Source organism: Hemicordylus capensis, chromosome 11 (genome assembly GCF_027244095.1).
Source record: "Hemicordylus capensis ecotype Gifberg chromosome 11, rHemCap1.1.pri, whole genome shotgun sequence".
Classification (NCBI taxonomy): Eukaryota; Metazoa; Chordata; class Lepidosauria; order Squamata; family Cordylidae; genus Hemicordylus; species Hemicordylus capensis.
In genome coordinates, this window is record NC_069667.1 from 24066272 (window position 1) to 24209932 (window position 143661).

The 143661-nt window shown below is 45.8% G+C and overlaps 3 protein-coding genes and 1 non-coding gene across 5 annotated transcripts; 1 reads left to right on the plus strand and 3 right to left on the minus strand.

The window, feature by feature from the left end:
- Positions 1–403: 403 nt before the first annotated feature.
- CUL4B (cullin 4B) lies at positions 404–33677 on the minus strand. Of its 2 annotated transcripts, XM_053273805.1 has the most exons (21): positions 33375–33677; positions 31977–32525; positions 28349–28464; positions 22873–22976; positions 21589–21658; positions 20258–20331; positions 17637–17799; positions 17440–17529; positions 17119–17201; positions 16116–16183; positions 14223–14341; positions 12433–12625; positions 10919–11023; positions 9359–9469; positions 8126–8211; positions 6644–6751; positions 6199–6312; positions 5899–6004; positions 5648–5820; positions 5270–5422; positions 404–4508 (listed from the first exon to the last, which is right to left on the minus strand). In XM_053273805.1, exons 1-21 carry the CDS (start codon positions 33424–33426, stop codon positions 4413–4415), a joined length of 2733 nt encoding a protein of 910 aa, XP_053129780.1. In that variant the 5' UTR covers positions 33427–33677; the 3' UTR covers positions 404–4412. The 2 variants fall into 2 exon arrangements, with proteins under 2 accessions (XP_053129780.1, XP_053129781.1); XM_053273806.1 differs by lacking the exons at positions 20258–20331; positions 21589–21658; positions 22873–22976; ... (1 more) ...; positions 31977–32525; positions 33375–33677 and adding an exon at positions 19142–19206.
- Positions 33678–35774: 2097 nt separating this feature from the next.
- On the plus strand, positions 35775–42094 carry MCTS1 (MCTS1 re-initiation and release factor). Its single transcript, XM_053274265.1, has 6 exons — positions 35775–35986; positions 37661–37813; positions 39515–39612; positions 40541–40674; positions 41176–41243; positions 41876–42094. Exons 1-6 carry the CDS (start codon positions 35976–35978, stop codon positions 41955–41957), a joined length of 546 nt encoding a protein of 181 aa, XP_053130240.1. The 5' UTR covers positions 35775–35975; the 3' UTR covers positions 41958–42094.
- A 1983-nt stretch (positions 42095–44077) lies between these two features.
- On the minus strand, positions 44078–47380 carry C1GALT1C1 (C1GALT1 specific chaperone 1). The gene is made up of 2 exons (XM_053274264.1): positions 47248–47380; positions 44078–45506 (listed from the first exon to the last, which is right to left on the minus strand). Exon 2 carries the CDS (start codon positions 45499–45501, stop codon positions 44551–44553), a length of 951 nt encoding a protein of 316 aa, XP_053130239.1. The 5' UTR covers positions 45502–45506; positions 47248–47380; the 3' UTR covers positions 44078–44550.
- Positions 47381–109931: 62551 nt separating this feature from the next.
- TRNAA-GGC (transfer RNA alanine (anticodon GGC)) lies at positions 109932–110000 on the minus strand. Its single transcript has one exon. It is a non-coding gene; the product is annotated as a tRNA-Ala (tRNA).
- Between the last annotated feature and the right edge of the window lie 33661 nt (positions 110001–143661).

Genomic DNA, 143661 nt, shown 5'->3' on the forward strand with positions numbered 1-143661 from the left:
ACAGCATGCCAGGCAATTTCTCTGACATTATAATATACACCTACTGGCAAGAGAGCATCTACCATAAGGCCATATTTTTACAAAACCCTTAAATATGATAGTGTCGTGGCCAGAGGTGCTCTCTTTAGCTAGTGAGCCAGCTGTGTCCCTTTCTTGAGAAGGCAGATCTGGCCAGTTACCCAGTCATGTCATGGCTAGATTACTGTAACACACTTTACTTGGGGCTGCCCTTGAAGAATGGGAAGTTGTGTGTAAGGCTCATGGCCAACTTGCAGAGTGTTTGAACCAGCCCAAAGGGAGGTCCTGGGTAGAACTCCCTCCACTGGAAAGATCTGGAGAATGACACATTCAAAATACCCGACATGTACAGAACACAATTCCACGCACTTAACGAAATGAAGAGTTTAGCAACACAAAACTGTTTATTATTTATTAAATGACACAAAATACCTAGATAACAGACTCACTCTTTTTAAAGGACATGTATTTACATTATTTACCAAAGAAGAGACTCTCTGTACCCACCACTGACTTCTTATGAAACATTAAAAATATTTCAATTTTTTTTCTTTTTGCATTCAAGGTCGCAATGCTGACATGCCCCATTGGCAGAAGGTGAACATTTCTATGCAGTGAACAAGCACAACCTCATCTTCTAAACAGCCTAACAAAGAGGCTTCTTAAAAAGGAACAGGGTTATTTTCCTCTCCCTCAAACTCCAAAGGTACTCTTCTGAAGAATTTATTATACAAAAAGTATATTACATTTTTGAATGCTGCTGTACTCTTACAACTTTAAACTTTTCAGAAAAGGAGATGCTCTTTCTATTGTATGAATTCACTAAAAATAAAAGTGGTATTTTCAAATGCACCAAAGAAAAACATTTTTTAAAGAGGGAAACACTAGGACAGATGGATGGTAGGCTTCAGAGAAGAGACCAAGACACACACGCACGCACAAATGCGTGCACACAAACACACAAGATGAGCATCTGAAAGACCAAAAAGATAAAACCCCAGCTAAAGTAAACTTAATTAATTTCTAATTCTTTTAAATTAACTATATGTATTTTGGCACCTTCATGTAAGCTAGAGAACAGAACAATCTTTACAACATGTTTGCTGTTGATTTTGGAAAAAAGAAAAAGGTCACTTTTTAAAATTTAAACCAGCCAAGAAAGAAAAAGAAAAAATCCATTTTGTTGGGCATGAAGTCTGTAAAAAAACACAACCCTCAAACCAGAATATTCATCAGAATAAATTGATATTTCTTATAAACGAGGCTGCTATAAACTGCATGCAACATAGGAAAGGTTTAAAAATTTATGGCCAGACAAGCTGGGTGGGTCAGTCTAAGCCCACTGCAAAAAAAGGTAGATATATAGATAGATATGTATATATATATTTATTTATTTATATTATAAATATATTTATGGCTCAATAAAGCAGGCACATGATCCCAGCACAACATAAAAAAGGTGCTGGGCGGTATGGCTGAAAAATAATTTCTACCAGAGTTCGCCACCAATGAAGGGTTGGTAAGAGAAAGGAATCTAGTCATACTGTGGGGTTTCCCTCCCTTTCCCTTTTAAAGAATGAGGGTATAGACGTCTGTTTTCTCCAGCTCAAATATGGGGCTCTGCTAAGGTTCTCATTAGTCATGTTGCTAGGCATTGCCTCTGGAAAGGGCTGTGCAGAAATGCACGAATCAAATGCAATGACCCCAAATGCTGGCACATTTCAGATGCTTGTGAATTTAGTTACGGAATCAAAAGACATCTTACTCCAAACTGTGGTTTGCTGCCACTGAAAGCTACCATGCTTCATTGAAATCATTAGTTGTTTTCAGAGTAAAAAAATCACAAGCCACATTTCACTGCTCCAACACAAACTGCACACAACGCCCCCCACCCCCCGCATTCCTCTCCATAAGCCAGGGACTCTCAAACTTGGGTCTTCAGATGTTGTCGGACTACAAGTCCCTTTATCATCAGCCACAACAGACAAAGATTGTGGGGGGTGATGGGAATTGTAATCCAACATCATCCGGGGATCCAAGTCTGAGAACCTCCTCTGCCATAAATGATGGCCTGGTTCAGATAAAATGCTAAACCATGTTTTAGAGTTGGGTGAGTGAGTCAACGGGAGCTGTGAACTCCCACACCCCTTCCCTCTCATGTGCAATGGAGAAAAAGCTTCAGTTTCACAGCCAACCTCTGCTCCCCATTATGTATGAATTTGGAGAATGGTCGTGTAATCAACTAGTTTTAGAACAAACCAGGCTACCAAAGAACAATTTGATCCTTTTGGCTCCAATTCAGCTAGTTAAACCAGAGTTCCCAGATTGCCTGTAACCAGGCGCCGAAGCGAGTAGTTCCCTTAGGTACACACATGTTGTAGCACCGAGGCACCGTCTAATGTTGTCTGAACTGGGCCCACCACCTCTTGGGTTCCTTTCAGTCCATTTTGTTTGGGGAGAAATTTAGAACCAGCACATCCATGAGAAAAAGACATGCGCTGCAACAGGTCTGGAGTGATGTCAAGAGCCCCTAGTTCTGGCCTCTTCAAGAGCAGACACTCTCACAAAAGCACCCTCAGCTGTCTGAGCAGATTGCACGCCAACGTGCAAGCAGCAAGCCCCTTGCACTGAAAACAAGACTCCATGTTGGAAACATCACTCTCCTCTTCTAGTTGAGTCAGGAAATGAATCATCCTTGGGGGTGGGGAGGGAGAGAGAGAGAGACTCTAGGAGTCTGAAGATAAGCCATTTACAAGATTTTCTTGCTGGGGCCAGTTGTGAAGAGCTGCAGAAAGTCAGGGCTGATGAGCTGAGAATTGTTATCAGTATGGCTTCATGCATGACTAAGCTACGTAGCTTTTGTTAAATGGGAACCCTGGTGGAAGTGTGAAGAGGAACGGTTTTTAAAGTAATATATTCAGAAGAAGATAAAAGGAGTCCCCTAGACATGTACGCAACCTAACATCAGTGCGGGATCCTCTCTACCCTCCTCGCAGAGGAGATGAATAAAACAACAGCTAAACGAACGTTGCTTAGTCCATGGGTTAGGGAGTGTAGAGGGGGGAAAAAGTTGCTTCCAGATCAGTGAGCAGATGCAGCATTCGGGCCTCTAAAGTCTGTTGCTTTCCACACCTCTCAGGTATCCTCCTAGGGTTGTGCATGCCTGAAGGGATGACCAGACGATGCAGCTCCACCTGCCAGGTTTGCGAGGAGCAGGCAGAATGACCCGAGGCATGGTCTTAAAGCAATGCTACTGCCCAGCAAGGGTGGACTCCATGATAAGTCATCCAGATCTCAAGCCTATGATGCAGCCACTTCTGCTAAAGAAAGCCCCGTGTGGCTTCATAGACAGCAAGTCTAGTTGCTACCAACTGCTGGTTCTCGGCAGGAGTGCGATACTGGCGTGTTGTGTTCGCTGCAACAGGGAATCCCAGAGAGTGTTGACTACAACTCCCAGAATCCCCAGCTGCAGTGGCTTTTGGCTGGGAGTTGTAGCAAGCAACTCTGGGATCTCCTGTTATAGGGAACACTGGCTGTGTGGATTTGGAGATCATGTTGGCTGCACTTCTCTCCACCACCCAACATCCGCCACTGAACTTCAAATCTTGATTGTAGATCTTGGGTAGTGGACGGAAGTGCGGCTGGGGTGGAAGGGGAAAGGAGTCCTCCCCACCCACCCGATGGCAGCTTTTTAAAACAAACAAAAAAACCCCCTTACATTTGAGGACAATCAGTATCCTAAACCCCTAAGCTTTTGTGGCAGAGTTTGCAGTAAGTTGTTTAGGATGCCGGCAACAAAGGGTATATGCTACCTCAATCTTACAAGTTCATTTATGTGGTGAAGTTTCCTTTCCAACAGTTTCAGAAAATGTTTGTAAAACTTGGTGAACACGGCGTTGACTTTTGTTAGTCTGAGGGATTGCCAGATCTGTCCATTTTTGCTCTTTTGATAAAAAACACCCAATAATTCTGTAGAGTAATTTGAGATTTGCATGCAGTTTAAGCATTTTTAAAAGGTTACTTTTTTAAATTTAAATGTGTTTCAGGATGGCAAAGAGAGATTTCTCTTCAGACCCAAGGAACCAATGGAATCACAAAGACCAGATACTTCCTTACAGTTTTCTGCACATCATACGGAATATCATGCAAAGAGTTCAACAGCATTCTTCTTAAAATGTAACTACTACTCTTTAAATGGGCACGTTAAAGCCACTGAAAAGTCCACTCTCTTATGTTTTCCCCCCGCTCCCCCATATGTTGCTTTCATTCAGTCATTGGTAGTAGAAAAAGTTAATTTAAATGGGATCAACAGGCTTGTTCATCCATCAGCAACCAAGTAGAACATCAAGTGTGCAGAAAAAAAATAACACACAACCAAAAGGCCCATCCTGTGTTTATGCAATGTAGTTGTACTGGTTGGGGTTCTCCTTGTCTCTTTCCATGTAGTCTCTGTCAATTAATGATTCTATTCTCTTCTTAAGGTCAGCAGGCTGTAAAGCAATTCAGAGAGTCAGGAAAAGTGTGTGCACACTTCCTCATACCTTTCCCCGCACCAATAAGGATCACTCAATTTTAACATAATGTCAACTTATTTTTAGACCTGGTCCCTTCAGGTGTGCAAGGGTCATGACTGAGTGAGATGGGTCACTCTCACTAAAGCACAGGTAGCTCGAAACACACATTTACACATCTACAGAGTCTTCCAGCGTAGGAGGGTGACTTCTATACAGGAAGGTGTGTGTTTGGGTGTACCGTTTCTGAAACACATTACAGCCAGTGATATGCCCCCAGAAATTAAAAGGTAAGGTGTGCCGTCAAGTCGGTGTCGACTCCTGGCGACCACATAGCCTTGTGGTTGTCTTTGGCAGAATACAGGAGGGGTTTTACCATTGCCTCTTCCCACACAGTGTGAGATGATGCCTTACAGTATCTTTCTATATCGCTGCTGCCCGATAGAGGCGTTTCCCATAGTATGAGAAACATACCAGCGGGGATTCGAACCGGCAACCTCGGGCTTGCTGATCAAGTCATTTCCTGTTGCACCATTAGGTGGCTCTCCCCAGAAATTACTCCCACCTGAATGTATCCTTCAGTGAGAATCTTATCAGTTGGTTGACTAAACCTTTTGAAGTTCTGAAGTGCAGGATAATCAAATGAGAGACGGTTTGTTTTGGAGAAAGTGCTGTAATAAGCAGAGTATCTGTAGGAATAATGGACTGCTGAAAGGAAAATAAGAGCATCTGAACTCTACCTTTACTGGGAATTTCAGCTGGTTGTACACTTCTGACACCAGCAGATTGTGGCTAAGCGTCTTGCGCATCTTCATAATTCTCACAATTGCAGCATCGATTTGGTATTGCCGATCCTGGAAGACCCTCTCTGTAGTGCTTGCTTGCTCCTCCACCTGGATGTATGGAAAAAAGGACATTAGGCAGTGGGTATGTTTAGTCTTCTTTTCTCCAGGCTTAGGGGAGGTACAATCGCTGCCTTAAAGTGTCTGAAGGGCTGCCACCCAAAAGACAGGGCTAAGTATGGAATCCACACCGCATCATATCATCAACTGGTGGGCCCAGGCACCTAAGAGCCCTTGAAAGATCTAGGACTGTGATCTGAAGAAACACAGAAATACCGTTTCTTTCATCTGGATCTGATTGATTTTTATCCTGAATAGCTTATGCCTGAAGTCGTCGTTGCAAGTAAATTTGTCCCCGTCTTCTACATCCTTGCCCTTGGGGCTTTTCGTTAGCACTCTTGCCTTGCCACAGGCTAGTGACTGGAGGGTTCGCCGGAGCTCTCCATCCTCTGCAACACATAGGGAGAGGCTACTTAGCATTCGAGTCGGATGCATTCCGGAGCCCCACACAGCAACCCAGTACTGACCTATTCCAGTCGCTTGTTTTATCTCCTCCAAACTGAATTCTTCGCCTTCATTAAACATGAGCAGCACCAGAGTCTGGAACAGAGAGACCTGCAGCTCTTTCTTGCCCTGCCGGGGAGCAAAAGAGTGAGCCAACGTGATTGGGCTGCCTTTGAAAACCAGGCAGCTCAACATAAACCTGAAGAGCCATAAAAGGATGTTCAGACTTCCAACAGCTGTCTAAAAGCCCCATTGCATTTCACACCTACAACATGAGAAATCAAGTTCATCAACAGAAATGCCAGAAATAAATAAAACATCACCTCTTTAAATTCTGCTTTGAGTACACAGTGCCCTAATGTTGATTGCCACTGAAGTTTCCTGCCACTGTGTTTTCCTAGGTAAAACGTCTTAAATATCTCCTGCAGTTTTACCATCTGAAGAGAACAAAAACATGGGCAGAACTTTAAAGATCACAACAAGAAAAAAGAAAACTAACTAGCATTTTCTTTTCTAGGCCCCACACTTGTAAACTATTTGAGTCATTTGCAAAAGTTGCAGATTTGTAACTCATAACTTTTAAATGTAAAGCTTAAAATTTTTCTTATAACTTGAGTTATAACTTAAAGTGATATCCAAACCATCCTAATACTAGCATTTGAAAAACAGGTTTAAGAAGAGTAGATTGATTTAATCTCCCTTTCCTAGGACTGCTGATTTCACCTTCTATAAAGTTCTTTCACATCAGAAAGATCGCAGATGCCTTACCTCTGATGGCAGGTGAACCTCCATAGGCACGTAGGTTGGCCAGTAGCCCATAGTCAAGATATTGACGGTGAGTTCAATGTTACCAGGTACATTCTGATTTTGCATATACTATGGACAGAGGCAAACACAGAAGACATGGCTATACAGAACTACAAACAAGTTTCCAGGCACTATTATTTTAAAACAAAAATACCCACCAACCCCAAACAAAAGCCTCACATTTGTATCCTCTCCTTCTTCCAAGGCACTCAGGGAGGCACAAGCAGAGGTTTCCTTTGTAACAACCCTGAGCACAGGTGGAAGAGAAAGGCTGGGCCGAGGTCACTCAGGGAGTGGAAATGGGAACCCAGATCTCACCAGCCATTTCTTTATCCATTATTACACCATCCTGGTTCCACAAAAAAGTGCATAAATATCTGACATTCAGAATGCAAAACATTATCAAGGAGCTAAAACAAGGGATAGCCTAGATAGGAAAACGAACGGTCCGAGAACCGGTGTAATATAGCAGCTAAGAAACTGAGCCACACACCAGGAAGGGCCTAATCCTCCTGGCCTCAGCCCTCCACCTGAGATATGGGGATTCTACTGCCTCACAGAGTTGTTGCAAGGCAGATGTTCTCAAACCTGGGTCCCCAGATGTTGCTGGGCTAGGGTGTGTGCATAAAACTGGTTTGCCTGGTTCATTTTTGTGCCCCTAAAACAGGCCCTGGCTTGGCTCAAATTCAAGCCGGTTCGGGGATTCTAAAGTTAAAGAAACCAACAAACAAAAACATTCACAGCTGGGTCCAGAGGTCTCTGCTGTTTCCACCTCCCCCTGTTCTTCCAAGGGCCGTTTCGGCCCGTTTTTCATGACCCAAGCCACGCAAATGGCCAGGACGCATGCGTGGTGGCCTCCAAAATGGCCAGCTGCCACCCGAGAAAGGGTTGGAACGGCCTGAAAATGGGCTGAAATGGTCCGTGGAAGAGTGCAGAGAGGTGAAAACAGCAGAGACACCCGCCCCCCACTGGATCTGGTGATGAATGTTTAAGAATAATTTTTTAAAAACACAAAAGACCCCTTTAGAACCCCTGAATCGGCTCCGAGCCAGCTGGGGGGAGGGATTCGGCTCGAGGTTGAGCCAAGTTGGACTAGTTCGATGGCAAACCAGCTCGACCTCAAGCCGGTTCGCACATCCCTATGTTGGACTACAACTCCCCAGCCACAATGGCCTTTGTAGTCCAACAGCATCTGGGGACCCAAGTTGGAGAACCCCTGTTGAAAGGATTACAAGATGTGAAATGCTTTTGAATACTTGAAAGGGCTATACAAATGCTAAGTATTGTGATTACTGATACTCCTCCTCTCCGATGTAATGATAAGAGCTTAGATTTTCAGTTTTTTGGCAAAGCCAACTGAATGACAGGATCACCCACAAGTCACGATATACCCGGGGGGGAAAAAGCCCCCAAACCAACTATGGCAGGACCTGCATCCCTTACCTGTTTAAATTGTATCATGATGTCTTTAGAAAGTTCCATGTCTTTAAACATTCCTTCAAGTTTGCTGGTGAAAGCAGCACCACATTCTAGAAGAAGGAATTGCAATGGAAATTTCCATTAGACTGCATTTGTCAACTTCAGCCAGACAGTCAAGTTTTTAATTAACAAGATGTCGAGGAACCAGTCTATTCCAGAACAAAGTGGGAGGAGGATAACATTGTAATCCTGACTGAAGGGAAAGAATGAACGAGCTCATCCTGAGCACACAGAGCCAAGCTGCCAATATCTGAACTTATCAGGTCAACTAACAAGAGTAGCTACGTTGGAGGTGTTCCACTGAAAATGACACACACACCCCGCAACCACCACCAAAAAGAGTCTCCCACCCACAGCACCTTAAAACACACTGGCTGACATCCTGCAGAAGTACATGCGTAAAGGAGGACTGGGGCTTCAATACAACTCCCCCAATCTCCCTACATGCACACTGTTGTGAGAGGGGGACGTCCCTGTCTTGGCTGCACTTCCAGAAATGATCTGGGTGCTTTCTAGATTAGGTGCTCAACAGCTGCAAAATGCTTCCGTTCAGGCAAATCACATTCAAAAATGTAAATAGCAAAGCACCCAGCAGGGGGAGCTGTCTTGCAAAAACTAACAACCCGAAAAAACATCAGCCTTCTTATGCCGGACATACGACGTTTTATCAATAAATTGTAGCGATTAAATCCGAAACAAGGCATCGGCAATGTGAACGGCACCCTGCTGTCAGCGTAGGGACTTTGGTGTCACAACACAGGAAGTGTGGAAGCACACTTCTGAGATATGCCGTGATCCCATTGCAGGGTCTAATCTGGAAAGCACCCTGGAAGAGAGGAAACATGTGGTTTATGTGTTTCCTCTCTTCCAGGCTGCTTCTGGAGCATGGGCAGAGTGGGGACGTTTCAACCGCTTGCACACCAATGTGCATGTAGAGGCTCTGGGGGAGTTGTGTGAGCAGACCCCAGCTGTGTCTCTGCAGCCGCTTTTTACATGCATACTTTGGTACTCAGGATGTCAGCCCACTGGTGGAATCCTTAGGAAATCAATGAGATTTAAGACAGACATAACTAAAATGATATAACATGAACACAATATTCCCTCAAGCCCTTTCGTTAAAGACACTTGCTTTGTGTATGTTTTCTCAGGCTCATATCATTAATGATATTTAAAGGATTTAAAATAAATAAATCTTACCATGTTTGAGTTTGGAAAGCATGGATTTCTCAGCATCTACTGAAGCACTTTTGCCCACTAATAGCCGCTTTGCTAGATCTTTTTTGTAGAAGGCTTCAAAAACATCCTTTCCTGTAGAAGACAGAAACTCCTTTGCTTTCAAGAGGTCTCTAGGAAGTTTGATTGTAATCATTTACTTGTTTTCAACATTCGATGGGGGGAAAGCACCCAAAGTAGCTCACCAAAAATAAATGCAATAAAACATGAAAACCACACAAAATGGCAGTTAGTAACAATGAATTAAAAAGCCTCTCAAAACAGCAGGAATAAAAGCTCATCTGCTGGGGTGTGTGTGTGTAATGAAAGCCTGCCAAGACAAGAAGAGTTCCACAAAGTGATGGGAAGTCAGCAGGAAGAACACAAAAAGAGCTTCCATAGGGAGACCATTCCAAAGTCTGGGCATGACAGCAAAGGGCCGTGTTCCTCACCTGCGAATTCTCCTGTGTCTTTGCCAGACAAGGCTCCAGGCACTGAGGCTGCTCTCTCCCTCAGTCGGCTAGGAGGCACAGTCTTCTGAAAGAAGATCTGACCAAGGACTGCTGGGACTAGGATGCACTCCCACCTCCTCCCTAGAGTCACGCGGATGGAGCAATGGGCACCTCTTAACCTAAAGCGGGCACACGCTCTAAACAGGCGGGCAACCAGCTGTGAGCCAGGGCAATGCAGGCCAAGTCCTGCCCCTTCTGCCAGGACGGGCACACCCACCCGCAGATGGGAGGGCGGGTTACATTGTCCTTTGCCTCAGGCATTAAAGGTCTTGTGCCTCCCCTGGCTGGGCTACTGTTCCTTGGGGCTGGCTGCAGAACGGACATCAGGGCAAGCTTCTGTTTCGAAGAGGATTAAGCCAGCAAGGACAGGCTTCGGAACCTGTGGCCATTCACTGAAGGCAGTGGAAGGTACCTTCTAGGCCTGTTCCCAGTCAGATCTTTCGGCCCCCAACTCCTCTTCAGAGTCTGGGTCACTGGGCAGCAAAAAGAAGGGCAGAAGCCCTCTTGCTGTGCATTAGAGATAAGCAGCGGGCAGCCCATCAATTAGACCTAGGCTTCCTGAGGGCAATCATCTGAAATTGGCCGCCTCTCCTCCCTGCTGCCAACCCAGACCAAGAGGCAGCTTATTTTGAGAAGATGGTGGAGTGGGCCAGACCCACAGCCCCCTTTGAGTGACTGCTAGTCAGGGATAAATGTCATGCATATTCAGAGGAGGGAAAAAGGCAGCATTCTTTAAGGACTCCTAAAAAAAACCCGGATTTTGTGTGTGTGGAGAGAGAGAGAGAGAGAGAGAGAGAGAGAGAGAGAGAGAGAGAGAGAGAGAGATCGAAATGCATGGCGGATAATGAACCTGCGTTACATGATCATGAGTGGAGAGGACCTGAACTCTCAGCTCCCAGCCCCAAACTGCTTTAATCCACAGTCAACCAGCTGCAAGAATAGCAAATACCACTGTGCATTCTTTAATATTTATCGAACCTATTTTTGTATGCATATGTGGCTGCTGAATGTAAAGAAAATGTTCAGGTCTTACCGTAGATAAACCTAAATATGATCATAATTTTATCCAGCATCTTTTCAAGCTCTTCATCAGTAGCCTCTTTGTTGCCTGCACGGAGCTTTGAATCGACATATTTAGCTGAAAGAATAATAAAAGAAAAAGGACAAGACAAAGGAAGTAATGAATGTGCGCTCCTGAATGGCGTCCTTGCCTTGCTCTAGACTGGCCGAGGGCTCAGTGACTTCTGCTGGCCCATCGTGGGTTCTTATCAAGGAGGGCCCTGCAGGCCACATCAAGAGCCTGCCTCTGCCCAGCTAAACCTGCGGCAGGGTGCATTGTGGGAAGGAAAATGGAACCTAATCCACAGAAGTATGAGAACCTCAGACTCTTCTCTCCAGCCTGCCTTCTTAGTTTCTCTGTATCATGTCTGATTGGTGACTGGCCTCAATCACACCTTAAGCTAAGATAGGGGCTGCAAAGTCCTGTTGGAAGAACTGGACTGAAGAGGTCAAATTTAGAAATGCAAACCTGAACATCTGCTAGTCAGTATGGTGAATGTAAACTGACCACATATACCATATAAAATCCTCCCTAGGAGAGTCTTGAAAAGCAGTTCCTTATCTGATGCTCTTTCCCTCCCAAAGTTAGCCATTTCAGCTTTTATCCCCACTTTTTATATTTCCCACTTTTAGTATTTCCCTTTCTCTCGTCGGCACCTTCTCCGACTTTCATAGATGGTCCATCATCTTGTAGATAACAGGTTCTGCCATGCCCTTGAAAACTTAAAATTAAAATGGAAAACAACCTTCTGCTTTCCCAAAAGAAGTGCTTTGTAAAAAGCAGCTCAGGAAGCTCACACATTCACAATTAGAGCCAGGCCTGTAATTTCTGCATCTCTCTCAAGCACTCCTGATGGTAACACTATAACAATGGTTACTGCATAGCTTACATTATATGGTTTTCAGTGGATATGGTTAGCTACTTTGAGGTTGTATGATCAAAAGTAGACGCACATTTAAAAAGATAAAAATGTGAACTAGGGAATTTTGCTGGGACTTTATCTTTAAAAAGAAAAAAGAAAATAAAGATGTGAACTAGGGAATTCCGCTGGGAGGCAGGGGGAAGCCTAGTGTTTGAGGAAGTTAAGGCAAACCAAACTGACTGGAAGCCTCTTCCCCAAGTTGAGGCAACTAGAACACATGTGGGGAAACGGCAACCAGGTTAACATACCAGCTAGTCAAAGTATATGTACTACCTTGACTCAAACGTCCAATGAAATACTGGATCCTCATGGAATTCTAGACTGTAAACTTGGACAGGTTAATATTTTGCAACGCCACCTATATGATCGTCTATCGCACGTTCAGCTGTTTTTGATTAACCTGAAGACGAAGATGCAGCTTGATTCTATGGAGCAAGCTTAAAGCAGCATTACTGTCATCCTTTACTGGTATGTCCCAAGGAAACATGTTTCTTTGTGGGGGGGCTAGCAAATCCCAATTCTTGACACCCCCATTTGGGAATTACTGGCATAATGAAAGAGATACCTATGAGCTCAGCAGGCTTATTTGGTCTTTTGTTGATGAAAGTTTCAAAGGCTTCCTTCATGGCATTGACAAACTTCTCGTTCTTCAGAAAGCAAATGTCAATTATATGATCAACTTTATCCTTGAAGTCTAGCAGCTCTTGGACCATGGTTTTGTCTTTTTCTGGGTTAATGACAATGGTGCTACCAAATGCCTGCAAAAGACAAGTGTCGTTATTTCTAACACAATCTTGCTGGCTGACACCAACAGAACAAATGATTAACCTACAATTTGTAGGCACACGGTCTGCAAGTTCTAAACAGATAGAAATTCCAGAGAATTCATTTCCAACCGCAGGGACGCTTTACAATGTTTTGCCATTACAACCACCTGTACAACAGTAACTTTTGATTATGTGTGTCAGCATAGGAACATAGGAAGCTGTCACGTACTGAATCAGACCACTGGTTCATCTAGCTCAGTATTGTCTATGCAGACTGGCAGTGGCTTCTCCAAGGTTGCAGGCAGGAGTATGTCTCAGCCCTATCTTGGAGATGCTGCCAGGGAGGGAACTGGGAACCTTCTGAATGCAAGCAGGCAGGTGCTCTTTCCAGAGCAGCCTCATCTCTTGAGGGGAATATCTTGAGGTGCTCACACAAGTAGTCTCCCATTCAAGTGCAAATCAGAGCCGACTCTGCTTAGGAAAGGGAACAATTCATGCTTGTTATCACAAGACCAGCTCTCCTCCCAAAGTATGTCAGGGTATTGCAGTTAAGCAGATGTCTATATATCTTAGTCAGCTGCTTAAAAGCCAACACACTTAAGCTAGCTAAGGCTGCTATCCTATGTCCAGGGCAAACAGCAGAGGCCTTTCTCAGCTCTGCTACCCCCGGTTTTTTAAATGAAGGTGATGGAGACTGAACTAGGGGTCTTATGTGTGTAAAGGATGTATTCCAACACTGAGCTATTCTAACCTCTTGGGCAGAGGTTCCCCAGGATTCAGACCTGTGGCCCCACTGAGAGAAAGCAGCAAGCACCTCCATGCCCCGAGGCTGCTCTGAATGTATGACCCAAGAGCTGTTTCACAGGAGTATTTTAAGGCTGCCAGACCAGAGATGACGTCTGGCATCTCTTGCCTTAAGTGGATGTACAACTGCTTTGGTGTCACGCCCAGCACCCCACGCTCCTACACAGGCTGCAACAGTTTCATTGCCCCCCGCACAGCCTGAAGGCTAGCAGCAGTGTGTCACCTCAGGCTCTCGAGGGATCCTGAAGCCATTTTGCAAGGGCTCTGCCAGCCGTGTTTAGACATCACAGTAAGCCGTGGTGGGATGCAACAAGAATGTACTGCAGCAAGCCTTAGGTCATGCAGCTAAGAAATACTAAATTATCTGTTCCATTTTTCACTCTGATCTTTCAACTAGGGATGCGTGGGTACCATGTGCGTGCTGACACCACACTGGGGGGGGGGGGTACTTGGGCAGAGTGCCACCCCAGCAGGAAGCTGCATGGGGCAGAACTGAGCAGGTAAGGACCTGTTCTCTTTTTTCTTAAAGCTCCTGCTCCGCTCCTTGTAGCGCCGAACCGGTGCTCGAATCGGAGTTCCTGAATACCTCTATTTTCGACCCATTACTACAAGAAGTCTGCTTACAGGCTGAAGCAAAATACATCTAGATGCAAGTCACGGTGTCAATGAGTGGGCACGGTCTTCAAGAACACAAGCTGGGCAAGCCTGCATCCATAGTCTCCACCCCCATAAATGCAAGGCTCGTTCCCAAGTTAGCATGTAGACGTTTCCAACACATGGCTACCTTTATATATTCAATCCACTGCTGCAGTAGGGCCTGCACTCCATTCTTCACCCTACTGAACAACTGATACAGCAGAGACAAGTCCTGAATTCGGTTTTCATCCAGGAGATGGTTTAGACCTGAAATATTAAGAGTGCACTATCAGCTGTTATTCCCAATCAACAGGTGTTCATTCAAGAGAACAAAGCTTTCAAACTTCGGTTTAAGCCATGGAGTAACAACATTATTTGGTGAAAACATTTACTGGATAAAATTAGAAAAAGGGAAGGGTAGAGAAATGCCTGTAACTAGTGATGGGTTTTTGGGGGGGCTTTTTTGGGTGGGATGTGGATATCTGGCTGGGAAAGGCCATTATGACTCAGGATACTGAGGGATCAAGAGGGGTGGGGGTGGGTGGGTGGGTGGGAAGACCTGACAGATTTGAGATCTGACAGGCTTGAAGTGAGGGAACAAGCTGCATCTGCAGACTACACTGTACCGCAAACTCACCTGCTTCTCCTCCCACTCTAGTTTCTCAGCCCTGAGCAGAAACTGCTCCATTTAAAGCTGCACCAAGTGACTGGAGAATTCCCAAAGCCCGTCTAAAATCTTCCCCCACTGTATTAATACAAGCCCCTGAGAGAAGCTCTTTGGACCCTGGCCAGCAGATACCACCCCCATGCGGGTCAGATTTTATCATGATTCAAAGAAGAGCTCAGATTTCCAAGGGAAGCTTCCAAATCCGTGGCTGTTTCCCACAATCTGGACTGCAACTGGCGTTATGCCTATTCCTAGGCCTTCCTCCTCTTATCATATGACTTCTGCTGAAGATTAACTTTGTGTCAGCAACGTAAAACCCCCATTCCGCACAATTAGATGGCGGAACTTCAATGCTTCCATATTCAAAATGGAATATAAAAAAGGATCAATGAGGATATTGCGACTTCATACAATCAGAAGCGCTATTTTTAAAAGCACCCTTTCCAGCAACCTTGGTACAAAGTTGGCAGAATTCCTAGGTGTTGCTCAAGAGTGTTTTCATCAGTGTTATCAGTCTCCACTCCAAGATGGGGCTAGAGGCTGTCTGGTACTCCCACCTCTCCTAGAAGAGCACAGAGGAAGCTGCCACATACTGAGTCAGGCCACAGGTCCATCTAGCTCAGTACTGTCTACACTGACTGGCAGCGGCTTCTCCAGGATTGCAGACTCGTCTCTCTCAGCCCTATCTTGGAGATGCTGCCAGGGAGGGAACCTGGGAACTTTTGCATGGGAGCAGATGTTCTACCACTGAGCTCCGGCCCCATTCCCTAAGGAGAATATCCTACAGTGCGCACATGTAGTCACTCATCCAAATGCTAACCAGGGCAGACTCTGGCTTTGCCAAGGGGACAATTCATGCTCACTACCACAAGACCCCCCGACTCAACGGCACACTTTACCTTTACCACAAGACCGGATCTCCTTAAAGACACAGTCTTTGAGCACAGAGACACACGTCATGGCTTAAGGCAGGGAATCAAAAAGTATTTTCTGCTTGCAGAATATAATCGCTCTTTACCAAAAAAGGTCACGGAGCCATTTTGTGTTAAAACTGTACCCTTGCCGGCTAACGCTACACACAGCTGGCGCCCGTTATCAGACAACCTCCAACCACATCCGCTATTTTGTTCTCGGTACCGTTAGCTTTTATTTCCAAAATGCATTGGAAGATACCACGGTGTCTGCTTACCTCAGGTGAGGAGAATGGCACTTGTCAGCCCCCTCCCGAAAAACCGGCCAGTGCTATTTCATGAACTGGGTAGCAAAGAAGGTTAAAGAAGCAGCACCCGAGTGGGTCATTTCCTTTCAGCCCAGGAACTGAAAGCCCCGAAGAAGCAGTAAACAGAAAGATTTCTATAAAGAGAGATAGATTACCTTTCTGTAGAATGGCTGTTAAATGTTCACCTAGCAGCTGTTTTTCTACAGTAGCAATTAGTGGTTTCCTATAGGAAAAATGTTTAGAATTATACATTTTTTTGCTCACCAGTCACCCATTTCAAGCCAGCTGGAACACTAGGAACAGGTAACGCTTCACACAATAGTCTCGTAATGACTGCACCAATGCACTTGGGGCTTACATTCTGTTTTTAAAAGCTCCGTTGCCACATTTCTCTTTCCTGCCTTCTTAAAAAGGCAGAGCCACCAACAGCAGCCAATTAAGTGCAACACTAGTGAATCTCTTCAGACTCAGGAGAAGACACCAACTCCTCCTCACCATTAGAGACACTCTCAGATGCAATTAGAAGCCATAAAAGTACAGTAGTTCCTTAATGATTTGCACCATTTATGTGCAAGGCACTTTAGAGAACAACATAAGCAAGTAGGGCAGGGGAGAAGAGAAAGGGAGACTCAGATCTCTGCCCCAAAGAGCTTACAATCTCAGTATGGAACCAGCAAAAGAGAGAGACAAGAATAACATCCTATACATTCATTAGGAGAAGATTTCTCAGATTTGGGTTCCCAGATGTTGCTGGGTGTACCCCCTCATTCTCAGCCACAATGGCCAAAGGCAGCTGGGAATGATGGGAGCTGTAGTCCAACATCTGGAGACCCAAGTGTGAGAACCTCTGTCCTAGGGTATAACATTAAAAAAAAAGAAGAATCATGGGCACTGTTATGGATTTATACATACTGATATGCATGTGGAAGGAACATTTGGTTTATTTCATGCTTTGTAAGACTGAATAGAGGTGTGAAATCTGCCTTATCTTTGGGAAACTATACTTCTGAAGCACTTCATAAAATATAATGGTGAAGAAGTATAGCCTTGTTTTAAGTTGTTTTGTCACCTCTAGGACATGATACTCCACACTAGCAAACAGCAATGTGGGGCGTTAATCCTGCTAACACACCATATTGAAGGAGATGAAGCACTTACTGGGTGCTTTGATCCAAGTAGGTGATAATCCTGTCAGCTTCTTCCTCCAAGCGTTTGTTGACATGATGAAGATATTCTGGAACCTGCAGGATTATGTAAATTACAGCTAAATAAAATGACAGAACTGTGACAAGAAAAGATCCTTTCTTGAAATGGTGATGCCCAAGAATCACATCCGAGGAATGGATGCCCAAGTCACCCGACCGCTCCAAGTCTTCATTTCACCCTCTCTCAGCAGGAGAGAACATGCCAACAGGGAAGGCCACAGTTCAGAGTTAAGGAGTCTCATAGTCACCACAAATAATAAAGGCAATAAAATACCTCTCTCTCTTGCATAAGCCTCTGTCCTTCTGCTGCATACAGACGATTAGTCTCTTCCAAGAATCTGTGCTCAAAAGAATCCTGATAGATCTGGGGGTGGGGGAAGGAAGCAGAAATGAATCACTGACTTTCAGATGCCCTCACAGCTACTCTGGATATTTTATGCAAGTTTAACACAGGAGAGAAGCCCGACTTACCTGCAAATCCGAAAGCATGCTTAGAAGGCTGCGGAGCAAACTCCTGTCAATGGCCTCGCCGTTTCTCTCTCTCTCAATCAACAAAAGAATGCCATCAATGGTCTTGTTCTGGACTTTCTGATCACTAATTATGTGAGTCCTAAACAGTTCTAGTCCCATATCCCTGAAAAGAAAGAAAGGCTCTTAATGTGGCAATAATGAAACCGAGACCAGTGACTAGCAGGAGGGATGTAACTCTTCATACTTCTGTTTCTACCACCTACCAATGTTTCTCACTTTGTTTTTGCTTCTACTGGGGTATTGAAAACAAGTTGTTTTTTCATCACAAAATTGTTTATTATACAGGCTTTAAGTCTCTTTAACTTCCTCTGTCAAAAAACAAACAAACAAACAAACCCTGGGCAGTAGAAGAGTTAGAAATATGGTAAGAGTGTCCTGTCTGGCACTTTAAAAGAGGTGGTGTTCTAATACTGGATTTTCTAGCATATCAGGGACATAGGGAGCTGCCTTATACAGAGCCAGACCATTGGCCCATCTAGCTCAGAACTGCCTACACTGACTGTCAGCAGCTCTCGTCCAACCTTCTAACTGCTACAACATGCTGGCTATCACGCTAAAGGTTTAGTGTTACTATCATGAGTCTTGAATCCAGTCCCAGTTTGATATGCTGGCTTGTTCACAAACTGGTTAGAACAAGCCAGTATTTCCTGGATTTGGATGCAACAGGATTGGAAGTTGCAAATTTCATGTTCAAAGGCACTGGGTGGGAGGGAGCATGCAAACCTGGGGTTTGTGACAATAGCAAACCTTGACTGATTGATTTTTAGTTCAATTTTTACACCAACTTTCATAAGACCCCCCAAGGTGGTTTACAGAAGTTAAAATACAATAAAACTCCATAAAAATCACATTAAAAACCTTAAAATCAGTTAAACAGTAAAAACTATATACACACCAAAATAAGCCCACCACCATAAAAAAAAAGACAAAGAGAAGCAGGATAACCATTCATGAGGTGTAGCAGTCACCCGAGGGTGGGTTACTAGGGCACCAAGATGTCCCTGCAGTTGCCATCAAAACAGCTCTTTGGAACTGACCTGACACATGCAAGCTTTGCCAGGAGCATCTCTCTCTTTGCAAAACTTTCAAAAAGAACAAAGGGGAAAGGGGCTCCTGGCAACCTTCTCCCTTCCCATGTACTTTGCAAAGCTCCCCAGGGTCTATTTTGAAAGGGGGCTGGCCCCCACCAGGAGAATGGGTCACAGCAGCATTTTCCACCTCTCCTGAGGCACCCCAATACCTTGGGGTCACCTCCCTCTGAAAGCGATTAGAACTCAAGGTGCATACATTGAGCCCATTTTTAACCTCTAGTCAACAGATCCTCACAGCAAGGTCCTAATCTGGATTAGGCCTGCTGCAGCTCCCATTTAACAAAGAAGGCTTGCAAACTGTTTGACCAGAGAAGACTGCAGTCTTTCTCCTCTCGTATCCTGACACATCCTTGCCTGTAGAGGTAGTGGAGTTTTGCTCCTTCAGCCTCACCGCCCTCGGCCATCTGGAGACTTCTTGCTCCCCTCCAATGACTCTGCCTTTTCTCCTTTGCTGCCCTTTATGCCTGGGACTTGCTCACAGGTCGCCTTTGTGATCTCACCATTTTCCTTCCTTCAAATCCCTCCTCAAAACTCAACTTTTTAATCAAGCCTTTGGGACCACTGTTGATCCTCATCCCCTTCTGAAACTAACCCCTATGTACACATAACCAAACTGAACACGACTTCTTCTGTTGTTATCTTGGCCTCCTTCTTTCTGCCCTGTCTGGATGCATTTGAGACTGTATGCTCTTTGGGGCAAGGACCTGTCTTGTGTACTTTGTGTGCCCTGCACACCCTTGGTGATATGTGTACATGCACTGGAACTGGTGCCTCTAAGTCCTTTTCAACTCTCTTAAGTATAATCTGACACAGAATTCCACTGCATGGAATCTCAGAGTGGAGACATTCACAGAACGCAGCATGTGAATGTGATTAAATAATGGTTTAGCGTGATGACCGAACACTGCCTTATACATAAGGATTGAAATTTTGGTAGCTATCTAAATATTAGGAAGTCTTCCAAAGTTAAGTTGAGGTTGGGGTTAGAAAGATAAAAAAAAAATAGGCCATGCTTTCATGATTTAACAGTTCTAGTAAGAGCAAGTTTATTAGACGCAACGTGTCCCAAGGATTTCTCACTAATAAATACACACTATCCTCAGAAAGTCACTGTGGAGAAGATTCAGCCAGTCAGAACTTTATGATTGCAATATTACTGCCACTCTTATTGAACAGAGTCTTGAATGATGGTTATTTGGCCTCTCAAAAGAGGCCAGATCTTCTTTTACTAATGAGATCAGGTTGGGAAAGTATCTGTTCAATTCAGCTCAACTTTAGCTTGAAAACCACTGTAGGAACTGGCTACATTTTATGAAGAACCAGGGGGGAGGGAAAGAAAACACATACACCAGTCACATAACCAATGTTTCCTATTCACTGTGAATTTTTATTACAGTGGAAGAAAGACTTCTAATTTGTATTTGTCAGAGCATCTGAAAGTCAGAAATCAACAAGACTCTTTATCCTCACCAAATTGATGGCAGCATTGAATTTTGAAGAACGTAGGTTCGGTCCAGGAACAAAAAGATACTTCTAATCATTATCTGTAATGGGAAAAGCAAGCCATCAACATTTTGACGGATCTAAAGTGCTATCTCCATTGTATGTACCCACTTAATTATTCTGATACTGCTTTAACTGGCCATACTTTTGCAAGCTGTTTTCAATGGTTTTTTAAATGGAAAGATGGGGCAAAATTTTTAATACATATACTTTCACCCTAACTCTAAACTTGTTTACATGCAAGTGCTGTAACTGCAGACTTGCAGAAGCAATCCAACAACTGCAACTTTAAAATGTCAAACACAAAAAATCTCTCAGTAGCTAACCCCTTGCCATTGTGACGCTTAACCCCACAAACTATAAAAATCTGAATCCAAGTTCTTCCAGAAACCTCTCTCTTTTTGACTAGCTTTTGGCAGACAGACTTGAATGGGAATGGAGAATTTTAATCCATTGTTAAAAAATATAGTGGCTGACATACAGAGCAAGGATGCACAGGTGTAGTGCTAGAGCAGACCTTTCCAGCTGCACTGGTGTAGTGACGATTTTTGACTCCCTCCCCTTCCTCAAGAAGCCCCCGTGGCCACCTGGAAATATGTCCCTGAAGGTTGTGCAGCCCTCAGGGACATAATTTCAGGTGGCATGGAGGCCTTCCTGGGAAAGGGGAGGGCATCAAAACTTCTGCCTCCCTCTAGCGCTGGCGCAAAATAGTCGAGAAGTTGTTAGGCTGCGCTCTTGCTGCATCGGTGCTTCCTCACTCTGTATGTCAGCCACTATCTTAATGGTCCCCCCACTAGCTGGTTTTACAGTGTGGCACCTTTAGTTGTTAATAGCCGCCCCAGGGCCTACTGATGGAGCATGAAAGAAACTGAATTACAAAGCATACAAGGAGGGATCTCTTAACAAGTTTATTGACATAGGCTCCACAGTTGCCAATTCTGCATTTCCTGGCAATACACAGAATCTGCTATGCTAAAGACAGAGTGACCTCCAAGAGCTACAAATTAGTGCCGTATCTCAGCACAAAGAAAACACATTTTTGTCATTATACTCTAAATACCATTTAGTAACATTTTCTGACCTTGTTACAAACACCAAAGCAAATTAGATGTGGTTGGACTACAACTCCCATTGGCCTTAGCTATAATTTACTGTGGCTGGGGATAATGGGAGTTGTAGTTCACCCACATCTGGAGGACCCCAGCTTGGGAACCACATTTTAGAAAGTACAGTTGGGGGAAGGGCATATTGGAACTCAAGCTTATATAACTATTATGTGAAGGGATAATCAATCTTACCATTTGTCTGCAATGGTCTTGCCAACATTTGTCTATTTTCTTGAGAAAAAGAACACTGTCCAAGGAATCCATGAAGCAGCAGTTAAGAATATAAGAACCAAACAGTGGATACAAAGACAAAGACTACTGAGACATTGCTCTACCACACACTAGATGTTCCTCTAATGTTCAATCATCTTTATTCGGTCCATTGACCAGCAAATTCCTCTGATGGTTTAAGTGACCAGAACTGAGAGCCCTCCCTTGGTGCCAGTCTAAGGAGGTGTTGTGCCTATCTAACACTAACCGTGCTGTAGTTCCACTGAGACCGAGTAGATTTTAACCAATTCAGGCTTTTATATAGTCTCTATCAATTTGATGTACATTAATTTTACCCATTTTAACTGTAGTTTTAAGAGAGTTTAGTTGTATAGCAGTGTACTTTTAGCGTCTCTACTGCCTTCATAGTTCTGGGCACAGCCTGTTTTAATGCTGCCTCAATGCTGTTTTAATGTAATCTACTTTATGCTGGTCAAATACCGTAATAAAGATTGATTAAAATAAACAGGAGTGCAGCCGTATAAGAATCCAGCTAATCACCTTTTAAACCAGGTGCCCAAATCTGGCGTTAGCATCCATATTAATTTCTGGACATAGCGTCTTGATCCAGCAATGGCATAAGCACCCTCACATCCCAAGTTTCCCTGTGACTTACTCTTCCATAAGTTCTTGCATTAAATTCCAAACTGCTTAGTGCAGGTGTTCATGTTGTAGAAGTCAAAAGCCCTACTGGGTATGGAACGACATAAGCGCTTCTCTGGACTGGGGAGTATCTCAGTAGGCAAATTACAACCAGGACGCCATGTTTCTAGTTTCATTACAAGACTGCCAAGTTGCTCGTTACCCAGGGTAGATCTCTCTACTGCTTAAACATCTAAATAAGCAAGCTGAACATTAATCCCTTCTATCTTTCTTTGTGTAACTCCAGTTCAGGCACCTGTGATGTGTACTACTGGATGGCACCACCTTTAACCTTCTCTCTTAACCAATTCTCCTAGTTACACTTCAACTGAGTACTACTACGATGCCTTCCAAACTGCTACACAACCCTATGAAAAGTCAAAGGGCTACAGATGAATTATGCAGTTATGGCACAAGCAGACTCTCAATTCACAAATGGCTTTGACTGGTTCTTAATCTAGGAGACTAACATAAATTGCTTGAAGCAGCTCACACTACTTGAAAGTCAGACTGGCAGGTAAAATTCCTGCCGGTTACATTCATGAATTACTCTTTGAAGGATATTCTCTGAACTGATGAATCTGTGCTTTGATGTGGTCTTCACAAATTTGTCTTAACTGTTTGTACAAATTTGCAGAAATCTTGTAGGAGCAGAGATTTTCAACAGCCTAAATGAGAGAGAGAGAGTGTGACACAGATCCCAAATAATGAGAACATTTCTCCACATAAAAAACCAGATTGTTCATACCAAGTGCTTTGATCCACACAAGCAATTTTGGGACTCCCATCTTCAATGTAAAGAGCTGCTTATTTACATGATGCTTCACAGAAGAACACAGGTCTGAAAGATTCCTTCTCAGGTGGATTTGCAAAACCCAGGTCCATATTACTTGTTTGGAGAATTTGGTGTCCCAACAGAGATTAGATCTAATTTATTTATATTTATTAGTGGTTTCAGGACAGACTTAAACTCAGTGGACCACAGCCACAGAACAAATACTATGCCATTCGCTTTCTTCACTGTTGGGAATGTAGGGCTGAACTTTTATTTTAAACAACTTGGAAGGACTTAATTATACCTAATACTTAATTAGGTAGAAGAAAACATGGAGGCAGGAAAGTTGCCAGGTGTCCAACCCTCACTCAGGAACACTTTTTAACATGTGGCTCAGCTAAGGCTGCACGGGTTTTTCCATCATACATAAAGGCCTTCCATTAGTTGACCCACTTCAACAACAACAACAAATATTTATATACCGCTTTTCAACAGAAGTTTCCAAAGCGGTTTACATAGAGAATAAATAAATAAGATGGCTCCCTGTCCCCAAAGGGCTCACAATCTAAAAAGAAACATAAGACAGACACCAGCGACAGTCACTGGAAGGGATCTGTGCTGGGGGTGGAGAGGGCCAGTTACTCTCCCCCTGCTCAATAAAGAGAATCACCATGCTAAAAAGGTGCCTCTTTGCCCAGTTAGGAGGGGCATCCTGGTGAAGACCATGGGAGAGACAGAGGTATTCCTGGGACTTGCCTTGCCAAGAGGCCTAGTCAGCTGCAAAGGAGGCTGCCTCTTCCTTCTCCACTGCCAAACTGCTTGGTTACTGGAGAGAGGGAGTGGGGAGAAGATGCCCCTGCCTGCTACACTGGGAAGCTGCAAATTAGCAGAAAGCAACAGCTGTGAACCTCCCCTAGAGAGCACAAAGGAAAGAGAGCTGATGTGGGCTTGACACCAGCTTGAGGTGGAGCAGGTTCCTGTGAATGCTGGTCTCCCCAGAGCCCTGTATTTCCCCCTGAAGAGGTTTGCCTTAGGCTGTCAAGTCCAATCAGATTCCAAAAGGACATAAGCAGTAGAGACAGTCAATGTGCTCCTTGCTGCTTGCATGAGTGCCGTATAAACTGGGCGCTTTGAAGAGGCCTGTGTTTGTTCCCCTACAGTGGATGGGTTTCAAACTGCTTGCGGATAAATGGCTTAGGATGAAACTCTCTTGCAGAGAGTCTTGTGGCACCTTAAAGACGAACACATTCATTTCACCATAGGTTTCTGTGGACTATAGCCTCCAGGTGTGTGACACAGCCTGTGAAGCCCTTCATTGGTCTGAGCTTTGTTCATTGAAACGGGACCCCAAAACATTCCTACTGTATTTTTCTGTTGATTCAGAGAATTAAAATCCCAGGAATGAGAATAGACCGACGTTCCCTCCCTGCTCCTCTGGGCATAGTGCCTTGAAGCTGACTCAAGCATTTACTATCCCTACGGGTAACGTCAGGACCAAGAAAGTGGAAAGGAAGGAAACAATGGGACCTCAGGCCAGCAAATGAGCAGGATTTCAGACAGAGAATTCTGCTGCTTTTAGCCCTTGCATCCAGAATAGAACTGGCTGGCAAAATTTGGGACTCTAACTTTGCTTAGCACTGATTGTTTGAGATGATAGCTCCCGCAAACAAGCATTTCCATGTTGCTTTCAGACGAAGTGTCCTTTGGGCAATATGTATCTTTACCCTTGCATGATAAAGTACTAACTAGAGAGATGGTGTAGTGCAGTGGCTAAAAGCTAAGTTACGTAGCTCCTACAGCTTCTGTCTGCTATACGGAGACAGCGTTTGTCAGTATTAGCTTATTCCAAGTAGTTTTTGTTTACATATGGACAAGTGTGGCACACATATACAATTAGGAATGGTACTTAATATTTTTTTGGGGGGGAGGGGGTTGAAAACGTGTATATAAATAATAGCTGACATAAGGAAAATTACTCAGTGGTCCCACTGAAATTAAAAGGACAAGTTAGGCAATGCTTAACTTGTCCTTTTAATTTCAGTGGGACCACTGAGTAATTTTCCTCATGCCAGTCAATAACAGCAGCTAAGCACCACCCTCAACTGAAACAAAACATAACTACATGCCACTGCATATATTTGTATTGGTCCCATTTCCCCCTAACTGGTGAAACGTGTGAGCTCCTTGGGGCAGGGGCTTCTCTTTTGCTTAGATTACTCAGATCAGTTCCACTGCAAAGCATCAATGTCCACTGATGGAGCTACATAAACACATACTACTTAGTATAAGTTAAGACAACCCTATATTATTATCTGGGAAAGAAGAGCTCCATACTTAATCACTAAATGTAAAAACCCAATTTGAATGAATGGTTCCCCTTAAATTAGTACCAGGGTAACTTAAAGGCCATCCCTCCCACATGCTCCACCACAGGCACTCTGATCAACATCGGGGTAGTGCTACAAGCGCCCCCAGTGAAGGATGAGAAGCAGGACAACACCCTCCCCAAGAAAGTCTGTCTGGCCCCATCGTGATATAGCAGTAGACAACCCTGGCACTCCAGCTGTTGTTGAACTACAACTCCCACCATCCCCAGATACAATAAATTGTGGCTGAGGATGCTGGGAGTTGTAGTTTAGTAATAGCTGGAGAGCCAAGGTTCCCTACCCCGGTTATAACAGATTTCATTGGCTGGTTAAAACACGCCTCTTTTGGTGAGGCCAAAGGCAGACTAAGACCTTTTTCCTGCAAGGATTATACTACTGCTGCTGCCTGCTTTACTGTATTGTTCTATTATGATTTATTGCTGACTTGTATTTCTTGTTTGCTGCTTTGAATTCTCAAATGCAGGAAAAGCAGGGTAATTAAAAAATAAAGTAAAAATCTTGAAAAGCCTTGAAAAGGTGACAAACTGCTTGCTGCTGCACGAGGATTTCTATTGGCAGAGGAAGGAGTGCACTAAGAAGCTTACTGCTGATCAAAACAAGACATGAAGAAAACCTTGCAAAGAGTGTGGGAGAAAAGGACCTCTGTTGTGGCTCAGATAATGGTGCCTGAAAAGGCACATTTGGAACAGCATCTATTTACCAAGCAGCTGTTCTTAAGCAGAACTGGTTTATATGGTATTCACATCACCAGCAATTTAGGAGACTATTTTTAGATTCAAACAAATAGTGTCAATAGGAAATACTGCCGCTTTGCTTTCAAAATCTCACAATTGGCACAGAAATCATTTTGAACACATACCAGACTGGGGATTTCTCGGGCCTTGACTTTAAGAGGCTGACCCATTTCCACATAATGTACATAGAAACATTTAACAGACCCTTGCATTCATCTTGGAATAAAGTACAAGTTTAGAGACCCTCCCACCTTTAAAAAAAAAATAGTATGCATGATATGCATTTGTATATTATATATAAGAAATTTTAAGAAGAATGCACATATAAAGGTATATTAGGATAGCTTACCCTGAGACTACTGGGAGGTCAGATTGAACAAATGCAGTTTACCCCAAATACCCATCAAATGACCTTTGAGTAAGCAGAATACCAACCGAATGCTCCAATAATTAACCACACTTTTAACACAGCATTCTGCCTATTTAAATCTGCAAGCCTACTTACAACAACAGCTCTCAGAAGCAAGGGCTGCCCTGCTCAAGACCCACCAACTCCAATTCTATAGTTGTGGAATTTGGGCATTATTCCGTGTGGGAGCCATGAGTCTTGGAACAAAAATGCAACAAGATTCTTTCTTATTTTTAATTACTTTGAAATAGCAATGTTTTCCCTATGTGCTTGAACTTTATTCATCCTGTCCTAGGAGACAATGCAATTAACCCTAGGACATGAAGTGGAAAGTTGAGGCATAAATCTGGATATTTTTAACAGTGATGATTTAAGAAAAAGTTTCAGGTTTATTATTACATTACATAGGAAACAAGCCCGCTTAATTATTTTTTGCCAAGAAACCGTTTCAAAGACTCTATGATGAAATCCCACACTGCATTTGTACCAAAGAGGACACAGAATATCCTAAACCAGGGGTTCTCACATTTGGGTCCCCAGATGATGTTGGACTACAGTTATCATCCAGAACCACAATGGCTGGGATTAATGGGAGCTGTAGTCCAACACCTGAGGACTCAAATTTGAGATGTTCCACCTTAATTAAGACCCCAGATCAGTTCATTCTTTGAAAAATATTCCTATCACTTATGGCAGAAACTGTGCATAAGCAAAAATGTGCACTCAACATTCACAAGTGTAAAAAGATAAATAAATGTAAATTATTTCTAAAAAGAGGAAGATGCAAAGCAATTCCTCAGATGCACACAATCAGAGTGTATAGTCTTAAAAGGCGTAGTGGATCTATGGAATATTGCAAGGCTATTCATAACCCTAATGAAACAGGATATTTATCTAGCAAGTCTAGATTAAAGAAATATAGCAAAGATTCAAAATAATGTCACCTTGTATAGTACCACAGTGGCCATTAATATAATCGTGCCAAAAGAATGACATAACATTTAATACAGAGCCTGAAGCGATTCAGGGCTTCTGGCCAAAAAAATAAGCTCAGCAGCATTAGCATATGAAAAGGACTGACAGAACAAGCTATCAAGAGGAGAGGATTCTATTAAAACATCCATGATTATACAAATACGTAGTCTTGTGCACAAATGATGCATTTAAAAGTAAGGAACACCTCCCAGTTCAAACAAAATAATAAATATGCTTATATTATTAAACACCCAGAGTAAACAATTATATGGTAAACACTAAGAAATCATCAACAGTTAGGTGTTTCTTTCTCCAAGGGTCAACTTTAGTGAGGTTATCAATTAATATCAGAGATTTAAGAACCACAGTTCTTTTAGACCAAAGCAATTTCTTAAGCATACTTTCTTACAAGGCTAGAAAGGCACCACGAATTGTATGGCAAGATCTTCATACACAGCCCATTGTGACTGTACCAAAAATTTTGGCTCATGGTCAACTCTGCGATGACCCATTCACCATCTGAAAAATCCTTAGTGAGCTGACAGAAGAAAAGTCAGCCTGACTTGAAGACAAGCCCCCACACCCAGTATGAATGGGCCCCTATTGCTGCTGTTCTATTTAAGCTTGCACCTCACCTACACCCCCAATCCACTGAAGATCAAGATCTAAGGCCTAGAAATAGACAAAAGACAAACAGGGCTGCTTGTAGGGAGCAGGGTTCTGCCTTTGGACCTGAAGACTACGGTGCTTTACCGCTTACCTGATAGAGCTCTTCTAAGTTGTACTTAATTGAAGTACTGTTTTGAATAGCTTCTACGGCTTCTTTCAGTTTTTGCCAGGTTTCATCTGTATAATTTTCAGGCAGTTTAGGTTTATCTGGAAGATATAGGGAAACAAGAAAAAAGTTAGAAAGTGTCACTTTAGAACAACACTCTGCACTCATGTGTCACTCTAAAAACATTTTAGAAAGCAAGAACTGCCTTGCTGGATCAGATCAAAGGCCCATCTAGTGACCTTTCAGGAGAGACCTCAAGATTGACTTTTGTAGCCCAACTTATAACATAGGAAGGATTTATGGTTACTTGCATGTAGGCATAAGCAGAATCTCTAGGAATAACTTCGCATGCCAGTTTCTGCCTTGTAAGCAGATATGGGGATAAGTTCTTAAAGTACTATGATCTACCCCACACCCCATAGTTGTGACTTGCAGTTAAAAACAACCTAAGACCAAACAAACATTACCTCTTGAAGGCACAGTTCTCTGTCCAACTATGCTTTCAGAGCGAGGAACCAGTTAAATTGGGGGCCAAAGAGAGCCAACGGGATGGCAGGACCCTGGGGGATATTCCCATTGACCTTAATAGCTTCTCTGGTAGTGACCTGATTAATCTGTGGAACAGCACTTGTCTTTGCCCGTTGATTTATCTTCCAGACCTGAGAAATAGTCATATTTTCAAGAACAGTAGTATGTTCTTAGTATGCTGTACGCATACTAAGGTAGTATGCATACAGATAGTATGCTGTATGCAAAGATGGCTTTGATGACAGTTCAGAAGTTGCAGGCAATGCACAAATGTGATTTGCGATGCACATCCTGGCATGGATGTGCTGTCAGATGTACTTTACACTAGTACTTCAGCATCTGCACAAGGCATTTTAATAGCCCTGATGATTCAAGGTTCTTGGGAGGGGGCGGTGGATCTGGAAGGCTAGACATGGTTTCTTTCCCTATTAGCTAACACAGTTTCTTGGGTCAACTTAAAAATGCTTTTAGCACATCACTGGTGCAACATTTTAGAAAATCAGCAGATTGTTCTAAAGGGAAACATTGCCTTTGAGTGCTGGAATACACCTTCCAGTGAGATTCACATGAGTCTAAGCATCACACCAAGATAGGACTTTTCACTCAGGCAAACCATTTAGTGGTCAGACATAGGTGAAGCTGATTTTAGTAACAGAGTGTACACATTTTATCATTTTTTGATTACAGTTTTATAAGGTAGGGGCTCTGCCTGGCAGGGTTAAACGTTCAGATAATGAATAACCACTGATTCCACCTATGATTTGTATAAATGATACAGAAAATGCAGTTTTCTGGACACTATGTATACTTCACAAATCACCTTAATGCATCATATTTCTCACATGTAGTTGGTATTATTCCAGGTAATACTCTGGTTCTGTGGCTAACAGTCCAAGTACAACTGTTTGTATACTCAAACATTCACATCCTCATTTTTGCATTCTTCACCCATGGCAAGAACATAAGAGGGCAGAATATAGACTATAGGACATAGACTAGAAGTGCAAATATACTATGTATTTATGTATAGCACCATTAACTTCACAGTGTGGCATTTGTACAGAGGCCAAAGGCAGAGAAGATATAAATAACGGGTCAGTAAGAATTAGTCTTGTGTAAGGGGGCAGGAATTACCTATCAAAGTTGCATACTTCACAATCACTGGTAAAAAAAATGGAAATGTTTGGGAAAGGCAAAAATAGCTCAAGAAAAAACAACCTGACGTGTTTTTAGGGCAGTAAAACCTGTAGGTAAGCATGTATTGTTCTAGGTACACATACAAACACTCTCTCCCATATCTAACCTACCCCCATGGAGCTACAGCAATGTACCAGAAAACAGCAGGTTGTAGGCCAGTATGACATTCAAAAGCTCAGATTGTCTAAGCACGTCTCAGTCTAAGGTATGGACACTCACCACTGCATCTTGCAGTACAATTCTGATGGTTCACCCACAATCTAATCCAGCTCCTCAACGTTTCTCTGTTTCCACTGCCTGACCCTTTCTGAAAATAAAGCCATATGCACCAATCCTGTAATCAGGACTCTGATAAATGTTAGAGCCAGTTTCGCCTCCAACTGGCTCCCATTTGGCATTTTGGAAAACTCTGGTAGTTGAACTTTTGCTTTTGCCAGTGGTTCTCAAATTGTAAGGCAGCCCCCCATCCCACCCCACCCCACTGGGAGAACACAAAGTTCCAAGAAGAGATAAGATATTCCCCCTTCCTCCCCTACTAGCCAAGATAATGCCCCCTGGCAAAGGACTCTTACTGATTCACATTCTTTTTGTAATACCAGCCTACAGCCATCCCTACGCATATTTGTTGGGATGACTGTATCCCCATTGCCTCATCATCCAAACCTCATTTAGGAAAACAGAAAAAGAGTTATTTTGGATGTTTGTGTGAGAGGAAGATGCCCTGTTATGATTTATGCCAGTGTTAGACTAGTACTCCAGTGATGGATGATCCTCACCTGTAATCTTCATGTAACCACACCAGACTCTCCACACACTTGTTGTGAAAATGTCAAGTTTCTCCAAAAAACTGAGAAATATTGGCATATGCAAAAATCAGCAAAACAGCAAAACTCTGTGTCTGTGTGCATGTGTACGCACATACTTTTTAAAAAAGGATAACTGACCAGAGATAGACAAAATCAAGTTTTAGCTGAACGTTTCAGCTTACGCCTTTGTCAGCAACAGATGGATTTTTAAAAAAACAAACAAAAAACAAACAAACCAGGACACACATACAGCTTGGTAGTTACAATGATTATATATAATAAACCAACTCTCAACATTCTCTCTTGTTTGATTCACTTTTAGAAATATAGAATTGCATCACAATGTAGAATTGCACTGAAAAATAGAACCTGGAGCAAGAATATGTAGATGAAGCAATGAGATCATGCCAGTGGGAGCTGGTAAGAGATCTCAATGGCACCCACTGAATTCTGTCGGTTAAAGTAAATGGGTTGCTACATTTGGGAATAACACTTCAGTCCCTTCATCTACTACTACTTCTATACCTCTTTCCCACAACAAAATTCTCAAAGTGATTTGCGTAGAAAGACATAATAAAATAGACATGCCCCCAAGGGCTCACATTCTAAAAAGAAATACATCAGCAGCCACCACTGGAAGGATAAATATGGCCAACTGCTCTCCCCCTGCTCTCCCTAAAGATAATCATCTCCTTGAAATGTGTTTCTTTGCTCAGTTTGCAGGAAGGCCTGCTCCACGTCCTGTTTTTCACTGTAGGTGGTGTGGTCTCCAATGGCAAGAGAGAGGAGCAACGGGCCTCCACCAAGAGAACTCTGGAATATACTAGTCAACCCTACAACCTGCCAACCCCCCCCAAAAAATTGGGGGAGCACAGCTCAACAGGAAAGCACTTTTGTATGCAGATGGTTCCAGGTCCAATCCCTGGCACCTCCAGGTAGGCCTGCAAAAAGGCCACTGTTTGAAATCCTGGAGATTCACAATCAACCAGTGTAGTAAGCTAGGGGGACCAATGGTCCAACACAGTAGAAGGCAACTTCATATGCACAAATATCAGATATAATGCATGGGAATGAAGTATTACCTTTAAAGTTTTTGATCACTAACTTCTTGGCTGAACCAGGTTTACTGTTGGCAAAACTGGAGACAGTAGAGGAGGTAGCTTTGGTCAGGCCATTTGCGTGGTGTCCCACTGCTACTGAGGAAATTAAAAGGCTTTTGTTTTTGAGCTGCTGCTGGTGCTGCTGCTGAGAAGAGGCAGCAGGCGACGAAGAGGAGGAAGAGGAAGACTCTTCAGCCATCTTCACATCAAGTCCAATAAAATCCAAGGAGTCCTCAAAGCGCAACTTCTTCTGCAGGTGATGGTTGGAAGAGGCAACCCCTGAGGAGGAACAGGAGGCAGTGGAGGAGGCGGTGGTAATGACCAAGGAGGAGTTGTTTCTGGCAAGGAGGGAGGAGCAGGAGGAGACGGACTCAACCTCTTCTCTATCACTACTGTTGCTATTACTATTTAATTTTCTCTTCTTGGAGGAGGAAGAGGACGAGGAGGAGGAGCTGCTGCTGCCACCATCAGTGGAAGGTCGGACCTCCTGAGCCGCCGCTGCTGCTGCTGGGGGGTTGGGGGAAGAGAAACCTGTGGGAAACATGAACACACAGAGGTGAACAGGCTGAAGGGCATCAAATCCTTCTGGTGTGGAAGACACGCAGAGAGGGGCACGGCGGCGGCGGCGGCGGGCGATCTCTGCCTCCTGGCTGTCGGGGTCCGAGCTGGGGGCGGGCGCCTCCGGGCCAGTCGTGCGCGCTGCCCTCCCGGCTTCCCCCTCGCAGGAGGGAGGCGCTGGCGGCCTCCCCTCCCCCTCTGGGGCGATTCTTCTCTCCGAGGATCCTGGCGGGGCCCGTGCCGCGGGGGAGGCGCCTCTCCCCGGCCCCCGACGCTCGCAGGCCTCCCTCTCCGCTCGGCCCCCGACGCTGCCGCCGCTCCCAGAGGCCGGCAGGCTGGTCGTCTCGGCCCCGGCCTCGCTCTCTTTTCCTCTCCCGCTCCCAGGCCCGAGGCGGCCTCTTTCCTGGAGAGGGGAGCTGGGAGAAGAGGAGGGGGACCCCCTTTTCCTCCCCTCTCTCACTTCCCCTCCTCTTCCGTGGCAGGGGGGAGGCCCGGCGGAGACCGCGGCTTGTTATTGTCAATACGAGAGAGAAGAGGGGAGCAGGGCAGGCAAAAATGGCGGCACATCCGGTCGCGAGGCATGCTGGGAGGCCGCCCCGCCCGGAAGCGTCCCCTGGCGGCTGGCGAGGGGCGGGCCTCGGGGCTTTCGGTTCGGGGGATGGGGAGGCCGGGGGCGAGGGGGGGCGTCGCCCCCCCCGCTCCCTTGTCAGCCCCCCCACCAGGCCCCGTGTCCTCCCTCGCGCATGCCCCCCACCCCCCCCGGCTGGGGGGCCCCCACTCTGCTCCCCGGCACCCGCCTTATTCCCTTGCCCTCTGACCCACCGGAAGTGATCATGTTGCCGGGCAGCGTCTGCTCCTTCGCGCGCCCAGCCATGGGAGGCCGGTGGCGGATCAGCCGGCTGGCTGAGAGGCCGCTCCGCCGCGGCGCGCGCCCTTAGGGAGTGAGCCGGGGCCGCTCTCCTCCGAAGGCTGAGCCTCGCTGGCTCCCGTGGTGCTGGCCCTCCCCGCGGCTGGCGGCGGCGGCGGCGGCCCCCCCCATGGGGCTGAGCCTCGCGGGCTTCCTTCGCGGGGGCACGTGCGGCGGAGCAGCTTCCCTCCTCGTCCTCCTTCTCCTTCCTCCTCGCCCTGCCCATTCCAGGGGCAGGGTAGGAGGCGTGTCCCTCCTTCTGTTTCCTCCTGGCCGGGGAGGAGGGGGGCGCCTCGAGCAGCCTGGAGAGCCCGTTTGTCCATCTTATTCAGGATTGTCTCCACTGAGTGGCATTAGCTCAGGTTGGGGGTCTTTCCCAGTCACACCTGGAGATGGGAGGGACTGAACCTGGAACCTTCTGTGCACACGGTGTATATGTGCACAGAAGGTTCCAGGTTCTTGAAGGGCCTTGAGCTCAAGGCCCTTCCTGTCTTAACAATCATTTTTGTGTGTTTGTGCTTATTTTGTGCTTGCTGCATGATCTTGTAAGCCAATAATGAGAGTGTAAATGGCCTCAAGTACTGTGCTGGAGGGGCGGGGTAGAAATGTTTCAAATAAATATGTCGAGATCCAGAACTGTTGCTTTTATGACCTGACTATATTGAGCGTTATTGTCTGAATGCTTGCTTGCCTCTCAATCAGGCTACACTATTTTATGCAAATTATTTATACAGAATTATAGAAGCCTATTCTGTGTTGCCCTTGACCTGCCAACAGGGTTAAAGTTAACATAAATCTAAACAAGTAGCTTTGTAGAACTGCAGTTCGGAGCTTCTCAAGAGCAGGAATACTATGGCAGCTTTCAAGTTTGGAGTGAACAGGCTTCTCTGAGAATCCACCAGAAGCCTAAATTTGTATTGCACGCACAACATGATCTACATTGCACTCTGCAGATACCTATCCTGGACATTTATGGACAGTTAATAAATATTCCTTTTAAATATGGCAGATGAAGCTTAGGGTTGCCAATGGTGACTGAGTCTCTTGGAGATTCTACTTCCCGTTCCAAATATTTTTCGGTTTCATACCCTTAAAATTTGCAGGATTTTTTTTTTTTTTTGAACAGTCAGCTGGAGACTGATGCCAAACCGGAGGACTGGCAGTACACCTAATGAAGCTGTGTGTGGAACTCAGGCCTTAACAGAAGAGACAGTGGATCTGTTTGCAAGTGCTGGGGACAAGGCTGAGATCCACAAGAGGCTCTGCAAAGCAGCATTTTAAACGTGTCTAGCGGGCAGATGTCTCTGTTGCAAAAATGATTGTTCCCTAGTGCTCAGATTAACGATTGCCCTTTATTTCAGAACCAAGCACCTATCCAAGCACCTGTTCTATTCTGTGTGGTGCTGAAATAAAGGGACAATAGTTTAAGGTTTGCTAACTGTACACATAAGGTCCCAGGTTCAATCCCTTCAGTCTGGGAAAGGTAAGGTAGTGCAGTCAAGCTGGTGTAGACTCCTGGTGACCACAGAGTCCTGTGGCTGGTAGAATACAGGAGGGCGTTACCATTGCCATCTCCCACGCAGTGTGAGAGGATGCCTTTCAGCATCTTCCTAGATTGCTCCTGCCCGATTTGGGTGTTTCCCATAGTCTGGGAAACAAAGCAGTGGGGATTTGAACCGGCAACCTTCTGCTCAATAGTCAGGCATTTCCCTGCGGTGCCACTTAAGGTGACAATAAGTCACTATTAGTCTGGAGGGTTTTCAATGTTCGCTGGGATTTGAACCAGCAATATCTTGCTCCTTAGGCAAGTTACTTCCCCGCTGTGCTATTAGGTGGCTTTTCCAGGCTGGGGAAGAAACCCTGAAACCTTGGAGGGCCACTGCCAGCCGGCGAGGGCAATGCTGAGCCTAGACCAGGTCTGCACAACTTTGTCCCCCTTTGCTGTTTTTGGACTACAACTCCCATAATCCCCAGCCACAGTAGCCAATAGCCAGGGATTATGGAAGTTATTGGCCACCATCTGCAGGAGTGGGGGCCGAAGTTGAGCAGGGTCTGGCCTAGACAACGGCCTGACTCCGGGTAAAGCAGCTTTCTGTGACTTTGGCATCGCGAGGGCAATTCGCTACACTGGAGAAACCAGGCTGGAGTTGCAGAGTTTGGTTGCACCAACTGAGACAGGTCTCCATGGCAACGACTGGGCTCGCCAGAGGCCTCGCGCCCCCCCCCCCCCCGCACTGCCTGCTGGGAGTCGTAGTCCTGACCCAGCTCGTGCGTGCCTGCGTATTTCCCGGAGGGCGTCTCGACTCGAGTCGGGAGTGGTGTTTTACGACGCCGAAGGCCGTAAAGCGGCGCGTGGTTCTTTTCCGGCTGCTGCAGTGGTCGAGGAAGAAGGGCCCGAGACCGCCTCGTGTGTGTGCGTGGGGAGGGACGACTCCGGAGCCAAGGGGCGTCAGTCCCCACCCTCCCAGGCCTTCCCTCCGCCCGGTCTCGCGGGGACCCAGTCCCCCCCCCCCAGGATGTTCAAAAAGTAAGTGGGGATGGGGGGGAAAAGTAGGGGCATGAGTGCGAATTCTGACCCTGGAGGTGCTCCTAGGATGGGGCTCTCCCGATGGGGATGGGGCGGCTCTAGTTTCCTTTCCACATATGGATGGGAGCAACGCGCCCGTCTCTGTGTGTGTGTGTCTGCTTGTCTAAGGCCTCTTATTTCGAAGGCCCATGTATGAATGAAGCCTCATTATCCAGGGGCAGTCTACCGCTGCACTCCAGAGGCTCGGCACAATCAGCAGGGCATGAGAGTTTCCCAGAGGCATGACGACGCGGTGTTTAGAGGCAGCATGCCTTTCATTATGGGCTGGGAGCAGCCTGCCTGTGAAGACTTATGTGTACGTCCATGCATTCCCCCCGCTCCCCTAAAAGGGTAGGCAGACTTGGGAGAAGATAATTCTGTCGGGGACTAGGCGTTCTGACCTATTCACGGATAGAATTATCTTCCTCTGCGTTTGCCTGCCTAGAGGGAGCCTCCGTATTCAGAGGTGGTATACCTCTGAATACCAGTTGGGGGGCACAGGTGGGTGGGTCCAGGCTATTTAAGAGAGTGCCGCCAGCCACTGGGGAAGCAGCTTGCATAGGGAGCAAGAGGTTGCTGGTTTGAATCCCTGCTGGTAGGTTTCCCAGGAAACGCCTCTATCGGGCAGCAGTGATATAGAAAGATGCTGAAAGGCATCCTCCTATACTGCGTGGGAGATGGCATTGGTCAACCCCTCCTGTATTGTACCAAAGGAAAAAAAAACAGATCTGTGGTCGCCAGGAGTTGACACCAACTCAATGGCACAACTTTACCTTTTTACCTCCTTTGTCATGAACCTTGTCTCCTGTTACAATCTTCTGGAGAGGTCTGGTTACATTTGCCACCACCTCATCTGGTGGCAACTGAGGTCTGGGCTTTCTCTGTGGCTGCCCCAGGACTTTGGAATATACTCCCTGCTGAAATAAGAGCGTCTCCTTTTCTGTTTGTTTTCAGGAAGACCCTCAAGATTCTCCTCTTCTTGCAAGCTTTTAATCAGAATTAAATTTAATAAGAATTGTTTTAATAACTCTTTTATACTTTTTATTGTGCCTTGTGTATTCTAATCTGTGTATTTAAAATCTTGTACACTGCCTAGAGATGTACATATCAGGCAGTATGAAAATATGATAGATAAATAAATAAATAAATAAATAAAGTGGCATCTCCAGAGGCAGTAGATCTCAGGACCAGTGTTCCCTCTAACAGGGATTCCCAGATGTTGATCACAACTCCCATAATCCCCAAGCAAATGCCATTGCTACTGGGGATTTTGGGAGCTGTAGTCAACAACATCTGGGAATCCCTGTTAGAGGGAACACTGGTCCTAAGTATCCAAATGGGACGACACGTGGAGTAATCATTGGGGACTGGGAGTGTTATTGCCTTCACACCCTCCATTTTCTGAAGGCACACAGGAAGCTTCTGTTGAACACATGAAGCTGCCTGTATTTCGGATTATAATAAACAAGATGGCATTCTTAGTTTCAGTTGATACAGAATGTTAATGCTTGAAGATCTGTATCGGCCCTCTTGCATTGTGCATGTAGGTATCTGTAGATAAGGCTTCTAATAATTTAACCATGCAGAGTAAATTGCAGACCAAAAGATCATTTCTCATATCCCATCACTTGGCAGATTTGATGAAAAGGAGAATGTATCCAACTGCATCCAGCTGAAAACATCTGTTATTAAAGGCATTAAGAACCAACTGATAGACCAGTTTCCTGGTATTGAACCATGGCTAAACCAAATTATGCCAAAGAAAGACCCTGTTAAGATAGTACGATGGTAAGTGTTTCCTTCCACTCTAAGTTGCCCTTGTATTTCTGTACTGCAATTGTCCTGTGCCAGTGATAGGTTTGATAGACCTTGTACTGGCTGTCTGTATGTTTCTGGGTTATGCCCCTATAAAGTCCTGGATGGCTTAGGCCAGGTGTGCACAACATAAGGCCCATGGGCCAGATCTAGCCTGTGGGGACTTTTTTTGCTGGCCCCCAGGTAGGCATAACCTGCAGCAACAGCACCCCAGAAAGGCAGAGTGGCCACTCTTTGGATCAGTTCCCTCTTCTCTATCTTTCCTTCCTCTGAAACTGCCTTACAGCACCATCCTTTGCATGTATACTTGGAAATAGTCCTACAGGTTTCTCAGTGAGGCTTACTCCCAAGTAAGCATGCCTAGGATTGCAGCCGGAAAGCAACAATTTTGGGAGTTGAGAGGACTTGGCATTTGTTTGGGTCTTAGTTAAAATGGTGGGTCCTTTGACAAGGGGAAAAGATCCACAAGTAACCAATTGCTTTCATTAATATTTTAAATAATGTTAACGTAGTAATGTGCTGGAAATAGACCTCGGCCCCCGAACACCTTGTTGTGGTTGGTTCCAACCCACTGGGGCATTTGAGCTGTGCACCCTGGCTGAGCCTCAGGGTATTTAATGAATGCTGCCTTAATGTGTAATCTGCACCGTATATTGAGGCTGTCTGTGGAGGTCTGCCTCCAGTTGCTGCCAATGCGTTTGGTGACTTGGGGTCAGGCCTTCTCTGTAGCTGCCTTCTGGGCTCTGGAGCGCCCTCCTTTCTGAGATGCATGGGCTGACATAAGAACATAGGAACAGCCCTGCTGGATCAGGCACAAGGAAGCCCATCTAGTCCAGCATCCTGTTTCACAGAGTGGCCCACCAGATGCCTTTGGAAACCCCACAGGCGGGGGGTGAGGCCTTGCCCCCTCTCCTGCCATTGCTCTGCAAATAAGAAATTGTATATAAATGTGCAGCTCTTTGCATGTGCTAAAATGAGTATGTTCGTCGTCATGCCACTGTTGATGTTTTTTTTAAAAAAACTAAGTAAGTGAAGTCCATGTTGCTGAATTGCTGTATCTTAAAACATTTACAAACATTCCAGCTAAAACATTTACGGAAGAAAAGCATTGCATTTACTTCATATAACATTTAAACCACACTGTCTCCCTTTTAAAAATTGAATTTATTATTCCTAATCAAATATTTCAGTTCAGATAGTTCTGGCTATTGGAAAAACAGTTCAGATGTTTATACAGTATGTAAAACTAACATGATGAATGTGTTTAGTTTTGTTTTATTTAATATAATTCAAACTTGCTAAATCGGATCTCAATCAGTTTAGGGCACTGGATCCGCCAAACAAAACAAAACACAGCACTGGTGGTTAGAAATCTGCTTGCCAGATTTTTAAAGGATTTTGCATATTTCCAGAGCTACTCCAAAGAACTGGAAAGTCAATTCTGGCCCTGCACATTTATCAGGGGTAATAAGCTTGATTAATATGTTTGCCGGCATTTACTCTCTCCCCAATAATGACTTCAACCTCAGTGGATTGATGTAAATATTGGAAAATGTGTACCTTTTTTGTGGCGGGGTGGGCAGGGGGATGTGAGAAATGGAATATTAGAGAAGAGGTTTTTCCTCTCCACTTTAAAATCACTACAAAAGCTTTAACTAACTTTGTCTCTTCCAGCCATGAACATATAGAAATCCTCACAGTAAATGGTGAATTGCTGTTCTTCAGGCAAAGAGAAGGGCCTTTTTATCCCACACTGAGATTACTTCATAAATGTAAGTATTTGGAGAAGGCACAATGGAGAAAAGGTAAAGGGAGTTTCACTAGCTCCTGAGAGGGTCAATTTATCTGCCCAGGTTGCTATACACGTTAGAGATATACAGATGCTCATCTGTGCACTGTGGCTATTATCCTGCCCATCTGTGAAGCTTTCAACGTGTCTTTATATGAACCTCATTAGTTGTGCCCAGTCGATGGAGAACTTGCAAAGCACCTGGAATACTAAGCAAGAGAGCATTTGTCATTGATTCTTCAATACAGGTATAAAGTTCCTTTTTGCCGGGTCAGACCTTTGGTCTCTCTAGTTCAGTATTGTCTACACCAGGGTTTCTTAACCTTGGGCCCCCAGTTATAATCTAACAATATAACTCCCAGAATCCCCAGCCACAAAGGCCATGTCCGGAGCATCTGCAGGTGAGAGGGAGGTACTGGCAGATTTGGGGCAACTTGCAGATAGGTCAGTTTCCGAAACATTAGAAGAAGAAAAACCCGTAGGGTCACAAAGCTGTCACAAAGTAGCTCGATGGAGCGGAATGTTCACAGACTTGGAGGGTAGCTAACAGACAATTAGATGGGCTGAGCTAACAAACTCAGTGGCAAGGAGGGCTTGAATAAAAAGGGGAATGAATACCTCAGCTTCAAGAATACTCACAAGATAGTCACAACGCCTTCTGCTCAGTGAGTGGAAAAGGTGCCTAAAACTTTCACCACGCTCATGCGCAGACTTGGGTAACACGTGCACACTAGGGATCTAAGAGTATGGACCCACCACAAAATGTTTCAATAGTGCTTCTGATTTTCATGCATCTTGTACAGCGGGGTCTTCTCAGTAAGCTAAATGCTGAGGGCATTGCATGCTCAGGTGTATTACTAAGCCCCCATCAGCATTATAACTGCTGCTCTTAACTTTCTTCCTCTTCCTAGATCCATTCATTCTACCGCATCAACAAGTTGATAAAGGAGCCATTAAATTTGTACTTAGCGGAGCAAATATCATGTGTCCAGGCCTGACGTCCCCAGGAGCTAAACTGTACCCTTCTGCCGGCGATACGATTGTGGTATCCTTGGACTGGTGCTTTTCCTTGGCTGCTGTTTTGCTTTTGCTGTTGCACGTGGCAGGCCTGCCAGGGTGACAGGGAGACTCTGTATTAGTACAACGAAGGGGTTAGTGTTCAGTTTTTGAATCCAGTTGGGTTGCAGACCTGAGCATTTGTAACTGAAGAACCGCCTTGTAATACAACTCTGGCTCTCCTTAGCTAGCTGTTAAAGCTTGTGGTTATCCTAATGCTCATTCAATACCCTAAGGGAGCACTGCAACCTCTTCCTGTCTCTGTTCTAGTGCAGCAGCTAACTATTCTGTAAAGCATCCTGCCCTATTGGGAGTTAGCATTCTGAAGCAACAAATCTAGGGGCCATTTGAGAAGGTGTCTTTTTCTTCTTCTGTTGGTTTTGCTGCATTAAAACTGCAGCCTGCATAAGGGATTGCATTGTGGGTGGGTGTGTGTGTAAAACAAAACAGCCAGAAACCACATAGATTTTCCTTAGCTGACTTACTGTAGGCAATAATGGCCGAAGGAAAACAACATGCACTGTGCGTTGGAGTCATGAAGATGTCAGCGGAAGATATGTGAGTCCTAATTTAAAAGGGAAAATATCTCTCTCCTCTCTGTCTCCACTGTAGAATGGAATAGTCCCAGCCAATGTGCATCTTACATCACTAGTTTGTTCAGAAGCCACCTGTTGGGCAGACCTACAAATGCAGGAGTTGCAGTTTGCCTCCCATAAGCTATCTTGTACACTGTCAACAGCATCATCTGCCAATGGTCTGGTGACATTTGAGGCTGTTGAATGTCAAAGCCTGATCATGCTTCAGCTATTTTGCCAGTATAATCCTGCTCATAGCTAACATTTGAAGCAAGAGAGCTGTGTGTTTTTGTGTTTGTTTAAAATGCAAACTTTCAAGAATGCAAAATTTCGCTAATGGTTAGATCCAGTGTAGAGATAAGTTATCAATACGGCTACGTTTAAATTTTGCACTTGTTTTAGATTTCGGTCAAAGGCCATAATAAAGACTGACTGACTACATTGCAAAGCACACACGATGTTGTGCAGCCTGTGTTTCTACTTTCCCCTCTCTACCTTGCCGCCTTTTAAAAGAACGGCAGTTGACTAGTGGAATGTGGTTCTGAGGTTTCAAACCCATTTATTTCTTTTGCTGTTCTCTATCCTTTCCCCTCCCCCTGCATTTTTCCTCCGCAGAGAGAAAGTCAACAAAGGGATTGGCATTGAAAATATCCACTATTTAAATGATGGCCTCTGGCACATGAAAACATACAAGTGAAGTGGCAGAAAGTGTGCAGCTCATGGGAATGCACTTCCTGTAGATGTGGACTACTTTGTAATTCTTCTGTTTTTAATGTGACTGAATGTACAAATTTATTTTGTTCAGTGGCTAAATAAATCAAATGACTCCTGACAGCCTCTTAGCTGAAATGGCTTCCTAGACCTTAATCCATAAGCTTTAACTTGAAATCTTTGATAACGTCATTTCTCAGTTTTATTTTAGTTCTCTTAAAACAATCAAACTTACAAAAGAATGGAAAAAAGTGTCACGCGACTCCAGAAATGGGATATTGTGCTCGCACGGGTCATCCCCCATTAGTAGAGAAGTCTCCCTGTTATGGAACCTCGGCTGCTCTGTGCAGGGCCTGCGATAACAGCAACTGGTTATATCGTTGCTTCTCCCCATGTAAACATTTTCTCTGAACAAAGACTTGTTTTGACTGGCCAGGCCATGGCTGAACTAGAACCCTTCCCCATCATGTGCTAACTTTCCAAGTGCAAGGAGTCTCCTTCATTAGCATAACGGCTGCATTCTGGTATAGTGCATTCATAAGCACCTTGCTGGATCAGGCCCAAGGCCTAGCTCATCCAGCATCCTGTTTCCCACAGGGACCCACCCGATGCCTTGGGGAAGCCCACAGGCAAGAGATGGAGGCAGGCCCCCCCCTTGCTGTTGCCCCCTGCAACTGGTATTCAGTGGCCTCCTCCCTTTGAACATGGGGGTAGCCTAGAGCCATCAAGACTAGTAGCCATTGATTCCTGGGAGGGGTGTTGTGTATGATTTTCCTGAATGTACAGATCAGCTCTTGCGTTCTTGTACAGGGAATAAAGCAACATGGTAGCAGAAGGCTGTCTTCCTAGAAGTGCTTTGTGTGTGCAGATGCATGCACGAGGTCTACCTTTTTGAAGTTTGTCCTTGGAGCTGGCAAAGCAGGTCATGGCCCATGTTCTGACAATCTGTTTGCTGTGAAAGAATGATCATACATTGGGGGGAAATGCTTACATTGGAAAGAGCTGTCTCTAAGGCTGCCCTGCTGTGCCACTGAATAATTGTAGTGGAGTGTTTTGCATTCTATTTTCATATTATGTATACTTAAGGTATTCAAAGAAGTAGAAAGGTGGTTCCCTTACAGTTCCATTTTGAAAAAAAAAACCCATGAAAGTTTGTCTTTCATTCAAAATATTTTTGTTGTAGGGAGGGGGAAGGGATAAATAAATGGATTATTACGGTCTGTAACTCAAGTCATTTGCAGATACCACCCAGTCACTCAAAACATGAGCATTAATTTTCTTTAGGGGGATGAGAGTTTGTAGATGTGCAGGTGAATGCTGCACTAGAGTGAAGCCAATGCTTTTGAAGATATTGAAAGGTATATGAAAAATAACCCAGAACTGTGTTACTCATTTGATAGAAACACCTTCCTGCCAACTTAAGGAGTGTTGCAAATAGATTTAACCACAATCATGAAGTGGCCCAAGAGAGCTTTGTCCTTGGGCTTCTTAGACAGTCACTGGCCCCTGCCACATGGCACACTATTTTGGAAACAGAGGTACATTCCTAATGTAACCTCTGGCCTACAGGGCACTCCTGCCTTAAAAGGAAAAACAATTCTGGTGGCAGTGCTCATGGACACACTTTAAAGTAGCTCACTTACTAACCATTGCAAAGCTGCTACCTGTCCGTCTAGCTGTCTAGATGGATGGGTAGCCACTGTCTGCACTATTTGGCGGTGGCTCTCCAGGATTTCAGAGAGGTTTTTTTTTAAAGTCCTGTCTAAAGGTACTGGCAGTTGAAGCGGAGTTTTTCTGTATGCAATGGACGTGCCACCATTGGATTCTTGAGCCCAGCCCATGGGTTGCTCACCATAAATGCAACTATAGGGCTACATACAGCAAAGGTGAGGTCTAGCCACAACAGATGGGCACTACTGGCCTGTGTGTGCTACTGGAAGCATTCTAATTCTAGCATATTTACAGAGAGCGTAATGTGTGATTTTGAAATGAGCAAAGTGGTTCAGCTCCCCATGCAAGGCAGAAGAAATTGGGTACGTTTCAGCTTTGTTTGGACATCTTCCAAGAAGTATAGCTATTAAAGGATGGAATACACACACAAATCAGAACTCTGAAAAAATAGATTTAATTTACTGTAGAGCAAGGATAATTTCTCATTTTAAATATACATACCCACTATACAGTTGTTGACAATGGGGGATCTGGTTCTTGAACAATTTGTGACACTTGAGTTAAAGTTGTATAAAATGTTTTTTTTTTGTTTAAAATGAACCCCCTTTCCCCATTTGTAAAGATTACAAAAGCAAGTTGTGCAAAAAGGTAATCACACCAAAACCACCGAATACAAAATTTGTACCACCTTTGTGTACACATGGTTTGCTGAAGGACACAATGCATTAAGACCACGGTTCTCTAGCTTGGCTTGCCAGATGTTGGACTTCAATTCCTATAATCCCCAATCATGTGGCTGGAGATTATGAGTTGGAAGTCCAACAACATCTGAGGACCCAACTTGGAGAACCCCTGCATTAAGACTACACGTTGTATATGCATTACATACATTTCCTGTGAAACAATCTTCAATCGTTATCTGAGCCTGGGGGAGGTAGGAAAACCAACGCATCGTTGAAACTGTGTCCATACGCTCTGAGCCGGTACACGCCATACATCATCACATGCATGTGATTAGGGGCCAGCCCACTGAAGGTGATGGCCATATCTGAACAGCAGCCTTCCACCACCTCTTGGGGGTGACTGGACATGGCCTCTTTAATAAGAGAGCCAACCGGCTTGGTATTGAAGATGTCCTTCTTTTCAGAGTCTTCGGCATTCTCCGCATGGACCCCTGTGTACTTCAAGCAGACGGCTAGCTGCTTATCCTCCGAGAGTTTCCAAATCATGCCTGCCTGTTCGGGGCACTGATCGGGGTCGTTAAAGACTTTGTAAAGCCGGGTTAGTGATTCGATACTTAAGACAATCCCCCCGTCCCCGTTCACGTACTGCAGGTCCCCGGAGGTCTCCGTGCGTCCTGTGTAGAAGGGCTCCGAAGAGTCTTGTTTCAGCAAGAAGTACTTGAGGTTTTCAATGATGGCGAACGTCGTGGGATGGGCCAGGAAGAACCAGTTGTAGTCGTCTTTGTAGTTTTCATAGGCAAACTTGTATGCTTTCCTCATCATTGTCCACATGTCATCGGTGTCCAGCACAATGGAGTCAAAGACTTTGACATTCTCAGAACTGTAGAATTCGGCTTTGTCACAGTGCTTGCTCCACGTATCTTTCACGGCTGCCCAATACCCAAGATCCTTTGGTTTGACGAGGATGATGCAGTAGACACGTATGCTTTGGCTCAGTTCCAGCCGCTCGTCTTCAGAGAGATTTAGGATGTCCTCCTTTTTGGGAGCCTGAAGGTGACGGTGCTCATGAGATGTTGTGCTATGGCCCATCTTAATATGTCCTAGAAGAGTAACCAGCGCACAGAAGACCCCCCCAAGCATCATGCCCTTCACAAACGAGCCGCTTTCAGAAATCATGGTCCCTGGAAGATACACACCAATGAGGCATTACCAAGGGGTGGGTAAAGTATGCAGTTAATTAATTAATTAATGCAAAACAAGAACTTCGCTTGAATGAACTGTAACTTGCTTCAGAGCAGGGCTGCACAACCTTAGCCTCCAAGAGTTGGGCTACAACTCTCATAATCCCCAGCCACAGTGGCCAATAGTAAGACATGATGGGAGTTGTAGTCCAACATCAGGTGGGGGTCCAAAGTTGTGCAATCCTGTTCTAGTGATGTGGCGTGACTCATTTCCTTTTGGCGCAACAAAATGGAGAGCCAGCTGGTAGTTGGTTTCTATGGGGAAGACAGCCAGTGCCTCAACACACCTTGAGAAGCTGAGAGGGGCAATTATTCAGAGACCCAGGTCTTCAGGTAGGGTGATATTGGCCAATGGCTTCAGCATTTCTGTGTCCAATAATATATGAGAAGCCATTTTATAACTGCACACCACAATGAGGAATCCAGCATTCCAATAATCAGCCTACGGCATTTCAGCAAGCGGAAGCTAAAAAACATTTGAACTCAGACTTGGCAGTGATTGCAGAATGAACAGTTTGTCAGATAACAGATTGATGATGTAATGGATCTCGGTTCATTCCCACGGAAATGTCTTTGCGGGATAAACGCAGCACTTGAAATGTTCAAGAGTGTGTTAGTGAATAAAGGTTTAAAACACCCAGCAAATTAATCTTGTCCTATTGTATGTAAAGTTAAAATACTTTTATTTCTGGATATTTTACCATGGCTATTTTATCCACCGCTTATATCTGGTAGATTTCTCAGTCTTTAGCTTTTTTTTTTTTTTTAAACATATGATAAAAACTAAAATCAAAAGTTAAAATTGTCATTTAAATTTTAGCCTGGTCATTTGACTTCTTAAATTTTATTAATTTTTAAGACTCGTCTATATAGTGTCTGGTTTTACTAATGTTGTAAGTTGGCCCGAGCAGTAGAGCACTGGAGGGGCAGGGTATAAATATTGTTAACAACAACAACACCTTCATTCTTACAGTGGGAACAGTTGTGGGGACTGTTATTGTTATCATCATCATCATCATCAACAACTCCCACTGCAAGAATGAAGCCATTTATTAATTATTATTATTGTCTCAATTCTTGCAGTGCTAACTCTAAATAATAATAATAATAAAATAATAATTAATAAAAATGCCTCCATACTTGCAGGGGAAACAGTTAACAACAACAACAACAACAACAGTTCCCACTGCAAGAATGGGAACATTTATTAAATATTATTATCATTGTCTCCATTCTTGCAGTGGGAACTGCTAATAATAATAATAATGCCTCCATTCTTGCAGGAGGAACTGTTATTAATAACAACATTTCTCACTGCAAGGATGGAGACATTAACTTATTATTATTATTATCATCTCCATTTTTGGAACTGGAAACTGCTAATAACAATAATAGTAATAATAATAAATAATGCCTCCATTCTTGCAGTGGAAAATAATAACAATAATAACAATAACAACAATAAAATAATGCCTCCATTCTTGCAGGGGGAACTGTTAATAAAAGGCAATAATACATAGTCCTTCCATTCTTGCAGCGGGTTCCATGAAACGGGGGGTGTCCAGCAAACGAGGCACTGAAATGAGGGCTAAGGGGCGGGGGGGGGGCTTGAGAAGGGGCCTCCCAGGGACCTGGGGGGGCAAAGGGGGTCGACCAAGGGGGTCGCGTGGCCAGGACTCACCGGGACGTGGGGCTGCAGCGGGAGCCACTCCGAGGCGAAGCCAGCGATCCTCCCTCCACTCCCCCGGCCAGAAGGCAACCAAACCGGATCCGCTTCCGCTTCCTCCTCCCCTCTCTCTCCTCCTCCCTCTATGGTAATGCCCGCCGCTCGCTTGGCTCCGCCCCTTATGACGCAAGGCTTCCTTGCGGCGGGCGGGGCGGTACGAGCAGGACGGGGAAGCAGCATAACAAAGGATAGGGCGATTCTAGGGAAAGAAGACAGCGAGGGACGCGTGGACTTCACTTCCGGTATCCATTTGACATGCGATAAGATCGGCTACCCCCAGCGCCTGATTCTATGATCTGAATTCAGCAAGGCAGGCTGTTAAACAAGAGTTCCTACACACACTGAATGCAGCAGATGACTAAAAACATTATTGCGCAGTTCTCGTGGCCCCAGGGGCTAGTCCTCCTGCGCAGCAAAATCAACCAAAGAACCTTGGCCGCTTAAAGGCATCGCAAGTTTCTAGTCCCTGGCAGGAAGCTTGTGCTGCCACGAAGATGCTGGTTTTTCAGGCTGGTGGTGGTGGTTTTCAGGCGACGGGGACATTGCTGGCTTTTCAAACAACAACAAACAGCAAATATTTATATACCACGTTTAAACGAAAGTTTCCAAAGTGGTTTACATAGAGAAATCTCAGGCTTTTAAGCTTCATGACAGCCCTTTGGGGACAGGGAGCCATCTTCTGCTTCTTATTCATTTTTTATGAAAACCACTTTGAGAACTGTTTTGTTGAAAAGCGATATATAGTCGAAAGGACCCCCAAAATGACAGAAAACCTTAAGCAAACTGAAGAGATCCCAACACCACCTGCAGACACTAAAATGGTCAGAATGATGGATAGTGGTTCAGTGACAGTGACTGATGGAGGGTGGTGGTCATGGTCTGGATCAGAGTGACCCATCCTGTCTTGACTGGTGCTGAACCTAGAACGGGTGGATATCAGAGCCCAGTTCAGCCCAATTATGCTGTATGAGTGTACAGATGTCTGTACAATCATCCATGTACTTGTGTGAATGACTGTACTTGGGCTCATTGTAAAAGTGAACCTGGCCCTTCAAATGCCTGGTACAGATAAGAAGTGTACTTCTGTATCTGCGTTCAACATATCATATGGATGACTGTACCTGTGTACAGATCTGAACGTGTGTACACTGTCCACTCATTGTTCAAGTTTTGAACACGAGGTGTGGGTGGGTCTCAGGTCTAAGAACATAAGAACAGCCCTGCTGGATCAGACCCAAGAAGGCCCATCTAGTCCAGCATCCTGTTTCTCACAGTGGCCCACCAGATGCTGCTGGAAGCCACAGGCAGGAGTTGAGGGCATGCCCTCTCTCCTGCCATTACTTCCCTGCAACTGGTTCTCAGAGCCATCCTGCCTTTGAGACTGGAGGTGGCCCACAGCCCTCTGACTAGTAGCCATTGATGGTCTCTGCAATACTCAGGATAGTCTCCAAGGTTTTGACTAGTATATAGTCTCCAAGAGGGTTATGATCTTCCCAGTTACTGACCTAGTTGAGTGGCATATGCTTCAGGCCAGGGAGAGCTACTGAGATTGCTGCTGGGATCCTCTTGCATGGGAGAAGAATGGGAAGGGGCGAGAGCTTCACAGCCCTCACCAGGCAAGCCTGACTCCCACCACCATATGGCCCTCTGCTAAGGATAATGTAGACTGCATGGCCCTCGTATGAATGGTCCTGTGCACCAAAACACATTCTCGATTCTCTCCACCTTGTCAGAGAGTCCAGAAGAAACACTGAGTGTTGATCTTTGCTTAAGAGTTGAAAACTAGAATCAGGGGTTCTAGAACCACTAGAACCAGGGGTTCTAGAACCACTAGAACCAGGTTCTAGAACACTAGAACCAGGGGTCATCCCATGAAATTGATTGCCAGGAAATCTAGGACCAACAAATGGAAGTACTTTTTCACACAATGCACAATCAACTTGTGGAATTCTCTGCCACAAGATGTGGTGACGGCAAACAACCTGGATGGCTTGAAGAGGGGTTTGGATAACTTCATGGAGGAGAGGTCTATCAATGGCTACTAGTCAGAGGGCTATAGGCCACCTCCAGCCTCAAAGGCAAGATGCCTCTAAGTACCAGTTGCAGGGGAGTAACCGCAGGAGAGAGGGCATGCCCTCAACTCCTGCCGTAGGCTTCCAGCAGCATCTGGTGGGCCACTGTGTGAAACTGGATGCTGGACTAGATGGGCCTCCTTGGGCCTGATCCAGCAGGGCGGTTCTTATGTTCTTATTGGTGGTCTGAAACCGGTCTGTCCCTGCCCTACTATAATACTTCTTTCCAAAAGTTCCTTAGGGTTTCAAGAATGGGAAAAGGATTAGAAGTATGAAAGGAAAGGTTGCCATCTTGTGGCTGCAGGGGGAAGAAGGCTCGCATTTTCTGAACGCATTAAGCAAAAGGAGTCATTAAGACGGCAATAACAATAACGTAACACACTTCAGCCGGTAGGCACTATACAATACCTATATTGAAAGGAACAAATCTCCTCCACAGGCCTACAGCCTAAGAAGGCAACAGGAGAGGCAGAGATATGCCTTGGACAGACAGACAACTAAGATTCTAGGAGACAAATATCTCATTCATACTTGCACTTTCAAGGAAAGCCAGCCGAAGAATTGATGTATATTGAAGTATTTTGTCCGGAAGCCACTAGGTTTCCAGTGCTAGTTCTAACTTACAAAGCCCTAAACGGCTTAGGCCCTGGGTATTTAAGAGAGTGTCTTCTTCACTACGAGCCCCACCGCCCATTGAGATCATCTGAGGAGGTCCATCTCCAGTTACCGCCAACTCGTTTGGTGGTTACCCAGAGATGGGCCTTCTCGGTCACTGCCCCGAGATTGTGGAATGCGCTCCCTGCTGAGTTACGATCCTTCCCATCTCTGGCAATTCTAAAAAAACACCTGAAAACCCATCTTTTCGCCCAAGCTTTCTCAGCTTCCTAATATTTTGGGGTTTTATTTTCTACAGTTATTTTTAAATTGTTAGATTGTTCTTAAGTTTTTTGTATATGTTTTAAACTGGTTTTATGTTATTGTAAACCGCCCAGAGACGAAAGTTTGGGGTGGTATACAAATTTGAGGAAAAAATAAAAATAAAAATGTATTTATTTTGGTTACTTTTAGCCCAATTCTGTCAGATTTGCAAGGCTAAGCATTTAGTAGGAACATAAGCAGCCTTTTGCTGAGTCCGACCATTGGTCCATCTAGCTCAATTCGATCCAATTCTTTTATTATGATCACAGACCAGCACAGTTTACAAACAGAAGTCCAACAACAACAAAAAAACCAAACCAACCCTACATAACCTACAGATTTATAATACCATGCTTAAGCACATACCTAAGCATACAGATCAGTTAACAATGATTCTTAATGGAACTCCTGGCAGATTTTACTGGCTATCAAACAGAACTTAGCCACATTATAGGATCTCAAGTCATTCTGGTCATTTAAAAGATCATCAGGATAAAAAGGATTTGTACAACCTGGATGGCAATTAATACAAGGGTTTATATGTTTACACCAGATATCTTGGTAAAATTGACAATAAAGGAGCACATGAGCTGTTGTTTTGATATCTCCCGATGTCGGGGAGCAGCTTTATAGGAAGATGCTGAAAGGCATCATCTCATACTGCGTGGGAAGAGGCAACAGTAAACCAGAGGGCTCTATGTGCACCAGGAGTTGAAATCGACTTGACAGCACACTTTAAGATGCTTACTATGGCTGCTTCCCATGTTCATATGAGACTGGTAGTTCTGGTGGCAGCTGCTGCAGCATCAGAAGCAGTGGACTCATCCAACCCTCTACCACCACCATTTCTCTCTCTACCACCACCATTGTGCCAGTTCCTCCACCTCCCAGGCTCAGCTGCTGTGCTATAATGAGGAGAGGGTGACAGCCCAGTCTGTTCCCAGCCCATGTGCCACTTTTTGCCCACCCTCCTTCCCTTCCTGACTCACCATTGTCCAGGAGAAGGAGGTGAAGGTGAGCTACCCACTTGCCACATCCACAAATGATACTTTCTGGAAAATGTATGTTAAACACACCTTTCTGTTTCAGGTTTTAATTTTTTTAGGGGGGAGCAGTGACATTAACATTTGTTAAAAAAAAATCTGTTCTATTTATATCCTGGATTGGCTTCCACTTGGCCCTCCAACACAATGATTTTTCCCTGTGACTCATAGCACTGCCTTCCCCTGCTGGAGACGAGTGATAATCAAGATATACTTGAAGGGGTTTTTATTTCAATTAACGCAAAACAGAACTGCTGACACATGGGCTGTCTTTTGCAGTGGCTGGTTTTTTATGGACAGAATGGCTGTCCTGTCTGCGGGAGAAGGACTTGTCTGTCTCCCTCTTCCCCACGTCTGCCGTCTGTTGATGGAGGGTTAGAGATTCGGGTTGCTGTTATTCAAGGTAGTTAACTAAATTTAGAAGCAGAAACGACAGCCACAATTGGATCTTTGATGGCGCGTTTGCAGACAGTGCTGTGCAAAGTACCATATTTACTCAGGCAGAAGATGACCCTGAGTTTAAGATTCCCCCCTTAAAAATATGGTACAATCAGGGGCAGGGGTGTCATGAACTCAGATATGGGACCCCCTCCCAATTAGGGGACAAAACAGGCAGTGCAGAAGATAAGATAGGGTCAGGAGATTCTATGACCCAGACCCTGTGCTATCTCATGCCACTGGGATGCAACCCCAACTCCAAGAGAACCAAGGGAAGCAGATCTAGCACCCCCAGAAGGACCTGAAGCCTGCTCGGCTTTCATCCTGATTTAGACGAGTTCCTTGAGGACTTGCCAGCCCAAGCAGAAGTCTCCGAGTGCTGCTGGAAAAGTTTAGATAACTGAAAAAGGCCCTTTTAAATACAGAGCCTTCCCCAGGGAAGAGGTGAGCCAATCCACTCCACCTGGGCAGCAGCTACTGGGCAGCAGCTACAAACACCGGCAGCCAGCTCCATGCATCTGCTGGATCAACATCCATCTCATGCTGTTGTGCCCAGTTCTCTTGATCTCCTGCTTGGAGCTTTCCACAGTCCTGATCTCCCTTGTCCTTTGGAGCTGTCCAAGGTCGATGTCTTGTCTTTACATCCCAGCTTCAGCAGTGCTGAACCCCTGCTAACTGAGCAAAGAGACACCTTTTAAAGTGGTTATTCTCTTATACTTAGCAGGGGGAGAGCAACTGACCCTATCCAGCCCCAGAACAGCATCCCTCCAGTGGCTGTTGCTGGTGTCTACCTTATGTTTCTTTTGAGATTGTGAGCCCTCTGTGGGCAGGGGACCATCTTATTTATGTATTATTTATTTTTCTATGTAAACTGCTTTGAGAATTTTGTTGAAGAGCGGTATATAAATATTCGCAGTAGTAGCAGGGGGCCTGGCTCTGGCTGGAACCGAATAGGAGGCAATCTTTGTGGAAGATGGAACAATCTGAGTAGGTGAAAATGGCCTTCAGGTAACCATGGGGGTCCAGCAATGGGGTGAGTTGAGTACAGAAGGAAGCAACTTTCACTTATCTGGGGTGTGTGACTCTCACTTGCTCCCCTGGTGCTGCCTGTAGCCCTCTGAAAACAGTAGCTAAGGAGCATGGGAAGATCAAAGTATTGCAGTGCACCAAATGCTATTTTGCCTCATGTCCCTGGAAGCGGGCAGCCCCCTTTTGAAACAGAGAGTTGCAAGCTTTGATAATGGCATGGGGGGCAGGGAAGTGGGGAGGAGGGAAGGCTTGCACGGACTGCGAGCTGGCAGTGGTCAGATCAGTCCCGAAGTGCTCCTCCCCTGGGAACTTGCCACCCGGCTGGTTCCTCCATAATCTGCTGCTCGAGGCAACTGTGTCCCCTTGCCTCATCGAAGGGCCGCCCCTGCTAAGGGGCCCACTACAAACTGTAAGATGTAACGAGGCTAATTTGAGCATGGTGTGCTGAAGCAAAGAGGAGAACAGAAGCGGGACCACTCATGCGTCTGTCTTCTCCCCTCTCTAATGGAATCTGAAGCTCTGAATAAACCTGATCAGCAGAGCTGTATTTCTCCCCCCGCCCCGCCTTTCCGTTGCAAGCAATTGCTTGTTGCTGATAAAAATGTGCAGGGAGTAGAGATTTTGCAATGGGGAAAAAAATATGTTTTATTCATGGACGAAAACAGCCTTCCAGAGATAGGTAGGCGCAGGAATGGATGGCAGCCACGGGAAACAGCTCACCTGATTTGCAGTAGTGGTGCATTGCTGCTATAAACCAGCTCGTCCGTTCAGCAGGATGCTCCGATGCCTCTGCCAATGCACCGAGCAGCTTGGGTGAGAAGAGCCCCTCATCAGCTGCCAAGGCAGATAACACGTCAAAGTCCATAAGTGGCACAAGGTGCTCCATGGAGAGCCAAGGTGACAAGCTGAAGAAGCAGGCCCATTTTTAAAAAAACAAAACCCAGCTGCTTTGCATGACGTGCGTCTCTTATGGAAGGACACTTAGCTACGTTCATGGACAGGATGACCTGATGGAGAGAAACCTCAGGTGCCTGTCCTGGATACCTGCCCAACCAGGGGTTGATTAACGCCGATCAAGATATGGCTGGAACGTTGCCTGGCTTACAGCAGACTTGAACAGATGTGGGGTCTACGCCGCGCACATCAGGGACAACAAAAGATCAGCAGGCTTGAGAGATGGAAAGCGCCACCTTTGGCCCCGCCAGGCCTGATGTGACAAAATCTGGCCGTGCTTTAATCAAGACAAATATTGCCATGAATACAAAGAAGCACAGCTCCACTCGCTCTGCAATCTAAGTGCAATAGGCCCTTTCAGCGGGCTGGATGGCTGATCTTTTAAGTTCTTGTGCTGCTGCTTAATTGTTCGGAGTGTGCAGATTGGCACTCCAGTTGCGATACAGTTGGAAGAGCAGTAACCTATCGACAGCAACCCCAGACTGGCCTTGGTCACCTGATCAAACAGGAGGCAATTAACTCTGCTAGCCATGCATTTGGTATTCGCAGTTTTGCATCAGAAACGACACGGCGCAAAAGGCTGCCGAAAGGGGCTGAATCGAGCCCGATCTGATCAAACAGGAGGCACCTAACTTTGCTAACCATCTTTATCTCTCTCTTTCTTAGGCATACCTGTTGCTAATCCCATGTGTGGCAGCTCTTGCGAGAGTTCGTGAGCAGCTGCCGAATAGTGACGGGGACGGACCGGAGGGGAAAAAATGGCGGCGGGGGTGGGTGGTTGAAGCGGCAGCGGGAGAGGGGGGAAGAAAACGGCAGGGGTGGGGGTGGCACTGGTGAACAAAAGACACACATGCTCTGTGCCTGGCCCAGCTAGTTCCTTTTATTTGTCTGGATTCCCCCCTCCCCACCACCACTTGAGACTGATCTGAACATCCGTGGGTTCTTGATGTCAAAACTATATTGTCAACATCACTGAAACATGCCAGCGCGATTTTATTTTGTAAACAGCATACGTCACGGTCTTCCCCCCACTGCCCTGATCTGGATCGGGACCGATGGTGGATAGGGGGCTATAATCTTTTGTCCCTGATGAGGTTCTGATCTGGTTCAATCCCCATCTGAGGGTGGTATTTGACAAAATAAACAAAACAACCAATTAGCACTTATGGGGATTTCCCACACCCCATGCCAAATAGTACCTGGGGTGGAGACAGGAGAGCTGGTCTTGTGGTAGCCAGCATGACTTGTCCCCTTAGCTAAGCAGGGTCCACCCTGGTTGCCTATGAATGGGAGACTAGAAGTGTGAGCACTGGAAGAGATTCCCCTCAGCAGGGGATGGAGCTGCTCTGGGAAGAGCATTTAGGTTCCAAGTTCCCTCCCTGGCAGCATCTCCAAGATAGGGCTGAGAGAGATTCCTGCCTGCAACCTTGGAGAAGCCGCTGCCAGTCTGGGCAGACAATATTGAGCTAGATGGACCTACAGTCTGACTCAGTATATGGCAGCATCCTATGTTCCGAGTCTTCATCTCCGGTATTAGTAATAACTAGTTACTCCCTTTCAGCAATGCCAGTTTTGTCCTTGCATCGCTTTTAACTTTCCCCCCAAAGATCTTAACAGACAGTCATCTGGGGGAAAAGGAAAGGCCAGCAGCTTCAAAAACCAGTTCAGTCTGCATGTTTTTTCTTGAGAAACCATTTTGGTGTTTAAGAAGCACACGTTGGCAAACAATGTCTGCCGTTCCTTGCAGTAATAAATCACAGGAACACAAAACACTCCCTCGCAGCTGCATCGCGGCTGATTAGAGTCCCTTTCAGGGAAAAGGGCTTAGGCAGTCTGTTTTCTTTCGCTGCCACCAGCACTGTCCCTCCATTTCCCCCTTGTGTAACAAGAGGGAAAAGGCACAGCGACACCAGCTTGCAAGTTTTGGTTCAGAATGAAAACCAACCCATATGTGTATATATAGGTCAGGATCCCAACACAAAAGGAAAACTCAGCCCATTTGCTCAAGGTGGTAGAATGAATGGTTTTTGCCAATAGGGAGCCACTGTGCTATTGGCCACTGTGGCTGGGGATGATGGGAGTTGTAGTCTAAAAACAGCTGGAGGGCTGAAGTGCAACTCTGGCCGACACTGATGGGCAGCGACTCCTCTCCTTTCAGGCAGAGGTCTTTCCCAGCCCTACCTGGAGATGCTGCCAGGGATTGAACCGGAGACCTTCTGCATGCAAAGCAGATGGTCTCCCACTGAGTTACGGCCCCACCCCATAAGTGAATGGCTTGCGAGCTCAGTTCTAATACTGAGAACACCAAGCCTCCTGAGCCTGCCGCCAGAGAGTGCCCAGTTCGAAAACCCTAGCGTCTTCCGACCGAACGCCGGCTGCATCCAGGTGGTGCCCATCTGCAGGAAGCTTCCAGAACATTCCATGCCAGCTGCCGTCGGAAATGGAACAGCCCAGAATTGCTGCCTCTGATACATCCATGGCAGCAACTGGTGTGTGTTTGTTCGATAACTTCTCACCCTTTTGTGCCTCTTCCCATTCAGCGGCTGCCTTTTTTGAAAGCACTGCTTTCTGAAACAGACGTATAACCAGAAGTGTAATTAAGAGGGTGGAGAGCAATTTTGAGTGAAATCTCCACTCTCCTGCTGTGGAAAGTAATTGTGTGTTGCTCAGAAGCATAGATTGTATTGATTAATTCTTAACATTCTTACCTCTCTCTCTCTCTGTCTCTCTCTCTCTCTCTGTTACCTGCTCTTTGATAGCACACGGAGTAAATTTTCAGTGAAATGGGGAAGCCTTGTGGAAAAAACAATCCACACACGCAAACCTGGGATGAGAGAAGAGCTGTGGCCAAGCAGTAAAGAAGTCATTTTCTTTACAAAGTCTTTGGCGTATAAGTTGGGTTGTGGAAATAAGAGGACAATGAACTAGCATTCAACTGTTTAATTAAAAAAAAAAGATTTTAAAAAATTTAAAAGATTTCTACAACAATGCAAAATCTTAAAACAACATTTTAAAACCATGTTAAAACTATTCAAACAGCATTTAATTAAAAATACTGGGTGAACAGATGTATCTTCAAGGATTTTTAAGAAATTGTCAGAAATGGGGAGGCTCTTATTTCAGCCGGGAGCGCATTTAAGGAAACCCACTCCTCCCCTCTTGAAAAACAAGGATCCTGTTTCCATTCAGTATCATTGTATTCTCCTTTCTCCAATAAAATGTAAAACGACTGGCTAATCTGCAATTTCCCCCAACTATTCTAGTTACGGCGTAGTGCTGTTTTCATTGGGGAGTATTAATGGTGCCATTATCTCCCAATAATGTTGCCTTAATGCATGTTGTGCTTCTGCCGCGTTCCCATGTAATGAAAAGCTGGTGTTTGACAAACAGCTAAGATATGTTTGTCTTTTGATTAGAGCATCTGAAGAAATGTCTGTAGCTCCTAGGCTGGGAGCAGACCACGCAACAAACCCACAAGAGGCTGCTTATAAACAGAACATGCATCGTTTAGCGGATGAACTTGCGATTCAATATTCTGGCTTGTTAATGGATTGTGGTTTGAATGGACTAGTTTCCTGAGTTTGGGGGTACCAGGAAATTGTGGTGTGTAACAAATCACGGGAGGAGGGTTTACATGGACTCCTCCAGTAAATGGAGACAACTGAGGTGAGGCAGAAAATGTGACCTTGCCTTTGGTGGAGACCCTTTCAAATCCAACCTGCTTTATAGACGCTCCTTTCACAAACACAGAGTTCAGAGGAAATAGGAAACCGGAGGTCCCTTCACCTCTGGTGTCCTAACCCTAACGTCTGAACTCGGAAATTGAATTTGTAGGGGGGGGGACCAATCCATGGTTTCCCTTGCCAAACTCCACTCTGCACCTTAGGTCAAAGTGGAGTTTTGCTGCTGCAAACCCCGTTTCTGCAGTGCCAGTGTTCCGTCCGAACACTGGCTCTGTAGTTTGGGCCCGCTGGGACCAGAGCTGAAGCAGGAAGCTCCTCCCTCCCTCCGGCCCCATAAGCTGTGCGGGCTGTCCTTTTGTCTCGCACAGCCAGTTCCCTCTGCCTCTATTGCAGTCGCACTGACTGAGAGAGGCCCCTCTCCCCAACATCTGAATGTGGACAGGAGAGCGGCGGTGGGGGGGGGGGGATTTAATTAAAATCTAGGGATCTGCGAATCAATTTGGGTACAAAATGACTTGTACCTGAATCTACCTGTTTCGGGAGATTTGTGGACAAAACAAATGGTAGCCCCTGTGCTAGCTGGCCAGTTTCGGACCCAGAACAAATCGGGGGTGATTCGATTCGGGTACAAATCGAATCGATAAAAAAATCAATGCGTGCACATCCCTATTAAAATCCCCACACATATGTGTGTGCAGCACACACAACCGCTCGGTGGCGGCGGACAAAATGGGGTTTTCCGCGTTTGCAGTCGCGGCAAGTTCCTTGCCGGTATTAGTGAAAATTGCCTGTCTGTGGCCAAGAGCACTTTGCTGTTTTTAAGAGCTCCGTCCCTGACAGCATCAGTTAAAACGGAGAACTGCTGCAGCGTGAAGATCAGGCTAAAGGCATTGATGGGGTGCAGCAGGTTCAGATCAGCCTTAATTAATCCATCACCATTGATTTAAAACTGTAAGGCACAAAGTTGTCAAAGTCACACTGGAAAGAGGATGGAAGTGGTTCTTGAGCCTTTGGAGGACAGGATGCTTGTGCGGGCCTGATGACGACGACTACAAATATTTCTATAGCGCTTTAAAACAAAAATTTCCGAAGCGATTTACGTATAGAAATAATGCATACATAAATAAGGTGGCTCCCCTGTCCCCAAAGGGCTCATTTTCTAAAAGAGAAACATAAGCTAGACACCAGCAATAGCCATTGGAGGGATGCTGTGCTGGGGATGGTTAAGGCCAGTTGCTCTCCCCCTGTTACATACAAGAGAATCACCACTTTAAAAAGGTGCCTCTTTGCTGAGTTAGCAGGGGGGTACTGACCACATGGCATGTCGAGCTGATAATAATTCCCACTCCATGAGCATGTATGTATATGTGCGTGTATCTCCTAAACATATATGATATATACCTCTCTTCTTTGGAACACTCTCCCGCGCCAGATTTGTTTAGCCCCCTCCCTAGCTGCTTTTAAGGCCCTTCTTAAGAACAGCCCTGCTGGATCAGGCCCAAGGAAGCCCATCTAGTCCAGCATCCTGTTTCACACGGTGGCCCACTAGATGCCTCTGGGGAGCCCACAGGCAGGAGTTGAGGGCATGCCCTCAATCTCCTGCTCTTACTCCCCTGCAACGGGTACTCAGAGGCATCCTGCCTCTGAGGCTGGAAGTGGCTCTGCAGGGGTACTGTGTTGGGGGCGGATAAGGCCAGTTGCTCCCCCCTGTTAAATCAAGAGCCGACTTTAAAAAGGCGCCTTTTCCCCCAGTTAGCAGGAGAACCTTCATCATGCTGGTTTAATTATGTTCAACTAGTTCAGACTTTTTTTTTTAAAAAAAAAGCTTCATTCTGTTGCTTCCTCCTCTGATAGCATTTACACTAGAAAGAGTTAAAGTTGTACCCTTGACGGCTGCACAGTCATCAACGTATAGCAATTTATCACAGCCGAGAGCGGTGCAGTGCAAAAATGACAAGATCAAAAATTAGTCTGTCCATCTCTGGCTCTCTCTCTCCCCCCCCCACCTTATGAAATGTGTTATAGATTTGCCAGAAGAAGGGAGCGATAGTTTTGCTTCTGCCCGGAGAGGTAATTATTCACACTGACCTTCAAAAGGGTTTTGGCAAGTTTATAGTTTATTTTGAAAAGGAAGTTTTTTTTAAACAACAACAACAACAACCAAACACCACAACTCACTGCACGCAGCAAAAGGGTCTGCACCTCATTCCGCAAAAGGGCCCTCAGAGCAGAGTGCAGAGCTGTTGGGAGGAGGCCACGTGAGAACCTGGGAACTTGTCACGGCAATGCTGATGGCATGATGAAATATAGCCGGTAGGGCTTGGAGGCAGGTTTTTATCCCCCTGCTCTTTAGAAAATGCTTTCCTTGCAGATAGTGCAGGCACTGTTTTTGGATCGCACCGCGGAAGGAATTTAATTTACTTTGTGTCACAGGTTTTGATGTGTCAAAGAAGAAATCGGTGCGTTGGGGATACTAGCCGGTGGGAAGGTTATTTATCACGTCTCCCGGTTTGTATTCCCTGTCATCCCAAAGTGGCATTTGACTTGCGAGTACTTTCAGGTAGCTGGCAGGCTTCGAAAGCTACACTGATCTCCGAAGCTGCAGCTGGGCATGCGAAATCATAATGACGTAAGAAAAAACTCTGCCGCATCAGGCCTGCAACTTTGGCCCTCCGGCAGATGTTGGCCTACAATTCCCATAATCCCTGGCTATTGGCCACTGTGGCTGGGGATTATGGGAACTGTAGTCCAAAAACAGCTGGAGGGCCAAAATTGACCAGCCCTGATCTGGTCCAACATCCTGAACCATGAAGTGGCCACCAGGTACATCTGGAAAGCCCACAAGTGGGAGAAAGAAAGACGGCCATGCCCCCTCCTGTTGGTATTCCCTAGCACCTGGTGTTCAGGGGCATGCCTCCTCTGGTCCTGATGGAACTCACTGAGGCTCGCAGCTGTTGATAGCTGCATCCTCCATGAATTTGTCTATCAGGTGTCCAGGCTGCGTCCACACCGTGGGGATCTGTGCTCAGGACTGCAGTGGAACAAATGCACGAACCTCTCGCCCCACTCCCAGCAATTCGCCCTGCATGGCACCCAAACTTTGCCACCTGAGACAGCCACCTCGTCCCATCTTTTCAGTTTAGAAAAAAGGTGACATAGGGGGGTGGCACATGCCTGGTGCTTATAGCATCATCAACAGTGCAGAGGAAATGGATCGAGAGGTTGGTTTTATTTCTCTCATGCGGCGTGAGAGCCCAGGGCCGAGAAATGAGACTAAATCCCAAGAGATTGGGGATGAACCAGAGGAAGGACTTCTTTACACAGCACACCGTTTATCTCTGGAACTCCTTGCCACAAGATGTGGAGAGGGCCACAAGCCTAGACTGTTTTAAAAGGGGATGAAACAAATTCACAGAGGACCTCCGTGGAGTTGTTTAATCCCCTTTTAAAACGGTCTGGGCTAGTATCAGTGTGGGTACTAGTCTTGATGGCTGTATGCAGTGTGGCCCTATTTGGAGTACTGTGTACAGTTCTGGTCACCATAGCTCAGAAAGAGAGTGTGGAGATCCTGCAGGGGGGTTACAGGGAGAGTGGGCTTGATCTGCAATCCCCGCATATGAGCATGCAACTTTTACAATTACCGGATCTGTCACGGTGGGGATTGTGGGCTTCCTGGATACATCTGGTGGGCCACTGTGGGGAAACAGGAGCCTTGGCCTGATCCAACCGGGCTCTCACTTTAGGGTAGGTTTGGCCCTGAGGTGTGTAGTGGCATTTACAAACTTCTCCTTCATTCAGCAGAGTCAGGCTTTAAAATTCACACGGAAGCTGGAATGAGAGAGAAATATTGCCCCATGTTTCTCCAGGAATAAAGCATGTAAAACAGTGTCCTTGGGAGGGGAAATTTGCCTTGATTGTGCAATGAAGCAGTCAGTCTTCAGCTGGCAGCTTTATATCATGGCCACACGGCCTATTTTTCATTTCGCTCCCTGCCCTTGGTTTAATTTGACAGCCCTGTTCTTCCCAACTAAATGCTGCCCTTAACATGTATTTATAGTGAGATCAGCTCTGAATTCTGCATAATAAAGAAACACGAGGGACATGTCACAAAACAGCTGCCGGCAAATGGAGGCGGGGATGGCAGCAAACAGGGCAATGCAAAGGAAAGGGGAAGGAAACTGGAGCCAGGCGCAAAATGGAGCCAGGCGCAAAATGGAGCCAGGCGCAACTGGAGCCAGGTGCAAAATGGAGCCAGGCGCAACTGGAGCCAGGTGCAAAATGGTGGCCCGGGGGTGGAGCCAATGACCCCATGAGGGCAGAGCACCCCAGGAGTGTCCTGTTCCCACTTGGATAAGGCAGCAGGGAAGACAGCGGCAGGGACACAAGGTGGCAGGGTGGTCTTGTGGTAGCAAGCATGACTTGTCCCCTTAGCTAAGCAGGGTCTGCCCTGGTTGCATATGAATGGGAGACTAGAAGTGTGAGCACTGTCAGATATTCCCCTCCGGGGATGGAGCCGCCACTCTGGGAAGAGCAGAAGGTTCCAAGTTCCCTCCCTTGCAGCATCCCCAAGACAGGGCGGAGAGAGATTCCCGCCTGCACCCTTGGAGAAGCCGCTGCCAGTCTGTGCAGACAATACTGAGCTTGATGGACCAAGGGTCTGACTTCGTGTATGGCAGCCTCCTATGTTCCACTGTAGACTGGTCTCAGGAGTGCAAGGCAGACTAGGGCAAGGCAGCTGAGCAGGCTGGCCTCAGGCCCACAGGGCAGTCCCCAGAAAGCGACCATGTACCATTGATCCATCTAGCTTTGCGGACTGAGCCGAGACACCTTTTAAAAGTGGCGATTCTCTTATATTTAGCAGCCGAGAGAGCAACCGGCCCTCTCCATCCCCAGCACAGCATCCCTCCAGTGGCTGCTGGTGGTATTTTGCCTTATATTTCTTTTTAGATTGTGAGCCCTTTGGGGACAGGAGACCATCTTCTTTATGCATTTATTTTTCTGTGTAAACCGTTTTGAGCACTTTGGTGGAAGAGTGGGATATAAATATTCAGAGCAGGAGCTGAGTATGGTCTATACTGACTGGCAGCGGCTTCTCCAGTGTTTCAGTCTTTCCCAGTCCTTCTTGCGAGATCCCAGGGATTGAACCTGGGACTTTGGGCATGCCAAGCAGATGAACTACAGTCCCTTCTCCAAATCCGTGGTCAGAGCAGGGGTGAGACGCACACTTACAGAAACAGAAAGGAATTTAGATGGGTACACCGAAGGAGAGGCAGATAATGATGATGTCTAAAAACACAGGAAGCTGCCTTCTACTGAGTCATCGGAGCCATTTTTGGAAGGGCGGTCTATACATTTATTTTTATTTTATTTTATTGTTAAATTTATATACCACCTTTCATTAAAACAATCCCAAGGCGGTTCACACCAAAACATTAAGAAGATTATTAATATGACAGAATTTTTACAGCTAAAAATATAAAAATGTAGATCTGACTAAAAAGATTTAAAATACAAGCACAATATAACAATTCAAAAGTACAAAGCAGCAGCAGTAGAGTTAATCCTATAAAAGCCTGGGTAAAAAGCCAGGATTTCACATGCTTTTTAAAAACTGTGATGGAGACCGAGGAGCGAATAGGAGAGCATTCCAGAGTCTGGGGGCAGCAACAGAGAAGGCCCTGTGCACGATAACCGAGCCTCCTTCATTGTTGGCACCCGGAGCAGAGCCCCCTCAGGTGACCCGTAAATCAAAATAAATAAAAATTAAAAAAAAACAAAAACATCTGGTCTATCTGGCTCAAGATTGTCTTCACAGACTGGCAGCAGCTTCTCCAAGATTTCTCACAGGAGGGGTCTCTCTCCCAGCCCTACTTGGAGATGCCAAGGACTGAACCGGAGACCTTGTGTATGCAAGCACAAACACACAGATGCTGATCTGCTGAATGGCAGCCTCATCCCCTAAGAGGCACGGGTGTCAAACTGCGCCCCTCCAGTTGATTTTGGCCTACAATTCCCATCATCCACAGTCACTGTGGTCACTAGCCAGGGATGATGGGCATTGTAGGCCATCATCTGCAAAAGAACCTCTTTGAGAGACCTGACCCTTGCTCAGCCCTGATACCCACCAAGCCAGCATCCTCATTGCCGGAGAGAAAAGAAGCAGTTGCTTATCAGAATCCCGTAATCTTTCCAATTTGTTATCTCCTCTCTCTGAGATTCAGTGCAAGAGAAGAATGCACGTTTTTTCTAAACCCCTCCCTCCAATCCCTCTTGAGAAGTCATCCCACGGGGCATTCGCCAAATTGGATTTTCTGTTCCCATTGCAGAACTCCCGTGTTAATAAATGCTATTAGAATAACAGTGGGAGATTGACTGTCCTGTCAAATTTTAATAAATGTATTATCTCTTCACTGGCAAGTTAGAGCAGTGGTTTTATGCACTTGCTTCTGTTATGGCTGACACCATTACTGTTACAAACCCCAGTTTTTTATAACCCAGGAAAGGAGTGATTTCTCCTCCTCTTATTATATCCAAAGGACTGTTCGACGATTGTGGTTAGAGACAGGCTGTTAAATAGCTCGCAGACTGGGATGCTTTTGTGTATCGTAAAACGAAATCCAGACAGACCACACATGTCGCTGGGCATGGGATATTTTTTTATTGCAGGCCAACTGCGGGTGGGCAGGCTGTAGGCTTTGAGGAACCAGCCTCAGCTCTTGGGCCTTTAACAGCCGGATCTTTCGCATGTTTTTACTCAGATGGAAGTCCCTCTTAGTACAATGGCACAATCAATCTTTTGGACTTAGGCCCGCCAGATATTTAAGAGAAATCGCGGTGTCGAAATACCAAAGGGTTTTAATGTGTCTCGTCATTTTCAATGGGACTCCTCATGAGTGAGTTAGTCGGGGCGCCCACGACAGTACGCAGTCATTGAAGCTATTCCTACAACCAGGAGCCTAGCCCGATTTCTCCTGGTCATCTGCTCTGCAACTTACCAAAATCACCCCTCCCCTTAAATGAGGTTAGTAGAGCGAGTGCTCCACTAATCTAAAGGTTTTTGTTCATTAAGGCCTGTTAAATTTTAAAATTTTTGATCTGATTGTAACTGATTTTACAAACATGTTTTAAAAAATATTTTGGATAATATTTTATACTGCCCCCCCGCGCCCCACGTTTGGTCTGTTATGATTTAATGTGTTGTGTGTCTTTATCTCCTGTTTTAATGTTGTGTCATATGATGCCCAGAGAGCAATTCGTTATGGGGTGGCTAACAAATAAAGTTTATTCTCTCTCCCTCTCTCTCTCAATCTCAATCTCAATCTCAATCTATCAATCTATCATCTCATTTTAATATTCTTCTCACAGCTGTTTTGGAAGGAAAATTTAAGAAAATCCCTTATGCAAATTGCCTTTGTGCGTGAGGCATGGGTCCCATCAGTCATTCCTTTCATCTTTTCAATGAAAGCTTTCAAGCATGCTCCTGTAACAAAACAAACCAAAACATATCCCTTCCAGTGAAACTGGGGGTTCTCTTGTTTTGCTGGAAATTATTGCATTAGAAATGCTGGCAGCTACATTATGCGCTCTGTGGGTGTGTCTGACAACTTTGCAAGGTGTGTGATTGCATACAAAAGTGGATGTGTGGAAGCAGGCCTGTGTGTGCTTACTCAAGAGGAAGCCCCGTTGATCTCGCTCGGACTTGCTCTCGTGTTATCACACACTGTGCACTGCACAGATATCAAAAGCCTCGTGTTCTGCACAGCAGTGCTTCTGCTTGCACAACAAATTGTGTTTGGCCTTTGACCAAGCTGTCAGCTGGTTCTGATCCTCTACTCTCCCCTCATCTTCTTCCACCCATCACTGGGTGTAGTATCATCCCTAATCAAGCTCTCGCCATCCGCGAACCCCTGTAGCAAAAGGAAAAGCTAAATGAAAATTCTAGAGTTTCATTAAGATTCGGCTCTTGCTTCCATGTCAATCTGATAACCGCTTTTGTGTTCAAGGATAATGAGCTCTTTGGGGAATAAAAATGACCCAACGTTTTGCATTGTTTACCAGCACAAATACACAGCTAGGAACAATACTGTTAATAGCCTGGTACATTTCCTGCTGCATTCAGATCGTACACTGAAATATATATAATATAACCCAGTGAAACAGGAGGAAAGTTGGTCTTGTAGCAAGCATGAATTGTTGCCTTTGATAAGCAGGGTCCTCCCTGTTTGCATTTGAAGGGGAGACTACATGTGTGAGCACTATAAGATTATATTCCCCTCCGCTCTGAAGAGTACATATGAGGTTCAAAATTCCCTCTCTGGCATCTCCAAGATAGGGCTGAGAGAGAGTCCTGCCTGTAACCTTAGAGAAGCCACTGCCAGTCTGTGTAGACAATACTGAGCAAGATGGACCAAGGGTCTGACTCAGTAAAAGGCAACTTCCTATCTTAAGAAATGGAGGCCAAGGTGGCATGTTTCCTTCTTTTTTTGGTGAACCGCTTAATGGCGCAGTGGGGAAATGACTTGACTAGCAAGCCAGAGGTTGCCGGTTCGAATCCCCGCTGGTATGTCCCCCAGATTATGAGAGGCACTTATATCAGGCAGCAGTGATATAGGAAGATGCTGAAACAAATCAATGCAGAATTTTCACTCGAGGCACAAATGACCAGGCTCATACTTCGGACACGTTATGCAAAGACCCAGCTCCCTTGAGAAGTCCATAATGCTGGGAAAAGTTGAAGGAAAGAGAAGAAGAGGGCGACCAGCAGCAAGGTGGGTGGACTCGATGACGACAGCCATGAATGCACCACTGAGAGACCTGAAAGGCCAAGTTGAAGACAGATCATTCTGGAGAGAATCCATCTATGTGGTCATGAAGAGTCGACATCAACTTGATGGCACTCAATCAATCAAGCAACAACCCTATGCTGATTAGCATTCATTCTGAAAAGCAGCATATAACTTTTCATTGGAGACTAGAGCTAGTTAGTATTCAGTGATGTTATATCTACTAACCATTCCTCTGTTAAGGTAATTGCTAATTAATTGGCTGTAATTAACCCATAATGACCCCTGTTAACTGGGCAATGAGATTCCTTTTCAAGCACTGGCTCTCATATATTTAGCAGGGGGAGAGCAATTGGCCCTCTCCATCCCTAGCACAGCATCCCTCCAGTGGCTGTCGCTGGTGTCTCTCTTGTGATTCTTTTTCGATTGTGAGCCCTTTGGGAAAGGGAACCATTTTCGCATTCCTTTTGCTATATAAACCACTGCGAGAACCATGCTATGTAAATTGCTTTCAGGTTGTTTTTTCTTTGTTGAACAGCAGTTGTGAAGGACTGAACTCAAGTCTTCGTTTTGTGCTTAGCTGCGGTTCTTTTGGATGTTTTGAAATGGAAGATAAAGATACTGAGGTCGTTCACATGACCTGGGCAAGCCCTACCCAGGTAGACCTGATCGTGAGAACTGCCGAGATCGCTCCTGATCCTGGTGCTCCTCCACCGGGTAGCAGGGGTGGATTAATCTTTTTTTTTGCTGCCTGTAGGCAAAATGGAGGCACAACGCCTGTAGGCACATCCCAATTCGACACGGCTTCAACAACCTAGAACAATACAGATTCCCCTTGTCAATGTATGCCGCATGCATAGTCGAACACGGCACGCAGACGTGAGCCCTGTCTAGGCCTGGAGCAGCCCAAAGGGGTCAGTGTGTGTCCCATTCCCCAAAGCCACATGCTGGATATCTGTACTGTTTGCTTAAAGGTTCAGCCTCTTCAGAGTGCTGGCGTAATATACCGTATTGGGGGGGAATGTGTTGGGATCCTGGAGGGGGATAGAATGAGATGGCATCTTTTGAGGGGGGTGGAAATGGAAAGTGAAGCTGTTGGCGAAATACTCAGGAAAAACCCTATGAGTATCCACTTAATGCTGAGATTACCCATAGGGGCTGCAAATAGGATTTTTAAAAAATAAACAAAGCAGTTGTATTTGTCATTTTCACTGGTTGGCAACATGGGCCTCTCTTACCATCTGAGTTATTAAATGTAAACTTTTCCCCTCCCTAAATGCAATTACTGGTCTAATTAACAGTGTGATGAAAAGCCCTGCCGTCTGCTGAAAGTAGCATAATTGGCAAGGAGTCTCTGTCAGATGCTTCCTTAAAAAAGAAGAAGAAGAAGAAGCTCAACCACGGATGCGGATATTGATTATCAAAGTGGATATTCAAACAATGTAGGAAGGATAGGAGTCAAAAAGGTGGCCTTAAGACAGCATGGAAGTATGGTGGACTTTGGAAAGAATGCCAGCGGGATGTCCGGGAATGGGGCAGAGGTGAGATATTTATTTGGGGTTTTGAGTCAATCAGAGAGCTGGGATGGGAGCCAATCAGGCCCTGAGGTTGAGGCGTTCAATGCTTTTCAGGTTTCCTCTGTTAATTGCAGCCACTTGTCCTATTTATTTTAAAAGCATCAAAACTCTTGGAAAACCAACAAGTCTTTAGATTATACATATAAGCAACAATATCATATAAATACATCATCAGCGTCGTTGTCAAAGAGAAAAAGCTGTCCTGGAGATTCAAGGCATAGCAAAACCAGCTCACCAAAGCAACAAGGCCTCACTCTCCCAAAGCCTGTTGAGACAAAACATTTTAACAAATATTTTCGTTTCAAACATTATAACAAAAGTTCTCAAACTTGGATCCCCAGATGTTATTGGGTTTCAGCTGCCATCAACCCCTGTCATAATGACCAATGGCCATGGTGACCGGGGATGGTGGTATTTGTACATAGGGGCATAGAAAGCTGCCGTATACGGAGTCAGACCCTTGGTCCATCTAGCTCAGTATTGTTTTCACAGACTGGCAGCGGCTTCTCCAAAGTTGCAGGCAGGAGTCTCTCTCAGCCCTATCTTGGAGATGCTGCCAGGGAGGGAACTTGAAATCTTCTGCTCTTCCCAGAGCGGCAGCTCCAACCCCTAAGGGGAATATCTTGCCGTGCTCACACATGGAGTCTCCCATTCAAATGGAAACCAGGGACAGACCTTGCTTAGCCAAGGGGACAATTCATGCTTGCTACCACCAGACCAGCTCTCCTCTCATAAACCAACCCAACATCTGAGAACCCAAATTTGAGAACCCCTACATGCTAACAATGTTTCCGTCCAGTGGAAAGACAATTTCCTCTGATGGCTGAAAACTCAAGGGAGATCTTCAGATATCAAGAGATCAGTTTGAGATCCTGTTGTGGAATCTGACTATGATGACGATGTCGAGAATAACCATAATGAACATTTATGTACTATTTTTCACCAAACAAGTTCACAAAGTGGTCTACATAGCAAAAGAATGGAGAAGACAGTTCCCTGCCCCAAGAGGGCTCCCAATCTAAAAAGAAACACCAGCCACCGCCACCAGGGGGCAGAATGGCAGGGGCCTCCTGTGCTGGGTCTGGATAGGGCTGGTTGCTCTACCCCTGCTAAGTGTTAGAGTGTCACCCCTTGAGAGGACGACTCTTTTGCCCACTTCACAAGGGACATTCTGGTCTAGTGAGACGACATTTGGGAGCACAGCAAGACAGTCCCTTTAGGAGATAGCTCAGAGAAAAGGCATCTCTATGCTTGTGTGCCAAAGGCCCCAGGTTCCCTCCCTGGCATCTCCAGGTAGGCTTGAGGGAGCCTCTTGCCTGCAGCTTTGGAGAAGCCACTGCCAGTCTGGGTAGACCATACTGAGCGAGTATGGACCAAGGGTCTGGCTCGGCAGAAGAAGGCAGCTTCCTCTGTTCCTAATGTCTCATCATGGCGTCACAGGTTGATTTTTAATTCAGCAACCCCCTTCACAGAGGCATGGTCAGTAGCCATAACCTCACTGAACAGTGGCCAGTTCTGGCCTCCAGTGAGCCTGAGAGCTTCCTCTACATTCCGAGGCTCATGCAAAGGTGGCCTCCCTTGGGCTGTAACCAGGACACAAGAGTGTTTCATTCTGCATGCAGGAATGCCCTTCACTCTCCGAAAGGACTGTTTCCTGGAGCCCGCAGTGCAGAGAAATCTCTTCCCTGAAACGTGGCTGTAGATGTCACTGTTTAACTAGCAGAGTTTCCCATCGCCTCTGCTCTGCAGTGTTCATGAAACTCGCCTCTCGCTTCTTGCTTTCCCCTGCAGTGGGACCAAATGCGTTTCCCCCCAAGATGGAAACATCAGCCTGGCGAGCATTTGCCCGCAAGAAAACACACAACCCTCTTGCTTTGCGGTCCTCCCAGGCGTCTGCTGTTTTTGCAGTCAATTACTCCCTCGGTGGAACTCTAGTCCTGCCAGAAGATCTTCTGGAAGCTACTGTAAAAACACCAGGTTAAAAAAAACCCCACAACCAAACCCATACAAATTCACACTAAGTTCATACCTGCCAATATGTCTCTATTTTCCCATTCAGGTGAATGGGGAAATAGGGACAGGTTGGGCACGTGTGTTTAAATGGACGGGCCTTCTCCGTTGCTGCCCCGAGGCTTTGGAATGCGCTCCCTGCTGAAATAAGAGCCTCCCCATCTCGGACAACTTTTAAAGAGGCAGTCAAGGCGCATTTGTTCACCCAGACTTTTAATTAGACACTGAGGCTATTAACACATGCCTGCAAAACCATGCTAAGGAAGCCCAGCCTGGTTTTGCACGCATGAGTGTACCACTGGGATCGGGCCTGAATCCAGCGGCAGCGAATCCGCCTATGGAGCCTCCCTCTAAAACAATTTTAAGGGAGAAGCGCTCCCTTAACCAGGTTTTTCGGAGTGTCTGTCAGCCATGGCTAGGAGACTCGGGGAGGGGGGCAGTGGTCCCTCCAATTGTTTTCCATCTCTGTGCGGAATGAGTTTTGTTCTGTGCGGCAGTATCAAGGCAGCGTGTGTGCACCTGCATTCAGAATGGGGCCTTCCTGATTCAACCTGAGCAGGATCTAAAATGAACTGGGTGGAGATCCAAAAACTTGTGGGATTCCCATAATGCATTGTGCACTTGTGGTGGAGTTCCGCGGGAGGGCAGGGGCGATGCGAGCATCCGGTGCTCATCTGGGTGGACGATCCACCATGGAAATGGCGATCCATCGAGGAAAGGGAACTGCTCGTGTGTAGGTAGGTAAGCTTTTCAGGCCTTACGCACTGGTGGTGAGAAAGGGCTCACTGTTCTAATAGTTTGTGGTTTGTTGTAATAGTTTTAACCTTGTTTTAAATTTTAAATTATTATAATGTTCTAATCTTTTTATTTGTTATTTGTATTAGTTTGTTGTAAACTGCCCAGAGATTTGTGTTTTGGGCGGTATACAAATATGTTAAATAATAATAATAATAATAATAATACAGAAATAACCATCAGCCAATTGCAAAAAGCAGCTTTACTGGGAACAGCCTATATTCTGCGACGATATCTATAACAACAGCAACAACATTGACAATAAAATTCAGCCATCCCAGGTCCTTGGGAAGGACTCGATGTCTGGATAAAACAAACCAGTCAATAACACCTGTCTGATTGTGTAAACAAGAAATAATAATAAAAGTTATCTGATTTCCAAAAGGGTGATTCAACCTGGTAAAGTGCAGCTTGCATTTTGCAGGCATAGGTACCTTCCTGGCTGCCACTGGAAAGCTCCCCTCCCACAATCTGAAGATTGTTCAGGTATGTAAAGAGCTGAGTTGTTGTCATCCATAGGGACTCCCAATGGGACCAGAGCTAGTCACTATCCAGTGACTATTCAGAGCTTGTGTGACTGCTCAGTGACGTACAGCTTTTAGACACTGAACATAGGGAGTAAGCAAATACCTCTGCAGTATAGAAATCTGTAACTCAAAAAGAGGAGGATCAGGCCTCATATCTTCACACACACCACATTCCTAGAACAAATAACACACTCGAGCTGGGGCTGCTGTGGGCGTAGAACAGATCTATTGTGACACATATTCGAAAGTTTCAATGACAAGGACTGATTTATTGGCTTCTTATCAGCTTTAAAAAAAATGACTTGTTTTGGGCAGAGTCTTTCATTTTGTGATGAAAAGCGTATTCTAGAACTTCAATGCTTGGGCGTAGTGCCACATTATGCTAAAAAACCCAGCTCCCTTGAGGAGTCCATCATGCTGGGAAAGGTTAAAGGAAAGAGAAAAATAGGGCGACCAGCAGCAAGGTGGATGGACTCGATTATGACAGCCATGAATGGACCACTGAGAGATCTGAAAGGCCAAGTTGAAGACAGATCATCCTGGAGAGAATCTATCAATGTGTTCGCTCAGAGTCGACACTGACCTGATGGCACTTAATCAATCAATCAGTCAATCATGATTGGGCAGCATGCCCATAGAATTTGCCCCACTAAAGGTAGTAAAAAACGGGAAAGCAAATGTTTGGAAATATATTATGTACTGTATGTATGTATGTATGTATGTATGTATGTATGTATGTAACATGTTTGTATACCGCCCAAGACTTACATCTCTGGGAATAATTTTAATAAAATACAAATAAACGCAAAATTAAAACGTTAAAACATTTAAAACAATTTAAAATTTAACATTATGTTAAAAACTATTAAAAGTGTTAATCGAATTAAAAGCCTGGGTCAGCAAATGCATCAGTATTACTCACTGACGATTTATCAGAGATATAGCACCAGCAATATACATAGTACTTTGCAGAGAAACATATGAAAAGAGTATGGGTCCCTGCCCCAAGGAGCTTCCAATGTACATTTTAACAAAGGTACAGGAGGAAAGGAAGAGTGGAGAAGGAAAGGGAAAAGGACCCCACTTCTGACCCAGGTAACGGTCACCTCGGAAGGGGATACAAATATCATATTCAGCATGAAAAGGTGCATCCAACTACTTCTATGGGACCTGGGCGATCATTGTGATGCAGACAGAGATGCCATTCAGATGTGCATCCTAATGTGAATGGAAGGCTGTGGATCTTCTCTGTGGATCAGGACGACTGAGTTGAGAGGGGCTTACTGCCAAGGAAATGCACATAAGATTGCAGCCATAGCCGCTTGTTTCAGTTGGGGATGAGGACGAAGGAGTTAAGCCACCCAACACTGAAATATGCATATTTGGTTGGGTTGTGCTGAATATATTGGAAGTGATAAAGGCAGAACCCTTGACTGACAACTACAGAGCATTTGCCAGCCATTCTTTCCTCATTACATACGTTTCAGTTTTCCAAGCATCTGCTGAAATACGACCTGCCTCACTGACAGCCTGGAATGAATAGGATTTGGTGTCTTTCCGTCCTTCACTGTTTAAGTGCTGCCTTTGGTGACAGATGGGATCAAATGGGCCAAAACACACAGGGCAAGTGCCTGCTGGATCACAAGAGGCTTCATAAGGAGGATGGTTCGTTCAGTCATGCAGGTCTCCTTAAGTACAGTCATTTCTTGAAACACAAACAACACAGACGTGTGGCTGTCCGCTCATAGCAACCAGGGCTTCACCTGCTCAACCCCAGAACTGCCAGTCAACTCTATCTCAGGGGGTCCCAGTCAGGAAACCATGGATCTAAGGGGCGTGGCTTTAACTGAATACGATTAGCAAACCAAAATGGTAACTGAATCGTGGTTTTTTTTTTTTTTTTTTAAAGAATGCTACTTCATCCAGATCCTGGAGAATGTGTGCCTGCTTCCCAAAACTGAACAATGTTGTGTGTTCACAACACTGTTGTGTGTTCCTGGTTGTTGCTCATCTCTGTATATGTCTGTCCTATGACCAAGAACCTGCAAGGCAAAGGAAGGCAAGGCAGTCAGGAGTGCAGCACCTTGGAGAGCTCCAAATGAGCAATATGTTCTGACGAGCTGGAGTCGGAATGAGATGTCAAAAGATCATCTAGGCCAGGCCTGCTCAACTTAGCTCCACCCTTCCAGTTGTTTTTGGACTACAACTCCCATAATCAATCAATCAATCATACCCAGAGTGAACAATAACCAGGGATTATGGGAGTTGTAGGCCAACAGAATGCTCAAGGAGCACAGTGAAAAAAATGGGACTACAATTAGATGTAAAGAAGACTAAACTAATGACAACGAGTACAGCAACCAGCCTCAGAATTGACAATGAAGACAATGAAGTGGTGGATAGCTTCTGCCTTTTAGGATCAACTGTCAACAGTAAAGGAGCCAGCAGTCAAGAAATACGCCACAGACTAGCACTTGGTAGGGTTGCAATAAAGGCCTTGGAAAGGACATTTAGATGTTGTGACGTGTCTATAAAACTACAAAGATTAGAATCGTTTGGACAATCGTTTTCCCTGTGACACTCTATGGATGCGAAAGCTGGACTTTGAAGAAGCAAGATAGAAAAAGTGTTGACGCTTTTGAACTTGGGTGCTGGAGAAGACTTTTGAGGACAGTCAGGAAACCAACTAATGGATCACAGAACAAATCAATCCAGAATTTTCACTCAAGGCACAAATGACCAGGTTCAGACTATCATACTTCTAACACATTATGTGAAGACCCAGCTCCCTTGAGAAGTCCATCATGCTGGGGAAAGTTGAGAGAAAGAGAAGAAGACGACCAGCAGCAAGGTGGATGGACTCGATTATGACAACAATGAATGCACCACTGAGAAATCTTAAAGGCCAAGCTGAAGACAGATCATCCTGGAGAGAATCTCTCTAGGTGGTCACTAAGAGTCGACACCGACTTGACAACAATCAATCAATCAATCAATCAGTCATGGATTCCTCCTCCGTGGCTCCATCAACTGCCTCTGACCCATTGCTAGCACTGGTGTGCAGGTTAGGGGGAGTTGACGTACTTGGTGTGGAAGATGGTGGTTCATTGGGGAGGCTTGGGATCAGGCTCAGTGAGTGTCTGGTTCCAGGGTTTCCTTGTTGGCTGGCGGAGGCGCCAGCCTGTGTCAGGGCTTGGAGCTGAGGCGGAGCCCCGGAGTTTCCTTTGGCTCTTCTACTCCCACCTCTTCAGCACCAGACTCTGTGCTCCTGCCCAGGGTAGGGGTCATGATGATGGCTCACATATTCTCCAGTGCAATGAAGGTGGTACAACAGGGATAGATGGACTGGAGACTTTTTTCTTTCTTTTTGGCCCGTGTTGTGGGAGCTGTCACCATGAAATATAGTTTGGCAAGGTAGATTCACAAAATGGTGGCTTCAAGAGGCAGAGTCAGTCACAAAAAGACCAGCTTGTACAAAAAGTTACACTGATAGAAAGCTGGTCTTGTGGTAGCAAGCATGAGTTGTCCCCTTTGCTAAGCAGGGTCCACCCAGGTTTGCATATTAATGGGAGACTTGATGTGAGCACTGTAAGATATTCCCCTCAGGGGATGGAGCCGCTCTGGGAAAGTTCCAGTTTCCCTCCCTGGTGGCATCTCCAAGATAGGGCTGAGAGAGATTCCTGTCTGCAACTTTGGAGAAGCTGCTGCCAGTCTGTGAAAACAATACTGAGCTAGATGGACCAATGGTCTGACTCAGTATATGGCAGCTTCCTATATTCCTAAAACAAGGGTTCAACATCACCCGCCCCCAACAAACCAACCAACAAACTCCAAATGGAACCTTTGGTTATCTCTAAGTTTCGCTGCAGATAATCCCACCAAAGCATTACGCCTGACTGCAGACTCAGCTATAACTGTGGTAGATTGTGAGCCCTTTGGGGACAGGGATCCATCCTATTTATTTATTTGTTATTTGTTATATGGCTAGGGCCAGTTGTTCTCCCCCTGCTCAATAAAGAGGACCACCACTTTAAAAAGGTGTCTCTGCTCAGTTGATCCAGTGGTGAATTAAAAGTGCAAGGGAGTTTTAAGTTCTGACCTGACATCCTACCAATATTGCTGCATTCTTGGTTTCAAACAATCATTATTCTTGGGAGTCACAAAGAGGAGTCCCCCCACCCTTGGTTGGGCTTCTTTCACTCCCTCCCCTCTCTTGTTTTCTTAGTCAACGTCTTCTTTCTGCCATTTTTAGTTTTGAACCGGAGTGAGTGAGACCTTAGCTGTGTCTCCATGGAGATAAGCATAGATTTTTTTTGGTAACCTGGTAGTTATTCCAAATGATTAACTGTAGCCGACAGTTCATCCAAGCCTTCTTTCCTCGTTGCAGTTCATATGTCATCAAAAAGACTCCTGTACAGTGAGATCTGAATAGCATTCAGTTTACATTGAACACTCCGGGCAAAGATCCCACTGGAAGTCATGTTTGCTACAGGAATATTTTTAAAGAGATATTTACAGCCAACACACCCATCTTCTTTGATAAGAGAAGGTTAAACTTGAAATTGTGAGCAGACCACTGGATTTTGTAACAGCATATGCTTCCAAGTGCTTTTCATAGCTTGTCTCACTAGCCCTTACAACAAACTGGTAGTCCAGAACTGGGGAAGAGACCTCAGTGATAGAGCATCTGCTTTGCATGGAGCAGGTCCCAGGTTCGATCCTTGGCAGCATCTCCAGATAAGCCTGGGAAAAAGCCCTGCCTGAAACCTTAGGGAGCTGCTGCCAGTCAGTGTAGACAATCCTGAGCCAGATGGACCAATGGTCGGACTGGGTATAAGGCAGCCTCCTATGTTCCAGTGGTATCATTCCCATATAACAGATGGCTGAGTAGCGGATGCTGCCTTGTCTAAGACCATCTATTGTTTCTAGCAAACAACAACAACAACAATAATTCATATACCACTTTTCAACAAAAGTTTTCAAAGTGGTTTACAGAGAGAAATAATACATATACAGTACCAGGTGCCTCTGAATGCCTCCCTAGCCTAGCGAAATGCTTCCAGAATCAGAAATGAGCTCACAGTCCTTTCCCGTGAAGATCCACTCCAGGTTTTCCCCCGAGCTTTCTTCATTCCAGCAGCCAAATTAGCCTGTTGCTATTGCAGGAGTCAGACACCCTTGGCTGAAATTACCCAGCAGTCTTCCAGAAGACCCTCATCTGCCTTCTGCCCAACCCAGTGTACTTTTGCCTCCGCAGGGAAATTGCTTCTCATCCCAGAAATATGTCCTACTGTTGAAGTGACTGCTGCGATCTCCAGATACTGCTGACCTTTGGTCTGCTGTGTTCCGATTCTTTCTGTCTGATACGGTCATGTTTGAGAGTCTGCAGGAACTTGACTTGTTAAGAGAAGGACGGCGGATCAGTATCAGCAACATTAATCATTGCCTGGGAGCAACTTGAAAAGGGCAGAGAGGAACTGACATGCTACTGGGAACATCCTTTTTACAGCTCAATTTTGGTGCTGCTTGCACAGAAGGGAATAGACTGAACCTCAGATGCACAGGGAAGGGAAACCTCTCCTGGAAGCATCCAAGCTACCATTTAGAGCAGGAGGTTCACTCCCCCTTTCAGCCTAATAAGTGCATTGAAAAAAAGAAAGAAAGTCCATCTGCACGGAGGAACGCTGAATTCAGTGACCAGTCTAAATGGTGCAACATGCATCATTTCTCTCATCTGGCAGAACTTGGCAGTCTTTACTTTTTGCTTTATTTATTTATTATTTTATTTTATTCTTAGGGTTTTTTTTTTTTTTTGGTTTTTTTGCTGGACTAAGGATGTCTTCAGTAGCATCCAGTTCCTGAATGGGTCTTTTTCTGCCACAGCCTTTCAATTCCAATTCCAATAAAAGATGGCTAGAATAATACAGATACCTGAAAGACCATCTGATCCCAAATTGTTCTGCCTGCACAACAAGGTCATCAGAAGGTGCCTTGCTTTGTGTGTGGACACTGAGAGAAGCTCAGTTCTCATGCACATGGGACAGGGCCTTCTTGGTTGTTGCCCCTAGGCTTCGGAATGCTCTCCCCATGACTTCCCTTGCTGCCTTTAAGAAGCAAAGGCTTTGCCCCTTTGGGGACACCGGCTTCTCTGTTCTTTTGCTACTCTGTCTCTGTATTTTATGGTTTGTATTGTACTGTGGCTCCTTCTAATGTGATTTTATGGATTTTACTGTTGTGTTTTAACCTTGTAAGCTGCCTTGGGATTTATGCATGAAAGGTGGTATAGAAATAGAACTATAAATAAAATAAGAGAGAGCCAATACTTGGAAAGGTGCTATTTTGTCTCATTAGAAAAGACAAATTCAGAAGCGAAACTCATTCCATGTGAAATTTAAAATAATGCATGGAGTGAAATTATATCAGTGCGGGGGGGAGAGTGGGCCAAGGCAAAGTACATACTTGGATTTAAAATGGAGCCGAATACAAACACAACCACCAAAAAATCTCTATAGGTAACCATCAGTTTCAAGTGATCTCCATGCAGAGGGTAATGGAGAGAAGGCCATATTTGTTTAAGAGGGAGCTGACATTTGTCAAAAGCAAAGTACGCAACTAGTGTATGTTTTTTTTCCTTAAAAAAAAAAGAAGAAAATAATATCTACACCTCTTGTGAAGAGAGATGACACATCCTAATGAGATTCTGAAATACCAGCCTTATACATATTAATAAGAAAAAGGTCTTTCAATGTATCACATTTTCCTGGATTGCCATTACTGTACACAGTTTCATTCATATGAACTGTCTGGCAGGTTTGTTTCTCTGTTCCCCTCGCAAGAGAGAGAGACATCAGCCTTATGTCTGGAAGCCTTTTGTCTGTTGGCCTCTAACTTCTGCAAACTGGGCAAAGAGGCACCTCTTAAGTGGGTTAGGGCGAGATGGAGCTTTAAAGACATACATGATTATTCTTGGAAGGGTATGATTGTTGACTTACCAGGCGGTTGGGGGCCTGGGCCCCAGATCTTTTAAGTATCTAGCAATGCCCCTGTTTTAGAGCGTGGAAGATTAAGAAGAACCCATAGCAGACTGATAGCAGGGGGAGAGAGGGCATCTTTACACCGTTAATGTATGGAATTCATTGGCACATAAAAGTGATGGATTTCACTTGCTGAGATGGCTTTCAAAGAAGGAGTAAACCAATGTCTGGAGGGTAGGTCTATCAGCAGCCATGAGAGATTTATGGAACCTCCATGCACAGAGACAGTATACCTGTGAATGTCAGGTGCAGGAGAAGAACTACAAGGGAAAGTGGCCACGGCCATGCCTTGCTTTGAACTTCTGGAGCCGTCTGGCTGGTTGTTCTTGGAAACAGGTTGCTGGTCTAGACAAACAATTCTTGGTTGGAGACAAGAATTGAGCAATTCTTAAGCAGAAGCGGCAGCCTCCTGAAAGCAATGCGATAAGAAGGCGCTCTCTGTTGAAATAAGAGCCTCCCCATCTCTGGCACCCTTTAAAAAGGCACTGAAGACACTTTTATTCACCCAGGCTTTTAATTAGATTTATAGTTTTAAATAACTTTAATACTGGGTTTTAAATGCTTTTAATCTTTTAAGTGAGTTTAATTGCCAATTGATTTAATGTTTTAAATGCTTTTAATTGTTAACTGCTCAGAGGCACAAGTTTTGGGCAGTATAGAAATATCTTAAATAAAATGAAATTTTTAAAAAAGTTAGTCCTGACTCCCTTAAGCCCCATTAATTTCAATAGGACTTAGTCATTTTTTACATTTTTAAAAACATTTTATATCCTGCTGTTCCTCCAAGGAGCCCAGAGTGGAATACTACATACTTAGGTTTCTTTCTCACAACAACCCTGTGAAGTAGGCTAAGCTGAGAGAGAAGCGACTGGCCCAGAGTCACCTAGCTAGCATCATGGCTGAATGGGGATTTGAACTCAGGTCTCCCTGGTTCTAGCCCAGCACTCTAACCACGACACCACACTGGCTTTCATGACTAACTTGAACTGCATGCTGCCCAAGGGTTGGTTTCCCAAGTGCACTAGACAAACTTTGGCGAGGTGAAACCCAGTGGTGCTCAAACGTGGATCCCCAGAGGTTTGACTACAACTCCCATCATCCCCACAATGGCCAAAGGCTTCTGACCACTGTACTATAGCGGCCTCTTAGGAACGGGGCTGTAGTTCAGTTGTAGAGCAACTGCTTGCATGAAGAAGGGCCCAGGTTCAATTTCTTGCAACTCTAGGTAGGACTAGGAGAGCCTCCTCTTTAAATCCTGGACAGACGCTGCCGATCAGTGTGGACAAAACTTAGCCAGATGGACCAAGGGATGGACTCAGTTATCAGGCAGCTTCCTAGGTTAATACATACTCAGAGGTTCTCTGTTTACTAATCCTCAGTGTTGGTGCTGCATAGTTGGTAGGACTGAACCCTGACTCAGATTCAAATACAGATCCCCCAAAGGAGTGGTCTGTGTCTACCAGTACAAATCTGCATTTTCACATCACTTTTGTCTCTCTGATGGGCGAGCTTCAAGAATATTAGACAATGGGAAGGGTTAAACATTTGGACACATTGAACATCTTTCCTAAGATACTGATAATGACTATTTTTCTTTTAGCAGTGAGTGGTCTGGAGCCGAATACGTAGGAAAATGTGCATTATGCCATTTGCGCCTGGCAGGTAGCAAAAAATAGATTTCTCATTAGAATATCACTTTACAGTAGAGAGCAAGGACATTGGATTTTTATTCTCAAGGTATTTTACCGGTGAAGATATTTAGACAGATGCACTGGAATGGTTCAAGTGTGCTCTCTGACAGAAACGGGGTGGTAGTGGGGGACGGAGAAACGAGAATTATTGAATCGCCTCCGGCAAACACAAACAGCACATTTCTTTCGCTCGCCAAAATTAGAGCAGACACATCCATTGTAATTACAGATAAAAGAAAAATGCCGCTCAACAACTTTCCATTTTATTAAAGAGCAATAGAATATTCCTAGCAGACATGTACTTGAACACAAATTATTTGCGAGTATCGCTGCTAAAAAGGATCGGATTTCCCCTTGCCTGAGAGACCACTTCATTGAGGGAAGATGCTCAGCAATATTGCTACCCCCCACAACCCATACTGAGATTACACACTGCAGTTTCTTGCTGCCGTTTATGTAACGATGCAGCTGCTTGCAGACATAATGGCTAACAGGCTTGGGGTTGGTATATGTAAGCATACAAGCCTTGTTGTTATATACCTTGCGAAGAGGAATGAGCAGGGAAAGGAAGAGAATATAGACAGGGAACAGCTTTCAGCTGATAAGCTAGAAGAATAAAGGGCAACTAAAAGTTGCCACATTTTTTTCCTGACACATTTTTTTCCTTTTTTCTGTGCCCCTCAAATAGCTATATCACACGACTGGCGCAAATTCAACAGGTGCTGCTCCCCCCCGACAGAAGGGATGCAATGGGTTTTATTATATGCAGGGATACAGGTATGTGGTCTTAAAGCAAGTGGTACCACAACAACAACAACAACAACAGTTTATATACCGCTTTTTAACTAAAGTTTCCCAAGCGGCTTCCATAGAGACATAACTTATCTATCTATCTATCTATCTCTCAGATAGATACACCTCTCAGAGTGTGGTGGTCCTGTGAGGCTGGATTGAGCCTTAAATTGTAAGCTCCTAGGGGCACAGACCTGTCTGTTCACCTCTCAGAGGGTGGTGGTCCCACGAGGCTGGATTGAGCCTTAAATTGTAAGCTCCTTGGGGCACAGACCTGTCTGTACACCTCTCAGAGTGTGGTGGTCATGTGAGACGGGATTGAGCCTTACATTGTAAGCTCCTTGGGGCACAGACCTGTCTGTACACTCCTCAGGTTATGTTAAGGACCTCGATGAGGCTCTTTGTGCCATCATAACAAATAATTCTGGCGTGTTCATGGATCAGGAGATCTGATTCCCTTGACAGTCCTCATTTAGCCGGCGGTGGAAATGTGGCAGCTGTTAGAGCATCTGCCAGCGAGTAGGTAAATATACGACAGCAAGAGCTGCCGCATGAAAGCGCCCGAGTGGAGCGCCTTACATTTCCTCGACGACTGGATTGTTCTGCTGCTGTTTGAAAGACCTTTCAAAATACCTGGTCCTTTCTCTGTGCAGGAGGCGGCGGTGTGGGGAGGGAGGGGGGGAAGGCCCTCTCTTTTGTCTGTCACCGTTCGGTGCCGGGACCAGGTGCTCCAACTGCGTTCCTGGCACCTGATCTAGACAGGTGCAGGAAAGGTGAGGCAGGTTCAGCTGCCGCCGATAAGGGCAGCGTGGGAGCTCAGGCAGGGGGAAACGATGCTCTTGCTGCTTGAGTGGCAGAGGGAGGAACTGGCTGTCAGGCGGTGCAGCTCTGGACAGGTATCCTGCCGAAGCTTCTTTGGAAGCAATTGGCTGGAGATTCACACGCCGCCGCCCTTAGGATGCTGTGTAGAGGCTTCCGCATTCAACGGGTACTCAGATGAGGAACACCAGAGGACAGGAAAGGGGATCATTGTTGAATACTGCGGAGACGTTGCAGTTGGTTGCAGTGAATGCGGATAAGGGCCTTTTCCTGACAGATTGGAGGTACAAGCACATCAGATGAGTACACAGAGCTGCCATTAGTGGAGTCAGGCTCAGGCCGGTAGCCAGCCTGAAGGTTTAGGGCGGGCTCCAGCAAAAACGGGAGGGTGTGTGAATGCACACACTCTCTCCCGAAGGAGATTCGGGGTAGAAGCCCTGTGCGTAAAGCCTCCTGGTATCTCCAAGACAGGGCTCAGAGAAAGACTCCTGTCTGCATCCTTGGAGAAGCTGCTGCCAGCCTGTGTAAACCATACTGAGCTAGATGGACCAAGGGTCTGACTCAGTATATGGCAGCTTCTTATGTTTCTATGATTTGCAGCGAATGTGCATTATATGTGTTCTAAAAAAGCAGCACTTTGGCGCAGTGCTCAAAACGGCTTGGGCACAGCCTAGTGCAGTAAAGTAAAGCTGCCGATCTGGGAAAAGCTCTTGGAGAGGCTGTAAAAGTCTGGCTGAATGTGAATGGATGATGCCCAGAGAAGATTGGCCTATGCTTTGTGTATGGGCGATGTGTGTAGGAACGGCTTTCCCTTGCAGTGTGTGGCTCTTGCTTGCTTTCTAATGAGGTTGATTTTCCAGTGAAAATTGTAATTGTACCTGACAGATCCTTCATAATGACTGCAGCTTAAAGGCTGAGAATAGAGGCTCATAGCAGAACTGGAGAGATAAAATGAAGTCCTGTACACCGAATCTTAATTTAGGCTAGCCAAATAATTGTAGATGGTGAAACCTTCCATTCCTTTTCATGTTGTTCATTTGGGACTTATTGAGAGACGCAGACCGTTCCCTCCGTAGGATCATCCATAACACTCAGCTGTTTTGAACAACTCAGCACCCAGAATTACCCATCAGGACACGAGTGGGTGATTACCCTGACAAACTGGGCCATGAAAACACCCTTCAATTAGAAAGAATGGCATCAGGGATGGCATATTGGTGGTGTGAGGCGCATAGAGCATAATTTGAAAAGTGTAAGGACGTGAATAAGTGTTTGGGATTGTAATAGGCAGGCAAAGAATAAACAATTAAGGCGTTGAGAAGGATGAGTACTTATCTTGAAGATAAGAGACTGTCATATGAGCCAGAACATTGGTTCATCGATCCCAGTTCTGGGAAGAAGCATAGCTCAGAGCATCTGCTTTGCATGCAGAAGGTCCTAGGTTCAAACCCTGGCAGCATCTCCAGTTAGGCCTGGGAAAGACCCCTACTCAAAGCTTGGAGAGCTGCTGACAGTCAGGGTAGGCAATACTGGCCTAGATGGAATGGAGTGGAATCTTTGACCAGACAGAAATACAACACAATAAGGAATACCCTATAGCCATCTTGATTTTACCTGTACTTTCTTACAGAACGCCGTTCAGAATATAACGATATATAATACAACCGACGCTCATGATTGTAACAATGGCTTCCTTACACAACTTGCGGTGTGACAAACTTTTGCCCCCATGACAGAAACATTAATATTACTGTCAGACAAAAGAAGAGACACACAAGAGGCCGATGGGCTACCTGGAAATCTAGACAAGGGAGGAATATAAATTGAAGGAATGAATGAATGAATGAATGATTATTTATAAACCGCCCCATCCAGAGGCTATGGGTAGTGTACAACAACTTTTAAAAAGACATAAAAACACACAATTCAAAACACAGTGCTAAAAACAATATCAAAAACAATTCAAAAACAACTAAAACCATTTTAAACCAATCTAAATACTTTTTAAAAATGACAATAAAATAAAATAAAATAAATTTGATGTTCCTCACCCCCACTGATTTTAAAATGGAAACCAAGGCTAGCAGTGTGCACAGATGGCTTGGGCAGCCACTGGTGGGGCAGGGAGTGCTTCTCTTAAAAAGCAGCTTGTCCACTGCCCCTCCGCTTTTGCAGTGATGCCAGCACCCTGCACGTGATTAAGGCGCTGTTCCCTCCAGCCTCCACACAGCATTGGCATGCATGTGGCTGGTGCTCCTTACCTGCTTCTTAAGGGAACCGCTGCTCTAACACCAGTGCCCGAACCGGTTCGGCGCTTCCCAGAGGAGGTGCCGAATCGGCCTGTGCACATCCCTAACCAAAGGAGCCTGGGAAGACTGCAATTAGGAGAGGAAAAGCATCTGGGGGAGGGGGTCCCTTTCCACACTTGCATTTTGAACTCAGGGTCCTCCTGTCCTTATAGGTGAGTGTGAACTGAACATCCAAGGTAGTCTCTTGCATTGACTGCAGCTTCATTAGTACCGTCGTTAAGGACCAAGTGAAAAAGACACATTGGCTAACGATATTGTGGAAGTTAAATTTGCATTCTGAATTTGGGAAAGATACAAGCAGATAGTTCAAACATTCTTTTGTGGGGACCATGATCTCCTTATGGATATCGTGTGGAACAACCCTATCCTGAATTTCTTCTGTCAAATCTCCGCGATGCTGCCGCCTTAAAATAGAATCTGCGGTTTGCATATTTCTCAGCCTTTCATTGTTCGCCTGACTCCCAAAGCCACCCCTCTTCTCCTAATTTCAGCTCATAAAAAAACAAATTCTAGGAAGACACTGGCAAATGCGACGATTTGGCTGGCATTTTTTTTTACAGCGGGAGAAAATTAGGTTTCCTCTGCTTGAGCAGTGCTTATTGTGCAACAATTTATTAAGTGTTTTTGAGCCTTGATATGTTCAGAGCGAGAGGTTGTATATTTTCCCTCTAAGCTCTAGTTTGTTTTGCCGTTAACTGTACTTGTAGGCCCCACTGACAGCCAAGACAGATTCATTTTATATCTCCCAATTGCTTAGTTATGAGGCAGCTATTCCAGTTCAACTGTAAAAGCTGCTGAGATTTTATTTTTCCCAAATAAAGATTTGCAGTTTGAGATGAAGCTCTCTTAACAAACTTTGGGCCTCATCCTGTTTGTCATCTGTTAAAACTAGAGAGCTTGTTGCCATCGGCTTGGATGCCATAAGAACATAATAAAAGCTTAGTATTGTCTACACAGACTGGCAGCGACTTCTCCAAGGCTGCAGGCAGGAATCTCTCTCAGCCCTATCTTGGAGATGCTGCCAGGGAGGGAACTTGGAACCTAGATGCTCTTCCCAGAGCAGCTCCATCCCCTGAAGGGAAGATCTTGCAGTGCTCGCACATCAAATCTCCCATTCATATGCAACCAGGGCAGACCCTGCTTAGCTAAGGGGACAAGTCATGCTTGCTACCACCAGACCAGTGCTTCTCTCCAAAAGTGTGCTGCCAAGTCGACTTCATTGCTGTCGTCATTGAGTCCATCCACCTTGCTGCTGGTCGTCCACTTCTTCTTTTTCCTTCCACTTTCCTCAGCATTATGGAGCTGGATCTTTGCATAATGTGTCCAAAGTAGGATAGTTTGAGCCTGGTCATTTGTGCCTCGAGTGAAAATTCTGGATTGATTTATTCTATGATCCATTTGTTTGTTTTCCTGGCTGTCCATGGTATCCTCCAAAGTCTTCTCCTGCACCAAAGTTCAAAAGCGTCAATGCTCTTTCTGTCTTGCTTCTTCAAAGTCCAGCTTTCGCATCCATAGAGTGTCACGGGAAAAACCATTGTCCAAATATAACCAGTATATCTGCTGTTACCTCACCCTCACCCAAAGCTAATCTGGATATGCATCCATACAGATCATAACGTTTCCAGCTGTTTTAGAAATCGATGTAAAATGTCGTTTATACCCCACCTTCCCTCCATGCGGGAACTCATAGAAGCATCCATGGGGTTCTCAGACAATCTCCCATTCAGATATTGGCCAGACCCAGTCCTGCTAGGGATCATTAGGAAGGGTATTGAAAATAAAATGGCTAATATTATAATGCCCTTATACAAAACGATGGTGCGGCCACACCTGGAGTACTGCATACAATTCTGGTCACCACATCTAAAAAAGGACATTGTAGAACTGGGAAAGGTACAGAGGAGGGCCACCAAGATGATCAAGGGCCTGGAGCACCTTTCTTATGAGGCTAGGCTACAACACCTGGGGGTATTCAGTTTAGAAAAAAGATGACTCTGGGGAGACATGAAAGAAGTCTATAAAATCATGCATGGAGTGGAGAAAGTGGATAGAGAGAAATTCTTCTCCCTCTCCCATAACACTAGAACCAGGGGTCATCCCATAAAATTGATTGCTGGGAAATCTAGGACCAGCAAACGGAAGTATTTTTTCACACAACGCACAATCCACTTGTGTAATTCTGTGCCACAAGATGTAGTGACAGCCAACAACCTGGATGGCTTGAAGAGGGGTTTGGATAACTTCATGGAGAAGAGGTCTATCAATGGCTACTAGTCGGAGGGCTATAGGCCACCTCCAGCTTCAAAGGCAGGATGCCTCTGAGTACCAGTTGCAGGGGAGTAACAGCAGGAGGGAGGGCATGCCCTCACCTCTTGCCTGTGGGCTCCCCAGAAGTATCTGGTGGGCCAATGTGTGAAACCGGATGCTGGACTAGATGGGCCTTGAGCCAGCAAGACTGTTCTTATATTCTTATTCTTAGCTGCAGCAATGTTGCTGCGTCATGTACCCTCAGACCAGGCATGGCGACTTGGAGAATACAAATTCAGTTTTGCAAGCACAATTGAGTTAGGAGAATTTGCTTGAGAAATGTGTCCTCCTGGTCATTTCAGCTCTAAAACAACCGAGCCATTAAGGCGGTTTTCACATGACCCTTGGTTGTTTCCTCGGCGCACTGTACAGATATTAAAAGCCATTCATTTGAAACGGAAATGCGGTGTTGTGACAAGATCAGGAGTTTAAAGGCTTGCATTCTGATCCTAGTGACAGTCCGTTGCATCTTCACTTGCCTCTTGCAGAGCTGTTATAATAAAAAGGCAGTTTTATGTGATTCGGAGCTGAATGAGACCAAGTTGCTGCACTTACGGCTCATGATGTCTTTCCAAAGAGCACATTCCTGCGAGCATTCCTGGCTCTAAATATGCAAAACACAAGCAAAGCCGCTGGTTTGCAGCGTCACATTTCTCCCGATATTGCAGACAAAACCGTTCTGAAACATCTCCTTTTGAGCACGCACAGCACAGACAGTGCAGGACTCTCTGTGGTATGATTATGCCGCTTTAACTCAAAATGCAAGAGCCTGATGCGAAAACGAGACCTTCCATAACAGTCTTATGGACCACGCTCCATTGCAAAGGAGCTGTAATTACATGAGGCAGTGCTTTGGGAACGCTGCAGGAGTCTTTAAGATCATGGCAATGGCTAGGTAGTTCCTGTATCACCCTAGACACTTTATGGGTATGGGAAAGGAAGGAGGAGCATGCTCTGTGCTCTGGCCGAACAGATGCTTTAAAGGTCATAGGATGGCACTGCCCACGTCTGTCTTATCCAGGCTGCTGGGAAACATCAACAGCTACACAGAAAATAAGGGTGAGAGTTTAAGACAGGCAGCTTTGCTGGATCTTCCAAGTTCCCTCCCTGGCAGCATCTCCAAGACAGGGCTGAGAGAGATTCCTGCCTGCAACCTTGGAGAAGATGCTGCCAGTCTGTGTAGACAATACTGAGCTAGATGGACCAAGGGTCTGACTCAGTATATGGCAGCTTCCTATGTTCTATCTCTGCTTGGGGTTGCCATGTTTGTTGGAGGGAAATAATCGACATAGCAATACCAGGGGATAGCAGAATAGAAGAAAAAGAAATAGAACAAATCACAAAATACAAAGATCTAGAAATCGAAATTGAAAGGCTGTGGCAGAAAAAGACCAAAATAATCCCAGTGGTAATTGACGCCCTGGGTGCAGTTCCAAAAGACCTTGAAGAGCACCTCAACACCATATGGGCCACAGAAATCACCATCAGCCAATTACAAAAAGCAGCTTTACTGGGAACAGCCTATATTCTGCAATGATATCTATAACAACAGCAACAACATTGACAATAAAATTCAGCCATCCCAGGTCCTTGGGAAGGACTCGATGTCTGGATAAAACAAACCAGTCAATAACACCTGTCTGACTGTGTAAACAAGGAATAGTAATAATAAATATACAAATCTACTTCTCATCAAAATAAGTTAGACCAAGTCCTGGAATTTGAGAAAGAAAACTCTTTTAGAGTTTTCCATGGAATTGATGGCCATGTCTATGGTTTTTCATCTCCCTTGCCATTTTATTTATCACAACGACCCTGTGAGGCAGGTAGGGCTGAGACATCATGACTCATCCAAGGTCAGCCAGTGAGTCCTATGAGCCCAGATTTGAACCGGGATCTACCCAATCTGAGTTTGGCACTCTATCACTACATCACACAGAATCTCTTTTGCAGGCTTTACACTCTAAACATGAATTTGAACTTCCCATCTCTGTAAAAGATTGTATGCTTCAGGAATACTTAGAAAACAAATCGTGTCACTTTAGGAGCGGAGCATGTGGTCCAAAGGCTCCGTGAAAGCAGGGTCTCTCTGCACTTCTGCATCGCTCAGTTGGAGCCTGTGTAGAGACCTGTTCACAAGCAGAGATTAAAACAGCTTTGAATAACACTAATCAAATGCTTACCTTGGAATGCCCCAGTCATGCCTTAAGCCTTTGCAAAGCAAAGGGATTTGCCTAGGGAAGTCCCCCCCCCCCGGTCATCCTTTAATTAGTACCGATAATGAGGCCTCGTTTTGGAGGAAATCTTAATTTAATGGCCTTGCTTTTGAATGACCTTGTTGGGCGTAAAACGTTTTTCTTTAGGCACACAGAGGAAGCATCAGTAATAAAGGTTGCTTTGGCCCAAAGCCAGGCAGCCAGAACGAAAGTAAACATGGTGTGAAATATGCTGTCTTTGCAGGTCACACTGAAGGATACCCGGAACTAACATTACGTCTTTTCTGGCCATTGGGCGGAGCATAGGAAGCTGCCTTCTACTGAATCAAGCCTAGTTTAGTATTGTCTACACCAAGGATTCTCAACGTTGGGTCCCCAGATGTCTTTGGACTTCAACTCCCATAATCCCCAGTCCCAGTGGCATTTAGTTGGGGATTATGGGAGTTTGAGTCCAAAAACATCTGGGGACCCAATGTTGAGAATCCCTGGTCTACACTGACTGGCAGCAGCTCTCCAAGGCTGCAGGTGGGAGTCTCTCCCAGCCCTACCTGGAGATGCTGCCAAGGATTGAACCTGAGACCTTCTGTGTGCAAAGGAGATGCTCTACCACCAAGATGTTCTACCACCCCATGTAGCCAGAACCAGAAGAGTGGACATGAAGGTCCTGTGCTGAATCTTTGCCTTGGCTTTCTTCACATGAAGAAATACAACACATGTTGAGCAAGTGGCACAGCCGGGAAATGCTTGACTAACAAGCCGAAGGTTGCCGGTTCGAATCCTCACTGTAACTATATTGGGCAGCAGAGAGATAGGAAGATGCCGAAAGGCATCATCTCACACTGTGTGGGAGGAGGCAATGGGAAACCCCTCTTGTATTCTACCAAAGAAAACCACAGGGCTCTGTGGGCGCCAGGAGTCGAAATCCACTTGACGGCACACTTTACCATACAGTTTTTGTATCAGTTGCTGGATTAAAAAAAAAAATCATCTATGAACCCCACCGTCTATTTAGATCTTCAGGGGAGGTTCATCTGAGGGTGCCGCCAGCTCGTCTGGTGGCGATTCAAAGGGGTGCCTTCTCTGTGGTTGCCCCAAGACTGTGGAATGCTCTTCTTGCTGAGATTTGAGCTGCTCCATCCCTGTTGGCTTTCAGGAAACAACTGAAGACGCATCTCTTCAGCCAAGCCTTTTAGCTAGTTTTAATGGGTATTTTAATTTGATTTTCTAGTGTTTTAATTGTTAAAATTTATTGGTTTGTTTTATTGCTGTAAACTGCCTAGGGACTTCGGCAGTAAGCGGTATACAAATATGTTAAACAAACAAACAAACAATCAAATATTTATTTATTTATTGTTAAATTTATATACCGCTTTTCATTAAAACAATCTTAAGGCCGTTCACATAGAAAAATTAAAACAAGACTATAAAAATTACAGCAATTAAAATATTAAGCTAAAAATATTTTTAAAAATCAATTCTACTAAAAAGAATTTAAAATACAAAGACAATATCATCATACAGAATACAAACAAAAAAATATATCACAAAGAACCCTGGAGGTACAATATGTTTGTGAGTCTGTTCTCATCAGCAGAGATGAGCGGGGTTAACCCAGGAATCTGTAGTTGTCTGGGGAACCGCGAATCCTCCCAACCAAGCAGCTCTGAACCGGGGTAGCCCAGTTCTGCTACCCAGGTTAAAAGTGAGGTAGGAGACATTTGGGTTGTCTGCCACTCTAACGTGATTTAAACTGTTCGTGGTCTGCTGGCGGCCATGTTTACCATAGAGTTCTAATGAAATCTTTGCTATTAAAGTATGAGCTTGTGCTGTGGTGTGTGTGGTGTGTGTGTCTCTGTGTGTGTTGCTCCTTTTCTAAACAAGGTGTGGTTAAAATTAATCCTCTCTGGTCATAAATTATGGTGCTTAAAGGTTCAAACCTAACTCTCAACTTCCCTTCAGCTGAAGATTTATGAGCTCATAAAACCCTTTCTGCATTTCCTTATGATTTGTTCCTGACCCTGTTTTTCTCAGATGGAAAACGTGAAATGAGTTATATGCAGTGGCATCAGCTCCCTGGAAACCAGAAAAGTTGTTCGTGTGTCGAACTCATTTCTTCTTCTTGCTGTGTTAACTCTGGATTTCACGAAGATAAATAGGAAACAGAAAACATGTAGATTGCAGATCTCACAGAAGAACCTGCAGAAACAGACCTAGAGGCTATTTTCACATGCAGTGGAAACTGGGCCAAGGGAGCACAGCACGGTTTCCACAGCGCGTGAGAACCGCTCAGAGCTGCGCGGCTCCTAGAGGGAGCGCAGTGGCAAACCCTCTTGGGTAGCCCGCCACTTAAACCGGGTTTCGGATGCAAGAGTGCCCAAAAACCAGGTTAGCGGACCATGTGCTGTTGCAGTGTGGCTCTGCGCTGCAGCAACTCATGAGTAGCCCCCCAACAGGGAGGCTGCAACAAGTCTCCTGGTGTCAGGAGGCTCCCCAGGATGCCCCACACACTTGCATGGGGCCTTCTGGGACTTCCGGGGGGCAGGAGGCCCCCAAACCCCACTGCACGAACCGGCTCCGTGTCGGAGACAGTAATCATCTGGGCGGCTGATCCACTTTGACATCCAAGCCAACATTTTGTTTTCGTTAGTCATGAAACGAGAAAAAGAAACTCCTTGCCATTGAACTGAATTGCAAAGCATATTCATAAGAACATAAGAACAGCCCTGCTGGATCAGGCCCAAGGCCTATCTAGTCCAGCATCCTGTTTCCCACAGTGGTCTACCAGATGCCTTTGGGAAGCATCTGTAGAAAGATTACTCTTTGTTACGTTTGAATTTGGATAGTAACATAGGAAGCTGCCATATACTGAGTCAGACCATTGGTCTATCTAGCTCAGTATTGTCTACACAGACTGCAGTGGCTTCTCCAAGGTTGCAGGCAGGAATCTCTCTCAGCTCCATCTTGGAGAAGCCAGGGAGGGAACTTGGAATCTTCTGCTCTTCCCTGAGTATTCCCATCCCCTAAAGGGAATCTCTTCCAGTGCTCACACTTCTAGTCTCCCTTTCATATGCAACCAGGGTGGACCCTGCTTAGCTAAGGGGACAAGTCAGGCTTGCTACCACAAGACTGGCTCTCCTCTCTCATGAAAGAAATCTGGGACAACTTCCTTGAACTATTATTAGAATAAAAACCCCTCTGATCTACCCACACTGACTGGTGCAACGGTGAGTATCCCTTCTCCCCTCCCTCCTCCCCTTCTGCTCTCCTTCACCTTCTTTCTCTTTCCATTTCTCCTTTCTTTTCTCAGCTCCCCCCAACCAGCACTGAATTGGGAAGGAAAGGTGGGCTCGGGGGCAGGGCGGGGTTGGGGGTTGCTGGGAAAGATGTTTGTAAAATACAAAATGTCAAAAAACATTAAATTTTTAAAAAAGCTGTTCAAAAATGGGACGGTCTGCTTCAAGCAGTGGCCAGTTTTCCTCCACTGGAGGTTTTCAAACAGAGGCTGGACAGCAGTCTGCCAGGGATGAAGTTCCCTACGCAGAGCAGGGGGGTAGGACGAGAAGACCTCCAGGGTTCCTTGAAATTCTAATAGTCTATGATTCTAGGGTCTGAGTTGCTGCAGATCAGGGATTCTCAAAGAAAACTCCAAAACTGGTCAGCAGAGCAGTCACAGGCAATAACAAAAGTGCCCGTTTTCCGTGGGCAGGACAAGGAGACAGAGTGAGGATAGCAGGAGAGAATCTCACATAAGCCGGCCCCTGAGCTCCTTGGAGGAAGGCATTTTGGATCAAGTGTGTTGATTTTTTTCTTCTTCACAAAAATGCACACACTCCTTGAGTTTTTGCAATATGTAAATGTAATCAGTTCCATTAATCAACTAAAAACCAGGCAGCTAATCAGCTTCAAAACTCCCTTTAAGTGTCTGACAGCCCTAGCAGCCCGGGGACCATTTTGAATTTTTCTCAGGAAGGCAGATAATTGTGTTTAGAAAAGCTAAAGGCAGGGCCTGCATAGTTTCTGCTTTTTTACACAAAGGGAAAAGGAATGGTTTTTAATAACGGCAGGTAACCCCGTGGGTCCACTGGAGGAAGAAGAAGAAAAGAATACAATAGTAACAGTAGGGAAATACCTTTCCTGGAAGCAATTCAATCCTTGGGGGAGGCTCCCATTCCTTTCTTAGAACTCCCCCATCACCTGAGTCTCCCTGAAGCCAGGCAGGGCTGACTCTGAAAGGTAGCAAGGTCTAGCAGGTGTTGCCTTTAAAATATTCCCCACTCTCCCTTTTGCTCCTCCATCCACCAAACTGCTTTTCCCTGGAACCATCTCCAGGTTGGGCTGGGAGAGACTCCTGCCCGAAACCTTGGAGAGAAGGTGCTAGTCACGGTCCTCGGTTGAACTTGGCCATGCCATATTCCATCCCCATATTTCATCTCATGTAGATCAAGAACTTTGAAGATTAAGAACTTGACATCCCTGCAATAACAGCTCCTTATAGTATTCACCAAATGCTTCCACTGCCCACTCCCCAGTCATTTTCAGAGCTATAATCAGTACAGTAGATCAGGCTTCCCATAAAGCCCAGAAGATCTCTGAATCATTCCCCCTTCCCTGTGCATTATTACTTTCTCCACATTAGGTGAAGGATGTGAAATGTTAACCTCCTGTATTTCTCCAATCAGATGCGGGAGCATTAATTGCCAACCTCTTGATCTTCCAGAGGTGTTGAATAGAATTCAGTTGATGAATGAAATGGTGATAATTGGTTAATGGCTTAAATTGCCCCCATTCCACTTCCCCCTGCCTTTTATCTTAATTGTCTGCTGGAGTGCTCTGACTAACTTGTTTTCTCCTACTTAGCTCATGGTTCTGCAATTAACTTCAGAGAGTAGGCTTCTCTTGTCAAGATCCCAGCCCTCAGACTTCAGAGTTCGATGCATGGTCTTCCTTTGGCTTGTGTTTAGTTTCTGGAATTGTAGAATTCTGGCAGGCAGATACATTCCCTTTCCTAACTGGCTGGACCGGAGACAAAATAATTCTCATCCCTAGATGGTTGGACCTACAGAAGAAAAAGGCCCCCAGCAAACTGGGAGATATAACTAAAGCCTGGATATGTATCAGATAAGCATGCAAAACTGGATAGGTTGTGTGCTTCTTGTCATGGGTCCATATGCATTTCTCAGTCAGATTGCCACATTTTTTAAATTTGTCCTGCTCCTATGCTTTCTACAGCAGCCTGACTCACATAAGTCAAGCAGCCGATGGTCTTCTTGCCAAAAAAAGCATCATTTGCAAAAAAAGAGAGCATAATTTGCTACTATTTCTGTGTGCCAAGCTTCTGTTAAAGATGCAGGAGTAGAGCCAGGGAAATATGGGGTCAGCTACATATGGGCTACTGTAAGCCAGGTGGCTGGTCAATAGTACAAGATGATTGGTTGGTATTTCCTCATGGGAGAAATGATTTGGGAATCTCTGAGACTTGGAATGAGATACTCATCAGTACCTGGAGAAGGTAATATACATATACACCTCAGTGGGTGTGAGTGAGAGAGAAACTGATCCAAAAGCAGAGAGCAAGCAAGCTGTTGATCAGCTGAAGGTATTTTACCCTCCCTCCTCTTCCCTGTTCTTGGATTGGTTATTTAGTTTCAGTTGCTGTATTTAATCTTTAGAGTTCCCAGCTGTTTGAGATAGAGCATTGACAAGGATGTTTTAACATTGAAGTGTGTTTGCTCAAGGTTGTAAGATCTTTGTTTTATTTGTTTTTACCCATGCATTAAAAGAGGTCTTCAAATCATGATTGGAGTAAGGAAGAATGTGTATATCATTGCCACTCTTACTGGAATGTGAAACAAACCTTTACTTGGATGGACATTGTGCAACTCTTAGAATGGTTACTGGTGCTTTAGGTTTGTTTTGCTTAAGTGTACCACAGAACTGCTTCTCTCATGCAGCTGCTCACAGAATACTTTGGTTGCTATTATCAGTCCACAGGTTAACTCATTCCATGTCCTCATGGGCTACACTTGACTAGAATAATGCCTTGTGGATTTACAAAGCAGTCTTTGCACTTAGTCCCTCTAACTGCTGCAGTTATGCAAAGCTGGAATAGGATCAACACTCTTAAATTGAAAAGCCACAGGTGTTTTCTGGGTTGAATCACTTCTGAAAAGGCAGGCTCTCAGTAAGAAGCTCACTTATTTTGCCCATTTGGTTCCAGTATGGTAACAAGGTGAATGCATCAACATTTACTTCTCCTGTCAGCGTGCTTTTCTAAAATGGATTATCATTTCAATGCTCGTCTTTTGTGGATTGCTCCTGTCAGACAACTGGGTCTGTGTTAGGCTTTGATTTATTACGGAATGTATCGGAGACAATTTAATTTAGCTTTAATGACAGGGAAGCAAACAAATTAGAAGTAGATGTATTAATTGTCCCAAAATAATTTTATCTTAATGCTGGCATTTGCACAGTCAGGCTAACGATTAGTATTGACTTGTGGCATAATATTGGCTGCTATTGTCACCCTGATTTATAGTGTCTTGGGGGTTTCTTCCAGGAGTGTGTGTGCCTGTACAATTTTAGATAACGGAAGGAAAGGATGGTGAAATTTTTCTGCTAATATTTTGCCAAACCAGATAGACATTCTTCTTCCTTGGTAGAGATATCCAAAATGGATTGTGAGGAGCTCCAAAAGGATCTCTCCAAACTGGGTGAGTGGGCGACAAAGTGGCAAATGTGGTTCAATGTTGGCAAGTGTAAAGTGATGCACACTGGGACAAAAAACCCCAACTTCAAATTAATGTTGATGGGATCTGAGCTGTCGGTGACTGACCAGGAGAGGGATCTTGGGGTTGTGTTGGACAGCTTGTTGAAAGTGTCGACTCAATGTGCAGCAGCTGTGAAAAAGGCCAATTCCATGCTAGGGATCATTAGGAAGGAGATTGAAAATAAAAAATGCTAATATAATAATGTCCTTATACAAAACGATGGTGCGGCCACACCTGGAGTACTACGTACAATTCTGGTCACCACATCAAAAAAAGGACATTGTAGAACTGGAAAAGGTACAGAAGAGGGCAACCAAGATGATCAGGGGCCTAGAGCACCTTTCTTATGAGGCAAGGCTATAAACCCTGGGGCTATTTAGTTTAGAAAAAAGACGACTGCGGAGAGACATGATAGAAGTCTATGAAATCATGCATGGAGTGGAGAAAGTGGATAGAGAGAAATTCTTCTCCCTCTCCCATAACACTAGAACCAGGGGTCATCCCATGAAATTGATTGCTGGGAAATCTAGGACCAACAAATGGAAGTATTTTTTTCACACAACGCATAATCCACTTGTGAAATTCTCTGCCACAAGATGTAGTGACAGCCAACAACCTGGATGGCTTGAAGAGGGGTTTGGATAACTTCATGGAGAAGAGGTCTATCAATGGCTACTAGTCGGAGGGCTATAGGCCACCTCCAGCCTCAAAGGCAGGATGCCTTTGAGTTCCAGTTGCAGGGGAGTAACAGCAGGAGGGAGGGCATGCCCTCAACTCCTGCCTGTGGCTTCCAGCAGCATCTGGTGGCTGTTCTTATGTCATTTCCCTTTTTCAGCTGCCAGTGAAAGTCTTGTGATCCCCTCTTATGCATAACTTTGGAAAAGAAATCATTGTGAGCCTAGTCATGGGTGGAGCTGTTATAGGGATGGTGGGTTCAAAGAATCTGAGCCACCCAGCCCTTGGGGGGGTGACCTGACTCACCCCTTCCCCTGAGCTTCCCCCGAGCTCCTCATTTCCCAGCTGTGTTAATTGCTGTGCGTGTTTTGTCCATTCCCTCCCTTGCTTTATTTTTAAATAAATAAGTAAGTAAATAAAATATATTGTACCATGATTCTCCCCCTCCAGTGGTGAAGAGGATTAACTAACATCAGCCAGGTCATCTGATGTTCTTTTGAAGTTCAGTGTTTTGCAACCCAAATTTGTAAGCCGCTTTGAATATGTGAATGTGGAAAAAAGCAGGGTATAAATTAAATACAGGCATGAATGAATGAATGACAGCAGCAGTCATTTGCCTTTCACGTCTGCTGCTTTAACCCGCATTTAGAGCAGGACAGAGATTGCGACCATTGCTTGGGGTTGCACCGTGAGGAGCTGAAGGAAACAGTAACAGAGTTAGAATGCAAATACGGCAAGCATTTAATTTTGTTCTGGCTGAAGATCCATGCCTGCTCCCATATGATGTATTCCAAACCAAAGGGCTTCGCCTATAAAACTGATTCTGAGGAGCCATTTCAGAAGTTTGCTCCCAGTGCTGCTGGTAATAGAAAAATAAATGCAGAGTAAATAGAATCTCACAGCAGTGAGACTCACTGGGAAATCATCTTTAATACATTAGCAGCAGTTTCTTGCAGAAGTAGTAAGTTGCAAAAGAGAAAAGGGAAAAAGGAGGAGGATCCGGTCTCTTGCACCTCGGTTTCGATCTCTCTTTTCAGAGCTTAGTTTTGCAAGTAGTATCGAAGGCCTGCTCCTTGCAAAGGGATTGAGGATATCCACACTCCTTCCTGCCTGGCGACAATCTGAGTTTCTATGACAGCATGTCCAGTCAATCATTGACTCCTTCCAGTGGAACATAGGAAGATGCCATATACTGACTCAGACCATTGGTCCATCTAGCTCAGTATTGCCTTCACAGACTGGCAGTGGCTTCTCCAAGGCTGCAGGCAGGAATCTCTCTCAGCCCTGTCTTGGAGATGCTGCCAGGGAGGGAACTGGGAACCTTCTGCTCTTCCCAGAGCGGCTCCATCCCCTGAGGGGAATATCTTACAGTGCTCATATGTGGTCTCCCATTCATATGCAACCAGGGAGGACCCTGCTTAGCTAAGAGGCAAGTCATGCTTGCTACCACCAGACCAGCTCTCCTCTAAATAAGTGTTCCTGTATTTAGAGGTGGCCCTATGATGAGGCAAGATAAGCCGGCCACAACAGGCGACAGATTGTTCGGGCACCTGAGATGACAAAATGCCCCTTGCTGTCACCATCAGAGCAGCTCTTTGGATCCAATCAGACCCTTGTAAGCCTTGTGAGGAGTGCCTCTCCTCACACTCTTTGCAAAGCTTGCAAGAAGGACAAGCATTGAACAGGAGGCTGCTGGCAACCTTCCCTCCTCCCTGTTTCCTATGCCACTTTCATCGCTAGCAAGCACCATTTTTGAAAGGGAACTGGACCCCATCAGGGCAGGGATGCACTTGGGTAATTTTGGAGCACAGACCTGAAGGGCTTCGGAGCCCACCCCCTGCCACTCTTGGGGGTTGGGGGCAAGTTAAATCTTTTCTTTAAAACTTTTTTTTCAGCTGCCACTGTGCGGCGGGGATGGACACCTGGATAGCTTAAAGAAGGGTTTGGATAACATCATGGAGGAGAGTTCTATCAATGGCTACTAGTGAGAGGGCTGTGGGCCACCTCCAGCCTCAAAGGCAGGATGCCTCTGGGTACCAGTTGCAGGGGAGTAACAGCAGGAGAGAGGACATGCCCTCAACTCCTGCCTGTAGGCTTCCAGCGGCATCTGGTGGGCCACTGTGCGAAACAGGATGCTGGACTAGATGGGCCTTGGCTGGGCTTGATCCAGCACTGCTGTTCTTATGTTCTAACACTACACCATGGGGATGTCTGGTGTCCCACGGTCCGTGGCTAAGTGCGTCTCTGGTCAGGGGGCATAACATGATTTATTTATTTATTTGACAGATTTGTATACTGCCTGCCACTACCCAAGTCTCAAAGTGGTCTAGAACAATAAAACAAACCAATGACTGTGGAGAACTGCAGAGCCAATGGCAGGAGACCAATCCATAGACTAGCCTTCCTTTATTTCCCCTCCTTCTCTTCCCTCCCATGTGATTGGATCCAGAGTAAAATCCGGGCAAACCGGTTGGCGGATTTATTTTATTTTATTTGAAATCTGGGTAAATCCGGGTGGAATTTAGCAGCCGGGTGGAGGAGCCAAAATCCAGTAAGATAAAATGTGCCGTTGAGTCGATTTCGACTCGTGGAGCCCACAGAGCCCTGTGGTTTTCTTTGGTAGAATACAGGAGGGGTTGACCATTCCTCCTCCCGTGCAGTATGAGATGATGCCTTTCAGCACCTTCCTATATCGCCACTGCCCGATATAGTACCAGCAGGGATTTGAACCAGCAACCTCCTGCTTGTTAGTCAAGCATTTCCCCACTGTGCCACTTAAGGTGGGGGCTACCCTAAATTCCAGGGTACATGACAAGGCTACCATGGTCTTATGAGGAGACACTAGGGCATCCTGGTCCTAAAGGGGCTGCCCTTTCACACGGGAGCTGGGACTGCTCCTTCCCATTGGTCAGCCATTTCGGCTGCTCAGTGACATCATCATGGGGTGCCAGCAGCCCCAATGTCTGTTCTGTGCGGGGTTGGGAGCGAGCACACACAGAGGGCAGTCACCAGCAATGGCCGCTGGAGAGATACAGAGCAGTCCCGAAAGAGACAGATTTGCCTGGGAAGGGAAGCAGATCCAGCTCATTGACCAGGACAACATATCTAATTCCTGCCTTCTTTTTCGGGTCTTCCATCCTGTAGCAATTGCTCAGGTGAAATTATTTATCGTCTCGCTTCTGCAGGCAGCGCATCATCGGAATGATGTAGCTCTTGTGATTTAATAGCCATTTTAGGGAGTCTGGCAGAGTGCATCCCAGAAGAAGGAAATGCATTCCATCAAGCTGTTTGACAATGGAACTGGGACATAACAAATGAACAAAACCCATTTGGCATGAAGCGAACTTGGCTGCAGAAACGAGTCTTCATCCTTGTGATGAGACAGCACAATCTTCACTTTCCTTTTCACAGATAATGTGCTCTTGGGATAAAGAGGATGGGATGGAAACATCAGTTAACTTTGTAGCGCATGGCTGAAGTCTTTCAGCAAAGCCATCAAAATACTAAACCACTAACGTGATTCCTGGTAGGTGATTCCTGCCTGAGATTCCTGGTAAGCAGGACACATCAGGCCTGCTTCGTGGGCCTGCTCAGAGGCAGTGATTCCTGGGAGCAGACAAGTGACTCCTGGAAGCAGTGATGTCTGGTAGTAAGTGATTCCTGCTAGTGATTCCTGGTAAGAATCTCCACCCATCTCAAGCGGTGCATTGCACAATTCAGTAGGGGAATAAAGTGGAATTCCATGGATTTCTGTGTCATGTTCTGTCCAACTTGTGGTTAATGCATTGCTGCTGCCCCTTGTGGCAGCTTCTTGCATTGCAGCAGGGTTTTAAGCCTTTAGGCCAGTGATTCTCAAACTTGGGTCCTCAGGTGTTATTGGACTTCAACTCCCATAATCCCCAGCCTCAGTGGCCTTTGCTTGAGGATTATGGGAGTTGAAGTCCAATAACACCTGAGGACCCAAGTTTGAGAATCACTGCTTTAGGCCCTGGGCAAGTCCTCTTCCTCCTCCATCCTGTTGCTTCCATCCCCCTCACCCTTCTTGGTCACAGCTACAGCGTTGCTGGTGCCTATTGGCCAAGCTGCAGCCCCCTATCCCCAGAGACCTCCGCACCCGAGCCTTGCTCCTGCTTCTCCCCACAGGAGCAGCAGCGGTTGACCAGCCCCTTCCTCGCTGCTGTCACTGCCATGGCTGCTTGTTCTCCTCAAGGCACTGACAGGCCTGGGCCCGTCCCTTGCCTGCTGTCATGGCTCAGATTTCAGAATCAGAAGAACCAGAGCAGGAGGACTCGGCTGCTAGTGAGCCACAGCAACAAGAATTGGCAGAGAAACCAGACGCTGGAGCTGAAGATTCTCAACAGCTGCCAGACTTGGTTTCTGATGAGGAAGAGCCTGGGATTTCCCCTTTACTGAGACGACGTATCAAGAGACAGGCTCAGTGGGACTCACGCAGCTGCAGGAGATCACAAGAAAGCAAGCCAAACTGCTGACTCAGGGAAGCCTGATTGGTTGTTGGTTCTGTGGAACCATATATATCCAACAGTCTCCCATGAGAGACTGTCCAGTCTGTGTGGACAATACTGAGCTAGCTGGACCAGTAGTCTGACTTACTATAAGTCATGTTCCTATGTTCATAATTGAAGCTGTGTTGTATTAAGCTAAATTGCCCAGTTTGACAGAATAAATTAGTCTTACCTCTGCCTTTAAAGGACTCTTGGGCAATGTCACTTGCCTGTATTTTTGCCGCTGCAATATTTCTTTGAAGAATTGAACGCTTTCCTTCTGTAAGCCGTTCCTCAAGGTGGACGTTGGACCGACAATGCAAAATGGTGGCAACATTGCCTGTCTGGACTCATTCCACAAGTTGCCTGTGAACTCATCTTCTATCCTGCTGCATGGAGGAGACAATGTGGTGGAAATGAAAAATGAGTTTGTGTAAAAAGTTATCTTCCCTCAAAGAGAGTGCGGAAATAGCATTTCACAGCAGGGTTTATTACTTTTCCCTAAGATATATAGACATGTGTTATCAGTTTAATGCAGCAATTGAGCAGTAACATCACTTCCAAAGTCAAAGAAAGGGTTTCGCTGCCTTCTCTGAAATTGCTCGTACTCCAATCCTATATGTGTTTACTGAGAAGTAAACCCCTCTGTGTTCATTGGGACTCAGTGCAGCCCTAAAACCTCTGGCTTCAGTTGGGATTTGTATTGTATGCACCTTTTGATTCCTTGGAGACTCTGTGATAATGGGTATGGCTAATTTCGCTTTTCTGGAGACCACCATTATTTCTAAAACAGGTAGCCCTCTTTCTTTTTTTTAATGTCAACTGCCACTGTTTCTCTCCAGTGAATGCTAAGGTATTCTAAATGCAAATACCGGGCCCAAGAAATAAGATGCATTCCATCTCATGTGATAGGCATTATAAACTAGTCATACATTGTGTATGGTGAATATTTAAGCAAAAGATAACATTTCTTCTGCTAGCAGGCAGATTTAAAAACAACCACCACCAACGGAGTGATTTCATGCATTGGAAGAAAAAAATTGAAAAGCACGAGAGAAATGTGAGGACTCCAGGGATGAATGAGATTTAAAACTGTTTTTCCAGAATTTCGTTAAGGTGCCCTTTGTCTTTGACATTATCCATGAAAGATGGTGAAGAAAGGTTGTTTGAACTTGATTTGCAACAGTTATTACCCTTGCCTTTCCCTTGCCTCCTTTCCCATGTTTTTGAAATTTAGATTGGAAATTCCTTGGGGCAGGGACCTCTCTTTCTTGCTTACACAACTCTCTAAAGCACCAGGCTTTGACAGTACTGTATGAATAAATAATAATGTATAATTAATACCATTTTAATTCTGCTCAGAAGAGTGCAAGAAAAAAACCCGTCTTCTGAGAGGCTGGGAAAATGCTGGGGTTATGAAGTTAATAAACTTTATCTAGAAATATTGAGCAGGTGAAAAACAGGCCCCAATTCACGTTTACAGCCTGGTTCTCTGCAAGTTTTCTCAGAACAGAAGTTACTCCCTCTCTGTCCCTTGGGCTTAGAATGTGCTGAATAACCTTAAAAGAAAACCAAAATCATAACCCAGGAGGAAAGTTTTAGTGGTCAAATATAATGTGGCAAGTTTGGACCTGCAACAAAAGAGTGGGTGGTGTAGTGGTTAGAGTGTTGGACTAGGACTGGGGAGACCTGAGTTCGGATCCCTGTACAGCCATGGAACTCAGTGGGTAACTCTGGACCAGTCACCTCTCTCTCTCGCTCAGCCTAACCTACCTCACAGGGTTGTTGTGAGGATAAACATAACTGTGTACACGGTGCAGGGCTCCTTGGAGGAAGAGTGGGTTAGAAAAGTAAGAATAAGATAAAAAATAAAATAAAATGGCCCAGGTGTGCATGTATTACCTGGTCCTCTGGCTCAGTGTAGTGAAAAAGCAGAAGTTAGCAATGAGTGGTATGAATGAATGAATCCCTACTCAATCTTGAGCTTTTCTCCATATTTATTTGTTGGAGATTTCTCTGTGTAACCTGCCCTGAGCCATTTTTGGAAGGGCGGTATAGAAATGGAAAATAAATAAATAAATAAATAAGAATATGCAAATATGCATAAGCAAACTTCCCTTTCTGGGAGTTTTTATGGTGGGCACTGGTGCTCAGTCCCAGCTCCTTTTCAAACCTCTTCCCCCTCTGGAACCCCAAATGGTGCAAAGGCTGGTGATGTTGCACACCCCTTTCCTCCTCAGAGGCAGAAGGCATTGTGACAGTCCTGAGGGAGTGTTCTTCAAGGTGAGACATATCCTGCTCTTTTTTTGTTCAAGCCCTCCTTCCACTGCTTCCCACACAGTCCCATTAGCGCAGCCTACTTGTTTGTCTGTTAATGGCACTCTGAGCCCATGAACATTCTGCCCCATTAACTTACATGGGGGCAGTTTGTTGTTTTTTTGTCCCCTAATTTTTAATCCTTAATATTTTTTATGTGAACACCAACAAATCTGTGGTTCACCCTGAGTCTTCTCTCACTCACCTGCAAGCACTCTGGTTATGCATCCATAAGGATCATAATATTTTCAGCTCTATTTGCATTTGAATCGGAGACTGCATGCGTGAGCACTGTAAGATATTCCCTTCAGGGGATGGGGCCACTCTGGGAAGAGCATCTATTTGCTTGCATGCAGAAGGTTCCTTCCCAGTTCCTTCCATGGCAGCATCTCCAAGACAGGGCTGAGAGAGACGCCTGCAACCTTGGAGAAGCTGCTGCCAGTCTGGGTAGACAATACTGAGCTAGATAGACCAATGGTCTGACTCAGTATATGGCAGCTTCCTATGTTCCTCTGAAGCTTCTAGCATGGAGCCGTGGCTTCTGTTTGCCCCTGCTTCTCCCCTAGTGGGTTCGCTTTCCAGCAGTGGCTTGTCCTGTTGAGCCAAGAGGCTACCAAAGCAGGCAGCTTGGTGTCGGCATCAGATAACTGGACCAGCATCAGGGGAAAGTGGCCAGTAGTTCTCCCTGTTCCAGCAATTCCCAGATGTTGTTGACTACAACTCCCAGCCTCCCCAGCTGCAATGGCCTTTGGCTGGGGATTATGGGAGTTGTAGGCAACAACATCTGGGAATTGCTGGAACAGGGAATACTGTTGCCCAGTGCCTTAACTGGCATTGCCTTAAGCCACTGGGATGCGGTGGTGGGAGTGTGCTGTTTGCCAACAGGGCTCACCCACTTCTGGGCTTCCCCGGTGGACCTTTAGTCTGATCCAGCGAGCTTCTTCTTGCGTTCCGTTTGCATTGCAGTGTTAAAAAACCTGCCTAATCTCTAAGTCTGGGCGGTCTGTTTCCCCCCCCTCCCCTGAAAGTGATGCATCATAAATGTTGACTTCCACTGAAACATCAGAGGCAAATTGAGCGTCTCGTTTCAGACCATGTGGAAGAGCAGAGCTGCTTAAATATGCAGATTGATAAACATGAAAACAATCTTTCCCTGTGTACACCTTGAAATTGCTAATCTGCCACTACAGCGCTGGTGCCTTGGAGAAATCGGGAAGCATTAGAGGGCCAACGTTTATCTTGATCTGTCTATATTTAGTAAGCACAAATCCTGTAGGCATTCAACACTTGGCTGAGTACAAATTGCTGCAGCCATGGAAAATATGAAATATATATATCTTGCATGCAAAACCAACTTAAATGCAGAATCCATCTATTTTGTGGCCTCAATGTAAATATGCTTCTGCTTTGGTTCAAGGAAAGTGAACTAGACCTGGCATCACAGAGTTATGCCAAGATGACTCGTAGATCAGTGTCACTTCCACACTGGCGCTGAGGAACATAGGAAGCTGTCATATATCGAGTCAGACCATAAGTCCATCTAGTTCAGTATTGTCTACACAGACTGGCAGTGGCTTCTCCAAGCTTGCAGGCAGGAATCTCTCTCAGCCCTACTTTGGAGATGCCAGGAAGGGAACTTGGAACCTTCTACTCTTCCCAGAGCGGCTCCATCCCCTAAGGGGATCTTACAGTGCTCACATGTGGTCTCCCATTCAAATTCAACTAGTGCAGACCCCTCTTAGCTAAGGGGACAAGGCATGCTTGCTACCACATGACCAGCTCTCCTCTCCATTCTTGTGCGCTTCATGCATAAGCAATTTTGCATCCAAGAAGGGATCTTTATGCAGGCTTCTGTGTGGGCAACCTTTATGGATTATGCATCCACATGTTCATCGTGATGACAGACAGAATGGTATAGTGGTTAAAGACTAGGACTGGGAGGACCTGGACTGAAATCCCCATGCATTTATTTATGAACTTAATTATTTGAATTTATATACTGCCATATATCCTGGGACCCCAGGGCAACAAATTGAAAGCAACCTAATAAAACAATTGTAAGATTTAAATGGCTGCCTTCCAAAGTAACGCAGAAGTAACCCATGTGTCCAATGGACCCGCGGGTCCGTGCCCTCTCTCCTTGCCCTCCCATCTGAATTCGGACACTCAGGAGAGCTCCCTCTCTGTAATCTTGCTGACTGCAGAGAGGAGGCTTAACTGGTCACCAGGGCTTTCTTCTTTACTGAAGGACAGCCCCGGCAGCCAATAACAGCTGGAGCGAGGGAGGATCTTCCCCCCTCAACTCCGGTTGCAGAAGGGGGAGACTGCAGTGTCAGCGTTTGGACGTAACGCTGGCACCACAGAACTGGAGGTCCAGGTGGCGGGCCTTACTACAAACCAAAGGTACAAAACACAGTCCAGGGAGGGAAACCGCAGATCCATTTTAAAACGAACTTGAGGTTGCCCGCATTTGGATGTACCGTTTCCAAAAACTGAGGTCCTCTGGTTTCATGTTACATGCAAATGTGGCCAATCTAAAACACTCAGGATAAATGAACACAGCGACAACCCACCAAAAGGGAATCGGAAGGGCTCCTCACAGGAAGCTGCCTTCTACCGAGTCAGCTCAGTATTGTCTACACTGACTGGCAGTGGCTCTCCAGGGTTCCAGGCCTCTGCTCGCTGCCACTGCAGTACTTGTGGTGCTCCCCAGCTCATGGCCCGACCGTGGCGCTCTTCCCCAGCTATCCCTGCGTGGTGCTGGCATGCACATGGCCTTCTCTCCTCCATATTAAAGACCTGCTCTCCTCCATGTTAAAGGGACTGTTGAAGCCCTCAGTTTTAAAGGGATGGTGCTGCGATTTGGACACCGATTCGCTTTCCGAGCACTTGTCTTGCCTTTTCCTCCACCCCTCCAACCTTTGGGAACCTACCTGACCATCCCTGGCTTGGACTCCATACCTGCCTCTGGCTCCTCCAGCTCTTTGCTTGTGAAGGGGTTTGCCTCTTTGCACCCCTTGCTTGCTTCCAGACCTGGCTGAAGCCTGACACCCCGTCTGTCTGATTCACAGGCTATGAATGGCACAGGCAGAAGCCCTGTTTCAAAACGAGAGGATGAGGGACGTACCCAAACGAAACAGGTCCTGTGACAGCAAAATACAAGCAGGCCCGACATATAGATCAGCTTCGAGTACTCCTCCCCTGGGAGAGTCAATTAAATTCAGGACGATCAACACATCCCTGGAGGAGGGGGAGCTACTGGAGGATTTCTGCAAGAGCAATAGGCACCATATGGTCCCCCTGCCCTGAAATCCAATCTATAGAAGTACATTCAGACCTCCAGATAGTTGAAAATAGAATGGAAACTCGCAGAGAGTGTGAATAGCTGATCCAACACTTTGCATTCCATTTCCATTAATTAGCTGCCTCCCTCATTTTTTATTGTCAGTCTTAATCTTGCCGTAGCTGTTCAGATTTCTTTTTTTTCTGGGCGGGACCCACTGTGGTTCCCTACTGGGCTGGCACAACCTCAACCCCACCCCCCGCCCCTTGGAACAGTTCAGACCGTGCCCCAGCACAGCTCCAGGGAATGAGTTGCCCCCGTTCTGTGATTTCTTGTTGTGGTTTCTTATTCGGGCTGTGCCGTTCCCACCAGTCACTGCAGTGTTGCTGCTTGGTGCACAGCAGCTGGGCTGTGTGTTTATATTTCTGCATTAGAATATTTATATTCCAGCTTTCTGTTGTAAAGAAAGGACCCTCAAGGCAACAAAGAACCATTGTAAAAATATGAGGAAAAAACACCCCCAAAGATTTAGCACTCAAAAATCAGCAAACAAGTACCAGATTATCACAGAGCGTCTTACTGAAATGCACATCTACATAACATGTTTTTTTCCTGTTGTCTAAGGTGACATAGCAAGGAAGTCGGCTGGATTTCCTGTGGCAGGGAGTTCCACTGACAAAGTCCTGTCCCTTGTGCTCATCAACTGCACCTTACGTGTGTGATTTTAAAGCAGGGGCCACTTTGGCAAAGAACTTCCAGCATGGGAGCCATTTTTCACTGCGCTGACCTCTGTGAGTGCTGTGCTTTCCCCAGCACCGGGCCAGCTTTAAGAGAAACAGTGTAGGTCTTCCCAGTTTCCCCATAGAGCTCTATGGGGAATGTGATGAGAAGGATTGGTGCTGGGCCTCCAGAGGGCTCTGTTTCCTTTAATGGAGCCCCACCAGTGCTGCGGAAAGTGTAGCGGTGGGCAGTATCGGTGGGCAATATGGGAGGAGAGCTGGTCTGGTGGTAGCAAGCGTGACTTGTTCTCTTAGCTAAGCAGGGTCCACCCTGGTTGCGTATGAAAGGGAGACTACAAGTGTGAGCACTGGAAGATATTTCCCTCAGGGGATGGAGCTGCTCTGGGAAGAGCAGAAGGTTCCAAGTTCCTTCCCTGGCAAGATAGGGCTGAGAGAGATTCCCGCCTGCAATCTTGGAGAAGCCAAGTATATGGCAGCTTCCTATGTAATATCTGGGCAGTATCGGTGGGCAGTATTGGTGCAGTAATATCTGGGCAGTATTGGTGTAGCAGTGGGCAATATCTGCACGGTGGCAAGGAAGCTGTGCAGGATATTTGGCTTCGGCTGACACTTTTCACGGGCCTAATGACCAGGCTCAAACTATCATACTTCGGACACTAACGTACTTTGGACACAAACTATCTAATGACCAGGCTCAAACTATAGTACTTCAGACACATTATGCGAAGACCCAGCTCCCTTGAGAAGTCTATAATGCTGGGGAAAGTTGAAGGAAAGAGAAGAAGAGGATGACCAGCAGCAAAGTGGATGGACTCGATGACGCCAGCCATGAATGCACCACCGAGAGACTGTCAAGGCCAAGTGGAAGACAGATCATCATCCTGGAGAGAATCTATCTATGTGGTTGCTAAGAGTCAACACTGACTTGACGGCACTCAGTCAATCAATCATTCAATATGCCCAGAGACGCAAGTTTTGGGCAGTATAGAAATATATCAATAAATAAAACAAATAATAAACAATTTGTAGGGTCAACAGGAGCCACCACCAGATCCTGAGCCTTGCAATGCAGACTGCTGGAGCAGAAAGACCAAAGTATGTGGCTAGGAGGCATATGGTCAGAGGCAACCTGAAGATAAGCAGGACCCAAATGCTCTCTCTCAGGACCCCTGATATGCTGGGTTTTGTGGGGCGGATAGGGCTGTGCATGCATGCACCAGAGTACTGTTATGCCGTACAGCAAAATGTGGTTTGGGCCACAGATATAACCATGACATCCTATGACACCCAGTCTAAGTGAAACAAAGTATCTTGGATGCTTTCATTTAATTTGCTTGTTTGGTAATATCAAGTTTAAATTCCTTGAAAGTAAGAGTTAGAGCAAATGGAATGGATGTTGACACTGGAAATCAGCCACCCAAGCAAAACCAAGTGCAATTCAAAAGCGCTTTCTTTGCCCACTTTCCAAGATACGTTCTTGTGTTCTTTGCTGAAGAATAACTAGTTTATTCTGTAAAAGAAACGCTGCTCAGCGTGCGAATCTCATGCTTCCCCAAGAACATACATTTTTTTGCAAGATGCAACTGCTGTCATCTGAAATGGTGCTAATTGGCATCTTTGTGTTGACATTCTGTCAACACAGTTGACTGTGAATCCAGAAAGGTATTATCTTTGTTTTTTACGAGGCGGCCGACTAGGGAAGGGTTCGAGGGGGAAGGAAATGTCCTTTAAATTACTGCCATGTGCAGTCCAAATGGTCGATGTGTTCTGCTTAACATTTCAAGGAAAAACCTTTGTGGTGGCAGCTGAGGGCTGCTTTATACATGCATTGGACATGACATCTTGTGTCATGCAGAATGCGTGACCCCATTCCACTGAAAAGCATTGTATTGTGAGGTGAGAGGAAAGATGGGCATGCATTTCATTTCATTGCATTAACACATTTGTATACCGCCCAAAATGCAAGTCTCTGGGCGGTTTACAACAAAACAATAAAAACAATCAATAAAAAGATTAAAACTGTTCAACAATTAAAATTTAAAATGCTAAAACTATTAAAACACAATTCAAACAATGTCTAATTAAAAGCCTGGGTGAACAAATGTGTCTTGACTGCCTTTTTAAAAGTTGTAAGAGATGGGGAGGCTCTTATTTCGGCAGGGAGTGTGTTCCAAAGCCTTGGGGCAGCAACGGAGAAGGCCTGTCCCCGAGTAGCCACCAGACGAGCCGGTGGCAACTGCAGACGATCCTTTCCAGATGATCTCAATGGGTGATGTGGTTCATAGCAAAGAAGATGTTCTCTTAAATACCCAGGGTCCAAGCTGTTTAGGGCTTTATAGGTTATAACCAAAATCTTGTGCTCTGCCCGGAAACATATTGGCAGTCAGTGACTTGTTGACACATGAACGTTGCCACTGGGTGATCCATGGCAGGTCATCTGCTCCTTGCACTTGCCATGGGCATTAGCATCCCATGGTGCATTTCCAGGCCTCCACCAGTGTTTCCTGTTACAGGGATACCCAGGTGTTGTTGACTACAGCTCCCATCATCCCTGGCCAAAGGCCATTGCCCTGGGGATTCTGGGAGTTATAGTCAACAACATCTGGAAATCCCTGCTGCAGGGGACACCAGGAGGGGACACTTGGCGGAGAGCTGGTCTGGTGGTAGCAAGCATGAATTGTACCCTTTACTAAGCAGGATCCACCCTGGTTGCATTTGAATGGGAGATCACATGTGAGCACTGTAAGATATTCCCCTTCGGGGATGGAGCCACTCTGAGAAGAACCTCTAGGTTCCAAGTTCCCTCCCTGGCAGCATCTCCAAGGTAGGGCTGAGAGACACTCTTGCCTGCAACCTTGGAGAAGCCTGTGCAGACAATACTGAGCTAGATAGACCAATGGTCTGACTCAATATATGGCAGCTGCCTATGTTCCTATGGCTTCCACCTTGGGTGCATTGTTGATTGGAGGAGCTGCCAGTAGCTACCAGTGTCCAAATGCGTCCTGAGAACACGCGCTGACAGGCCCCCAGGAGTTGCTGGGCCTCCGCCATCCACCATCTGCTGCTTCCTCTGCCCACCTACCTGGTTTCGGCAGCCCCACCATGTTTTGATGCTGCCATCACCGCCGACCAGCCACCTGGTCTTGGCGGACCCTGAAAAACCTTGCTGGGGCAGCAGACCCACCGTGGGCCTTCCTGAATGTTGCTGTCACTGTCTGCACTGTCATGATATCACATTCTAATGCTCTTCTAATGTTCCTATCCTTCGCTAACTGCATAGACAACTGTGTTGTCCCCACCGACCGACTAGCAGCAGCTCTCCAAGATTTCATGCAAGAGTCTCTCCCAGCCCTACCTTGAGATGCTGCCAGGGATTGAACCTGGGACCTTCTGCATGCCAAGCAGATGCTTTTCCACTAAGCCAGGCCTGCTCAACTTAGCCCCACCCCCCCGCCGCTGTTTTTGAACTACAGCTCCCATAATCCCCAGCCACGTTGGCCAATATCTTGGGATTATGGGAATCGTAGGCCAACATCTGGGTATTTAAGAATATGCCCTTCTTCGCCATGAGTCCCACCAGCTGTTAAGATCATCTGGAGATATTCATCTGTGGTTGCCGCCAACTCGTTTTGGTGGCTATTCGGGAACGGGCCTTCTCTGTTGTGGCCCCTGGACTTTGGAATGCGCGCCCTGTTGAAATACGAGCCTCCCCATCTCAGGCAACTTCTAAAAAGGCACTGAAGGCTCATTTATTCACCCAGGCTTTGAATTAGATTTATAGTTTTAATATTTTTAATATTGGGTTTTCAATGTTTTCAATGTGTTCAATGAGTTTAATCGTTCATTGATTTGATGTTTTCAATGATTTTAATTGTAAACCGCCCAGAGGCGCAAGTTTTGGGCAGTACAGAAATATCTTAAATAAATAAATAAATAAATAAATAAACGTCTGCAGGAGGGCCGAAGCTGAGCAGCCCTGCCCTAAGCTATGGTCTCAGCCATCTCATTTTGATGCTGCCAGTTGGAACGGCTGCAATGAGACATTTCTGGGAAGAGAAAAGCCAAACAGCAGCCAAGCAAAGGGAGTGGGGAGGTGGTCCTAAGGTTTCACCTTTCCCTCTGAGGCAGCCAAGTGGAATTAACCATTCAGCAAAATGGCAAAAACAGCGGGGAATAAAATCAGACCAGAGGACCTGCCATGAACATTTGCAATGGCCACTTAATAATTTTGTGCAGGTTTCTCTTCCTCCACCCAATAAGGCTCAGAGGATACTTTAATTACTCGTCCGACATGCAGCTTTCTAATAAAGTAGATTTACTGAGAAGAGCATCAGTTCCATTCCATGATTTTACATTGATTACATTCCTAGAGAGGCGATATGTAGATTAAAGACATTAACCTTCATGCAGTCCTTTTTTGGGGTCATTTGCTATTAAGGGCCTTTAAAAAATGGGACCTGCATAAAAAATAAACTGTGAGTGAGGGATGGAAGTTAAATGAAGGGAGCTGCTTGCAAGTCAGTTGCTGAATCTGCTGAGGAATTCAAGGTTAGGGAAGGAAAATGGACCACAACAAATGGAACAAAGAGTCTGTCATTATTACTCACACCTATCTTGATCCAGTTTCCTATTTGCATTATGCCTGGTGTGTAGCTTTTGGCCACTTGGAGCATCTGTAAATATTCAATAAGGTAAAGTGTGCCATCAAGTCGATATCGACTCCTGGCAACCACAGAGCCCTGTGGTTGTCTTTGGTAGAATACAAGAGGTGTTTGCCATTGCCTCCTTCCACACAGTATGAGACGATGCCTTTCAGCATCTTCCTACATTGCACTTTGTCTTTTGTTGTGTGTAAGAGACTGAATAGGCCTGAACTTTCCTGAACTTCCTGGGCTCAGAATGACCAGGAATCCAAAGCTGGCCCTACTAGTGAAGCCTTTTCCCTCAGACAGTAAATCAGGCTCATTCACTTCTGCTGCAGTGGACTGCGTCACAGAGCTGCTGGCACCACTCTAGCCATCCCAACTCTATGGATGACGCCACTCTAGCCCAACTCTATGGGTAGTGCCTTCTATTCTCTTTGTCTTCTCTTCCACTTGCTGGCTGTGTTATATTACTGCTGGCAGTATTATGCACTCATAAGCCTTCCAGATGAAACTTTATGAAACAAATGGTTAATGGAAAAAAGGATGCTTAGATTTAATCATGGCTTTAATATGAGACACACTCTGAGTATGTGGAATGTTTTTTTCCACTAAACCCTCCCCCCCCCAAAAAAAAGAAAAGAAAAGAAAAGAAAAAGAAAAGAAAATAAAGAAAGAAAGAAAGAAAGAAAGGGGGGGGGGGAAAGAGAGAGGTCCTTTTTGGAACAGTATATTTTTAATTGCTGTTTCTCCCTCAAAGGGCCCAGTGATGAATCTTCAATTTACTACTTTCATAAGCCTGGACAGTGTGGGGAGTTTGCATTTCTATGTTTGTTCTTTGGTTCTTATTAAATATGAATGTGATGCTGCCACAGAAAGGGGGAACTGGTAAATCAGAGCAAATTTGTTGCACTTTACATAATTATGCATTGAGAATAACATATAATTAATCAAGTAATTTTAAATGCAGCGTGTGGAGCCGTGGGATAACTAAAGATCTACTTTTTCAGGAAAGGGAGCCTGGAAAGAAAGATCTGTTGGCCGGGGTGCCTTAATTATTAATAAATCTATCAAGATCAAACATATCTCTATACTACTTCTGAGCCAGAACTTCTTTAAACTTAGTGGGGATTCATTAAAAAAAACACACCACACCTTTCCCCCTTTCATTTTGTTTTAGGTGCTGTATTTAAATTTAAAAGCTAAACCTTGTTACTGACATGATTAAAGTCTAATTAAAGTTTTAGAAAATACTATGTGCTGGAAGTGGGAGGGAACTAGTCCCCCCCCCACACCTTTTGCCAGGGATAATAAGGCAGAGGGAAAATATAATGAAGGTTCTTTCTAGAAAGTTATAATCTAGTCAACACGTCCTGTCACTGTCTTCAGTGAAATGCATGGTCATGTTCGCACGGAAGAGAGCTGCCAGATTTCTTTCTGAAAGTTAATTTGTGGGCCTTTTGCTTTAATTACTTGTCAAAAAAACACATTATTTAGAGACCGGGCATCTGGAGTCCGATTGTGGCTACCTTCACAAAATACATTTCTTTGAGCCAGGGAAATGTTTTTTTGGATGGGGCCAAAGGTTTGTCAGTCCAGCGTTCAATTTCCCACGGTAGGCAGACAGCGGAGAAAGCTGTCACACACCGCTCAATCTCAAGTGCCCAGCCGCTGTGTGAATGGCTTCCAGTGTGTTTCTGGGCACAATTGTTCTGATTTTAACCTTTAAAAGAGCTTAACCTTTAACTGAAATGCTGCTTTTAACCTTTAAAATGGCTTGGGACCTAGGCACTTAAAGATCACCCTTTCTCCAATTAGGATCTGCCTGCAATTTTAGATCAGTGTTGAAGATTGCTCATGTGAGAGCATAAGAAGAGCTTTGCTGGATCAGGCCCAAGGCCTATATAGTCCTAGATAGGCCTATCTAGTTATTTTATCTGCCCCTGCCCCATTTATATCTATGTAAACTAGGGATGTGCATGAAATGCGGTTCGAGCAAGTTTTGGGAAATTCTAAAGGGAAATTTGAGGAAAAGGAGAGCGGGTTCTTACCTGTGTTCCTTCTAACAGGGATGCCCAGATGTTGTCGACTACAACTCCCAGCAGTCCCAGCTGCAATGGCCTTTGGCTGAGGATTCTGGGAATTTTAGTCAACCACATCTGGGAATCCTTGTTACAGGGAACACTGGTCCTTACCTGCTCTCTGCTCCCCCATTAAACTTCCTGCTGGGGCACTATAAGATATTCCCCTTAGGGGATAGAGCCGTTCTGAGAAGAGCAGAAGGTTCCAAGTTCCCTCCGTGGCAGCATCTCCAAGATAGGGCTGAAAGAGACTTCTGCCTGCAGCCTTAGAGAAGCTCTCTGGGTCTCAGCCTATCCTGTTTTAGGCCAAACTGGGATCCTCACCAAGGCAAGGATCTGAGGGGAAAGAGACCTGGTCTGCTCAACTTAGGCCCCCCCCAGCTGTTCTTGGACTACAACTCCCACAATCCCCATCCACAGTGGCCAATAGCCAGGAATTATGGGAGTTGTAGGCCGACATCTGCAGGAGCAGCCCTGCCTTAGAGAGTTCTGAGGGGGGGAAGAGATCAGGAGTCAGGACCTTGGATAGCTCCAAGTAGTAATTCACAAGAGCTGGGTCTAGCAACATAGAAGGGATGTTGCTCCAGTGGCTGCTTGAAGTGGACTGCTGGTTTTCATGGCTGCTGCCGCCCAGGCAGAATAAATTGTCTCCACCCCCTCCCTGGGAAAAACTGTTTCTTAAAAGGGCCTTGCCCAATTTTCTAAGCGCCGGCTTTGACAGTGCTGGGAGACACCTACTTGGGTTGCCAGGTCCTTGAGGGATGCCTCTGACTCAGGGCTGCGTCCTGGGGCCATGACGGAGCTTCAGGCTAAGGTCCTCCTGGTCCTGCTGGTGTGGGAGATCCCGGTGGCATAGGATTGACTGGGGTCTATGTCTGTGTTGTAGGGTCTTCCCTCCCTGGCTCATCCACGGAACTGTTCACCTCATTCTCCAGTGGTGGCTGGTGGTCCTGGATCTGGGGCAGAGAAAGGCCTTTCATAGGACTTGTGATTTGATCCTCTTCTTAAAGGTTTTCGGCAGGAAGGTGCCAGAAAACACTGACCAAGCCATGCAAAATGAGAGGAATATGTGTGTGTGTCAGCAGACCACTCTGTCTCAAAGGACAAAGCAGACATACCGGAAGCCTCCTCCATATCAGGATTCATGACATGGACACCATTGCCATGATTCATTTGGCTTTGACATGTAGAACAAGGAGAAGGACTTTGCAAAACAGTTGCAATCACTCTACGCCATTTTACAATTGATGGCAGGCCGCCACATTGTGCATTAGCCGCTGTTTTAAGTAGCCAGTGATGGAATAATATATGACCCGAGTGTAAAATAATTACATTTTACATCTGTTTGCACTGATGAAGTTCTTGTCTATTGTTTGGGAGCTCTGGCTACAGCTATACATAAAATCTGATTTTTAAAAAACTACTTGCCTACCAATAGTGAGAATATGGAAAGTGCCCGGCTGGATCGGACCAAATGTCCATCTAGCCCAGCGTGATCTTTTGCATACTGGCCAATCAGATGCCCCTGGGAAGCCCACGGGCAGGGCATAAAGGCAGGTGCCCTCTCCCGCCCTCTCTTGTAATGGCAGGTGGGCAAACACCTGCTTTCACCACCCTCGGATTGGCCCTGTGCTGAAGGCTGCTGCATTGGGGCACTGGTGAGCTCTCAAGCGTCCAGCAACTTTTCAAAAGGCGCTGCAGGCGGTCTCCTTGAGTTGCATCCCGCCATCTCTTTTTGCGCTCCATTGGTTTGTTCTACATTAGCAAATCAGATGATTGATCTACTCCTTCGGCTGGGTGTTGTCCGGGAGGAGGTGATTGATCTAAGAAAACATACCCTTAAAAAAAAAAAGTGAGAGCACAGAGCAGTGTTGGAAATGCATGCAACGGCCATTTTTAAATGCTCTAATGGCAAAGGGCTGCTCCTTATGTGCCTACTTAGCAACACTGGGATGCTTCTGATATCATCCTGTCACTTTGGAAAAAAAATATAACAGGAGGCGGATGAACATGTGAAGCAGCTTAATAATGGAGCTTCATGGCTGAGTGGAGGCTGGAAGCCATGTCTCTCTGGCCAAAGCCTACCACTCTGCACATGACAAATATTTATATGAATATGATGGAAATTTAAATACCACTTTTCAACAAAAGTTCCCGAAGCAGTTTACATAGATATAAATAAATAAATAAATTAAATAAATAAAATGGCTCCCTGTCCCCAAAGGGGCTCACAATCTAAAAGAGAACCATAAGACAGACACCAGCAACAGCCACTGGAGGGATGCCGTGCTGGGGATGGATAGGGCCGGTTGCTCTCCCCCTGCTAAATAAAGAGAATCACTACTTTAAAAAGATGCCTCTTTGCTCATTTAGCAGGGGGAGCTCTAACCACCACACCAGGCCAGATTTCTAGTGAGTCCTGCCACCCGCTTCTAAAAAAAGATACAAGGTAATTGTGGCATGAACATCAGGGATCTCAGAGGAAGCCATTGTATTCTGGATCAGACATTTCCATCTAGCTCAGGATCATCTGCACCAGGCCTCTAGCTGCTGTTGGACTACAACACCCACCACTCCTAATTATTAGCCACTGTGGTAGAGATTTGTTTGTTAAACCTAGGGATGTGTAAACCGGCTCGACGTCGAGCCAGTTTGATGTCGAACCGCTTCAGTTTGATGGTTCAGGGTCGAACTGAACCACCCCCTGTTCGGTCCGACCCTGGACCGAACACCCTCCGGACCGAATCAAATTGGGGGGTGGGGAGGCTTGAGGGAGTGCCGGACCGAACTGGGCCAGTCAGGTTCGAGGCCGATCCGGACTCGAACCAAACCAGGCCAGCTGGTTCCATGCACATCCCTAGTTAAACCCCATCCTAGCAGCTGAGGGTGGTTTATGATAAATAAAAAGGACAAAATTTTTACAATCAGTTAAAATGACAGTTAACGAGAGACATTAAAAATAACCGAAGTCCATTTAAAACTATGTGGGAGGATAGGAGTTTTAGTCCAGCAAAAGCTGGATTGATGCTGCCCTGGTCTGAACTGACAGCAGCTGACAGACTCTGGGGAGTCCACAGGCAAGAGGGGAGGGTGTGCCCTCTCTCCTGCTGCTGCTCTCTTGCAACTCGTATTTAGAGGCATCTTGTCTCCAGAGGTGCTCTTACCCCTGGACCTTGGGGCTGAAGTCTAGGGCCTCCACAGCCGTTGGGGCCCCCCAAACCCTCTTTAGTAGTTTGGTTGCCCAGACGAGCATGACGATGCCTTATTTGCAAGGGAGGGGGCCTCCAAAGGCCTTTGGGTCCAGGCTCCAAAATTACCTAGCTGCACCTCTGCTTGCCTGCCTCCTAGGCTGGAGGTGGCCCATAGCCACCAGACTAGTAGCCATTTCTACGTCTCCTCATATGTTTAGTTCTTCTCCTTCTCCTTCTCCTTCTCCTTCTCCTTCTCCTTCTCCTTCTCCTTCTCCTTCTCCTTCTCTTTCTGTCTTTTGTTTGTAGCAATCTGTGTGGCAAGAAAGTGGGACCTTCCCTCCCTGCCACATACGAATCCCCATATTTAAACATGTCGCACGACTTCTGCAGCCTGACTCAGGCTGGCAAGTACATAGCTCCAGTCTTTGTTGTCTGAGCGACTTTGATTTGATTCAGCACGAGACTTTATCTGGCAAACAACGTTTTGATGACTTCAAGCCTCACAATTGTGTTCCTAGTTAATTTCCTTCCACGGTGGCGGCCGCATAATGGAGGTGCATCCCCACGGTGGTTGATTTCTTGGCGGAGCAACCCCAGAGCAGAAAGGGAAATGAAGTGTGATGGGGAGGTGCTGGGGCTTGAAGATACTTCATTGTCATCGGAAGAGGCAGCTTTTCAGATTTCGCTTGCAGCTGGCTCAAGCTCGCTGGAATGCTGAGGTTACAAGATAAAAGAACAGAGAGCCAGTTAGACGGCTCTGATGCCCTTTGCATACAAATTGGGATGGAAATGTTCACAAGTAGATTTGTCAGCACTGGTGTCGTCTCTCGCCAACTCCTGCTCAGGACCAGCCTGGAACCGGAACTGGATGAGAAGAGGAGAAACACCAGAAGAGGAGAAACACCTCCCACCCACTGCTAACCCCAGGACAAGGCAGAAGCAGTGAACTCCGAGACCACTATTTTGAAAGGCAGCCCACAGTAGTCTGCAGCGTTGAGGGTGTCATGCTCTACCTCATGGGTTCCCAACCTGTGGTCCTTCAGATGTTGCTGAACTACAACTCCCATCTCCTCTGGCCACAATAAATTGTAGCTGGGCATGGTAGGAACAGAGGAAGCTGCCATATACTGAGTCAGACCACTGGTCTATCTAGCTCAGTATGGTCTTCACAGACTGGCAGTGGCTTCTCCAAGGTTGCAAGCAGGAATCTCTCTCGGCCAGGGAGGGAACTTGAAACCTTCTGCTCTTCCCAAAGCAGCTCCATCCCCCGAGGGGAATATCTTACAGTGCTCACACTTCTAGATATGGTGCTGATGGGAGCTGATGGCAGTTGTAGTTCAGCAACATCTGGAAGGCCACAGGTTGGGAAAGTTTGTGGGAACCCCTTTTGTATCTGACCTAAAGCTCTGCATGTTTCTGCCCCTTGTGGCAGCTTGCTGTAATGCATCAGTGTTTTAAGTCCTGCTCTGTGGGATCACTTGTAGCAGGAAGGATAAGAGGCTTCCTGCCTAAGGCAGGTCTGGCCTCAGCATTAAGACCTTAGGGACTGCCTGATCCCAGCTGAATCTATCCACTTGACTAGATTGGCTGGGAGGGTTTTGCTCCACATGCTGATACCTGTTGAGGCCCGTTTGTTGAGTATGCTGGACAGAGCCTTTTTGGTGGTTGCCCCCAGGCCATCAAACCCACTCACACATGAAACCCGCATGGTTTCCTCTCTCCCAGCCTTCAGGAGGAGAGTAAAGACTGCCTTTTTTTATTCAGGCTTTTAGCCAATGAGCGGCCCTAGTCCTTTTAAATTTTCAAGCTACATTCTGTTCTGTTTCTATCTTGTCGATTGAGTTTATTTTTAATCTTGTTTTTGTGTTTTATTAATTTTTATTGTTTTATCTTGTTGTTAGCCAACCTGGGATCTCAGGCCAAAGAGCGGTATATAAATATAAATAAATAAAATCAAGGTCTCCTTGTTCTGGTGTGTTTGTTTTCTGCTCACTTCCCTCAACTGTCTGCTCAGTTTGGCCTCTGGTGTGTTCCTGCGCTTCGGCTATCTGTTTGACCTCTGATTCCTGACTCAGCTCGATTCTGGCTATTGGGTGGCTCCCTGAGACCAGATTGGTTGCCTGACTGGTTGCCTGACCCCTGCGGCTAGCCGTGATTTCTAGCTTGCGTCACCTAGTGGCTGCTGCCTGCACCTGAGCCCTGACAGGGAGATCTGGTGTACGCTGATGGCTCAGTCCCCCCTCCTATCTTCTGCCGTCACCTGGTGGTGCCCCAGGGAGCAGAAATGGGGATGAATCTGAGCTTGCGTCCATACCAGGTGCAGCACAGAAGGAAGCTTTCCACCTTTGAGCCCACCATGGGGGGAAGAAGAAGAAGAAGAAGAAGAAGAAGAAGAAGAAGAAGAAGAAGAAGAAGAAGAAGAAGAAGAAGAAGAAGAAGAAGAAGCAAAAGCAAGATATGTGTACTCTGAATCTTGGCCCCTTTCAGGAAGGAATAGGAGCAGCAGGGCCCGTTGCTGCTTAGCTGTTCTTCACCTTCTCCGACTCAGCTCCTAGCTCTGGGTGGTTCTTTGACTGGGCAGCTCACCTGCTGCTACAGCAAGCTTGCCACAGACCTGCTCCTTGCCTGATAGCTCTTCAATTTTGCTGGTGCAATGAGGAATCCAAGCAGAGTGGGCTGCTAATTGGCCACTGTGGGAAACAGGATGCTCAGTCACCGATTCTGACCCACCTGTGCTCTTTTGATATTTTTATCAATCTTTGTAGCTTCTCAGTTACAGAGAAACATTGAAGCATTCATATGGCGGCTTGTGGTCAAGATGTGGGCCGCATTCACAAGTAACGCAAAACCAGAGTCGAAGGGGCCAGAGGTTGCCAAACCGGAATGTCCGAATTCAGGACACCCCTTTCAAACTCCTTTTTCCCATGTAGAGTGACCCAAAGTTCTGCTTTCCAAACTCCAATCTGAACCGTCGTGTTGTAGTGAGTTTTGCCACCCCAACCTGAGGTTGAACGCAGCCTGTGTTACATCTGAATGCAAAATGCAGGCTGCATTTCCTGAAATCACAGTTGTGGGAGGAAGCTCCTCCCTCTCTCCAGCTGTGATTGGCTGTGCGGGCTGCCCTTCATGAAAGAAGGAAGCCTGCACAGCCAGTTCCCCCTTCTCTCTGCAGGGTCACTGACTGCAGGCTCCCTGCTCTCCCTACGACTGAATCCGGACGATATCACATGCAAAATTTGGTGCTGGAACCATTTTTAAAAAACTTTGCATGGTCCTGCAGTGTGAAGCAAAAGCAAGCAATGAGACAGTTCAGTGAAGAAGCCATATCCAATAAACACTCTGTTTCTTTGCAAAAAACCACACAATTCAAGTCAAAAGATCACTACTGACAAGTTTTAAGCACAGGCACACATTTTGGAATGTATTAAGGGAGCGAGACGAGTTTATTTTTGCAGGAATCACAAGTTGCTCTGAACCCTGAGGAGCCATCCAATTATAAAGCCTCAGAACTCCAGCCCTGTTTTAATATTCTCCCCCCACCATGTGGTATAGGGAGGAGGAAGAAGAGGAGGAGGAGGAAAGAAACCCCCCCAACCATATATCTGTATTACGGCTGCTATTGTACACCAAGCAGGTTCCATTTGTGAAGTCCCCTGAGGCTTGTGTTGAAAGCAGATTGGAGTGAAACAGCAGGTGGATGTGGTTAGATTCGTAGAATATAATTGCTTGCCTTTCTGGCGGAGAATAAGTAGGGACTGGTTGACAATTAGGAAATTAGACGTGCTTCTGGTGGGTTGTTTTTCCTTCACCATTCGGTAGGACAGGGATTCTCAAAGTGGACCCACCCCTGCAGTTGTGGACCCACCCCGATAATGCAGCAGGATTCCCTGAGTTGTCATCGGACAGTGGTCTTCGGCCTACTTGGGGGGACTACCCAACCATCTCTCAGGGAGGAGCTTTAGCTTAGTGGTAGACTTTAGCTTAGTGGTAGACTGCAAAGTAGACTGCCACTTTGCAGGTGGCAAATCCCTACTTAGTCACACACCCCGCCCCTGCATACAATCTCCAACGCAAGAGGCAGTGCTTTGACTTGCCTGCCTGGAGTGGATTCTCTGCTCCCCTCCTGGATTTCCTGATTGAGGAAAAGAGAAGAGAAAGTTTTTCACTCCCTTCCTGCTGCTGAGAGAATCACTGCCTGTGCTTGCTGTCTGTGTGGATTGATTTGGGTACAAAACGATTTGTACCTGACCCTACCTGTTTCGGGAGATTTGAGGACAAAACAAATCACCCCTGTGCTAGCTGGCCAGATTCGGACCCAAAACAAATGGGGGTTGATTCGACTCAGGTACAAATCGAATTGAAAAAATTGGTTCGCGCACCTCCCTAATGGAAAGAAGCCACTTATGGGCCACAGTCTGGACAGAGCTTCAGAGGATGGGAGGAAAAGCAGGAAAGTCAGACTGTTGTTTGTTGGATAAGATGACATGTTGTCAGGGAGGAGAGCTGGTCTTGTGGAATCAAGCATGAATTGTCCCCTTTGCTAAGCAGGGTCCATCCTGGTTTGCACTTGGATGGGAGTCTACATGTGTGAGCGCTGTAAGAGATTCCTCTTAAGGGATGGAGCCGCTTTGGGAAGAGCATTTAAATGCTTGCATACATAGGGTTCAAGCTCCCTCCCTGGCAGCATCTCCAGATAAGGCTGAGAGAGACTCCTGCCTGCAACCTTGGAGAAGCCGCTGCCAGTCTGTGAAGACAATGCTGAGCTAGATAGACCCATGGTCTGACTCAGTATATGGCAGCTTCCTACATCCCGCTTCCTGGCAGGACTTAGCTAGCCTTCTCCAAGGATCTCTGGGCAGCAGCAGACAGCCATTGGGATCCAGGAGAACTCAGAGGCGCCTTGAAATGGGCGGGGGGGGGAGCATAATTTGGCTATGAAGTTGCTGCTCCATCCTGGCCAAATCCCAGACAAAAGAGCCAACTGGATAAATCCCAAGCAACTCTTCAAAACAGAGGACTGTCCGGGACAAAAGAGGACACCGGGCCACCGTAACTCCAGGCTAGTCCTGGAGGTTGGTAAACCTAGTGGGGGAAGGGGCTCTTCAGAGGCTGGCAGTGGGTCCTATGCCGAGGACGGGTGCTGGCTAGTCCTGGAGGAATGGTGACTCCGTCAGTTCTCCCTAGTGGCATGCTCTTTACCTGTTTGTTGAAACTGCAGTTTGTAGAACATAAAGAACAGCCCTGCTGGATCAGGCCCAAGGAAGCCCACCTAGTCCAGCAGCCTGTTTCACACAGTGGCCCACCGGATGCCGCTGGAAGCCACAGGCAGGAGTTGAGGGTGTGCCCTCTCTCCTGCTGTGACTCCCCTGCAACTGGTACTCAGAGCCATCCTGCCTTTGAGGCTGGAGGTGGCCTAGAGGCCTCTGACTAGTAGCCGATGATAGACCTCTCCTCCATGAAGTGACCCAAACCCCTCTTCAAGCCACCCAGGTTGTTGGCCGTCACCACATCTTGTGGCAGAGAATTCCACAAGCCGATTATGCGTTGTGTGAAAAAGTACTTCTGTTGGTTGGTCCTAAATTTGGATAGAAATGCCACACATGAAGTTAAGCAACCCTGGGACTGAGAAAACATCTTTTATCTTTGGTATTCCGGCAGCCTACAGATCACTTGTGAACATTTCAGTGATGGTGTGGCTATGTCAAGGGAGAAGAAGACAGATGAACTCACGTCCATCTTTTTCTTATATTAAGTGCATGAAGGTCCTCCCTCACCTTTTTTTTTTTTTTGCTTATTGTAAAGTACTTAAGAAATGCTCCATTCATCCTGTCTGTCATGAAAGATTGTTGGGGTGGGGAGAGGAGGGGGTGGGGGTGGGAATCAGCAGATCCCAGGGAGCAGAACATTTTTAATTAAAAATGCCTGGCTAATTTGTTTCACTCTCTGAGCCACTGATAGTTTGCCAGTGGGCTGTTGTGGAGACGTGTCTGCCATTTGTCTGAATATAAATAACTATAATTTTCACACTTGTCTTTTCCTGCAGTTTGTCAGAATGGCTGGTTATGGCACCGTATTCATTTCGTATCTGGTGAGCGGCTTTGCTTTTTTAATAGGCTGCCTCTCTGTAGCCATTTGTCTTTTAAACAAACTTACAAAATAACCCTCTATGACAAAACCTCAGGAATCTATTCTTCATTTTTGGGGGGTAATGTTGGAGACCCTTTTGACTTATCTGCTCTGGAAGTTATTCAAGGAGCTTACATTATTTTATCAAACACCCTCTGGACGTGCGGCAAAATCGACTGGAGCTGTGGTGCAGTGGTTAGAGTGCTGGACTTGAAGTTAGGAACATAGGGAACATGCCATATACGGAGTCAGACCATTGGCCCATTTATCTCAGTATGGTCTACACCAGGGATTCTCAACATTGGGTCCCCAGATGTTATTGGACTTCAACTCCCATAATTCCCAACCAACGGCCACTGGGGCAGGGGATTATGGGAGTTGAAGTCCAATAACATCTGGGGACCCACCGTTGAGAACCCCTGGTCTACACGGACTGGCAGCAGCTTCTCCAAGGTTGCAGGCAGGAATCTCTCTCAGCCCTATCTCACAGACGCCAGGCAGGGAACCTGGAATCTCAGATGCTCTACCCAGAGTGAAGGTCTCCCATTCAAATGCAAACCAGGGCAGATCCTGCTTAGCAAAGGGGACCATTCATGCTTACTTCCACAAGATCAGGTCTCCTCCCAAGTTGGCAAGCTCAGCTCTGAAACTGTCTGTAATCCTTACCTGCCCTCTACCACCACATGCAACTTCTTGCTGCGGTGGAGATTGTCCCAGGTGCCCACGTGCAGCGGCACCATGAACTTGGTGTATGTGCATGCACGGGTGCCATTTGCGTGGTCAGCATTGTGGTGCTTGCTTTGTGTACATCTCTATTGCAAACTAAGAACATTTGGCAAAATGGCAGTATCCATCTGAGTCAGCTGTGTCGTTTCCCCATGCAAGATAATTAAATGTTGACTTTTCTTTCCACGTTAAAATCTAAGTTGTTGAACTGGTTGACTAAAAGCTTCATTAATATTCACCCAGGCCAGACTTTCTCATTTCTGATCTCTCAGGTCTCCTGAGATAGCTTTGCCGTTTCCAAATGGAATTTGAAACTTGCTGAAAAGTTGCTAAAATGTGGAAGTTTGTCTTTTGTTTTGCAGGGTTGCGAGAGTCCCGTAAATTGCAGGTTTGAGCTCAGAGTGAGCCCAACTCTCAGTGTATATGATCTTTTATTTATCTGTGTGCTTATTAATGAAGGGATGCCTCACCCACCTTTCCTTTCCTCAAAGGAAATGCTCAAGGCAACTTCCAGTGAAAACAGACAACAAACACAATCTAAAAACAATCCTAAAAACAAGAAAAGGCATGAAGCCGCAAACGGCATGAATGAAAAGCAAAAGAGAGGCTGCAAACCCTGTCAGAGCGACAACAGGTTAGGACATGCCAAGCGAGAAGAGCTGGTCTTGTGGAAGCAAGCATGGATTGTCCCCTTTGCTAAGCAGGGTCCACCCTGGTTTGCATTTGAATGGGATACTATGAAACTGTTCTCACACGCAGCCTAACCCAGCCTGCATGAGAACAGCTGGGATCAGTGGGACAGCACCGCCTAGCCCAGCTTTTAAACCTGGCTTTCAGCCAGGGTTAAAAGTAAAAGCGAGCCCTTAACCCTGGCTCCAGGATTGTGGGTTTGCTCAGGCTGTTTTCAGCCTGAGCGGACACAGAGACAGGCACCTAGAGTGACCTGTTGGCACCTAGAGGATTCCTGCTGGAATCCCCCGATGTATGACACATGTCACATGGTGCATTGTGGGATATCTGGAGGCCGGGATGTGTGGTCCTAGTCTAGAGAGCTCTGCGGATCATCTGAGTGTGTGATCCGTGCTCCCAGCAACATTGGTCGCTCATCTGTGGAGGAGGTGAGTTGACCCAGCCTTTCCCCCTCACCCCCTGCCCCCTGTGTATGTGAGTAGCCCCTTCATATGTGAGCCCTGTAAGATCTGTGTAGACAATTTTGGGCTAGATGGACCTACTTGGTATAATGCAGTTTTCTGTGTTCCTATGTTCTTTGAAATGGTGGTGAAATACAGGGAGAACAGAAAACTAAATGCATTTCTTGAGGCAGGGAGTTCCACATTCTGGAAAGCACAGTGGAGGAGGTCCTACCAGCCACACCTTAGAAGGTGGTAGGACACAGGAGCCCTCTTTGGTGATGTTAATGGATGGGCAGAAGAGATAGATAGATAGATAGATAGAGAACATGTTGGTCTAGTGACATCTTTGACGGAATCAATTAACCTTGGTCATTGTAATTGGAGGACAATTCAAGCTGATTGGTCCATTCTCAGGTGAGGTTGTAATTATTTTTGTGATGAGGTTCTCTCCCTCTTTTTAATGAGCGGTGTAACCACTGGAAACCTTGTTGTTGTCTTATGTGACTCATACCCACCCCAACTGAAAAACTGCAAAAAACAACAACAACAACAAAAAACACCCTCACCCCCCTCACCCCCACCACAGGAAGTGAAGCGATTTGTGTCCATTATTTCCTCATTCTCTGGATCCATTCAAACAGTACATTGCCAATTGTCCCTGAACTGTACACAATGCACACTCAGGATAGTTCACTGGTAGCAGCAAAAATAATTGTTTCCAAGGGAGAGAGATTGAATGAGCATTCATTATCTGAAGAATGGGGTAAAGACCAGAGTGTTTGGTACAATACATTTGGTATCCGTCTCTTAAAAACCATTCCGGGTTTATTGTAAATACCTCATTACTTTCAGGAATAAATGCTCTCATCTCCGATTTCCTGTGGCACTGTCTGTTCAAGACAAATAACCGATGCAACCTTTTTCTTCAACTCTTCCAGAATATTGGTTCTATCATCATCCTCTTTTTGTGTGACTACAGTAGTGTCTGATTATAAATCAAAAGATCTTTGTCCTTGGCTTCATTTTATTTTTATTTTTCATCCATCAGTGCAAACAACAGCTATTACTTGATAAGTATCGGAAATGTTCTTCTTGTCAAAGATGTGTTATTGCCAACGTTTTTGTTCTAAAGAGCTCAGCAGCTTCCAACCTTGGGGCTATATATCCTTACCTCTGACTATATCAGAGGAAAACCTAAAGAACTTAATTGCAACCCATTCCTTTCCTCTGAAGGAAATCCCATGAAATATGCAAGTTCTTCAAGAGTGCAAATTGACACAATGCTGCCATTTTTGATGGCAACCCTGTGTAACACAGGTGAAGCTCAAAATGGGTGAACCATTTCAAGGCAGGAATAGTGTTGGTCAAATTCTGCTAGTACTGGAGAAATACATGCAACTTCTTCCATTGTGGGAAGCTGTTTTATGTTGAGTCAGACTATTAAACAGAGAAACATAGAAAGTTGCCATATACTGAGATCACTTGTACTGAGTCAGAGCAGTGGTCCATCTAGCTCAGTACTGTGTACATTGACTGGGAACAGCTCTCCTAGGTTTCTCCACCACGGAGCTCTCCAAGGTTTCTCCACCACGGAGCTCTCCAAGGTTTCTCCACCACGGAGCTCTCCAAGGTTTCTCCACCACGGAGCTCTCCTAGGTTTCTCCACCACGGAGCTCTCCAAGGTTTCTCCACCACGAAGCTCTCCAAGGTTTCTCCACCACGGAGCTCTCCTAGGTTTCTCCATCACGGAGCTCTCCAAGGTTTCTCCACCACTGAGCTATCGCCCCATCCACAAGATCTTCTTGACAGTTGATTACCGTGTCTGATTTAACTTGAAGTGGATTTTCTCTTGGACGTTTGGCAGAGGTCTCTTCCATCCCTGCTATCTGAAATGGTTTTTAAATAGGGGATGCTGCTGGGCAGTGTCCACCCTCATTATTTCCATTTGTGTGAGGAATGAGTTTTGTTCTGAATGGCAGCATCCAGGCCGTGCACATGCAAGTGTATTCAGAATGGGGCACTCTTGATTCAACCTGAGTGGGCTCTAAAAATAACTGAGCACACCTTTAAAAAAACTTGTGAATGCACACACACAGGCAAGATTTACTGATTCTGAGGATAGAACCAGAGACTTGCATAGAAAGCATCATCTGCTCTGCCACTAAGCTATGGCCCCATGAAAATATCTGGCTTGGCTCACAGAGTTAGTTTGTTAGAGTTCATTCTTTGAGTTTAGGTGCCAGCATAATGAGTCTGCTATTTCTTTCCTCTTTGCAGTTCTCTCTTTCACTTGCTATTTGTTTCCAGAGGCCATGCAATCATGCCCTGGACTATCTCTGTAAACATTTCTTCTCTCTACAAATTGAAACCTCCTGTATATGTTCTCATTTTAAAAATGCTGTTCCATTTTGTAGATTTCTGTAATGCAGACTTGGGGAGCAAATCCTTTTCTTTCTAATTTTTTGTCTGCCAGAATAGCATATATTTTGCCTAATGGTTATATTTCTGTATGCTAAAATGTTGACCATTCTTTAAGACTAAATTTTGTATGTTGTTACTGGGCATTAGTGCACAGTCTTTTTCAAAAGCATCACTGCAGCTATTCCCATTGAATTGTGTGCTGCTGCTTGGTGAATCTCTCCTGCTAGTCTTTGGCCATTTACTTCTGATGTTTATCAGCATCCCATTGTAATGCTCACCACAGTTCTGGTGTGATTTCTTCCCCAGTTATTCTTTGAGTCAATTGCTTAATTATGTTGCCTGCCAGTGCTTCTGCAGAACTGTGTATCATTTGGAATAGGACAGACAGACACGGTGAAAATGGGGACATGATACTATTCAGAATTTCACCAGTCTGGGTAGACAATTCTGAGCTAGATGCATCAATGGTTTGACTTGGAACAAGGCAGCTTCCTATGTTCCACTTCTTTTATGAGAAACTTAAGATGGCTAACAAGATGAAAAATTAAAACAGCCCTGCATTTAAGGGGATCTGTAGCCAGGTTTACTGTGAAAATAAATGCAATATCAGCCATTCACCCCCAAACATGGACATGTCTACAAACATCTGAACACAGGAACAGCATAACGTTTGAACTGGCCTATAGAGGCATTGGCCAGATCTTCTTGGACCTCTCATTTACTTGTGCCCCCCATGAGCAAAATATGCCACATGACACACCCAGTACTTCCCAGTATCTGCAGACTGGATCCTCAGATCTGTACCAAGGGCAAGTTCTCATTCAGGAAGACCTGTCTGTCACCTCTGATTTTCTCCCTAAGCAACTCTTAAGACTTGCTCTCTTAGAGGGAGAGCAACTGATGAGCTTCTAAAGGACTTTGAGGCTCCCTAGAGTACCATCTGAAAACCACTGAGGCATGTGAAAAGCCATGAATGTCCCAGAGCAATATACACTACTAGCTGGCCCATCACAGAACATCTGCACCCTAGATCTCCCAGTCTCTGACCCCTCCCCTGGGCTCCTGCTCTTCCTTGGCAGTAGCTACCCACCTCAGCCCATCTCCTGCCTTCTATCTCCTCACCCTCCCTCCTCCACCACCTTCCTGCAATTCCTCGGCTGAGCGTGGGGAAGTGTTTAAGCCCCTGATGCCGGAGATTACCATGGAGGCACTCTCTGCCCCCAAGACGCCCACTTCGGCTGCCACCATCCTTACAATCATGGCCTCTCTCTTTTATTTAGCAGGGGGAGAGCAACTGTCCCTCTCCAATCCCAGCACAACATCCCTCCCATGGTTGCTGCTAATGCTGTTGTCCTTGGTTGTCCTTGGGGATAGGGAACAATCTTTCAGACCCTCTTGTTGCACGCAGTTTGGGAATCATCCGTGGGCAAAGCAGCACCATTTTGAATGGGCAGCTCTTTTATATTTAGCAGAGCTAAATATATCTGCAAAATAGAAGGCAGGGGTCTGGATGCTGATCAAAACCCCAAGAGAGATGTAGACCTCATATACTTCTGAGAGGAGCACAATCAGGTAAAGTGGTCAGGACCTTGGATAGTTCCGAGCTGGGAAGAGGGAGAAATACCTGGATGTTGCTCCAGTTTGAAACAGGCTGAAGGTTTGTATAGCTGCTGCCTTGATAGAAGTTTGGCACTGTCCCTTTCTGAGAAAGGCTCTGGGGCTTAAAGGGGCCTTGCCTGATTTTGTTGAGGGTGTTGCCAGCAGTGCAGTGAGTGGCAGATCCTCAAGGGACTCCTCCAGGTCAGTGGATGAAGGTGGCATCCAAGTTAGGACGCTTGGTTCAACATCCTCCGGCTGTGACGGGGTTCTGAATCTGGTTCCCTTGGCTCAGAGGGCCCCTGTGGCATGGGACACCTAGGGCCTGGGCCTTAGGTCTGGGCCTCTTTGCTAACTGGGCAAAGAGGCACCTTTTTAATGTGGTGATTCTCTTTATTGAGCAGGGGGAGAGCAACTGGTCCTATCCACCCCCAGCACAGTGCCTCCAGTGACTGTTGCTGGTGTCGATCTTATGTTTCTTTTTAGATTGTGAGCCCTTCGGGGACAGGGAGCCGTCTTATTTATGTATTTATATATTTATGTATTTGTTATTTTTCTATGTAAACCGCTTTGAAAACTTCTGTTGAAAAGCAGTATATAAATATTTTGTTGTTGTTTGTTAGGATCGTCCCATCCTGTCTCAAAGTTGTCTGCCTCATCTCCTGATTGGAGGTGTCCTGAATCCAGGATCATGATAACTTCTGGGTGGTAGCCGATAGGCTGAATCCCCCTAACATCCCTTGCATCTCAGATCCAATATCCATTCTGGCCTTGAATCCTGGCAGCTATTCCTGTGCCATCTGATTGTGTGTGGAGCTAGTACTTACCTGCCAAATGTCGAACCCAAGAGTAAATCCCTCCACATTAGGATGGACAGAGATAATATCAACATAGGAAGCTGCTCTGCATAGGTCAGACCCTTCTAGCCCAGCACTGCCAGCTTCCTCTAGGTTTTCTGAGGTCTCATCAGAAGTCTTTCCCAGCTCTGAGGCTTCAGATCATTTCAAGAAGATGCCTGAGATCAAATGTATGACTTTGTGCACACACAGCACATTGCTCTGCCACTAAGGTCTTGATTCTTTGGGGTCTAACCAATAGAGAGTTTGGCTTGATGGTGGGATAAGGGGAGAAATGGGTACAAACCTACCTTGGATGGGAGAGGGATAGTTGCCCATGTGTTCCACTTCTGGGACATCTGATTGGCCACTGTGGGAAACAGGATGCTGGGCTAGATGGACCTTTGTTGTAACCCAGCTGGGTTGTTATCTGTGCCTCTTTCTGCTTTCCTGTTTTCCTTTTCCCTTTGCCTCTCCTCTCTTCTCCTCTGGCTTTGTGTGTCTGTGTAAAGTTTTCCAGCCCACCCACATGGAAACTAAAGAGGGCTCCCTCACAGGGCTGTTGTGAGGATCTAGGAGTATTCAGGGTCTTTATGATAAGGCACTGGCAGGAGGGACTTAGACACAAAGAAAGCTTCTCATTATTCATGTCCATTTAATGGATCACCTTTGTCTGTGTCCATCAATATGATTGATTACACTGTGTGTACTGAAGAACACTTCAGACAGAAATATCTGCCCGAAGCTTAGCTGTGAAATCTTCTGTGAAATAATCTTAAGATTTAACATCCTCACCTTCCTGAGGCTACTGAACTTCTCTTTGTAAGGCAATAAGATCTAGGGAATATCAAATGGGAAAGGGAGCTGTCCAGCCTCCAGCTTGGCATTTAAGCATAAAAAGAATGAAAGTAATTCTCTTGGCCTTCCAGGTCTTGACAGTCTTACACTTCAGGTGTGTGGAGTTTGGTATCGTGTCAGATTTAAAAGTAGAACATTTGATTTATTTTGCTGTGTTGCATATTGAATGGAACATTGTGTCAGTTTGTGGCAATTAGCTAAGCAGGGTCTGCCCTGGTTGCCTATGAAAAGGAGACTTGATGTGTGAGCACGGTAAGATATTCCCCTCAGGGGATGGGGCTGCTCTGGGAAGAGCAGAAGGTTTCAAGTTCCCTCCGTGGCAGCATCTCCAAGATAGGGCTGAGAGAGATTCCTGCCTGCAACCTTGGAGAAGCCGCTGCCAATCTGTGAAGACAATACTGAGCTAGACAGACCAAGGGTCTGACTCAGTATATGGCAGCTTCCTAGGTTCCTATGTAGGGTGGAGGCACAAGATTTCATAGATGGACAGTAGGCTTGTGAAAAGTGAGGCCACTTTGCTTCAGGGACCACTTTGCTATGCCTCACTTCAGCCCTGCATCATGGGTACCCACTTTGCTTTGAGCGGAAATCTTCAGTGGCTGCAGCAGGGAATTCTGGGGAGGGCGGGATGGCAGCTGTAGCTGCCACCACCAAACAGTGGCAAGCCATCCCCTTGAAACTGACATAATAACCTGGTTCAGACGTAACACGGAACTGTGGGTTCAACAGACCCGCGGTTCCATGCTGCCTCCCCCTGCTCTCCCGCCACATTTGGATGCTGGGTAAAGCTGCCTCTCTGCAGTCAGTGAGACTGAGGGGGGTGGAGGAGCTGGATGTGCAGGCTTCCTTCTTGACAGAGAACAGCCTGCATAGCCAATCAGGCCATAGGGAGGGAGGAGCTTCATCCCCCAACTCTGGCTCTGAGGGACCCAAACAGTGGTGCCAGCATTCAGATGTAATGCTGGCACTGCAGGAATGGGGTTTGTGGTGGCAAAATGCCACTCTGACCTAATATTCAGAGTGGGGTTTGCTGAGGGGAACTACAGGTTGCTTTCCACTGCAAACTCAATTTCCCTGAATATGGACGTTCCGGTTGGGAAATTGGAGGTGAAGGGATCTCTGGTTTCCCGTTATGTCTGAATTGGGCCAATTTCTCACCCACACAACAACATGGCTCTGTTCACTCCCTCCCTCCTCACAACTACCATCCTCAAATTTCACTGGAACTGCTTCAGGTCAGTTTTCAGGTCAGCCCTAATTCTCCCCTCTGAACATTCACCAATATTCACAATCTTGGCCTATATTGAGTCATAACTAATCTTCATTATGAGATCCTGGGAGAACATCTAAATTGCAGAGGGGCATGGAATTTATTCACTGCATCAGCAGTTGTGGATTCACCATCCAAGCCTTCTTGGGAATCCTATCCTCCATATTGCATAGATTAACTGGATCTGTCTGTACAAAGTTTACTTTTTAAAACCAATTTTCTAGTGAGGCTTTTGTTTGTAGTTAAAAAGTTCAAAAACACTGGAACCTAATGATTTGTAACCAAAATGAAAGTCTATGCCTGCTATTGATTTTGCTTTAATTCCTTGGAAACAATATCGATCCTTAAGAGATACATTTCAACACTTTGAAACTAGGACATAAAGCATTTTCCATGCCATTGATTAATAGATACTATATATCATGTTGTCTTTTAATGAGGTCCTCTTTCTTCAATGGAGCACAGTGTAAGAATAAAGGAGAAAGCAATCTGGAATGCTTCATGCCTTCTTTCCACCTTTCTGATAATTCTCACCTCTAAACAGCAAGTCATGCTATGGAGAGGTGTAATAATAGCCACTTAAGCGTATGCCTTCACGGAAAGGCCGTGCTCCATTTGCGTTGATTTGCCTGAGCTGTACTTCTGGAACCACTGGAAACTCACTGGAGCTTGCGAGCAACCCAACTAGGAAGTTGAATTTTTATTGATTGGTTTAGAAGATGTACAGACCATCTTTTGATCTCATGATTGCTGTGCACTGCCCAGAGCCATTTGGATGGGACAGTATATAAATGTAATAAATCATAAATAATTGATTGCCAACGTGGCTTACAACTAGACCAGGATTAGCCTGGAACATAGGAAGCTGCCTTCTACTGAGTCAGACCCTTGGTCTATCTAGCTCAGTAGTGTCTACACAGGCTAGCAGCAGCTTCTCCCGTGTTACTGGCAGGAGTTTCTCCCAGCTCTGTCTGGAGATGCCAGGGAACCTAGTTGACATCAAACTAGGAACCTTCTGCATGCAAGCATGCAGGTGCTCTTCCCAGAGTGGCCCCATCCCCTGAGGGGAATATTTAGCAGTGCTCACACCTGTAGTCTCCCATTTGAATGCAAACCAGGGTGGGCCCTGCTTAGCAAAGAGGACAATTCATGTTTGCTACCACAAGCCCAGCTCTCTCTCTCTACTGCTGCTGCCTTGGTTTGGTATCATAGCCTGCTTGTGGGCTGATGTGACTGCCATAGTAACATGGCCGCCTGAGAATGCTAAGCAGGCCTGCAAATGGGAGGACATTCAGTTGTCCTTGGCTTCTGGCAGCAACATGACTTGGACCGATATGAATGGTCCTCAGAATAGCCTGATAGTTTCCTGTGTTTGAGACCTGGCCTCTGTGGAGCAGCGCGTAAGGTAGGCCTGCTCAACCAACCCCTCCCACCCGCTGATTTTAGACTACAACTCCCACAATCCCCAGCCACAGTGGCCAATAGCCAGGGGTCATGGGAGTTGTAGGCCAACATCTGCAGGAGGGCTGAACCTGAGCAGCCCTGACTTAAGGCTTTGGGGCATGCTCCAAAGGACCTGCACTGCCTCATGGCCTCATAGCACCCCCTAGGCAAGTGGATAATGTGTTAACTTTCCTTTTCCTACTTAACATTTCTGTGGTGTGCAAGGTACTGTAAAGAACAAATACTCTGGTCCTTGCAGAAAGGGCTTGCAATCTACATTGCTAAGCAGCCTCCGCTCATCTGCAGAGCTCCTCAAAGAATTATTTGCATCCTAACCCTTCTGAAATGCTAATCGGAATCATTATGAGCCACTGAAAGGAAATGGGAGATAATTTTCTTTCATTACTTTTATAGAAATACAGGGGATGGTCTTTTTCCCTCCTTTTATGAGCCATTGTTTCTTAGATCAAAGGCAGCTGGGGTGTTTTGCAGGTGGCCACTTCTACCTTTTTGAAGTTTTATTTCCCCCCTTTAAAGAGGGGGAAAAAAAACCCCATAACTTTCTGAAACGAGTGTCTCGCTTGCAAGAATTTCCAACCTGCAGCTGGGCTTGACATAGGAGAAATGGTCTGGGAGAAAGGCTCTTAGGGAGCTGGTGCTGGTGTGGAGCTGGCAAAGTCTACAGGGCTGCCAGACGATGATTAATTGCATGTGTATCCCATCCTCCCTCCAAGGAATCTGGGGTCATGCGCACGGTTCTCCTCTCTTCCATTTAAATAAAGGCTGAGCCACTGGGGGACCCATCAAGCTTGAAGTGGGCCCTGGGACAAGAAATGAAGAGGGGTCTTGCACCCCCTGCCACCTGCTTCTTTTTGTCCTCCCACACCCCATCTTTGCTGCATAAGAACTAGAGTGCTGAGGAAAAGCCTGTGAACTCCCGAGGAGGGTCTATATGTCAGCACCATTCTTATTCGAAACATGGTTAAATCCTCAGCTAAACCCTGATAAGAGAGAAAAGCAACCCGATGCGTAAGTAAGTCAATGCCCTGCTACACAAGAGACTGGACAGTAAACTCTATATGGGAACCTGCAAGTTATTTAGCAATGCCAGGCACGGATCTAGCTGAACGGTGGCCTGTGTCTGGCCCCACCCGGTGGCCCCTCTAGTGATGCCCCTTGCGTGTGATGTCACGCACATGGGGGCATAGCTCAGGCTCCAGAGATCCCTGAGCGAGCTCATCCCCGTCCATTTCAGGCAGCATTTATTTCTCTTTCTCTTCCTCGCTGGAGGGGGAAAAAGTGAATTAAAGGCTGTCGGGCAGCAAACGCTGCCTGAAATAGACGGGGGAGAGCTCACTCAGAGCTCTTCGGAGCCCAGGCATGGGAAAGCTTGCTCAGGGCTCTCTGGAGCCTGACTCATGCCCCCTGTGGCCTTTCCAATTGGTGGCCTGAGTTCTTTGAACCCGTTTGCACAATGGTGGCTCCGCCCCTGAACAATGCTTTCCTTCCCCAGGCTGTGAAATGAGTTTTTCAGGGCAAGACATAATGTTCTGCCCTCCACAGTCTTGAATGGTAGATACTCAAAAGTGCCATTGGCTGATAGAACCTGCCCATGTGGGGCCGAGGAGCCAGAAATGATTCAACCGGTTATCCTGTCCCTTTTACAAGCACTCCCGCACAAGATATATTTCCCCTCTATTGCAGAGGTACCCAGACAGATTGGAGGGGTTACAAAGAAAACCATAACCTGCATGGTAGCTAAATTTTGTGTAGCAGCAGTGAAAATACGACAATTGGCACAGTCATGATCCAGTTGGTTGTAATATTTTTATTGTTTGTTTTAAACTTTGTATTTGATCTTGGATTGAAATAAACATTGAATGATAGGTCACACAGGCAAAAAGGATACATTTTGAACATGACCCTTGATTGTGTGATTTGGAGAATACGTAATTTAGCCATCTAGGAGAAGGATCTTAAAATTGGAGGAGGATCTTCTACCACAGGCTTGCTCAACTCCGGCCCTCCAGCTGTTTTTGGACACAATTCCCATAATCCCCAGCCACAGTGGCCAATGGCCAGGGATTATGGGAATTGTAGGCCAACATCTGCAGGAGGGCCAAAGCTGAGCAGCCCTGTTCTACCATCTAAAGATGGGATAAGTGGATGCCACTAGTCTACAAATGTCACTGCCTCCAAGAATGTCCTCACCCTCATCTGGCTCTGGTGGATGGATCATAGAATGTCAGAGCGGGAAGGGATTCTGAAGGTCTTCTTGTTTGCCCTCCTGCTCAGTATAGGAAACTGCTACAGAAGGGCTAGAGCTTATTGTGGCTAGCGATGATGGAAGTTGTAGAGGCTGTGCACATGAGCAGCGCTAGCCAGGTTAGGGCAGCCCTACTTGGAGCTGCTCCTTTTTGGAGACAGCCCTTCATATATTTAAAGGTGGCTCCCATATCTCCAGGCTAAACATACCCGTCTCCTTCAACTGCTCCTTGTAGGACTTGATTTTCAGACCGCTCAACATCTTGGTCTCTGCTCTGACATGAACGACGCCTGCAAGGTTTTTTTAAAAAAAAAACACGCACCTTGGGTCTGAAGGAGAATTTGGTGTAATTTTGTAATTTCAAGCACGTTAAACATGATTTGTTCCAATAAAGCTATTGCTTGTTCTTTGTTCCTGGCTGTAACAATATCTTCTGAGAATAAGGGAGGAAATTTCATTTAGAGAACATGTTCTTTCTGTCTTTTGGTGAGGAAGTGCTTTTCGAAAGCAAGGTGAATTGCTTTAGCTTTCCTTTATGCACCTCGGGTTTAAAAACCAAACATTCCTGGATTGAAGTTTGCTCCTAATGAAGAGCTAGATGGAGCTCAAAACACATTTGGTTTCTGTACTTTTTTTTTTTTTTTAGTAACCAATCCACCCTTACAATGCATGTAACTGTAACCCCCATAATCCACTTCTCCATTTCAAATCCACCCCATGGCTTCTCCTCACACAGGATCCCCTCCCCTGTGCATGTGTGATTTGGAGCGAGGCAGTGATGGGTGGGAGAGAAGATCAGAAGAGAGGAGACTGTTCCTTTATTCCTAATTGCCCCCTTCCAAACTGGCTGTCCCAATTCTAAAAAGGCTGTTGACCACACATTTGTAGATCATGTGTCATTTATATTTGTCGGTCTGTCTCAAGGAACATTCAAACATACGATTCTCCACCTGCAAACAGAAGTGGTACAGTCAGTTCTAAAACCTTAGACACCCCATTCAGTTGCATATGTAATACAGATTATTGTAAAACACTCTATGTGCTACTGCCCAGAAACTCCACCAGGACCTTTCTCACATAGGGGCTTTAGCTCAAATCTCCTCCCGAAGGGAGGGTGTGTGTTCTCACTACAGCTGGATTCTTGCCAAGGTCAGTTTGATGTCTTTGGAAGCACCCCCCACACAAATCGGGCTTTTCCTGCTGGATTTCACCTCATCCTGGTTTATATCTGAGTTTTTTTAAAATGCTGGTTTCCTGCAAAGTTTTCTGGAAAATCCTCTGTAAGGCGCAGACATCGGTCTTTACATTCACACGATAAGAGCAAGTCACACCTATGGAATGCAAAAATAAAGCTGCCTAGCTGCCTTGCCTCCGACCCTGAGGCCTGGTTTAAAACCCAGTTCTTAGGCGTTTTGCTCTTTGAAAGTTTTTGGATCGGGGGAGATCTGAGAGGAGGATTTGCAGTCTTCTGCAGAAAACGAGCATGCAATCTAATCCTTGCATGCAATCCAAGCTGGGATGGGGCTGCAAAAGCAGGAGGGCTGACACATACTGGGGACATGTGTGGGAATGTTTGTTGAGGTTGTGCATGTTGAGGTTGTGAAAAATTCCTTTCACAACCTGGGGAAGGAAAGCGTTGTTCAGGGGCGGAGCCACCATTCTGCGTGTTGAGGTTGTCGCAGCGGTGGGTGGGAATAGAAAGCCAAAGCTGATCCACAAACCAATTAAGCAAAAGTGTGTTTGTGTGTGTGGGCATCAACAGAGCTGGATCACAGAGGATGCTTTAATTACTAAGCTACTGGGGAAAAGGGAAGAGTGGTGTCCCACCTCCTCTGGGAAGCCATTGGGCACAAGGAAAACAAGAGAATTGGGGTGTGGGAGCAGAACCGCAGGTCCATTGGACCCGCAGTTCTGCATTATGTACGAATGCAGCCATTATATGGTATGTTGCTGATAGGAACACAGGAAGCTGCCTTCTGTTGAGACAGACCATTAGTCCATCTAGCTCAGGATGATCTACTCTGACAGGCAATGGCTGTCCAAGGTTTCAGGCAGGAGTCTCTCCCAGCCCTATCTGTGGATGCTGGGGACAGAAACTGGAACCTTCTGCATACAAAGCAGATGCTTCTGGAGGGAGGGGGGAGAAGCCAGAATTGCTCCCTCTTCCCCCCTTCATGCCCAGTTTGTTGCACAAGAAGAAGACTTCAGCCCAGGGAGTCCAAAGGCTCTAGGTAGACCCATACCCTTTCTTTCATTGCTGGAAAGCTGCAGGTCACATGAGCTACTGATTCTGTATCCATTTTCCCCTTGTGACTTTAATCCACTTTGTGGATCTCTAAGAATGAAAAGGTGGGCTATACATACCTTAAAACCAATCAAGCTTCTTCTTCTTTTGTGTAATCCAAATGGTTGTCAGGTGCCTTTTGTGCTTCAACTTCAATTTGATCTCCAGATGCAGAATGGTCCCAGAGCCGAAAGGTTTCAAATAAGATCTGAAATCATGAGTGAGTGGAAGATGGTGAAAAAGAAATAAATAAATCTGGAAGTGAAGCCGATCGGTCGCTGCAAATTCCATATTGTGCATCAAAGAGAAATCAACTGTTCAAAGCGTTTATTCATCATGTCGGCGTTGGGGCCAAGAGGTACTTATTAATGAGAACTGTCTGCCACTTGCGACTTCTCTGTGCTGTCAATAACTGTCAGATGAGATATATTAGCTCCCTTATAGGCACTTACCAGAAGACTTTTATGCCTGCTGCTGTTTTGGCCTTGCATGATTATGAGCTAACATGCCAGTAGCCCCTCTTTAAAACAATATGCTTCATATTAAACGCAATCATTATCTCATCCTGGACTGGTGAAGCAAATGAGAAACTTGAAATTAAGTAGCCTTGCAGTTAGCAGCAGGTAATGAATGATTCATGGAGATATTGGGCACATGGCAGCTCACAGAACTACCACGGATCTTTTTATCCCGCTCTTCAACTAAAGTCCTCAAAGTGGTTTTACACAGAAAAATAACTAATACATAAATAAGATGGTTCCCTGTTCCCAAAAGGCTCATGGTCTAAAAAGAAACAAAAGGTTGACACCAGCCAATAGCCACTGGAGGGATGCTGTGTTGGGATTGGAGGGGGCCAGTTGCTCTCCCCCAGCTAAATATAAGATAATCACCACTTTAAAAGGTGTCTCTTTGCTCAGTTTGCAGGAGTTACAGGGAAGCCTCCCGAAAACCTTGCAGGGTTCAGCTCCTCTGCTGTGGTGAACTAGTTGCTTGTGATCAGGGTGAATATGTTAACACATGGTCACAAACGTTTTGAGCCAAGGCCTATGCATGGGCCAGTGGCCATGTAGCCAGTGCATGCAACATTTCCCCAGGAAACCAGAGACCCATCCAGACATTATGTTCAACACTCATACAATGAGTGTACAGTGTACGCAGGCACAGATCCGTACACAGGTACAGTCATTCACATGTTTAACACTAGTACAGAAATATACCTCCTATCTGTATCATTTGAAGATCAGGTTCACTTTTAAAACAAACACTGGTACAGTCATTCACACAAACATATGTACGAGTGTACAGACAACTGTACACTCATACAGCATAATGTCTGAAACGGGCTTGTTTTTCATGAAAAACTGCCCTAACTTGAGTCAGACCCTTGGTCCATCTCACTCAGTATTGTCTACACACTGACCAGCAGTAGCTGTCCAGGGCTGCAGGTGAATATTTATCACCTCTACCTGAAAATGCCAGGGATTGAAACTGGGAGCCTTCGGTGTGCAAAGCAGAGGGTCTTCCACAGATCTTCAGCTACAGATCTTCCCCAATTGGGTGTCCAGAACCTGTGTTGGGGATACCTGGACATTTTTATGTTATTACATTTTTATCCCACCTTTCCTCAAAAGAATTTAGGATGGAGTACAGTCAGGTCTGCAACTAGAACAGGAATAGGCAACGTGTGGCTGATATTCAGATGGTTCTGTGTTCCATCTGAAGGCGGCCACCGGTTTCAAAAAATATGGGAAATCTTAATACAGGACCAATTATCTTCACAAATGGAAGCATTCTTTTTGTTATAAAATAAACAGTAATTTTAAAAAAATATATATTCTGCACAATTCATTGAGACATGCTTTTAGTTGATCAAAAAGTTACTCTAATTGAAGAATTAAGTGGCTTTAGGAGTAGGTGAGCTAGGCAGTGGTTGGGGGCACCTACCTGAAGAGGGTGCCAAACTGTGCTGAGTAAACCCTGGCGGGGGGGCGGCAGTGAAGGTACCCCACATCTAGGATGCTGTTTCTCCTAGGGCTGACCCTGCATGTGTTAATTCCAAGAAGGGCACGTTAGAATGTTTTTTGTAGAGTCAGGAAGATGTAACAGAGCTCCAACTTTAACCAAGCAGCCACAATGGCCACAAATGACTGGTACTGGAGTACATCTGAAATTGATCCCCTCGTTCAAATTGCTTGACTCTGAAAGAAGCAGAGTGCTGGCTTATATTACTTAGCCTAATCATCCTCTCCTGATCAGTTGAGTTTTTAAAAAATTAATGGATACGGTCATTGATCTCTGAGGTGGAAAGTCAAAAAATGCCGGCTTGCACATTCAAATTATAGCTGATAGGAGATTTCTAAGTTCTGTCTGAATTTCCTTCAAAGTTACTTGCAAAGAAGAAGAAAATAATTCCTATTTAATTTGGTGTGTGACTGCAGCACAGTAAGAAGAGAAGAACATAATAACAGCCCTGCTGGATCATAGGGGTGTGCACAAAACCGGTTTGCCTGGTTTGGTTCGAGTCTAAACTGGACGCAAACAGAACTGGGCATTTTGTCCCCCTGAATTTTGTCCCCCTGAACAGAGCTGGCCAGCTTGGATCAAATGTGAGCCAGTCCAGGGGTTCTAACATTAAAACCCATTTTTTTAAACACACACAGCCTCCAAGGGTGCTGCTGTGGCCGCAGGAGGATCCCCCTCCCCCCATGAGCCTCTCCCAGTCTCAAAATGGCCTGGCTTGGGCTGTTTCTGACCCATTCTGGGCCTTCTGCACTGGTGGAGGCCATTTTGGAGGCCGTCGCTTATGCACACCGGCCATTTGCATGACCCTGGTCATCTGCTTGACCTCGGTCACACAGATGACCAGTGTGCCTGCACGGTGGCCTCCAAAATGTTCCCTTCCAGCACAGAAAGGCCCAGAACGGGCCAAAAACAGTCCAGAAGGGGCCAAAAATGGACCAGACTGGGCCATTTTGAGGCTGGGGGGAGGCTGGCAGGGGCAGGGGGAACTGCCCGAGACTCCCTCCATGGGTGTGGCAACACCCTCCCCCCAGGCGGTGAATATATATATATATATATATATATATATATATATATATATATATATGTTAGAACCCACGGACTGGCCACGGGCCAACCAGAGGGGTTCGGCTTCACCTCGAGCCAAACTGTGCCCAGTCTGGCTCGAGGGCAAGCCTTCAATCCAGACCAGTTCTGGATCTGGTGAATGGTGAACCGGCTCAAGGTCAAGCTGGCTCACACATCCCTACTAGCTCATGTCCAAGGCCTCTCTAGTCCAACATCCTATTCCACACAGTGGCCCACCAGAAGCCTCCGAGAAGCCCACAGGCAAGAGGTGAGGGCATGCCCTCTCTTCTGCTGTTGCTCCCCTGCAACTGGTTATCTTGCCTCTGAGGCTGATAGAGTTATCTATCAGAGTTATCTTGCCTCTGAGGCTGGAGGTGGCCTAAAGCCACGAGACTAGTCGTCGTTGACACTCCTGTCCTCCAGGAATTTGTCCGAGCCCTTTTTAAAGCCATCCAAGCTACTGGCAATCACCCATCCTGTGGCAGAGTATTCCAAAGATTACTTACGCACGATGTGAAAAAGTACTTCTTTTTGTCGGTCCTACATTTCCTGACCCTCCGTTTCATGGGATGACCCCTGGTTCTAGTGTTGTGAGAGAGGGAGAAGAATTCCTCTCTGTCCACTTTCTCAACTCCATGCATGATTTCATAAGCCGCTACCATGCTTCCCCATAGACACTTTCGAGCTGACTTGCCCCCTAATGCACTGGGAAAGAATGCATTTTTACTGATGCCCAAAAGAGCAAGTCCCCACCAAACACAAGGCATCTGTGAACGGAGTCTGGAGCGGACTTGTCCCATCGTGCAGAGGGAAGGATATTTACTTCCCATCTACTTCTTGTTTACTTCCCATTTACCTTCCTGTTTACTCTGACTGGTAGCGACTCTCCAGAAGTTCTGTTTCCCATCCCTACTTGGAGATACCAGGGGTATAGCCGGAGGCCTTCTGCATGCAAAGAAGGAGGTCTGCCTCTGAGCTACGTTCTCTCTCTCCAAATGGATCACACAGAGATGCAGGATGGGACCGCAGGGACCTTTATTCCATTGATTTCCTGGCCTGAATCGCTGTCCTGGGGCATGAGTATCATTACCTTGTCCAGGATGTTTAAATACACAGGGGAAAGATCAGGGCTGCAAGGGTGTTAAAGCCGGCAGGGAATCAACGGAGCTTCTGAGGACGTGGATTTGGCTTTCCCCCCACAGCTGGGCCTGCAGACTTAACCTAGAGGGAAGCTGACGGCAAAAGGATTGATTCTCGCCCGGCTGCAGCCGCCTGCTGTGTGCACCATTGACAAGGAGAGAGATTAATGAGGTAATGCCTGATGAGTGTGTAGGAGGCTGTTTGTTGTGAGACATGATTAAGAAATTAAAAGCACAAGGCTCTGCAGTATATATACACACGGAAGCGAAGGGAGAGCTTGGCATTGGTATGCTGCAGGTTCTGGTGCAGGATGATGCTGGTCTGGTGGTAGCGAGCATGACTTGTCCCCTTAGCTAAGCAAGGTCCGCCCTGGTTGCATATGAATGGGAGACTAGAAGTGTGAGCACTGGAAGAGATTCCCCTCAGGGGATGGAGCCGCTCTGGGAAGAGCAGAAGGTTCCAAGTTCCCTCCCTGGCAGCATCTCCAAGAGAGGGCTGAGAGAGACTCCTGCCTGCAACCTTGGAGAATCCGTTGCCAGTCTGTGTAGACAATACTGAGTGAGATGGACCAATGGTCTGACTCAGTATATGGCAGCTTCCTATGTTCCTATGAAACCTCCACAGAGACAGAACATATGGACTGGATCTTCAGAAGAATGCGACACTGAGCCAAAGAAGCGTCCCTTTTCATGAAAGATAAGTCTGTCAGTGGAGACTAGATAGGAACATAGGAAGCTGCCATATACCGAGTCAGACCATTGGTCTATCTAGCTCAGTGTTGTGTACACAGACTGGCAGTGGCTTCTCCAAGGTTGCAGGCAGGAGTCTCTCTCTGTGCTGCCCTGAGCTCTTTGGAGGAAGGGCAGGATCAAAATGGTTCTTAGACAAAGGGGCTTAGACAGATTCATGGCAGACAGGTCTATCAATGGCTACTAGCCTGGTGGCTGTGGGCCACCTCCAGCCTCAGAGGCACGATACCTCTGAATACCAGTTGCAGGGGAGCAACTGCAGGAGAGAGGGCATGCCCTCAGCTCTTGCCTGTGGGCTCCCCAGAGGCATCTGGTCGGCCACTATGGGAAACAAGATGCTGGAATAGATAGGCCTTGGGCTTATGTTCTTATGTTCTTGGATGTATTTTGGTACTCAGATGTGTCCTGCCCCTGAACTTGGAGGTTCTGTTTTAGGCATCATACTTAGTACCTATTGAGAGAGCAATTCTTCATGAAGTTGAGTAATCCCCTCCCCCCTATTGCCTCTTGTGGCAAGGAGTTCCATCAGCTAACTAATTGTGCTTTGTTTGTGGAAGTGTTCCCTTTGGTCTTCCTTGAACTTCCACCATTCAATTCTGTCGGGAATACATTGTCCAACTGCAAAGCATCTTTAGTGTTTTCTCCCTCCATTGGAAACAAAGTGTTTTTACATCGCCTTATTAACTCTTGACCTGAAATGCAGTAATGCTTCAATTAAAAGCCACAGAGAGAAACTCGGGGAACTTAACATCTGGACATCCATTCCACAGCATTAATTCAGATACAAATCAAATACTTGGGAATACAAAGTCGTTCTACCCGTTACTTTTATTTTTTCCCCGTTACGGTGCAAACAATTTGCTGTGATCTCACGGCATCTTTACAGGGAGCTCTTTAAACCTGACTAATTAGCTGCAGTGCTGAGTGTTAATGGCAATTAGATTTCATCCACCAGTAAGGGTTCATCTTCCACCAGTGGCATTAATTATTCTGTTGTGGCTAATTGACTTGCAAATCATTAAAGGATTCCTTTGCTGCAAAACAGAACATGCCAAAGAACATGCTTGATATAAAGGCAATGCCCACACATGGAATTATCACAGAAAAGAACATCATGCTTCATGTCACAGACCCTGTAAGGTGCACCCCCTGAAGAAAATAAGAAGTACAGATCTCTCTCTGGACCCCTCTCTCTCTTTTAAAATGTTCTTCAGATAAACTGGACCTGTCGTACTTAGG

What these genes read in the sequence shown, in the direction of transcription:
- CUL4B (XM_053273805.1), bottom strand. Translation starts at nt 33,426, where the DNA reads ATGGCTGGGCGCGCGAAGGAGCAGACGCTGCCCGGCAACATGATCACT. An exon ending in ACTTAGAAGAGCTCTATCAG is followed by an intron (nt 22,977 to 28,348) that starts GTAAGCGGTAAA and finishes TCTCTCATTTAG; the next exon opens with GCTGTTGAAAATCTCTGCTC. An exon ending in TCAATGCTGCCATCAATTTG is followed by an intron (nt 17,800 to 20,257) that starts GTGAGGATAAAG and finishes CTTTCTTTTCAG; the next exon opens with GGATATGGGACTAGAACTGT.
- MCTS1 (XM_053274265.1), top strand. An exon ending in CCTGTTAAGATAGTACGATG is followed by an intron (nt 37,814 to 39,514) that starts GTAAGTGTTTCC and finishes TGTCTCTTCCAG; the next exon opens with CCATGAACATATAGAAATCC. An exon ending in CTGCCGGCGATACGATTGTG is followed by an intron (nt 40,675 to 41,175) that starts GTATCCTTGGAC and finishes GACTTACTGTAG; the next exon opens with GCAATAATGGCCGAAGGAAA.
- C1GALT1C1 (XM_053274264.1), bottom strand. Translation starts at nt 45,501, where the DNA reads ATGATTTCTGAAAGCGGCTCGTTTGTGAAGGGCATGATGCTTGGGGGG.